Raw genomic sequence first — 144,179 nt, forward strand, 5'->3', positions numbered from 1 at the left:
GTATGAATAAATATTGTTATTTGGATGAGTGATAGTAGCTTAACCTAGATTTTGATTTGGACTGTAGTATATCCTACATTTGAAAAGGGACAGTTTTGGGCATAAGCCTGTTGTGCCTCCTCATATAACTGTAAAAATAATTGTACGACTGAGAAAATGAATAAATATATATAAACTATGAATTCAATCTTTCGTTACAAATTTTCTATGCTTTTACACTCCAGAGCAAAGCTCGGTCCCCCGATATTGTTAAATTAAGGTTGAAATGACCTAGCTACATTTGGACTGTTGTATTTATTACAATTGGAACCGTTTTGGGCGAAAGCATGTGGTACTCTTCTGAAAGTGGTGTAACTCTGAATGATTAAATAAATAATAAATAAATAAATGCAGCTTACACCTAGATTCTACCTATTTTCTATGAATAAATAAATAAAATAATCAGTGAGATTCGGAGAACTAACGACCTATACCGTGGACATCTTCTACTATCTTTTCTTTATGATTAATTTCAATGTGGTTAGATAGTTATAAAGAACTCATGCCTGGCCATTTCTGTGGCAATGATGAGCCAGAGTGATGTGCCGATTACATTCATAGCTAGAAATCCAAGATGAGTTTCATGGGACACTGGCATATAACTCCAAGGAAAGGTGTTCTTGGTCAGGGCATGTCCCAAAAACAGAACTATGGCGTTTTTACCTGCAACAGTAAAAATAGTTTATGAATCTTGCAAATCCATTAAGCCTGATTTTCACTAGTAGAGTTAGTGCTCGAGTAACTGGCATACAAAATCTACCGAGCTAAGAAACACGAATCTGTAATCATATTTGCAAAAATCCTTACAATTCAGGAGATATGACTAAATTTCAGCCGAATGTAGAATACATCTTTTCTCAGTGTGGTTCACGATGGTAAGTCCATGCTACCAATCAATTTTTTGTGAAGAATGAAAATCTCTCAGACTTGGTGATCTTATGGTCTTTGAAGAGAGAAACATAAATCTGTAATCATATTCGCAAAAATCCTTACCATTCAGGAGATATGACCAAATTTCAGCCAAATGTAGAATACTCCTTGTCTCAGTGTGGTTCACGATGGTTAGTACATGCTACCAATCAATTTTTTGTGAAGAATGAAAATCGCTCAAACTTGGTGATCTTATGGTCTTTGATGCAAGGAACACGGATCTGTAGTCATATTTGCAAAATCCCTCACCGTTCAGGAGAAATGACCAAATTTCAGCCAAATGTAGAATACTTCTTGTCTCAGTGGGGTTCACAATGTGGTTAGTCTATGCTACCTATTAATTTCTTGTGAAAAATGAAAATCGCTTAAACTTTGTGATCTTTTGGTCTTTAATGCAAGAAACACAAATCTGTAATCATATTTGCAAAAATCCTTACCGTTCAGGAGATATGACCAAATTTCAGCCAAATGTGAGATACTTCTTGTCTCAGTGTGGTTCACAATGGTTAGTCCATGCTACCAATCAATTTTTTGTGAATTGAAAATTGCTCAAACTTCATGATCTTATGGTCTTTGATTCGAGAAACATGAATCTGGAATCATATTTGCAAAATTCCTCAACGTTCAGGAGATATGACCAAATACCAGCCAAATGTGAGATACACCTTGTCTCAGTGTGGTTCACGATGGTTAGTCCATGCTACCAATCAATTTTTTGTGAAAAACGAAAATTGTTCAAACTTTGGTCTTTGATGCGAGAAACACGAATCTGGAATAATATTTGCAAAATTCCTTACCATTCAGGAAGTATGAACAAATTCCAGCCAAATCTGAGATAATCCTTGTCTCAGTGTGGTTCACGATGGTTAGTCCATTCTTCCAATTAATTTTTTGTGAGAAATGGAAATTGCTCAAACGTTGTGATCCTATGGTTTTTGATGAGAGAAACACTAATCTTAGGAAAAATTTGCAAAATTCCTTACCGTTCGTGAGATATGACCAAATTCTAGTCAAATCTGAGATACTTCTTGTCTCAGTGTGGTTTACGATGGTTAGTCCATCCTACCAATCGAATTTTTGTGAAGAATGGAAATTGCTCAAACTTCATGATCTAATTGTCTTCGATGCGAGAAACACGAATCTGGAATCATATTTGCATAATCCTTACCGTTTAGGAGATATGACCAAATATCAGCCAAATCTGAGATACTTCTTGTCTCAGTGTTGTTTACGATTGTTAGTCCATGCTACCAATCAATTTTTTTTGAACAATGTAATTGCTCAAAATTTGTGATCTTATGGTATTTGATTTGAGAAACACGGATGTGTTTCACAATGGTTTCCAACATTTTTTTGTGAAAAAAAAATCGCTCAAACTTGATGATCTTATGGTTATTGATGCGAGGAACATGAATCAGGAATCATATTTGCGAAATTCCTCACTGTTCAGGAGATATGGCCAGATTTAAGCCAAATCTGAGATACTTCTTGTCTTAGTGTGGTTAACGATGGTTAGTCCATGTTACCAATCAATATTTTGTGAATAATGAAAATCGCTCTACCTTCATGATTTTATGATCTTTGATGCAAAAAACACAACTCTATAATCATATTTACAAAATTCCTCACTGTTTAGGAGATATGACCAGATTCCAGCCAAATGTAGAATACTCCTTGTCTCAGTGTGGTTCACGTGGTCCATGCTACCAATCAATTTTTTGTGGAGAATAGAAATCTCTCAAACTTTGTGATCTTATGGTCTTTGATGTGAGAAACACGGATCTGTAATAATATTTGCAAAATCCCTCACCGTTCAGGAGAAATGACCAAATTTCAGCCAAATCTGAGATACTTTATGATTGTCTCAGTGTGGTTCATGATGGTGGTCTATTTTTTGTGAAGAATGAAAATCGCTCAAACTTTGTGATCTTATGGTATTTGATTTGAGAAACACGGATGTGTTTCACAATAGTTTCCAACATTTTTTTGTGAAAAATGAAAATCGCTCAAACTTGATGATCTTATGGTTATTGATGCGAGAAACATGAATCTGGAATCATATTTGCAAAAATCCTCACTGTTCAGGAGATATGACCAAATTTCAGCCAAATCTGAGATACTTCTTGTCTCAGTGTGGTTCACGATGGTTAGTCCATGCTACCAATCAATTTTTTTTGAATAATGAAAATCGCTCTAACTTCATGATCTTATGGTCTTTGATGCGAGAAACACGAATCTGTAATCATATTTGCAAAAATCCTCACCGTTCAGGAGATATGACCAAATTTCAGCCAAATGTAGAATACTTCTTGTCTCAGTGGGGTTCACGATGTGGTTAGTCCATGCTACCAATCAATTTTTTGTGAAGAATGAAAATCTCTCAAACTTTGTGATCTTATGGTCTTTGATGCGAGAAACACGAATCTGTAATCATATTTGCAAAAATCCTCACCGTTCAGGAGAAATGACCAAATTTCAGCCAAATGTAGAATACTTCTTGTCTCAGTGGGGTTCACGATGTGGTTAGTCCATGCTACCTATCAATTTCTTGTGAAATGAAAATCGCTTAAACTTTTTGATCTTATGGTCTTTAATGCAAGAAACACGAATCTGTAATCATATTTGCAAAAATCCTTACCATTCAGGAGATATGACCAAATTTCAGCCAAATCTAGAATACTTCTTGTCTCAGTGGGGTTCACGATGTGGTTAGTCCATGCTACCAATCAATTTTTTGTGAAGAATGAAAATCGCTCAAACTTTGTGATCTTATGGTCTTTGATGAGAGAAACATGAATCTGGAATCATATTTGCAAAAATCCTTACCATTCAGGAGATATGACCAAATTTCAGCCAAATGTAGAATACTCCTTGTCTCAGTGTGGTTCACGATGGTTAGTCCATGCTACCAATCAATTTTTTGTGAAGAATGAAAATCTCTCAAACTTTGTGATCTTATGGTCTTTGATGCGAGAAACACGAATCTGTAATCATATTTGCAAAAATCCTCACCGTTCAGGAGAAATGACCAAATTTCAGCCAAATGTAGAATGTGAGAAACATGAAACTGGAATCATATTTGCAAAATTCCTTACCGTTCAGGAGATATGACCAAATTCTAGCCAAATCTGAGATACTTCTTGTCTCAGTGTGGTTCATGATGGTAAGTACTACCAATCAATTTTTTGTGAAGAATGAAAATCGCTCAAACTTTGTGATCTTATGGTCTTTTTCGCGAGAAACACGAATCTGGAATCATATTTGCAAAATTGCTTACCGTTCAGGAGATGTGACGAAATTCTAGCCAAATCTGAGATACTTCTTGTCTCAGTGTGGTTCACGATGGTTAGTCCATGGAATCATATTTGCGAAATTCCTTACCGTTCAAGAGATATGACCAAATTTCAGCTAAATTTGAGTTACTTTTTGTTTCAGTGTGTTTCACGATAGTTTCCAACATTTTTTTGTGAAAAATAAAAATTGCTCAAACTTGATGATCTTATGGTTATTGATGCGAGAAACATGAATCTGGAATCATATTTGCGAAATTCCTCACCGTTCAGGAGATATGGCCTATTAAAAAATTGCAAATTGTTTGTTTACAGCTGCATAACTCACTCTGTATAGTAGCTGGAGGTGCCTAATTGGCTTCGACATTTCTCTGCCAAATCTGAGAAACTTTCTCCACTGTTCCAAATGCTGGATGGTTAATCCATGCTACCAATCAATTTTTTGTGAAAAATAAAAATTGCTGAAATCTCGTGACCTTACGCTATTTGATGCGAGAAACACGAATCTGTAATCATATTTGCAAAAATCCTCACCGTTCAGGAGATATGGTAATTGAAAAATTGTAAATTTTTTGTTTGCAGCTGCATAACTCACTCTGTATAGTAGCTGGAGGTGCCAAATTCGGCTTCGACATTTTTAGGTAAAGCTTCATCTATGGTGCAAATCTCAGCCAAATGTGAGAAACTCTCTCCACTGTTCCAAAATGCACGTTGTTTTTTCTCATTTTTTTGTGAAAAACAAAAATCGAATCTGGAATCCGATTTGCAAAATTCCTTATCGTTCATTAGATATGGCCGTTTGATAATTTGCAAATTTTATGATTGAAGCTACATAACTAATCCTGTATAGTAGCTAGGGGTGCGAAATTTGGCTCCAACTACAACATTTCTCAGGTGAAACTTCATCTATAGTGCAAATTTCAGCCGAATCTGAGATACTTTTTTACTGTTTCAGAATGCACAATGGTTAGTCCATGATTTTTCTCATTTTTTTGTGAAAAATAGAAATCGCTCAAACTTCGTGACATTAAGCTCTTCGATGCAAGGAACACGAATCTGTAATCATATTTGCAAAATCCCTTACCGTTCAGGAGATATGGCCAAATTCCAGCCAAATGTAGAATACTCCTTGTCTCAGTGTGGTTCATGATGGTTAGTCCATGGAATCATATTTGCAAAATTCCTTACTGTTCACGAGATATGACCAAATTTCAGCCTAATCTGAGAAACTTCTTGTCTCAGTGTGGTTCATGATGGTGGTCTATTTTTTGTGAAAAATGAAAATCGCTCAAACTTTGTGATCTTATGGTCTCTGATTCAAGAAACACGGATCTGGAATCATATTTTCGAAATTCCTTACCGTTCAAGAGATATGACCAAATTTCAGCTAAATTTGAGTTACTTTTTGTTTCAGTGTGTTTCACGATAGTTTCCAACATTTTTTTGTGAAAAATAAAAATCGCTCAAACTTGATGATCTTATGGTTATTGATGCGAGAAACATGAATCTGGAATCATATTTGCGAAATTCCTCACCGTTCAGGAGATATGGCCAGATTTCAGCCAAATCTGAGATACTTTTCGTTTCAGTGTGGTCCACGATAGTTGTTAGTCCATGATTACCATCAATTTTTTGTGAAAAATAAAAATCGCTCAAACTTCACGTTAACTCACACTATATAGTAGCTGGAGGTGACAACATTGGCTTTGACATTCCTGAGGTAAAGCTTCATCTATAGTGCAAATCTCAGCCAAATCTGAGATACTTTTTGTTTCAGTGTGTTTCACGATAGTTTCCAACATTTTTTTGTGAAAAATGAAAATCGCTCAAACTTTGTGATCTTATGGTCTTTGATGAGAGAAACACGAATCTGTAATCCGATTTGCAAAATTCCTTATCGTTCATTAGATATGGCCGTTTGATAATTTGCAAATTTTATGTTTGAAACTGCATAACTCATCCTGTATAGTAGTTGGTGGTGTAAAAGTTTGGCTCAGACATTTTTCAGGTCAAGCTCGATCTATGGTGCAAATCTCAGCCAAATCTGAGATACTTTTTTACTGTTTCAAAATGCACAATGGTTAGTCCATGATTTTTCTCATTTTTTTGTGAAAAATAAAAATTGCTGAAATCTCGTGACCTTACGCTATTTGATGCGAGAAACACGAATCTGTAATCATATTTGCAAAAATCCTCACCGTTCAGGAGATATGGTAATTGAAAAATTGTAAATTTTTTGTTTGCAGCTGCATAACTCACTCTGTATAGTAGCTGGAGGTGCCAAATTCGGCTTCGACATTTTAGTTAAAGCTTCATCTATAGTGCAAATTTCAGCCGAATCTGAGATACTTTTTTACTGTTTCAAAACGCACAATGGTTAGTCCATGATTTTTCTCATTTTTTTGTGAAAAACAAAAATCGAATCTGGAATCCGATTTGCAAAATTCCTTATCGTTCATTAGATATGGCCGTTTGATAATTTGCAAATTTTATGATTGAAGCTACAATCCTGTATAGTAGCTAGGGGTGCGAAATTTGGCTCCAACTACAACATTTCTCAGGTGAAACTTCATCTATAGTGCAAATTTCAGCCGAATCTGAGATACTTTTTTACTGTTTCAAAATGCACAATGGTTAGTCCATGATTTTTCTCATTTTTTTGTGAAAAATAGAAATCGCTCAAACTTCGTGACATTAAGCTCTTCGATGCAAGGAACACGAATCTGTAATCCGATTTGCAAAATTCCTTACCGTTCATTATATATTATTAATATTGCAAATTTTATGTTTGAAACTGCATAACTCATCCTGTATAGTAGTTGGTGGTGTAAAAGTTTGGCTCAGACATTTTTCAGGTCAAGCTCGATCTATGGTGCAAATTACAGCCAAGTCTGAGAAAATTTTTCAGTTTTAAAAACCCACGATGGTTTTTCTCATTTCTTTGTGAAAAATAAAAATCGCTCAAACTTCTTGACCTCATGCTCTTTGATACGAGGAACACAAATCTGGAATCCGATTTACTATATCATTCCTGTGAGGTTCAGCGATTTTAATTTATTACCATTTTTCAAAAATCCATAATGTTTTTATTATTCATGCATTTCATCTCCCAGATTTGTTGATATTCGGGCTATGAATTTAGGTTGACCTATCAAGTGTCGTGCTATAATATGAGACGATTCGCTACAATATAGGGTGAGTTATTCACTGAAACATAAAATCTTAGCTCTACTCTCAGATTAGTGGTTGGACAACATCTAGTCTTTTCATTTAAATGAGAAATCTATTGTGACTTTTAGTGAATATAATTATGTACTGTGAAAGATTTCCAAATGAATATAAAAAGTATCATTTGATTTTGAAAGGTGCAAGAAAAAAACTATAATTGATAAAATACTTCTTTATTGTAAGAAAATCTGTTTACATAAATATATTTATATATACCAAAAATTGAAACAGCATTCGTAATCAAACCAACGGCAGCGATCAGACAAAACAACATATAGGAGGGTTTTGTGATGAGAACGCAGGAAATGGAAGAAAATAGAATAAAAAATGAAGAGGAACTGGGCTGGAGGTTGAAGGTGGTAAAGATGATAAAGATTCTATCCAAAGAACACCCATATAAAAATATATAATAAATCAACAAGTTATACAAATTTGGGTTATCTATTAGATGTGGAGAATTGTGTTTGAAACATATAAAGGTTTGGAAAGTTATCAACAAATAGTATAACAAAATAGTAATAATTTACAACGATCTTCAAGTTTTATTATCTTAATAAATATCAAAGTGAGAAAGAGCTTAACATGAGTAATAAGGCAATACAAGTTACTTTGTACCAATAGTTTACTGCACTCTGAATATTTCCCACTATTTAATTTAAACTTGCAAGTTTCAGCATCATATGATCTGATTTTTGTGAAGATAAACACTAGTTTATAGGAAGATCATTGTTTTGAAATCATTTGGTGCTAACGTACCCCACAATTGTTAGAGGAATAAATATTGTCATAAATTTCAGTACAAGACAAATTGAGACTATTTCTAGTAGGTGTGGTTCTTAATGAAGAGACCGGCGTCTCCTGCCGCTCCAGAAACTGATCCTGCCGTGTATTTGCCCAGAGCTGCTTCAGAGTTGGCCTGCAACAAAATGGAAAATTCATGAAAAATTCATCCGACAAAAAATAATACTGTATCAGGTTTTTACTTAAATATGTGTAACGCTAGTTCGCCTCCATGTTGGGTAACGCTAAATGGACTAGCATATAATGGCGGTCAGATAAACTTAATTGTTCTCCTGACCAAAAACTTCACAACATCTTGAAGAAATTGAAAAAATATAGTGTATATGTAGACATTTGAGACTCATGAGCTTTATATGTGTTGTGTATCTGCCATACGCTAAATAAATACATAAATACTGTACCATGAATTTAGTATATTAGGGGAGATGTGAGAGGCTTGAGACAGTGCTGATCTCTGGATTTTCAATTCAAATGATAGGGTTCCCGGCTCATTGATGCCGACATAGACACTTATCAAGTTTATTTATTTGTTTGATTGTGATGGAATTGCTGTCTGGTTTCTTCAATTCAATTCTTGTCGATGAATGTTTAAGAAGCAATCGATGAAATATCTACAAGTTTTATATGGTCCTGAACTTTTATATGACCTAAAACCTACAATTATATGGTCCTGAACTTTACAGACTGATAATTTTTACTTTCCTTGCCCTACTACCATAGGTAAGGAAAGTATTGCTTTCCCAAAAAATTAAGGTACCCTAATTTCAAGTTTTCTATACGTTTCAAGGTCCCCTGAGTCCAAAAACATGATTTTTGGGTGTTGGTCTGTGTGTGTGTATGTGTGTGTGTGTGTGGTGTGTGTGTGTGTGTGTATGTCTGTGAACACGATAACTCCATTCCTAACTAACCGATTGACTCGAAATTTTAAACTTAAGGTCCCTATACCATGGGGATCCGACAATAAGAAATTCAATAAAATTCAGTTCAAGATGGCGGAAAAAATGGCGTATAATCACTAAAAAACCATGTTTTTTCACGGTATTCTCGAAAGCGGCTCTAACGATTTTCTTCAAATTTATACCATGGATAGCTATTTATAAGCCCTATCAACTGACATGAGTCTCATTTCTGGGAAAATTGCAGGAGCTCCGTAATATTCTTGAGAAAAATGGCGGATAATCACTAAAAAACCATGTTATTCATGGTTTTCTCGAAAACGGCTCTAACGAATTTCTTCAAATTTATACCATGAATAGCTATTTATAAGCCCTATCAACTGACATGAGTCTCATTTCTGGGAAAATTGCAGGAGCTCCGCAATATTCTTGAAAAAAATGGCGGATAATCACTAGAAAACCATGTTTTTCACGGTTTTCTCGAAAACGGCTCTAACGATTTTCTTTAAATTTATACCATGAATAGCTATTATACCCCTATCAACAGTTGATAGGGCTTATAAATAGCTATCCATGGTATAAATTTGAAGAAATCGTTAGAGCCGCTTTCGAGAATACCGTGAAAAAACATGGTTTTTTAGTGATTATCCGCCATTTTTTTCAAGAATATTGCGGAGCTCCTGCAATTTTCCCAGAAATGAGACTCATGTCAGTTGATAGGGCTTATAAATAGCTATCCATGGTATAAATTTGAAGAAATTCGTTAGAGCCGTTTTCGAGAAAACCATGAATAACATGGTTTTTTAGTGATTATCCGCCATTTTTCTCAAGAATATTACGGAGCTCCTGCAATTTTCCCAGAAATGAGACTCATGTCAGTTGATATGGCTTATAAATAGCTATCCATGGTATAAATTTGAAGAAATCGTTAGAGCCGCTTTCGAGAATACCGTGAAAAAACATGGTTTTTTAGTGATTATACGCCATTTTTTCCGCCATCTTGAACTGAATTTTATTGAATTTCTTATTGTCGGATCCCCATGGTATAGGGACCTTAAGTTTAAAATTTCAAGTCTATCAGTTTAGTAGTTTAGTCGTGATTATGCGTCAATAGTTATTTGTGCAACTAGTGCGCAAAGTGACAGTTTGCTGCACCGAAAGAAACGTTTACGCACGAGCCATAGGCGAGTGCGGAATAATGGTTTCTTGAGTGCAGCATACGAACTTTGTGCACGTATTTCACATTAAATTTTTCCTATACTTACCATTGAATATGAAAAGTGGGTAATTATTAGTAAAATTCCCTGAAATCCATCAAATGTTTTTCTGTGTATTTTTATCATTAATAAAAACCTTAATTTATTTAAAATTGAATAATAATAATTAAATTATAATGATTAGTAATTCGATTGAAAATTTATTTGACTGCTTGAAGGGGGTGTATCTTAATGTATGCATTGAAATGACTATAATCAAGGAAAATAAATAGCTAACGCTGTTCTCCACTGCCATATTATAACGTGGACCTCACTATACCACAGTCAGTGTTACCAACTTAATTTTGATTTTGCTGCACTGGTGCTCCATATAACCTAACTATTTTGCGTTGTCATGTTGCAAATGTGGAGTGCAGAAAAATTTTTTTCGCCCCACTTGGATGTAATGAGCTGGTTTTCGTGCGTCATATGGAGGCCGAAAATGATTGTTTTCTGACCAGGCGGTAAAAGTTTACGGCCCTAGGGCTGTAAAATAACCTTGAAGTCAGCTGATTCTGATTTGATGTGAGCGTGTTTACAAAATGGTTTATGAAACGGAATCAGTTTATGCTTCTAGAATTGAATAAGTATTCTGCAATAAGATACTATAATTTTATTTGGATGAATAAAATACAGATATTAATATATATTATAAACTATTCAAAAGATTTTCAGAATAGGATAGAACTTCTAACCTAAACTTCCGAAGTCAACGACAACAAGCATTGTTGACGTTGACATTCAGATTGCTAAATTTCAAGTGTGCTAAAACAGCTGATCAAAAAACTTTTCATTATTTGTGTTATAATTCAAGAATCGAAACATTTATAATAATATCATCTTATTGTCATTTGGAAGAATAAAAAGTATAAACTCAACCTCTTACATAATTGAACATAATCTTTTAGGTTATTTAGACAAATCAGAATAAAAAATAAAAATACTTGGACAATTCCTGATATTCGGATTACCTCAGATTTGCTAGAGCTATGACCTTCCTGTTTTGCTTTCAGAAGTGCCTAATAAACAATTATTCTCATATATGATATATATTGTTTATTTTTGTTGTGGCGAAAAATAATGTTCTCACCATGGGCAAAAATGTTTTTCCGGCTCTAATCTTTTCTAGTCCTCGGCCTACGGCCTCGGACTGAAAACGATTCGAGCCGGAAAAGTCTCATTTTCGGCCCTAGGTGCGAAATATACTATTCCCGCACTAGAGCGGAAAAGTGATTCTTTGCGTTCTGTAATCAGTGCAGCAATGGCCACTTTTCAAGGTAACTGTAGGAAAACATAATTTCCCTATCCCGTACGTGTATAAGCCAGTTCTTCCCACTGGCTTATACACGTACGGGATAGGAAAATTATGTTTGACGCATAATCACGTCTAAACTACTGGACTGATAGACTTGAAATCTTGCTTATAGATTCTTAACTAACCGAGGATGGTTCTAGGCCTATTTCAAACTCTTCAAGATTCCATTCGGTCAAGTTTTCAGTTTGTGAACTTTTAAAACATACCCTTGTGGAGCAGGTGAGCTCCTGCTAGTGAGCAATAAATGAATAGAAATAAACTGACCTTAGCCCTCTTGATGAGCTCATCCTGGCCCTTGGCAACGTTGGCCTCGTTTCCAGCCCAAGCGCGGAGTACAGAGGCCTGCAGAGCTCTGCCGTAGCTGAAGGTGAGTGGCCAAGGTTTGCGACCTGGACACTTGTTGATGGCGTCCAGATGAACTGACGCCTCCTCTTCGGACTGACCACCTGGCAAAGTTTAAATCAAAGTGTAATTATAGTAGAAAAAAATATTACACTTGAAAATGACTCTTGAAGAGTTGAAACTTAATCCCCAGTTGCACGTACGTACGTACTTTAATCGATATTAGCGCTAACCGATGCATTTTGGTTGCACAAAACAGAAATTTCAAACGATTACGCCGATTTAACTAACCGGCATAATTTTTTTTTTAATTCTGATTAGTTGGCACCATTTTAACGGCGATTAGTTAAAATGAAGAAAATTTGGTTGCACAAAGGTAAAAATCGAAAAATAACACCCGTTAAACTAATCGACTTGAAATATTTTTAATAGGCCATTTACGGGGAATTAAATCCAACTAACCCCGATACTACCAACTACTGATAGCTGTTTTCCAATTAGTTTTTGGTAAAAAAAAACTACAAAATTCAGAGTATAAGCTAAATATATGGATGAATTTTATCCGTTAATAAAATAAAGAAGTGTATTTAGCTGATATTAGCATTCAAAATAAAATTCTGATTTTTGAGGTTAGTTTTCGATCTGGTTCGTCTGCAGATAGCACTTGACACTGGCGACAGACAGAACATTTTTATGGCGCATGCCTAGTATTAACGGATTGTGAAACCGTTAAAATCTTGGTTAGTTAACCGGTAAACTTAATCGAGATTAAAAACAACCGATCTTTGTGGAACAGAAATGAATCCGTAAAACTAACGCTGATTTGTTATACGGCGTTAATGTCCATATTTAACAGACGTACGTGCAACTGGCCCATAGATAGTACGTGCAATGGTCTGATAGATATTACGTTTAACATGAAGAGGGGAACCCGGAACCTGTTTCTCCTTCCACATGGACCGAGTAGTGGAGAGGGGAGAGGAAAAGGGTACAACCACACAGGAGCGTGGCGTGGCGTGGCGTTGAGGAGCGTCGTCAACAATATCATGTTAAGTAATGAGCTAAACCACACTGCAAGCGTCTACTCGCAGAGCTCATCCTGGCCCTTGGCAACGTTGGCCTCGTTTCCAGCCCAAGCGCGGAGTACAGAGGCCTGCAGAGCTCTGCCGTAGCTGAAGGTGAGTGGCCAAGGTTTGCGACCTGGACACTTGTTGATGGCGTCCAGATGAACTGACGCCTCCTCTTCGGACTGACCACCTGGCAAAGTTTAAATCAAAGTGTAATTATAGTAGAAAAAAATATTACACTTGAAAATGACTCTTGAAGAGTTGAAACTTAATCCCCAGTTGCACGTACGTACGTACTTTAATCGATATTAGCGCTAACCGATGCATTTTGGTTGCACAAAACAGAAATTTCAAACGATTACGCCGATTTAACTAACCGGCATAATTTTTTTTTAATTCTGATTAGTTGGCACCATTTTAACGGCGATTAGTTAAAATGAAGAAAATTTGGTTGCACAAAGGTAAAAATCGAAAAATAACACCCGTTAAACTAATCGACTTGAAATATTTTTAATAGGCCATTTACGGGGAATTAAATCCAACTAACCCCGATACTACCAACTACTGATAGCTGTTTTCCAATTAGTTTTTGGTAAAAAAAAACTACAAAATTCAGAGTATAAGCTAAATATATGGATGAATTTTATCCGTTAATAAAATAAAGAAGTGTATTTAGCTGATATTAGCATTCAAAATAAAATTCTGATTTTTGAGGTTAGTTTTCGATCTGGTTCGTCTGCAGATAGCACTTGACACTGGCGACAGACAGAACATTTTTATGGCGCATGCCTAGTATTAACGGATTGTGAAACCGTTAAAATCTTGGTTAGTTAACCGGTAAACTTAATCGAGATTAAAAACTAACCGATCTTTGTGGAACAGAAATGAATCCGTAAAACTAACGCTGATTTGTTATACGGCGTTAATGTCCATATTTAACAGACGTACGTGCAACTGGCCCATAGATAGTACGTGCAATGGTCTGATAGATATTACGTTTAACATGAAGAGGGGAACCCGGAACCTGTTTCTCCTTCCACATGGACCGAGTAGTGGAGAGGGGAGAGGAAAAGGGTACAACCACACAGGAGCGTGGCGTGGCGTGGCGTTGAGGAGCGTCGTCAACAATATCATGTTAAGTAATGAGCTAAACCACACTGCAAGCGTCTACTCGCAGAGCGGAGCGTGGCGTCAAACTTTGGAACAAGCTGGTTTGTTTTTTGGAGCGTCTACAAGCGGAGCGTCAAAGTGCGAGTGCCCTACTAATGTACGTACTATAGTGGTCTACTCTTGTACATAATAATGCATTTGTTCTACTATATTTTCCCACCATCTAGTACACTAGTATATTAATTTAATGTTTGCCCAAATTCCCCTGTTTGTGTATTATTTAATTATTCAAAACAGAACATTCATCTATTGCACTTTGAAATCAAAAGTAAGGCTATTCTAATCCATTTCATTTATATTTCTATGAAATATGGTTACCTTGGTGTTATTTATTTATTTACTGAAAATTACACTTGTGTAATAACATTGGTAGATGAAATAATAAGGTAGTAATTGTGCTATTTTTCTTCCAAATTTATAAGTGACAAAGTCCTAGATAAGGTTAGAATTTCATGTGTACAATTTTTATAAAATTTTAGTCCAAAATAAACATGAAAACTATAAATTTTGAATTTAGATGGCTTGAATTAATAAATTAATTAGGAATATTCCACTCAATTACCATTTGTAACAAATAATATTGAGTTATTTAAAAAAAAAAATTGGAACCAATGAAGAAACACAAACTTTTAAACTTTGTAATTAATTTTTAATTACAAGTCTTTCTTTAGCAGATATTGGATTCCTCCAATTAGTGACTTGTTTTCCAAATCAGGCTTCACTCTCGTCAAAATATAATCAAAGTTCAAAGTTGACATTCGCATGTAATCAAAAAATCGGGACTCATGCTTTCTTAACACATTAAACAGATGGTGATATTCAACAAATAGTCGACGATTTAAGTTAATTTCATTAACCCACTCTGTCCTAGCAGGCTTAGCTAATATCCAATACTTTAAGTAATTATTGTCACAAAGTAATGTCCGTGCAAACATAGACAACGCCATTTTCTAGGCCCTTGACGCTTGACGCTTCCTGTGTGTATCATGAACGCTCTGACCACGCCACGCCACGCTCCGCTCTAGAACGCCACACCACGCCACGCTCCGCTCCACTTTCAGTGTGGTTGTACCCTAAGCATGCTGGATGCTAACACAAAAGTAGGGAGTAGTGATTAGTGAGGGAAAGAGCATCGGACCTCTCTGTATTCGAGAAAGAGCCGTGTACAAAGTAATATCCCTCGGACTATGATAGTGTTGTAATAAAATGAAAGGTACTTGATAATGGTTTGTTTTAATAGTCAGTAACCCTAAGAAAATATGTAAATATTGTAATTATAGTAGTTTGTACAACAGTACAGTAGCTTGTGAAACTATGCACAAACATTTATGACAACTGGACAAAGCCACAAAAAATTAAGACAATTTTTAAATGCATAAAACATATAAAGAATTGAAAATAACATTTTATTTCTTGAATAGGTTACCAAAAAACCGCTGGAGACACAAAAAAATTACAAGATAATTTATTTAGTAAAATAATTACAAATCGATTGACACCTCATTTTTCAAGATTGAACGAATATCAAGTGAGATATGACAGTTTTAGGGACAAGCCACATTAAGCGATTTAATGTGGACTGGCGGCGGACAGGAAGTTTTCCAATCGGCTGATTATCAGCTGATTTTTGGCGTTCGGGAGAGCTTGCTGCCCTGCCGATTCATCCGCCGCCAGTGCAAAAACGCTTAATGTGACTTGGCCCTTTTTATTAAGCATATCAATCAGCTATCAAGTGACAGCTGACCGCTGGAGTTTTATTGCACTTCTTTCAACTGTCTCAGAAATTCACACAAAACATCAAAACGTTTTATATCAGCTGGGGTGAAAGACAATGATAGATTACCTCAACATAATAATGTTTGATAGAGCTCCAACTTACATTTATTTTTAATATATTCTTTATAGTTCAGCCAAGGAAAGGTTATAAGGAAGGAAAAGTTGGGAAGACAATTTTTGACCCCGCAGTTCTGTTTAGGGTAGTAAGGAGGTGAACATATCAAAAGTCCCCACCCCTACCCCCTGTGCTAAGGGGGTGGGGGTGGTTCAAAGGTGCCATTTTATACAATAAGTGAATTATCAAAATGATAGGGAGAGGAAAAATAAGGTAACCTTGAGCTATTCCTCTCCCAAATTTATATAACACATAGTCTGAAATAGTTTAAGTCTTGTAGTTTTCAATTCACAAATTTTTCAGTCCTCAAGTATTTTCACAAAGTAGAGTTTCAAATTTAGATGCTTCAAAACTAAACATCGAATAAATATTTCATATTATTATAACTAAAATAGGAAATATTCATTTATTAAAAATATAATTTTGAAGAATTACCGAAAAACAAACTTAATTCTAAAAGCACAGCTGATCTTATGGTTTTATTTAAATGATTTTATTGGGTTTGATAATTACCTGAGAGGAAGGTGATACCGGCAACAGCGGCGGGCACGGTGCGAGAGAGAGCGGTCACTGTGGCCAGAGCGATCTCTTGAGGTGTGTTGCGTTGAGGACACGACATACCTGGGGTCACCATGTTGGGCTTAAGCAGGGTGCCCTCCAGGTAAACGTGGTGGTCACTCAGTGCCTTGTACACCGCGGCCACCACCGCTTCGGTCACCTTCTGGGCACGGTCCAGGTTGTGGTCACCGTCAGGTAGAACCTACAACAATTTTTTTATTCATTTATTGTACAAAGCACTATAATCAAATCAAATAGTTTTATTATTTGTTCTTGAGCAAGAACTCATACAAATAGGAGTTGCTATCCTAATCAGATACATAATACATTCTTGATTAACAGAACGAATGATCAAAACACGAGCATTACAAAAAATCCTGCTACAATAATATAATAAAAATATTCAAAATTAACTTTAGAAATTACAAAAAATATACAAATAGTTTGAAAAAAGAATTCGATAGAAATTTCGAAATATAGCAATAACAAAATCAACCAACAATGTGATGTTAGATTAGGAATTTTGGAGCTATAGTATGAGAATTCCAAGGTATAAATTATTACCAACATAGATATACGAAATTTAATATGTGAGATATAATCATAATAAAACACTATAATCATAATATAAAATTATGACCATAGAGGAAAACCTAGGCTGAGCCTGTACCATTCCTCTCCAAAATTTTGATAAGATGTTGTCCAAAGTAGTTTTAGGTTATGAAATCACACATCACAGATTATCCACTCAATTTTCGGTTATTTGAAAATTTCTAACGTAAGAAATAGAATAAATTAATGTACCAAAGTGAACAATAAATTGAAATAACATCACAATAGTGAATAACATGGTACATGGAGGTGTAAGTACGTCAAACAATAGTAAGAAACGTAGCTGTTCTATCTCTCCCAATATTGCTAGGTTGGTGTGAAATGTACAGATTGATTAACATAGGGAGATAAATCGGTTACGTCTACCGAAGAAGTATTTCCAGCTACGCTACGCTGGATGTGAGGAACTTAACTGTCTAGATTCTAAAATGCTTCATACTGGTACATTATTCACTGCTAAATATTCAGCTGTTTCCAAACTTTCCACCAGCTTTGTATGTTTATAGTTGAAAGATATTTTTATCTCTTGTTTTTAGTGGAATCCACTGAGAAATTAGATTTTGAAGTGGAATGAAATAATCAAATACGAAACTCTTAACTCGGCTTTTACACTATAGTGAGGTCCACATTATAATGGCAGTGGAGAGAGATAGGAGATCAACGTTGCCGATCCTCGGCTTGTCAATGCCTTCTATAGACGATAGCTGATACAGGCTTATTGATGTAATATTAACGTTTTTCTCCTATAGTGAGGTCCACGTTATAATGGCAGTGGAGAAACATAGGAAAACAACGTTGCCGATCCTCACTGTCTTATCAATGCCTTCTTGATGGTAGCTGATAAGGTTTATTGATGTAATATTAACTGTTCATTCTCATTTAAAATAATCAATTATATTTTATTAAGCAAGAAATTATACTTTTCAATAATTGCATAATGAATTTTCATAATCAAGATTGAATATTTTGTTAATTATTAATTCTACATTGTTAAAAGACGATCTGGCAACAGAGCAAAGCGTGAAAGAGATAGCGCTATCCGCTTTGTTGAATGATAGACAAGGATAGCAATACCATTGCCAATCAATAACTGCCATTATAACGTGGACCTCACTAAAGAGATGTCAGTTCTACGAATGCGTAGTACGGTGTGTTTCTGAAATCAAAATAATTAGTAGTTTCCATACATCAAAATGAAGAAAATAGTTCCAGTAAACATTAGTCCTAGAATGCTTTGTTACCGAGATGATGATGGCGGAAGATTTAACATTTTTACTTTCCTTGCCCTATTACCATAGGTAAGGAAAGTATACTTCCAAAAAAAATTAAGGTACCCTAATTCAAGTTTTCTATACGTTTTCAAGGTCCCCTGAGTCCAAAAACATGATTTTTGGGTGTTGGTCTGTGTGTGTGTGTGTATGTGTATGTGTGTGTGTATGTGTGTATGTGTGTATGTCTGTGAACACGATAACTCCATTCCTAATTAACCGATTGACTTGAAATTTTAAACTTAAGGTCCTTATACCATGAGATCTGACAATACGAAATTAAATAAAATTGAATTCAAGATGGCGGAAAAAATGGCGGATAATTACTAAAAAACCATGTTTTTCACGGTTTTCTCGAAAACGGCTCTAACGATTTTCTTCAAATTTATACCATGGATAGCTGATAAGTTGATAGTTGATAAGCCCTATCAACTGAAATGAGTCTCATTTCTGGGAAAATTTCAGGAGCTCCGTAATATTCTTGAGAAAAATGGCGGATAATGACTAAAAAGCCATGTTATTCTTGGTTTTCTCGAAAACGGCTCTAACGATTTTCTTCAAATTTATACCATGGATAGCTATTTATAAGCCCTATCAACTGACACGAGTCTCATTTCTGGGAAAATTGCAGGAGCTCCGTAATATTCTTGAGAAAAATGGCGGATAATTACTAAAAAACCATGTTTTCCACGATTTTCTCAAAAATAACTTGACCGATTTTTTTCAAAATCATACCCTATATAGTTATTTATCAGCTCTATCAACTGGCATAAGTCTTCTTTCTGGGAAACTAATGGGGGGTCCACCCCATCCTTGAGAAATAAACTTAGTAACCTCCTTCTCGTGCATGGGGTAGGTAGGTAGCGCAGTTCATAAAAATCTGGTGTGGTACACTCACACAACTTTCCTTGCTCATTGAACTGTAAGCCTCATTCTCAAACGAGAATAATTTAGGGGTCACAATAATTTAGGGGGGGGGGAATAAAATAGGGTCACATCATGACAATTATTGGCGGCAACATATTATTTGCAACTACGATCAGACTACTGTATATGTGTATATATAATTATTGTTTTCAGAGTACTTTTTCCTTCGTGTAAATTGTGAAATTAGATGATTTTTTTTTAAAGTCGTCAAAACAGCTGTTCTACAGATGAATTATCTTGACTATGACTGTGTACTTTTTATAAACTGCTCTACCTACCTACCTACCTCATGCACGAGATGGAGGTTACAAAGTCCATTTCTCAAGGATAGGGTGGACCCCCCATTAGTTTCCCAGGAAAAAGACTCATGCCAGTTGATAGATCTGATAAATAACTATACAGGGTATGAATTTGAAAAAAATCGTTAGAGCCGTTTTTGAGAAAATCGTGAAAAACATGGTTTTTAGTCATTATCCGCCATTTTTCTCAATAATATTACGGAGCTCCTGAAATAATCCCAGAAATGAGACTCATGCCAGTTGATAGGGCTTATAAATAGCTATCCATGGTATAAATTTGAAGAAAATCGTTAGAGCCGTTTTCGAGACAACCGTGAAAAACATGGTTTTTTCGTCATTATCCGCCATTTTTCTCAAGAATATTACAGAGCTCCTGAAATTTTCCCAGTAATGAGACTCATGCCAGTTGATAGGGCTTATAAATAGCTATCTAGGGTATGAATTTGAAGAAAATCGTTAGAGCCGTTTTCGAGAAAAACGTGAAAAAACATGGTTTTTAGTAATTATCCGCCATTTTTTCCGCCATCTTGAATTGAATTTTATTGATTTCTTATTGTCGGATCCTCATGGTATAAGGACCTTAAGTTTAAAATTTCAAGTCAATCGGTTGATTAGGAATGGAGATATCGTGTTCACAGACATACACACATACACACACACACACATACACACACACACATACACACACACACACATACACACATACAGACCAACACCCAAAAATCATGTTTTTGGACTCAGGGGGACTTGAAACGTATAGAAAACTTGAAATCAGGGTACCTTAATTTTTTTTGGAAAGCAATACTTTCCTTACCTATGGTAATAGGGCAAGGAAAGTAAAAAGAACACAAAGTCGAGTTATTTCATCTGTAGAACAGCTGTTTCGACGACTTTAAAAAAATGACGACTAAAAAAATCATCGAATTTCACAGTTTACACAAAGGAAAAAGTACTCTGAAAACAATTATTTATATAAACATATTATACAGAACTCTGATCGTAGTTTCAAATATGAGCAAGGAAAGTTGTGTGAGTATACCACACCAGATTTTTCTTCAAATGTTCAATTTTATATTTTTAGCGGTCTTAATCCTAATGTAAAATTAGCTGGGAAATCCAATGAAACCAGTTAAAAATTTATTGACTTTATGGGAAATATATATTGAGAAGCTCAATTAGAAATAGGACACCTTATTGTCGACCGGTATTTCGAATAATTTAATATTGTAGAGAATTCATTTTCAGTTTCTAGAGAGAAAAACTCAATAGGTTTTTTCGTTTCGATTGAATGGATTACCTCTGGTTCAACAATGGGAACAATGTCATGAGTCTGACAGATGGCAGCATGTAAATATAGTAGTGAATTTGAATCTATAGTGAGGTCCACGTTATAATGGCAGTGTACGATTGACAATATTATTGCTGTCCTTTTCTATCATACAACAAAACAGAAAGCGCTATCTCTCTCTAGCTTTGCAATGTTGTCAATTTGCCAGAATATTTAATTTTTACTTTTGACAGTGACTGTACAAAAGTAACTCAGCCACCATTTTTTTTCTTCAATCTATCAGAATACTTTGGTACACAAGTCGTATAATTGATTTAAAATGTATTTTTGAAACAATTAAATAATTTTTAGACATTACCGTATGAGAAACACAAATTATAATATACCTGAAATGACATTTTAAAAGTTGATAACTAACCATCCTAGACTTGATCCATGCTTCAGTTAGCCTACACGTTTAGGTTAGATCTACTCGTCCGGTATAAATGATATTGAAAGGTTTTTTCAGAATTATTTCCATTGAAATTACTAATTTTGAATAGGATTTCTATTTTCTATCAATTTTGAAAGAAATTTGAATAGAATACCTACCAAATAACTTAATTTCTGTTGTTTTGACATTCAGATTGGTGTATCACAGCTTTTTAAATTAGCCGCCATTTCAGGTAGGTATAAAAATAAAAATCTAATCTTAGTTATGGAAGCAAATTTTTGAGTCGAATTATGAAAAAATATATTTAATTGATTAATTTGACACTAAATTGATTATTTTATAAAGGAAATGATAATTATTATTAGGTCAAATTTATGTGGGATAAATTATATTATATGGGATGAATTGAGTAACAGCTGTGTACAATCAGTGGCAAAATGGAGAGACTTGGCAACGTTTTTCTCCTATCTTTCTTCACTGCCATTATAACGTGGACCTCACTATAGAGATAAAATCTCAATAATTTTTCGTCTTGCACTCAAAAGATTGAATGGCTTACCTCTGGTTCAACAATGGGAACAATGCCATGAGTCTGACAGATGGCGGCATGTAAATATAGTAGTGAATTTGAATCTAGAGATAAAATCTCAATAATTTTTTGTCTTGCACTCAAAAGATTGAATGGCTTACCTCTGGTTCAACAATGGGAACAATGCCATGAGTCTGACAGATGGCGGCATGTAAATATAGTAGTGAATTTGAATCAAGAGATAGAATCTCAATAATTTTTCGTCTTGCACTCAAAAGATTGAATGGCTTACCTCTGGTTCAACAATGGGAACAATGCCATGAGTCTGACAGATGGCGGCATGTAAATATAGCAGTGTACTTTGCAATGATCCACTCCCACATTTCATATGGAGTTGAAATATATGGAGGAACAAGCATCTCAAACTTAAATAAAATACTCCTATTACAAAAAGAAGCAATAAGAATAATTCTAAATCTTGATAGAGAGCAATCATGCAAGCCATTCTTCAGTAAGTTAAAGTTCATGACGGTGTACAGCCTGTACATTTATAGGACAATATTATATATAAAAACTAACGAATCTAGATTCCCACGGCAAGTAGATATACATAATTACAACACAAGAAATAAAAATAATTTTACAATAAAGAAACACAATAAGGAAAAATATAAACAAAGTCCAACGTACATGGGAATAAAATTTATTGGTTGTCTCCCAGGTTGCATAAGACATGAACCTGATAGATCAAAATTTAAGGAATTGCTGAGAGCATATTTGATGAATTTAGCATGCCACAGTATAAACGAGATTACTGTAAAAAAATGAATTTTATACAGTCACTAATTTCTCTTTAGCTTTAAGTTAGTTTTTAGTTTTTGACTTTTTCATGTATGTTTTGGAAAGAAATAAATGATTGATTGATTGATTGATATAGTAGTGAATTTGAATCTAGAGATAAAACCTCAATAATTTTTTGTCTTGCACTCAAAAGATTGAATGGCTTACCTCTGGTTCAACAATGGGAACAATGCCATGAGTCTGACAGATGGCGGCATGTAAATATAGTAGTGAATTTGAATCAAGAGATAGAATCTCAATAATTTTTCGTCTTGCACTCAAAAGATTGAATGGCTTACCTCTGGTTCAACAATGGGAACAATGCCATGAGACTGGCAGATGGCAGCATAGCGTGCCAGAACGTTGGCATTCTCCAAGATGGCCTGGTAGGATGGAGTGTGAGTTCCGATCTTGATGACACAACGCCACTTGGCGAAGTCACAGCCGTCCTTCTTGTACTGGGCGCAGCGAGCATCCAGATTATCCAAACCCTGAGTGGTCACCTCGTTCAAAGAACCGAACAGAGGAACTGTGCCCATATCCACCTACAATCCAAAACATTGCGCCTTACGCAAACCACTAACATATCCATCAGATTATCTCTTTGAAGAATTTAAGGTATTAAATGTACAAAAATTATACATAAGAGCCCTAACCTTGTATATATTCAAACACAAAGTAGCTATATTTTCCAATATATAACATTCACAATATTAGAACACAAGAACAGCTGTAAATATCGGTATCGTCAACCCCAGACTTACTAGAACTTTCTCCTCCACTTCGTCACATTATAAAATGCATTTCCTTTTTCAAAAACTGCCCGTCTATTTGAAAAATCCTGTCAATTTGAGAATAAGTCACTATAAAAAATTAGTCAACGATTGGGTGACTTCCCTAAACCCAGAGGAGCAGGAAGGTATTTTAGTATCACCTTACTCTTTCCAATGATTGTACCTTTTTTTGGCTAATAATTGTATATTGCCTAAACATTGAGGATGAGTGACTGATGGGTGAATGAGTACGCTTGTTGGATGTGAGTGTTCTCGATCCTTGGTCAAAAAAGCAGGTTTTCAACAATTATTGTATCTTTTTTACGATTTTATTTTGTTCGTCGATCTCACCGTGCTTCCCACTTCGTTTTTAGTTTTGGTTTATTTTATTTTTATTCATAATAATACCTCTCTCCAGATTGAGTTTTGTTTTATTTGTTACACTAGTTCTATTTTTCTTAAATATTTTTTTTTCTATTTTTATTGTATTTATAGTCATATTTTTCATAGCTATGAATAGTTAAATTCAAGATTATGTATATTGGATGCTACTAGACAACTCGCTCCTCTCTCACAGGCATGTGCCCATTAGAGGAGCCTCCAATCAAATGTATTTTTATTTTTTACATACAAATGTATTGTTAATCTTTTTTGGAGAATAAGAATTTCAATTTCAATTCATTGGGTTAATTTTTTTTTCTCCACCTACTGTCTAAAGTACTTACTTTACTCCCTGAAACTTAATACCAAAGTGTCACTTTTTCGCTCTCGGTAGTAAAAAACAGAAAAACTCCCTAGGGAGTAAAAGTGTCTCCATTTAAATAACATGGGGAGCATCTCTATTTTGAAACTTACATTGTAATAGGTTAGAAGGTCTAAGCTCAGATGAGAAAGCATAATAGAGGTGTCTGTCATTGAGTCAACTGAACCATTGAGTCAATACCACAACCATAAATTTGATCAACTCATGAAATATATGTTTGTATGATAATTATTATATTCTTAATATTAGTAGGCGATAAAAATTTATACAATTTTTAAATTATTTTATTCTATTCAAAATACCAGCCAACAAATATTTTTGATCTGCAATTCAAATCTGAACCGCGTGAGCTGGCGTCAGCCATTTTTGGTAGCTGCTCAGCTGATATAATTGTTACAACTTTTGCCGATAGATAGCGCAATCGGCAGTGCCAATCAGACGACCGGTTTTTAGGTTTTAGATTTAGGTTATGTTGTTAGGTATCATTGTCACTAATACGTAAGTTATTAGAGTGATTTTATTTGCAATTTCTATAAAAAAATGTAGATGGAGGTTATTTTTGTGTACTTTTTTTGTACATCAAAAAAATTTTAGGTCATTTTTGTGTACTATTTTTGTGTTATTTTTGTCTAGTTATGTTGTGTACATCACAAGCGAAAAATACTTTTTCTCCCTCAGGAAAATTGCTGCCCTCGGCTTCGTCTCGGGCTTCAAACTTTTTCCCACAGGGAGAAAAAGTCGTACTTTTCACTCTATATATACAAATAACTAATTAACCTGACAACGGTCTCATGACCAGATTTTTCTCTGACCATCTATGTGTTTGTGTGCGCCTATATATTTGTGCCATACGCTAAAAATAATAATAATAATTCAAAATCACCAAGGTATACTCCAAAAATTTATAATAGAATAGAACTTTATTGCAGCCATATCTGAGTCAAATATATACAACATAATACATTATACAAAATACAAATATATTACATCAGTAAGTTACACTATCCCTATTGTAATATCTCGGGTAGATTAGATATTAATTAACTGTTTTTACCAAAGGGTAGACGTGGTTGAAGAAAACTAATTTTAACTCTATGAAAATTTGTTGTATTTAAACATTTTCTCTACCATTGTTTACAACAATTTTGACTCTACTCTGGCTGCCTAGCCTAATACAAAAAAACCTCTACCATTGTTTACAACAATTTTGACTCTGGCTGCCTAGCCTAATACAAAAAAAAACATTGAAAGAGATTTGGAATGGTACAAATAAACAATAAAAAACCTATCGTTATGCAAATAAAGTTCGATCGCCCCTTGTCATTTGAGTAGGATTAATATTCGGGACTCACCCATAATGATGACGCTGAAGAAATCCATTAAACGATGATTTGGGGGATCCACACTCCCGAAAAGAATTGGTGTCTGAGCGCGCTGTGTTCGCTTCAACGGGTTAAAACAAGAGTGCCCGGAAAGAATGCAATTTTTGTCTCAGGTCCGACTCTTCCCAGGCCTACACGTGGAAAACTAGACTACGGCAGGGGGGAAGAAGAGCCGGAAACTGTTGATGGGACGAGTGGATGGAAACTATCTTTCCCAGGCTGGGATGCAAGCTAGGCAGTTCCCAACCCTGAGAAAGATCCTCACCTCGTCCATCGGTTGAAAAAATGCAAGCTTTCCGTAGCCTATGCTAGGCAGCCAGCAAATAAAATATTGCATTCTAATTTTCACTAATTTCAATAACACTACTTTCAATTGCTTCCATTACACTATGATAATATGTCACCTGATTTTCAACTTATAACCCAATATTCCTCGCTAATGTAAAAATAATCGTCAAAGTTGTTTAAAGGGTTAGCTGCTAAGAAACGTTTCATATGATTTTTAAAAGTTCCATTCTACATATTTCTTGAATGTTCAAGAAGTGAATTAAACAATTTTATGGATAAAAATAGGAATGTTTTTGTGTACTAGAATAGGTATACCGATAACTAGTCAAATTACTCCTATTTTTAGTGTTATGGCTATGAACTACCCCCTGTTCCAAAAACTTCTCCAAATTCTCCTTGACATTGATAAAATCTCCTTGACATAAATAAGGCTCTGTCAAGAAATATTGAAGGTAGAGTCAATATTCCCAGAAGTTTAAAATGGTCATCACACTGTGCTCGCTTAGAAAGTCCACAAATCAGTCTGATAGCCTTTCTCTGTATTCTATTACTGTAAACTCTGGAACCCCAAAGTATAGTGCCATATGACAAATGGGACTGGATGTGAGCATAATAAATCACCATTAAAACATCCAAACTGACATATGACCTCAGTTTTCTAATTAAGAAGACTCCTCCCTTATTCAGCTTGCTAGCAACAATGTCAATATGCTGGGACCAACTAAGGCAATAGTATGCTTAGTGAGGACAATTTTGTTAACTTGTATCTAACTTATCTGATTAGTTCTTCAAAAGCTCTAAGAATACAGCCATAGTAGTATTGTGAATAATAACTAGTGATCAAATAATGGAGATGTAATTGGAGCAGTTTTTAAATCTTCTATTACAGAACTTCTGCCACATTCTCACATTAAATGTGGACATGGCAGTAGTTATTTATATATCTAGAGTGAAAAGTACTGTTTTTTCTCCCTGACGGAAAAGTTTGAAGCCCGAGGCGAAGCCGAGGGCAACAATTCTCCTGAAGGAGAAAAAACATTTTTCACTCGTGATGTACACAACATTTTTCCTCCACCTACATTTTTATAAGAACTGCAAATAGAATAGTTTTTAAAAACTTACGTGACCAGTAAAATGTGTTACAACACAACATAACTTGAAAATTAAACAGCTGTCTTGTAATCACACAGTTTCACCGCCAACAGCGCTATCTGTCGGCAAAAGTTGTAACAACAATGGCCGCAGACTCGACTACAACACTATGATGAAGTTCCCGTTTCAAATTTGATTAGATAATGAGGAATATTCATTGGTTGGTATTTTGAATAACATGGAATATAAAAGAAAATATTTATACATTTTTATAGTACACTGATATGAAGTTTGTAATAATTTTAGCATGAAACATATATTTCATATATTGATCAAATGTCTGGTCGAGATATTGAATTTAGTTGGTTTAATGACTACTCTATATGCTTCCTCATCTGAGCTTAAACCTTCTAACCTATCTCAAATGTAAGTTTTTAAAATAGAGATGCTTCCCACGTTATTTAAATGGAGTTACTTTTACGCTCTATGGAGTTTTTCTTTTTTTTCCTACCAAGAGCGAAAAAATGACACTTTAGTATTATGTTTCAGGTAGTAAAGCAGGAGTAGTAGTATTATGTTTCAGGGAGTAAAGTAGGCTATTTAGACAGTAGGTGGAGGAAAGATTGATTACATTCTCACCCAACAAAAGTGTACAACCTCAAAATTAATTGAAATTGAAAAGTTACAATTTATAAAATTGACATGCTACTTTATTTATTTATTTATTTATACATTCATAGATGCAATTTCGGAGGAGACGGCTGGAGCTTCGGGGCCGTCGGTATCGACTACCTAAAAAGTAGTCGTCATCTCTCATCATTATCTCTCTCACTCATTACCCAAGCACAAGTCTAAGAGCTTATATGGGCATCACCCTCAGTATTATTATTATATCATTATGAATGATTGGGAAAGTAACAACAGACTTAAAGCTAAAAAATGTTCCTTGCCCGAATTTAGATAGAAATAGTGATGTGTTATCGTCTCACGTTCGCTACACTAAAAAACGATAGCTGGAAAAACCAGAGCTGGAGCTTCATTGTGAAGTGATTGCTGAGATACTTCCACCTTTCATTATCTCATGATTTTTGGATAAGAGAAGGATAGTTATTGGCTCAGAACAATTTAAATAGGGAACAAGAGTTTCATCATTTAGCATCGAAGCGAGCTGAGTTGTGTCATCATAGCCAACAAATATCATCAGGAATAAAAATTGTTGTTGAAGATACCAAGAATGGGTGACCTATAATGAATAAAAATTGCGTTACTTAGATTTAAAAAATACCAATAAAATAGATAAAACGGATATCAAGTCCTCCAATTGTTTATTTTACGTTCTACATCACTTAGTGCCGGTTGCACAACAGCCGGTTAAAAGTAAATAAAGTAAATTCGTATGGCTTTTGTTGGTAGGGAGTCCCTTGCGGGAAGGTCCCACCGCCTGAATATATAATTTAAGCCGTCAATGGGCCTTACGACTGTGATACTTCAGCCGGGACCGACAGTTTAACGTGCCCATCCGATAACACGGGAGTGATCTGGTTAAAAAAGTTTCGGTATTGAGAGGAGTTGAACCCGGGATCTCTATATGCTGCTACGCAGGCACTCTATCCACTAGACCACGGATCACTCCAGCCGGTTAAAATTTAACCATGATTAATTCCACGAGAACCAATCAGAGAAGCCGCCTTTTCAAAAACGCCTTCTCTGATTGGTTCTCATGAAATTAATCACGGTTAAAAATTAGCCGGCTGTTGTGCAACCGGGCCTTAATGATCAAAATACCGATTACTGACAGCTAATTATTTTGCATTTTCCACAACATTTTTTGTTTAAAATCTGATTATTTTCAAGTGTATGTTCTGAATCTAACTTTAGAGTCAAGATTGGCACTGAAAGTGTGACTGCATGGGTCAAGTGATAACACTTTTGAAGATGGGTCGCACACTTCCCGATCATTCGGGGTGATTGTAAATTAATTAAATTTGTTCATGAGATTGAAATAGTATATTACGCTACAAGCACAGAAAGTTAGTGTTTACGGTATGAGGATAGTTTCCCGGGCGAGGCTTGCCGAGCCCGGGAATATGTTATCCGAATACCTTAAACACCTTTCTGAGAGAGTCGCGTACGATATTTTTCGCCACACTACAGGTGTATAGCTGACGCCAAAAAGTTAGGCGGCTTCGTGGGTCTCTTGTGCGTTCCAACAGCTGATGTTGTCAAGTAGAGTTGATGATTTTTAAATCAAAAGATACAATAAATAGATGCATTGCATCAGCTGTGAGTAGGTTACACCATGTGACCCATGAAGCCGCCTAACTTTTTGGCATCAGCTATATAAGAATAATAAATTGAATGAGAATGTTTTATGAGGGGGGGAACCTTTGATGTCTCATATCTCAAGAACCAGACGTCGTAGGGTACTCAAAGTGGGGTGGAAATTTCCGATCTCACCCTCCTGAACACAATGCACCATATAGCACAGTTGTCCAAACACATTTTCAAAAATTTTCAAAAAAAAACAATTTTCTTAGCCGGAAAGAAACCTGTTCTGACGTCAGACGAGAGTCGTCTGTAAACATTGTCTTTCAGATCTACGTAGGGACTGGAAAACAGCTGCTTTCTGTGCAGTGTGGCGAAAAATGACAATTTCCCAATAGGGAATATTTCATACCTTGATTCCGATCAGGATTCCCTTCTCTTTGAGCAGATCTGCGAAAGACTTGCCACTTGATGCCTTCTGGTAAAGGGTCTCGTGGAATAGGATCACTCCGGATATGTATTGGCTGATCGACTTGTCAGTGGAGAACAAGAGCTAGAAAAATAATTGCATAATTACTACCAGATGATTAGAATAAATATGATTTCGAATCATAGTCATAATTTATTTTGTTGATAACAAGCTATTCTGTTAACAGCATAAGTTTCAGATAAGTTCAAGATATATAACAACATGAGTTTCAATATATAATGGTTGATAAACTGAACAGAAATTACAGTGTTGAATAACCATACTTTTTCACTATTAATTTCAAACTTAAATTGTAAAACATTTATGAAGTGAACTACTAATATTATTAAGTGCATTTTTCACTTCATAAGTGTTTTAAAATTTGAGTTTGAACAGAAGTATTAAATCACTTATTTACGACATGACAATTGGCGACAAGGATAGCAATTTCAAAAGGACGAAAAAAATGAAGAAACTAAAGAAATAAAGATCGATGATTAAAGGAAAATTTACACAAACAGAAAATTGTTGAAGATCTCTCAGTAACAGCCATTTGGTTGAAATTACAGGGCTTTCATTTGTTTTTGAAAAATTACAACACGGTTCTCCTTCTCTACAGGGTTATGTCTATTAATTATCAGGTTAATAACCAATAGACCTAACCCTGAAGTGAAGAAGAAAAACCTGTTCCAGTACCCATCTTTTCCTCGGCCTTCCTACATCTCTTTCCCCAGTTGGTGCATAATATTGGGTATCAAAAGGAATTCTTCCTGAAGGCATCCAATTCAAATGACTGCACCAGTTTCTTCCATTTCGAGTAGTTCTCAAAACGGTTCAAGATGAAATAGACACGCACACAAAAGATGAACTGGAAACTGAAATGGAGTACAGATGGCAAATAGATTGTGAATATAAGGAAAAAAGCACCTCTATATTCAAATAAAGTAATATGAAAATGGGCAATAGACTATGTCAAATGGAGCTTATGAGTGAGCACAATATTGCAATTAATTCGGTGTCCGAATTATACCAACTGATACAGTGCGTCGCATTCTTGCAGATAATAATAATTATTGAACAAAAATCTAAAGTGAATGCCGTAAACCACCCTGAAGCAATTTCTGCTACTGCAGAAATTAACAACTGGGTGAACAGCTAGAAGGAAATAAGATGAGAGCTACAATCCAAAAATTGTTCCATCTGCAAATTTTTCAAGAGAGCAATTTTAAAGTTTGTTCAGTTGAAAAGTCGAGCATTTAATTATTACTAAATAATTTCATAATAGATTGTGAAACCTTGTTTTGAAAACCAACCATACATTTATGGACCAAATAAGCAAATAAAAGAAAACCTCAGTTTTAAATTATTATTGAATGAAAAAGACTAAGAAATTGTCAAAAAACCACTGATTTATTGATAATTAGAAAGACCGGTTTCGGTTATTACACCATTGTCAATCTCTGATAAACTCAGATTTAATGGTGTAATAACCGAAACCGGTCTTTCTAATTATCAATAAATCAGTGGTTTTTTGACAATTTCTTAGTTTTTCATTCAATATGAATAATTACCACAATATCAACTTCTCAACTACACAAAAAGTTAAATTATTATCATTGATGTCAAATGAATCATAGTTTTTTATTTGCTATGTGAATAAGAAAAGATAAGTCGTGACAACATAGCTACATAATTTTTTGATCAACAAAACAGATTTTACCATCTGTGTATACCAAACTATACAAATAAAATGTTGAGTTTTGTGATAAGTAAACATAACAGATTTTGACATCCAGCATACGTTCAACATTTAAAGAAAACTGCTAAATAATTAAACCATCTTGGGATTGTTGAAAAAAACAACCCACTGTGTTGAAGTGGATAATAAAATAAATTGTTATTATTATTTAGAGTCTAAAAAAAACCATCTCATATCTGTAGAAAGAAAGCTATCAACAAAGGTCTTTATATTTTCCAATCACTAGCTAAACTTTATTTATTAGCCTAATCAATGAACTAGCATAAAATACAATTAGAAACACAGATAGCACCAACAGCAAAAAATTACATTTTCAAGTCTTATCACCTGTTTAGAAAACCATCTATGGACTTTATGCCCTTCAGGAATGGATTAAATTTAGCTAATATTTCTAATCTTTGTTGAGAAGTTAATTTCCAGTTTATTAAGAGTATAAGGCATATTTATCAAGAGCAAATAATAAAACTATTTGATTTGATTTATCAAACTTTTGAGATAAACCCACAAGAATAAAATAATGTGGAAGCGTTGAATGCTGGTAAAATAGGCATACTGTTCAAGAAGGAACACTCGTTGCTCTTGGCAAAACCACATGCTTACATTATCGTAGACATAACAATACTGCAGAACTGTTGTAACCAGTACACATTTAGGGCCGGTTTCCGAGCTCGGGATTTAGCTAAGCTCTAGACTTTAAACAGCTTGAGTCAGAAAATTAGCTTTCCAAAACGGGGCGTAGTCGCAGTTTTTATAACAGTAGTCACAGTTTTTATTTTATCATTTCTATAATTGGAAACGTTTTTCCTTGACGAAATTAAACATTTCTAAATAATTCAAAATAGCTGAAACTTTACACTATTTTCTCTTTATTTTATTTTGTGTTTAATTTTCTAGTTTATTGAGATTTAATTCAAACGTGACTTTGACAATGACTACGACTACGCCCCGTTTCGGAAAGCCAATTTTCTTTCTCCAGCTGTTTAAAGTCTAGAACTTAGCCAAATTCCGAGCTCGGAAACCGGCCCTAAATGACTTTACATATGTTTTCTATACATAATAGTGATGCTATCTTGCATCTAGGGGAAAATCCCACTTTCAACAGACAAGTTTATTTTGATTTCCGCGACATAATGAACGCAATAACACTATAAAAAAATTGCAACATTGAACGAAAACAGTTACTGTTGTTGGTGAGATGTAGTGATATTTATTCATAAATTCGAGATATTTCTAGACGACATTCAAGTGTTTCATTATTGAAGGAAAATGTGTAATGAACCCACCTCCCTGTACCTCCTGCGGTGTTCTTCAAGGTTTTCCAAGCCAACATCGGCAAGACGCTTGCCCATGGTGGGGACTGACTCATCAGCGGCCAGAATACCCTTTCCAGGGGCCACAATCTGGTTGGCAATTCTGCGCAACTCCTGTTGCAGCTTCTCATCGGGGTAGTTGAAGTAGGTCGTCATTTTGATGCTGTTCTGAAACAATAATACGAAAAGCTGCCTTAACAGAAAAAGCACACTTTCTACAATCTTTACTGGAAGCTATTTTATTCCAAGAAGGGACTCAGTTCTTCCTTTCTGAGTCTCAAGGAAAATAACACCAAAACACTTCCACAAATTCCAAATATTTATTAATTTACATTAACCAATGCACAAATCAAATACATGATTAAAAAGGACCAACAGGCCTAGCCCACAACTTTTCCCTTTCCGAATTTTGATAGTAGTAAGCCAATGTCTAAAAGGTAGGTTAATATAATATTATTACAACTAAATTGATGGAATTTCACCAAATAGTTAGATAGACTATGGCCGCTATTGTGATGGAAGTTCGATCTGAGATCCATTTTAAATTGATCTGAAAATTCATTTAAATTTTTTTTACTGAAAATCGTGTGTGAATCAAGTCATTATAAATACATAACCTCTAGACTGTACTCAATCTTATTTTTAGGGAAAGTATTGAAACACAATAGAATACATCAAGTAGTATTTTATTTCATCACAACACTACTAGTTAACATAAAATAGCATTAATTCAATTTTGTTTATTATGACAATGCTTATTGGAGAGTTGAAGCTAGTTGTGTTGTAATAAAATGAAAGGGTACTTGATATATTCTATTGCTTTTCAATCCTCTAGACTGTGTATTAAGCAGTTTTGGACGAATGACTGTTGTTTTTACCTGAACAAATAAATAGATATTTTAGCTTCAAATAAATATTTAAAATACAAGAGAAGAATTTCCCAATACATTGTTACCAAACTTCATTGAATTTGACAAGAAAAACTGGATTACAAAAGTGGAAAAGTATAAAATTATTCGAACAGATTTTATAGATTAGATAAGGGTTGACCAAGTTAATTAATTGGTAATTGGTTGAGTTGAAAACCAATATTACAAAGCTTGTATAAAAACAGACGAATTCATGCTATTAAGGAATGAAACTATCTATCTACATAATTTTGGATATAATCAACATAATATCCAATTTTGCAGTGTTTGAAGGATGAAATAAATTTCTTAATAGAAAAGTGCAATAAAACATGACTACTCTTCCTAAAATATAGTGTCAGTATTCAAAGAAAGCTGAACAAATTTTATTAATCAAAATATTAAATTATAAAGAATAATAAATAATGTTATCGAGCATGAACGTCACTAGAAAGTTCTATACATACAATTTGACAGCGTAATCTTTTATTATGATGGTGAAGTTCAAGGATAAATGAATGAATATCGTGTCAGAAGTCACAATTTATTATCTATCAAATTTCCTCAACACGAATATTTAATGAAATGTTATGTAATTATGATTTGTTTTGAATTGATAATGAATGAGTGGATAAATAAAAATAGTACTAGGTATTAATGCAACAAAATTCTCCAGGTCAATTGAACACGAAAAAATATTAGGATAAGACACGTGAAAATTTCCAAATTATTGATTTAAAACGAATGAAAGTCCAAAAAAAGTATAAACAATGTGTGCATGACTAGGCCAAGGAAAACCAATGTACTTTCAGAAGAATTATGTTTCGTTTTCATCATTATTGACAATGAAATACTGTAAAATGAATTTACATATTTTTATGCATTATAAATAAATGTGACAACCTTCTATTGCTTCATAATTATTCATCTCAACATGACACTGTGCTAGAAGACAAATTAATGATCGGTTCACCTTGTGTTATGAAAATCCATATTTATTCGACAATAATTTAAGAATTATTTATCTTATCATTTTAAGCGTTCCAAATGAATTGAATTTATTGGTTTCATGATCACAAAAGTCGGTTTGACAACCAATTACGATATTGAACATTTTAGAATTTAGTAGTGCTTGTGAATGAAGTTTATTGATTTCATGGTCATAAAAAGTTCCTCGCTCTATGGAGAGTAGACTAGATTCAAAGTCATTGAAGGTTAAATTTACACAATGCTGTCAGATATTGAAAAATGAGGGAATTGAAAACTTGATAAATCATTCATACAAATGACCATGACCTGCGCCAATCTAGAAAATTGCAGTCAATCAATTACTGTTTCACAACATATTTCCATAACTGGAGTGGAGAAAGCTGAATGTCAACTTCACAGTAGAATAAAGGCTTGAAATAGAAATTGGTTTCTACAGCGAAAATAGGTATTATTGTTGTTATTTATGTTTAGCGAAATCTTGTTTACAAATAATTTAGTCATGAAAACCTGTACCGGTACAGCTTGACTTTCACCAATGTCATTACTCTGATAACTTGATAAACAATATCAACCCACATAGTATTGTTTGAATAATTTATATTAGACTGTATTTCCCAACTACAGAATTAATTTGAAAATAGATTTCGAATTTTATTAATTATTGAGTACAAACATGGCAACATGAATTCCAGGTTAATATGTATACTCAATTTTTTCTTTTGGATGAATGAGAGATGCACAATATTTTTTTCTTATTTGTTGTGCTATAATCAGTAGACCTAATGCATGTTTACAGTAAAAAAAATTATAATGACAAACTGTAGTTGAAAAGCAGAACATCTACCACCTGGTAACTGGATGTTTAAGTAGAGTATTCAATGGAACAAACACTAAATAACATAATCTATAATAATATAATCTACACTGAGATTAGTCAATAAATCATGATCAGTATAAAAAGTTACATTAAATGATTTCAAAGTTCCAGCATTATTATCGCATGAGTGAAACTCCCAACATTTCATAGAAACTATTATAGTGAGGTCCACGTTATAATGACAGTGGATAAAGATAGAAGAATAGCGATGCCGATTCTCTGCATTAATTAATTATATTTCTACACTGTCAAAAACATAATTGGCATCGTTGTGGACTTAGAAAAGGATAGTTCGGCTTTGTCGAATGATTGACAAGGATAGCAAAACCAAAGTTGATCAAATACTGTCATTATAACGTGGACCTCACTATACAATATACCACCACCAATTTCGTTCTTGATTTTTTTCAAATCCTACATTTTATTACTAATGAGACTAAAACATTTGGTTTGATTTATAGTTCATTGATTTTTCAGATATTAAATTGGACATGACAGGCAACTATTTAATTTTTTTAGGTGAATGAAAGACATTATATTTTTGAACGTCTGCTTGAGGTTTTAGTGAAAGATGAGTCTCACTAATATTGTAACAATTACAGATCGCATGTTGTTTAAAATCGGTAACTTCAGAATCGATGTAATGATGTACTAATGTAACTTATCTATAATTAATTATAATTTATAGATGCCCGATTAAAAAATTTGCCATAGCCACAAAAACAATAATAAAGTTTCCATTCCATTCAAAACTTGATGATTTTTAATTAATCTGTCGATAGGCCTAGTTAGGCACCGCACCTTATATTTTTAATTTTACCTGTAATGAGGTATCTGATGAAGCTAATAAAATTTGGGGGTGATGAAGCTATAATTTTAGGTGCGTTATATACAGTCACCGTATTCCAAAACACGTTAATAAAATTTGGTGGCACCTATGACTACAAATTGTGGTCCCTGGAAAACACTGAACGAAGTTCACTAATTTAGTGGCTGTACGTAAACCTTGTATTTTTCAATAAAAAGTAGCTATTATAGATTTCTTTTGCTTCAAAATCTTTCTCATACCGTACTCATGTGGGTTTCACTGGTCAGTCAGTGAGGACTTTTCAAGTCCACAAAGGGATGAATTGAAATAATTCTTTATTAGGCGGAGTTAGAACTTTTAAGTCCTCTATACCACTCAACCTCGACTAAAGGGATAAGGAATATAGGTAAACTTTGTACAAAAGAGGATTTTTTAATCAATAGGAAAGTATGATTTGAGGCAATTATTCAATTAAAAAAAAAATACAACTACCTACCTAACATGACATAACAAGATAGTGATGGTGATAATTTCTGGATACAGGGTATTTACTTAGTTTATAACTATTAGAGCAAAAATGATTGAATAGACTTCAGTGGATTCAAATTAGTGTTTGTCTTATCTTTGACTTTGATGGTCTCAAGATTTGAAGTCAATTATAATTAAACAATGTTGGTAAGTGTAGTTGTAATCACACTATGTTACAATCAAAATTATTTATGATTTTTTTAGGTTATTCTGAACATCATAGCCGGCTTGACCAGCAGCATTGCTTTTGGAGTCTAGCTTGATTTATAATAATTCAAACCAATGGAACATAACTCGAAAACAGCGAGACGTAAGCCTAGTAAAGTAACTCAGCTACCTAGGTTACCGTACAGATAAGATTGATGAAGACAGACTAAAGATTCAAAAATAACTTGAAATGATAATAAAGAAAACTTGATTAATGTATCCTATACATTCTCACAAGCAATTAAGGTAACCTCACAGGTCAAAAATACCCATTAAAAACTCAAATTCAAAGTCAAACTACATGTTCAAACAACAAGATTGATATAATGTAGAGAAGATAACATGAAAAAATTATTTGGGAAATAAGCTGTCGCAAGTCAAGAATGGTACTGTGTCTAAAATTCAATATGATAATAATAGGTAAATCATAATACATGAATGATTAGGTTTAATACAATTTACTGGAGAGGATGGAATTACTTACATGAGTTTGTAGGCGGACTGCCGGAGTAGAACTAGAACTGGTAGAGATCTTCACAAGGGGAAAGTAAACGACATAAGGTCACCTTCAAAAGGACCTTGTCACGAGACTTTGCCCCCTCGTTGATAAACAACACGCTGAATGTTTATTCTTGTTGTTGAATGATATTGATGGTTGAGATATGGGATATGGTTAGTTTTGACGTGTATTCTGTAGTGGGGTTATGGGTTAGGATGACAGCTGCGATGGAGAGGGGTTTAATTTTGACTTTGGAGGTTCAAAAACACTATATTGTACGCATCAGCTGATCGAAGATTGAAGACACGGAGTGCAAGCGAGATGACGTCACTGTAATACATTTTGAAACTAAATTAAAACAAAAACTTAAAAATTGAATAACTCATGCAACAGAAATTCTCTACAAGCAAAATTTGACAGGTAGAAATTTGTGCATATGATTTATTACTCATTAGCTATCGATTATCGAATAATATTTAAAGTTGAAGTTCGTTCTTCAATTATTTTATTGCATTTTGCAAATTATGTTCTACTGGGACCACAATTGAAATTGAGTGCTCGCTCATACCTATCAATAAGTATAATATTGAGAGGACCGTTTTAATCTTCCCTGCAGTTAACATAATTCAAATTACCACCTGTCAATGTGAGCACGTTCTCGAGTACATCTTGATCTGTCAATTTCTCAACGTAAAATTACTTTGTCACTTTGAGGGATCGTCTGGAAAGAAGTTATCTAGAAACTGGTCAAATATCTGAGACGAATAACTACAGTTGGTTGTGGTATAATGTCATTCGTATGCCAACTTTTCAGAAGGCATTGATAGTCGTAAAAAAACTACATACTATTATTATGTCAATTTACAATAGTGTAAACAAATCAGGAGGATTTTGGTTATATTGAGCTGATTTTTGCTCTAAAGATTCGAAACCGTGTTCCCAGTTGTTTATAAAGCCACTTGATTCTTTACAGCGAATTTGGGCAATCCTACTACGTCTGGTAAGTAATGGGATTCACTATCATCGTTCATTTTAAATTTGATAATAGTGTCTTGGCTGTTATTTTAAATTAGCTACTCTAGTAGTTCTATGTTATACCGGTCAAATTATAATCCTTACAATAAAATTGAAGTCCCTTATTTAGGTCATCGGTATGAAAGTCATCTGGGCTTATTTATCAATTTTTCAAACCGCACCTATTTTCTGAGATCCAATAAAAACTGGCCTGAATCAATAATAATATCGAGTGACATAGCTGGTTCAGGTCTGATGTCAGAGTTTTAAGGTCGCAAATGATCAATTTCAGGGCCTTTGACATGACCTAACGACCGTTATTAGGCAGCCGGAACCGACGCTTTAAAGTGTCCATCCGAAACACGGGAGTGACGCGTGTGTTATGTCTAGTCCACACTCTCACCAAGTCGCTGGGTTAAGCTGGAAAGCATGTCCATGATGGTCTTGACATCCACACTGCAGTGTAAACATTTGTGGATGCTCGGCTGGCCACTCGCCTTCACTAGAAAAAATCGGAGCGAAAACCAGTGAAGACGAGCGCTGGCGAAGCAGCCATCCACACTCTCGCGCTCGTCGTCATTTGTACGCACTTGGCGAAAGTGTGGATGCGGCATGGAACACCAGTGAAACTCCAGGAATGGTGGCTGGGCTGGCGATGCAAGACACCAGCTGTGACACCAGTAGACCATCATACCCTATAGTGGGGTCCACGTTTTAAAGGCAGGGGAGAAATATAGGAGAACAGCGTTACCGTTTCTCACCACAATTTACGGCTCTGTATAATAAGCCTTTAATGGGAAACTATTAAGTCTTCACTTCTTCCAGTGAATCATGTTATGATAAATACAGCTGACTTTTACTATGCAGCAGCTACCATAGTTTATTATGTCTTGTTGTATCTTGTTTCTTCACTAGTGTACAATTTTGTTAATTAAATAAAGCCTTTATTTCAAGCCAAATAATTTAACCTATTAACGATTGCTAGGTTTTGTTTCAGTTACTTCCACTCCAAAGAGAAAGGAGATTTAAGCATGTCGAAAAAATACAAAAAATCGAAAGATTCACATTGTGAACGGCACAAGGACCACTCAAAGAAAAAGAGGAAAAAGGAGAAGAAGGAGAAGAAAAAACATAAAAAGGACAAGTCGCACGATAAAGAAGAGAAAATCAAAGAGATGATCGGACCTGCAGTTTCTGAGGCTTCTTCTCAGGGCGCAGCGACATCGGCTTATCGTCCAAATGACTAAAGATCAGTGGGAAAAAAGTCAGAGCGTAGTTAGGAGAGTCGTCGATCCAGAAACAGGAAGACAAAGGTAATTTATTAAATAATTGGACACATTTCTCTTTTATCAAGTTTCAACACTAAAATGTTGACTTGCAGACTGTATAATTTGTGAACAATATAAAAATACTTACTGACTGGGGAATGCTTACGAATCACATAGGATTCATTGTCAATAGTGGCCTAAGCTGTGGCGTCCGATGTACTCTTCAGTTTCTGTTCGGTAAGAAGGAGTTTAATCTATAATGTGGTCAAACAATTTATTTGAATTTAAGTGTAGTTGATCATTGAGGGTGTTGTGTTTATTATTTGATGAGGTGTTGTACTTTTAGTTTTATAATTATTATTGAACGAAAATCCTAAATAAATGCTGCAAATCACCCCGAAGACCTCTGCTACTGCAGACATTGGCAACAGGGCTAACAGCTAGATGGAAATTCGATGAGAACTACTATCCAAAAAATTGTTTGTTGGATAGGCCCAACATTGGCCTTTTTTTGAATCATTGACCCAAAAACTGTTTTTTTGGATAGTAGTTCTCATCGAATTTCCATCTAGCTGTTAGCCCTGTTGCCAATGTCTGCAGTAGCAGAGGTCTTCGGGGTGATTTGCAGCATTTATTTAGGATTTTCGTTCAATAATAATTATATATTAATTAGAATTTGAATAAATGCATTCTCTATTTAATTCCATCTTTTAGTTTTATGTGTAGGATATGGAAGTTGGTAGCTATGTTTGTGATTGTGTGTCCTGTTTGAATGAGGTGTGCGGCGTAAGTTGATTCGGAATTGTTTTTTACTTTCCTTGCCCTACTACCATAGGTAAGGAAAGTATTGCTTTCCAAAAAAATTAAGGTACCCTAATTTCAAGTTTTCTATACGTTTCAAGGTCCCCTGAGTCCAAAAACATGATTTTTGGGTGTTGGTCTGTGTGTGTGTATGTATGTGTGTATGTCTGTGAACACAATAACTCCATTCCTAATTAACCGATTGACTTGAAATTTTAAACTTGAGGTCCTTATACCATGAGGATCCGACAATAAGAAATTCAATAAAATTCAATTCAAGATGGCGGAAAAAATGGCGGATAATGACTAAAAAACCATGTTTTCACGTTTTTCTCAAAAAGGGCTCTAACGATTTTCTTCAGATTTATAACATGGATAGCTATTCATAAGCCCTATCAACTGGCATGAGTCTCATTTCTGGGAAAATTTCAGGAGCTTCGTAATATTCATGAGAAAAATGGCGGTAATGACTAAAAAACCATGTTTTTCACAGTTTTCTCGAAAACGGCTCTAACGATTTTCTTCAAATTTATACCATTCATAAGCCCTATCAACTGACATGAGTCTCATTTCTGGGAAAATTGCAGGAGCTCCGTAATATTCTTGAGAAAAATGACAGTTACTAAAAAACCATGTTTTTCACGATTTTCTCAAAAACGGCTCTAACGATTTTTTTCAAATTCATACCCTGTATAGGGTCCACCCCATCCTTGAGAAATGGATGTTTTTAAAAAATAAAAAGTTTAAAAAATTGAAAAGTTTATAAAAAGAACACAGTCATAGTCAAGATATTTCATCTGTAGAACAGCTGTTTTGACGACTTTTAAAAAAATCATCGAATTTCACAATTTACACAAAGGAAAAAGTACTCTGAAAACAATTATTATAATATACACATATACAGTAGTCTGATCGTAGTTGCAAATATGTTGCCGCCAATTGTCATTATGTTATTCCCCTAAATTATTCTCGTTTGAGAATGAGGCTTGCAGTCCAATGAGCAAGGAAAGTTGTGTGAGTGTACCACACCAGATTTTTCTTGCTTGTGAGTGCTCCTTGAATCTGTGCTTAAATGTTCACCCGGTCTGGCCTAGCTAAGCCACAAACAGCTAACAACCTCCAATCCTACACACAAAACCAAAAGGACATCAACTTAACACACTAGAGCAATTTGAAATTTATTAACAGACATCAAATAATAAACACAACAACCTCAATGATCAACTACACTCAAATAAACTATTCAGCCCCTAACCAAACAGAAACTGCAGACACCGAAGGAATGTCTAGGCCACTGTTGACAGTAAATCCCTTGCGATTCGTAAGCATGCTCCCATTCTTGTTCTCTTCATCAATATCCTATAGTGAGGTCCACGTTATAATGACAGTGGATAGAGATAGAGATGCATTAATTAATTATATTTCTACACTGTAAAAAACATCATTGGCATCGTTGTAGACCTAGAAAAGGATAGTACCACCAGCTTTGTCGAATAATAGACAAGGATAGCAAAACCAAAGTTGATCAAATACTGTCATTATAACGTGGACCTCACTATAGATAATTATATTTTTCTCTTGCTCTCTCAACAATATTGTCTTCTTTCTCTCTTTTTCATATTTTATATTTTTCACAATAATTAATATAGTCTGCAAGTCGTCATTTTAGTGTCAAAACCTCATGAAACATATAGCAGTTCATAATGGGTAATAAAATTGAAGATTTCTCTTTAATCAAAATGATTGGAAAGATTATTGACTTAACCATATCATTCACTAACTTATTGACTTGGACTTTATTTTGTGTGTAGGTGTTTCTAACACCTACACACATTAATTTCTTGACGTAATCTTCTTATACATCTATTTATGCTCATGGATCAAGAAAGATATCTAACCTATTCATCTATTAAAGCTGTATTCGCACACAACAGTAAACAGTGAAAACATAATTCCCAGTAGTTCTAATTGGACTGTTCCCACTAAATACACATTATAACTTTTAGAAATTATATTTTCACTGTCACTGTTGTATGCGAATCCAGCTTTAGGCTGCATATATCATCAGATGCATGATAATGAAGAGATGACAAGCATATATAATGACAATCTATAAATCAGCACTTGCTAACACAAACATAGGTTATATTTTTTCCCTAAGTGCCGGTTTCCGAGCTCGGGTTTTAGCTAAGTTCTAGACTTTAAGCAGCTGGAGTCAGAAAATTAGCTTTCCAAAACGGGGCGTAGTCGCAGTTTTTATTTTCTCATTTCTATAATTGGACACGTTTTTTCTTGAGGAAGTTAAACATTTCTAAATAATTCAAAATAGCTGAAACTTTACACTATTTTCTCTTTATTTTATTTTGTCTTTTCTAGTTTTTGAAATTTAATTCAAACGTGACTTTGACAATGACTTCGACTACGCCCCGTTTCGAAAAGCCAATTTTCTTACTCCAGCTGTTTAAAGTCTAGAACTTAGCCAAATCCCGAGCTCGGAAACCTCCCTAAGTGTTTATTATTGAATATCGTCGTTTCAACTCTTGATAATTAATATTTGTTGGCTTTTTTAAACTCGCAGTATTGTTACCACCAGTGCTCATGTGCTTGCAATAATTCAGCTGCAACTAGTAGACCTACTTTAACGACGATGGATTGGTCGTAAAGATAACACCATTAATTACTTCAACGTCACTGGATTGGTCGTAAAGGCATCACCATTAACTGTCATGGAAGTGTTCATACCTTGGCAGGTGTGATCAATCTCATGACAATCAAAGCTTTCTCATAAAATATAACTTTTATAACTGTAAGTTCAATGAAATGAAAATCATAAAGAGCTGAAACTCCGATATTCATTACACTTTGCACTTTTTGCATTCTAATAACTTGAACAGTTTTTCTCTTTGTTCAAATTCAATTCAAATTTATTTTCATTTTATAGTACTATTGATAATAATTTATATTTTATAGTACCTATTGTAATTTTCCTATAGTGAGGTTCACGTTATAATGGCAGTGTTTGATTGGCAATGGTATTGCTATCCTTGTCCATCATTCAACAAAGCGTATAGCGCTATCTCTTTCTCACTTTGCTCTGTTGCCAGTTCGTCTTTCAACAATGTAGAATTAATAATGAATTAACAAAATATTTCATCAGAATTATGAAAATTCATTATGAAATTATTGAAAATAGTTATTTGTGCAACTAGTGCGCAAAGTGACAGTTTGCTGCACCGAAAGAAACGTTTACGCCCGAGCCGTAGGCGAGGGCGGAATGGTTTCTTGAGTGCAGCAGAGGAACTTTGCGCACGTATTTCACATTAAAATTTTTCCTACAGTTGCCATTGAATATGAAAAGTGGGTAATTATGGGTAAAATTGCTTGAAATGCATCAAATGTTTTTCTGTGTAATTTTATTATTAATAGATAAAATTGAATAATGTAGCAGTGTTTGAATGAAGGGGCGGCTGTGTGCTGTGTGGGTGGTGGCTGTCGCTGTCCATAGTTATTATTATAACGTGCACCACAACGCTATACTACAGTCACTGTTACCAACTTCATTTTGATTTTGCTGCACTGGTGCTCCATATAACCTACTAACTATTTTGCGTTGCCATGTTGCAAATCTGGAGTGCAGAAAAAATTTTTCCTGCACTAGAGCGGAAAAGTGATTCTTTGCGTTCTGTAATAAGTGCAGGAATGGCCAATTTTCAAGGTCACTGTAGGAAAATATAATTTCTTGATTAATAGAATATAATTGATTATTTTAAACGAGAATGAACAGTTAATATTACATCAATAAACCTGTATCAGCTGACTATAGAAGGCATTGACAAGACGAGAATCGGCAACGTTGATCTCCTATCTTACTCCACTGCCATTATACTATAGCATAGTAGCAGCTACTGGCATTATACAGTAGACCTCACTATAGCAAGTTTATACTCATGTTACTGGGCATTTTTTGTTACAAATTTAGTGTAGAATCCATGGTCTTCGGCTGTTACATCTTTTTCGCCCCACTTGGATGTAATGAGCTGGTTTTCGTGCGTCATATGGAGGCCGAAAATGATTGTTTTCTGACCAGGCCGGTAAAAGTTTTACGGCCCTAGGGCTGTAAAATAACCTTGAAGTCAGCTGATTCTAATTTGATGTGAACGTGTTTACAAAATGGTTTATGAAACGAAATCAGTTCATGCTTCTAGAATTGAATAAGTATTCTGCAATAAGATACTATCATTTTATTTGGATGAATAAAATACAGTTAGATAAATATTATAAACTATTCAAATTCGATTTTCAAAGTAGGATAGAACTTCTAACCTAAACTTCCGAAGTCAACGACAACAAGCATTGTTGACGTTGACATTCAGATTGGCCAAATTTCAAGTGTGCTAAGACACAGCTGATAAAAAACTTTTTATTATTTGTGTTTATTATTCAAGAATCAAAACATTTATAATGAAATCATCTTATTGTCATTTGGAACAACAAAAAGTATAAACTCAACCTCTTACATAATTGAACATAATCATTTAGGTTATTCAGACAAATCAGAATAAAAAATAAAAATACTTGGACAATTTCCTGATACTCGGATTTGCTAGAGCTATGACCTTCCTGTTTTGCTTTCGGAAGTGCCTAATTAACAATTATTCTCATATATATATATATATATATATATATATATATATATATATATATATATATATATAGTTTATTTTTCTGTGTGGCGAAAATAACGTTCTCACCATGGGCAAAAATGTTTTTTTGTTACAAATTTAGTGTAGAATCCATGGTCTTCGGCTGTTACATCTTTTGTGTGACTTTCTGTATATATTATTCAAAGCTTCCTTACTGTATTAGCTCTTTTTTTAATTTCAGACTGGTAAAGGGAGATGGAGAAATTCTTGAGGAACCAGTGAGCAAGAGCCGACACCGTGAAATCAACAAGCAAGCTACTGCTTCAGATGGCGCTTTCTTCCAATCCCAATTGCAAAAGAAAGTATAGATGTGTAATAATACCCCAGTGTTCTTCTCAACTCCCATTAGGTGTTGCATTTTAAGATTACTATTTACTTACCGTTTACGATTGTACAACTTCCTCTATTGCGGAAGAAAATAATTTTACTTTAAATTGTCTGCTTCCAACTTTGTAACTGTATGTGATTCATTTGAAGATAACGATTTACTTACCGTACGTTCCAATTATACATCTTCTTCCTCTGTTGAGGAAGAAAATAATTTCACTTATTGTCTGCTTCAAACTTGTTTCCAACTATAAACGTTCCCAATAATTGTGACTGTATGTGGTTTGATGAATTTTAAGATAACGATTTACTTACTGTTTACGCCATAAGTCAAATGATACAACTACCTCTATTGAGGAAGAAAATAATTTCATTTTAAATTGTCTGCTTCAACTATAAGTGAAACTGTCTGCTATAAACTTTTTTCTTACTATAAGAGTTCTTGATATTTGTGACTGTATGTGGTTGGTACTGTATCATTGTAGTTTTCGTTTACTGAGCATTGAGCTGCGTTTACATTAATTTGAAACAGCGTCCAATAGTCAGCACCCAAGTCCACTGACTTTCCTTATAATCGTAATTGAATAAAATGAGGTTTCATTTGATGGTATATTTTTCAATATATTGGTGATATGTTATTATGTCAATTATTGCTCAAAGGCCTGCAACGATGTAATTTAAATATAAATAAAATATGAATATTTTAACACATGAAGTGGTTACTTTGCAAGTACACATGAACAGAAATGCTCGATCAGCGAATTCTCCCCGTTTTATTGGTTACCAGATAGTTTTGATGTATTTGATCTGTCAATTTTGAAAGAATGTAAACGCAGTAAGTTAGTTACTAAATTTGATCTCATAACAAAACAAAAGGTCTTGATGTATCAGGGTATGAAAATTATCTTTACTTCATAACTCACTATTCTATTTATATATTTTATTGGCTATACTCAATTTTAATTTTTTAATTATTTGCTATACTCAATTTTAGTAATGACTTCTTGGAGAATTCTTTTATTTATATAGTGAGGTCCACGTTATAATGTTTGATTAACATTGGTGTTGCTATCCTTGTCCATCATTCGACAAAGCAGATAGCGCTATCCTTTCCTAGCAACGTTGTCAGATCGGGTTTTAACAATAAATAAATATAAATCATTAACAAAATATTCCAACTCAATCATAAAAATGTATTATTTAATCATTGAACAATATATTTTCTGGGCGAATAAAATATTGATTATTTTAAACAAGAATGAACAGTTAATATTACATCAGATATAACGGTATCAGCTGTCCTCTATAGAAGGCAGAGAATCGTCAACTCTGTTTTTTATCTTTCTCCACTGCCATTATAACGTGTGCCTCACTCAAGCTTTTAAATGTTATTTCACATCTTTAAGTTGAAATATTGATCATCTGTGTTCATGAAAAGTTTTCTTATTCTCATTTTGAGTATGATTTTGAAATATGTATGTTTTTTATTGATCCAGTCTTCTTTACTATGCATGCTTATGAAACCGGACAAGCATTTAATCTCTGTAAAGAACAAAACATGGTCACTATGAGAGCGAGAACTTTATCAGAATATTGAAAATTGATTGCATAGAAATTGCTTTCATTTAAAAGCTGATATTTTCGACAATTTGTCAGAACTTGTCAAATCAAATTTGCATGCATAGTGGTCAAAGGCTGAAGGCAGGTCCAGATCTTCAAATATCGTATATTGTCTAGTTTTTAACCTATAACGGATAACCGAAACCTTTTCATATTTCATTAATATTTTTCTCATCCATATATTTTATAAAAAAATTTAATTCTTGTGTTATTTTCACGAGTAATTATCTTATCTCATCATCAATTAGGATTAATTTATCTTCATAATAATAATTATCTTCAAATCTATGCTGAGTGAGATAGCAAATTTTCAATCTGTACTTATTCTTCAGAGTATAATCACTGTTCGATTATATAATTAATAATGTTTACTTGATGTTATTAAATTGATGTGAATGTACATTTTGATGTGTTCTTTAATTTCATCCTCCATTAAAACGTGTTTAGTTGACTTAGTTTCTAAAATTTATTATTATAATGAAACTCATCTGATAGCAGTATTATAATATCCATTTCCATAAAAGTTATTCATAAACCATTATAATTATTGAAACTCTCTCAGTGTGAATGTTTAAATTGACTGAAATGGAACTTGAAATTGTCACAACTACTAATTTATGAAGAACATTTATGGAGGTTCCAAATTTCACTGATAGTCCACATAGTTATTTTTCATGAAGCTATGTGACGCTGGTAGTCTCTCATACTGTGCCATTCTTACATATAGCGATTGGAGATGAAGCTGTGACATTTGATCGCTTGTGGAGAATTTGTTGAGCATCGTGGGGTCCCACCATCTTGGAAATTCGTCAGCCATCTTGAGACTTCGTGAGACATCTTTAATTTGTCGACCCATCCCAAACTTCTGTTAATTTTTATGCTTCTATCCAGACTCTTTGGTAAAAAACTCTGGACAAAACAGTAAGTATCGACAGTAAACGGCTTGAAATTTGAAACATAAACGACCTTGCCCATGGGGTATCTACTTATGCTATATGTTATCTATGTTAATGCATCTGTTATTTGAAAGTGAGCCCTTGGTCACTTTCATTGTTTATTTTGAAAGTGAACCCTTAAATCTGCATGTACGATTAACCAAAGAGTCTGGATAGAAGCATAAAAATTAACAGAAGTTTGGGATGGGTCGACAAATTAAAGATGTCTCACGAAGTCCCAAGATGACTGATGAAGTTCCAAGATGGTGGGACCTCACGATGCTCAACAGATTCTCCACAAGCGGTCAAATGTCACAGCTTCATCTCAGGTTTACAAAATTCTTCCATGTCCAGTTTCCTCTTCCTGCTTGTCCTCTTTCTGAATTTCCTGGACCATTTCTATCAGGATGGAATTTCTCCTCTAATCTTAAACTCTCTACTTAAAGTCAGACTTTTTCAACCTCTTGTCTCTTGGACTAAACCACACTGAGAAGGAGAAGACCATTTTGAATTTGAGACTAAAGCTGAACTAAAATTAAACAGGAATAGGTTAATTCGACAAGAAAAATAAAATAAAATAGTATCACAAATTGTGTTGACAATATTTTAATAGTACATAATATTGATTCAGCCATAACATGTAAACAGAATCTGAAAATCTTATCACAGAATTCACTGTTAAATCAATCTCTCGAAAATAATTTTAAGCTAGAGCATGCAATGCAACATCAAATGCATAATATTTCCATTTGTCTAATAATTTAGAATTTTAGTTTAGAATCAAACACTGTTCGAATTGCAATAACAACTTCAGTTGATATTTTTAAGCGTTGAATAGTGGTTGTAAACTAGAATAGATACAATATGATTTGACATCAACATTTGAATATTGTAACATTTACATCTTACATATATTAAAGATAACAACCTTAAAACAATTTTTCACGTTAAAATTATCCTTAAATGTTTTTCTGAGTAAACTTCAATTGACAAGGAAGCTGAAATATTCAGCAGCTATTTTTTATAACATGAAATCTTTCACTTAAGGTACTGTACATTCAATTTCCAAGCAAACAATAAATTATACTATTTAGTGGACCTCTAACATTTTCGGGAAGATGAATATGCTACACTCAAGTCTATAGTGCAGTTTTATAATGTGGGTCGTTATTTTGATACTTGGTAAAAATACCTTGTGCGTAAGGCAATGATGTGAGATATTGAGTAACCAGAAGTAAACCAGAACTAAATACAAAAGAAGATTGATGTAAGTGACCTCTTTGTTTCATGAAGTGGCAAAGTTTGGACTTAGCTATGTCCACTTACCCACGTAAATATACACTAATCTAAACAAACAATGGGAATAAGTACTGATTGAATATACCGCAGTCACAGTTGCCATTTGGTTCATCACTGAACCAAAATGCAATAGGACATGATTAGGATACTACCTCCCAAGAATATAGGTGTGTACTGCGGACCGGTCCCCTCTGCCCCAAAAACATTATAAGCAGTTTCCTGAGAGTATAGATTATTTCAACTTATTTATTCATGCATATGTAAAAGAAGAACACAGAACACGCTGGTGGGTTACTGGAATATGAGGCCGATCGGTGCAAGAGCTCTTCTGTTCGCCGACGACATTGTCTTGATTTGTGATTCAAAAGAAAAATTGCAACAGTCAACAACTGAATGGGCAGAGGAATTGAAATCAAGGCATATGGTCTTAAATGTCAAGAAAAGCAAGGTGATGGCAGTGTCAAAAGGAATGAGAGATAATATGCATATTATGGTGAATGGAGAGGAGATGGAACAGGTGGAGAAATATGAATACCTGGGTACAGTGATTTCGGAGGATGGAAGGATTGATAGGGAGGTGCTGAACAGAGTGAGAAAGGGAGCTGTTGCCTACTATGCAATAAAAGACTGTATATTTGGAAAAAGAGAGCTTGATGAAAAGATAAAGAACCAGGTATACAGAACAATAATAGAGCCCATCATGCTATATGGAAGCGAAAGTTGGCCAATAAAATCAAGCCACGAAAATAAGATAAGGACCGTGGAGATGAAATGCCACAGAAAGACAGTTGGTAAGACTAGAAGGGATAGAGTAAGAAATACTAGAATAAGGGAAGAAGTGGGAATGAGAGATGTTGGGGAAAGAATAGAAACGAGGCAGCTGGGTTGGTATGGACATGTACAACGGATGAGGGACGAAAGCAAGGCAAAACAGTTTGTAAATGTTAGAGTACAGGGAAGAAGAACGGTGGGGCGCCCGAGGTATTCATATGAGGATCGCATTGAGGAGATAGGGAGAAGAAGAGGGAAGACGGTTCGGGAGATGAGGAGGATGGCGATGGATAGGGATAAATGGAGGAAGTGGACCGAGGCTACCCCAACGCTGTAAGGCATACTGGGGAGAGACAAAGAAGAAGAAGATTTATTCATGATAAAGATTCATTTCATGATAGATAAAAATCAGAACATCCCAATGAATTTTTCAAAACATATATTTTTCTTTGATCCATACCGTATTCCACCGTACAGCCTACCTTTTCATTCAGAATTTATTATGCAACACAAATAGATTGTATTCTATTTTGTTCACAAAATTTTCAAAAACACTTGAAATCTCTCCAATTACGGAGAGAACCAATATCCCAGGGAATTAATAATTTTTTCAACTTTAGAGCCAGTAACTGAAGATTAAAAGTCGATTGGTATTTTGAAATTATGAGAATGTTCAAATCATCAACGTGCTACAGATTTTTCTATTTACTAATAATATGTATTTTGTACAAGGAAAGTCGATGGTGGACCTCTCCTGTCAATAACGAAAACACCTTTTTGCAAATATTTTATAAGGACCTGCAGTTCAGCTCTACAATTGATAGTTACTAATAGTTTTCAAGATTTGTTGTAATCATTATATTGTTTTTATGCTTGTCTGACAAGGTCCATGTGTTCTGGAAATATTTATGACCAATAAAAATTTATTTATGCAATCCTCACATCATTACCTTCAAATAATTATGCCAGTTACACACACATTGATTTTTGGACGTACTATTTATTCATATATGTATTTATGTATTCATTTATTCATTCATCTATGTATTTATTTATTTTTATTTTTTGCCGTCCTTATAAATTCTATTAGTTTAAACAGATGATGTTTGTGAAGTTTCGTTTAATCTGATAGAATTTCATAAGGACGGCAAAAAATCGAACGTCAAAAATTGATGTGTGTGTAACTGGCTTCACACAATCATAAAATTCCACACCCAAGTCTCAAAACATTGTTATGCTATTGGAAGGTAGAAGCCTATTTAAATATTAATATGGATCAATATTTTGTTGTACTAATTCGCTGTAAAATCTTTCATCGTTTAACATAAATCACAAAAACATACAACTAGTTATAAATTCACATGATCACCAGAAAACACAAATAGTAGTCAATTGTTGTACACATTTGTAAGTCACTAACTACATATACTATATTAATTAACATGAATGCTCAGTGGATGAAGGTGCTTTTTTTTAATGAGACTGCAATAATTCATTTTTAGAGTGAGTAATTAACATTCACAGCTACAATACAAGGGATAGGATTAGAATAGACGTACCCTATACAAGATTGAGTAAAATTTTGACTAGTCCTGGCCACTTATCTTTGAAACTTTTGATTGTCCTCCCTCCTATCACAGTTAGAGTACTACCAATAGCTTCATTCAAAAAAATATTGGAGAATCTACTTTCAAAGAATCCCATTTATTGTATTTCTGAGTTCTTTCATATGATTATTTTTAGACTTAAGAATTGTTTGTTATGTAATTTTTCTTGTATTGGGTATTGTGACAGCACATTTCATAAGCATTTCAGAGCTTGAATTGAGAGATAAAAAACGGCTGACTATCGATAAGATAAGGTCCACTTGCCAGCCAGTTATCAATGAATCATTTTCCTTCAATTCTATTCTATTATTAATGTGAATGTTTTTGTAAAATTATATTGTTAATGTAAAATTATAGTGCTAATTAATTGTAATCATCTCTCGGAAAGGTACTTCTCTAAATTTGGCTAATTGAACTCAAGTGATGAATAAAAATATTAGCTACCCTAGAAAATTCGGACATTGAATTATCTGATGATGAGATCGAAGACGATCTTGAACCAGATCGTTTTGATAATCCAATTATTGAAGGTAAGATTTCGTTCATTTTTCATATGTTAATGCACTATAAGTAACCTAATTCTTATAAGTTCTCTAATCGGTTCCCATTCAGTCACGAATAAACTCTATAAATGATAGATTCTCAAGAACTCCTATTCGATCTTATCACTTCCAGATGAGAATGAAGAGGAAGAAGAACTGGAACCTGGGGGGGAGCCCCAAGAAGCTGAGGAACCAGTAGTTGAGGAACAAGAAGCTGAGCCGCTGCTCCACCCTCTTCAGACTGATCACGAAATGAAAAGAAGATTTAGGGCCGTTTGCACAGTATAGATTGCTAAACTCGATTAAGTTAATCGAGTTTAAGTTGATCTGAAAGTTTAAACTTGAATCGGTTTTCTCAGTGCATTTACTAATCCAGTTTAATTTGAACTAGTTTAGCGTTAAGTTGGTAATAGAATGTCATCGTTTATAATATATCAGGAAGGCTGATTTTTACAGGAAATTTGTTATTTGTTTACAAACCATCAGTGAATTGAGGTTATGTAGCTACTATTTTAGTATTTTCTTGTTTTTGTTCTTAATCCACAGAACTGTTAGTAAGCTGTACGGTTATAAAAGTGAAAAGCGATCAAGAAATTCTTTAAAAACTTATGTTTTGTTGGCACCAGAAAATATATTTTAGAATGTAAGATAAAAAAGTTATTTTGTTACGCTTGAATCTAACTACGGTCTTCCTCGTTTATTAGAAATCTCTCGAAAGCAATATATCTCAGTTATGTGTTATTAAAAACATGTTTTCTAATCAAAGACAACTGTTAAAAATTGTCTCAATTTCTATCAAATGGTTTATTCAATCAAAATACTAAATTGACAGTTGCTGTACTCAAGCAAAACCGTAAGAAAATTCTCTATCCCAGAAATTTAAATTATTTGTTTTTTGCCCAATTTTTCTCAGTTTCAAAATTTCTTCGCAGTAATCTTTATCAATCGCATTTAAAACTTCTATCAATTCCTCCATTACAATTATTTTTACATTCAAATAATGATTCACTATAACCTAAATTAATAATATTATCGTCTACAGAAGCATTAAAAACAACCGTCGAAAAATAATTCACTATCAGCTGTTTCCCCATCAAATCTTTACAGATGTCAAGTTAATCCAAATTATTTGGTTTAAACCTCCTGCTTTGGAGGTTTAAACTTTTCGAGAGTTTAAACTCAATACAGAGTTTAAACTGATACTGTGCAAACGGAATTTTAGCTTAAACAAAAAAAAATCCAGATTTGGTTTAAGCTTTAGCTTAAACTTACACTGTGCAAACGGCCCTTAGGGAGGAAAATTTTCTTACAGAGAAAAAATACATCATTTGGCGGTCCGACATAACTGCATATCAAATGATGGATATTGATTGGTTTGGCCAGAAATATTTGATTTGCCCACCCCTCTCACTTTCTTCAATAAATATTTCCCATCTAGTTTCATGGAACTTACAGCCGAAAAAACAAACATGTATGCCCTTCAAAATAATGCAGTTTTCAGTCCCTGTAACACATGAAATAGCCACTTTTTTGGAATTCATGTCTTGATGGGAATTCTAAATTACCCAAGGGTTTGATATTATTGGAATCAAAATAAGCTAGGCGATGATGAACTGGAGTTGCTGATGAAATGGAATAGGATATGAATGATATGTTCACAAAAAATGAACAGATGGGGGTAAAATCAACTTTTGACAAAGACATGGTTGGGTACACCATGCAAATTCATAGATCAGAATCGACTAAATTCAGGGAGGCTGTTGCCTGCACGACCAAAATCGCCAATGTGAGTCGCTCAGGTAGAAATAAAATATAAACTTGAGTTTTCAGAGGGCAGCAGAGGAATAACAAGCTCTCAAAGCTAGTAGATGATCAAAATAAGTCGATGTAAGGGAAGGAAGGCAGGTTTAGGACTGCAGTACTTCAAATCCCAAGACAAGAGGATGCCAGCACACACAAGCAAATGATTCCTTTTACAAGGCATGTTGCATTAAGACAGTTTGTCTCAAGGAAGCCAAACCCTACAGAGTCCAAACTTACTTGGATGGGCAAAGAGGTCTGTGTCCGCCAGGAAAAAATTCATAGTTTGATCGCTTCTTCACTTGATTGGCTCTAGTAGAAGTATTGGAAGAGAAAGGTATTAATGGGACTGGGACTACAATGAAAGAGAGACTACCAAATTATGATTTCAAGAGGGATGCAGATGGGGGTAAAATCAACTTTTGACAAAGACATGGTGGGATACACAATGCATATTCATAGATCAGACTCGACTGAATTCAGGGAGGCTGTTGCCTGCACGACCAAAATCGCCAATAGGAGTCGCTCAGGTAGAAATAAAATATAAACTCGAGTTTTCAGAGGGCAGCAGAGGAGTAACAAGCTCTCAAAACTAGTAGATGATGAAAATAAGTCGATGTAAGGGAAGGAAGGCAGGTTTAGGACTGCAGTACTTCAAATCCCAAGACAAGAGGATGCCAGCCAGCACAGACAAGCAAATGATTCGTTTTACAAAGTATGTAAAAGTCAGATCTTTGAGAAAAGCAGAAGCTGAAAACCTAGAAACTGGTGACCAAGTTGTCAACGACAATGGATGTGAGCCTGAAGCTGGAACACCAAACAAGGATGGAGAATATATTAAAGATGAAGTTGAAGAGGCAACGGGAGAGTGTAAATCAATGACTGCGATTTCTGAGCAGCTTACACTGTCTGACCATCTAATGGAGAAAGAGAGACAGTTCTTCAAGTATGCTAGGAAGCTGAACAATTTGGCACTAAATAGTGTGAAGCTTTCCTTCAAAAATAACGAAATGAACCCTTGCAAAGGAATAGCAAATGATTCCTTTTACAAGGCATGTTGCATTCAGACAAACCCTACAGGCTCCATACTTACTTGGATGGGCAAAGAGGTCTATGTCCGCCAGGAACAAATCTATAGTTTGATCGCTTCTTCACTAGATTGGCTCTACTAGAAGCATTGAAAGAGAAAGGTATTTCTGGGTCTGGGACTGCAATGAAACAGAGACTACCAAATACTGATTTCAAGGGGGCAGAATTGAATTTAGAAGGGAGGGGTGCATTTGATATGAAGGTGAATGATGATGAAAGTGTTTGATGATGATTTGCATCATCACCATGGCTTCCACCCAACAAGAGCATGGGCCCAGATCTGTTCCCCGTTCAATTAAAGGGTCAAATAAATATGTGGTCTTCTTCTTATTTTGGAAGTTTTCTGCCCATCAATTTTTAAGTGTTCGCAGTTTGTGAGCAAAGAGATGTAGGAACAAAATGTGGGAGAGAACTGTAGGAGTAGATTTTCCCAGCTGTGTAACGGATTGCAGTCCAGAAGTGGGTGAGGGGTTGACTGCCATGTGACACATGTGTGTGTCACGCTCGTTCTTACACACAGGCCGTGTGCCACACTTGTGTGTCACAGTACATTCCATCCTCTCAGGCCGTGTGACACAGAAATGGTTCAATCTACAATGCTTTTCTTCATATGGATTGATAGCTCACAGTACAGCTCAGTGCTCTTAGCATTTTTCTAGCGACCTTTATGGATATAAAAATTCAAAATAACTAGAGAGATCAATTCTACTTGAATTTTCTCTCATAAATTACTTATTACGTATTGGAATTGTTATTGAATGGATTCTCTAAGTAGACATTATCAATAAGGCCAAGTTTTGATTTGTTTGACGCAAGCTGCTGTTGGCTAAGCAATTTTCAGGTTATGATTTCAAGCTCTGAAGACTCATTCTGTTCGACTACACATGACGTATTTTTATGAATGTTTTAAAGTTTTCACGACGTTTTCTATTTGAATAAACATTATTTTTATTAAATGTCATGGAAACAATTACAGAAGATGAACTGTATGCTATACTAAATGGTGATAGTGATGACGAAGTTTTAGAAGATTTTGACAGTGAAGATCCTGCATATGAACCTGATAACAATGAAGCTGTACAACTTGAAGAAGATGATGATCAAGATATTCCAAATCCTGCACCATTGGAAGAGGAGGAAGATCGATAAATCCCAAATCCAGCCCAAAAGTATTGGAGACCAGTTGGTGAGTTGAATGCCCTTACTAAATTAGATTTCAACCCCAGAGGAGAATTTGTTGGAGTAAATCCTGACATATTACAAACAATGACTGATGCTAAACCAATAGACTTTCTTGACCTTTTCATCACTGCAGAAGTGCTAGATATTTTAGTAATTGAAACCAACAGATATGCTAATTCACGTATTGCTAATACTCAAATTTCAATACTCAAAGAATGAAAAAATGGGTAAACACCACAGCTAGAGAAATGAAGGTTTTCATCTCAATTATTATGTATATGGGAGTACTTGTATTACCATCAATTGCTCATTATTGGAGGAAGACAGGAAATTTTTTAGTGCACTTCCAAAATATATGTCCCGTAATAGATTAGAACTTTTATTATCGAACTTTCACTGTGCAAATAATGACAAAGCACCAGCAAACAATCGCTTACATAAAATTCAATACCTTGTTGACATGATTGTGGAAAATTTCAAATTAGTAGTGGAGAAAATATGTGTATCAATGAGAGTGTAATCCCGTATTGAGGCCGTCTAGTTTTTAGGCAGTATTTGAAAAACAAAACGCATCCATAATTATGGAATCAAAGTTTTCAAATTGTGTGTGAAAGACTGCTATACAATTGGGTACAAAATATACGCTGGAAAAGAAGCAACACCAAATACAGATGTATCTACCAAAGTAGTAATGGAATTGGCTGCAGAATATCTAGATAGGGGGAGAAGTCTATTCGTGGACAATTGGTATACCAGTGTAGTGCACGCCGAAAAATTACTAGAGAAAAAAACTCATACTGTTGGTACTCTATGCAAGAATCATAAATATAATCCATCCAATGTTGTAAATAAGACCCTGCGAAGAGGCAAAATAGTTGCACAAAAAATAATAAGAATATTGTAATTCTGAAATGAAAGGACAGACGTGATGTTCTGATGCTAACTACGAAACATGTGGACAATATGGTGACTATTCAGAAGAGAGGAAGAGAGGTGAAAAAGCCTGCAGCTGTATTGGAATACAATAAAGGAAAATCGTTTATTGACCTGAGTGACCAGATGGGAGCATATTCTGGGTGCCCAAGGCGAGGGGTTAAGTGGTACCGGAAGTGGTGCCTTCGATTTATTGATGAACACTTCAGTGATAAATGCTTGGTCAATCCATAAAACCATGAATATGATGTCATCTCAATTACCGAATTCAGAGAGGACATAATCAGCAGTTGGTTAGATGAAGCAAATAATGTGGATGAAGCAATTAATGTGGATGAAAACTTGCAGCCTCCAGCATCCAAGCACGAACTGGTGAAGACTAAAAGGGGTCGTTGTAAGACATGTTACCTGAAGTTGACCGTGTTCAGGCCATCTCAAAAACCACACAGAAATGCCAAGTCTGTGAGGAACGAATGTGGAAGAACTGTTTCTTTGAGAAGCACAATATAAAATTGAAAAAAATAATAACTAGATGATTTATTCTGTAAAATTACCTGATTTTTTATTTTTTTCACTTGCTTGCTATCTAATAATAATAATTTTTATCATCCTTATTACTTGATTTTTCATTCCAAATACATTTCTACAAAAAAACTGATGATGATTCTCATATTTTAGCTGAATTTATTGTGGATCTTTGAAGGAAAAATGTGAGACACTTTTCTGGGTCACATGGCCTCAAGGAGGGATTGACTCACAGCCAGGCCATGTGAACCAAGAAAGTGTCACACTTTTTTTTTCTCAGTAACTACCATTTTAATACCAGTAAACAATTTTATCACAGATTGACGTGTTTATTACAGCTGGTAAGTTCATATGCTAAATCATATCATCACAACATGATCTTTAATCATGATGATCAGTATTTTATATCTCAATGTGGACAATATGTCATTGATTTGAATAATGTTCCATTATGTTAACTTGATAATTTTGAATATAATTATTTGAGAGTTATTTTTGATTTTCCTGATGGCTCTGATGATGAAGGATGAGCAGATTGACACAGTTTTTGAATCAGTGCCACCAGTTTTACAAGTTATACAAGAGGAAGAACTCAATGAAATTGAAGAAAACAATGAAGTATCAACCACAGTAAATCCAATTTCATCTTCATCCATAAACAGTGCAGATCCATCTGTATCTAAAAATTCTGTTCCATCAACAGTATCTAAAAAAAACGGCCCACAAAATGATTGGAAAAAGATAATGGGGCTCAAGGTGAAAGAACACCGTTTCAAAGACATCATGAATGCAATATTAGTGGGGAACTGTCGATTGATTATTTTTTGAGAATGATCACACCAACATATTAGAAAGTATCGTTTTCCAAACAAATCTTTATGCCTTACAAGAAGGAAAAATTCAATTTTAACAGTACAAGAACTAAAAGTATATTTAGGAATAAACTTTGTCATGACTTATATCAAGTACAGTAGGCTAAACCAGTATTGGTCGCCCTCTCATGGGACCAGATTAGGGTTAGTTGCAGATCATTCATTGATCATCAAAAATAAAAATGCGTATGACCCTGAATACCATCAACTCATAAACTCATTAGAGTCATCTGGACCCAGTTACTAGGGGTAACGGAGCACAGACTATCTGTCTGATTGTAACTACAAAATGCAGATAATAATACAAAGATAGGTTGTTTTATAAAATGTCTCATGTTTGGAGAAAATTCTGTTTTATTCGAAGCAAGGAGGATGAGAAGGATGGAGACGCTCTTTCTATTAGCACTTACGAGGCAAACTGTTCGGTAGCTATCTTAGGTCTCTCATGTATTTGATATCCATATCAGACTGTCTGGTCTGATTTAGAGGAAACAATCTCATGATGCACCACACCTACTCTAATTGGTCTAATGTGATGTGAAGAAAAACATATGCTTACTAACATGATTGTTTTCCCCAGACCAAAAACTCTGTTCTTTTGTAGAACACGAACGACATTTCAAATCACCTTTTTGTTGATTAAAAAATCGCATAGCTTGTTCTCAACCAATAACAAAAGATGTGATGATTTTGTACAAGATGGCTGATCAAGTTGCTCGAAGAAAGATGCGTGTTGGCAGCAATAGCAATTTCATCATTTTTCGTCCTCCTTGCTTTGAAATGGAGAGATGAAACTGATTAGCATCCGGTTGAACAAACGTTGTGCAAAATAATAATCTAATTTAGTTTTCTTCAAAATGAGTTTGTGATTCGAAGTTTTGTTCTCAACTAAATTTAGTTTTGTTCAATATAAGTTTGTAGCTTGAAATTAAATTTTAAAAACCAATTTTTAAAAATTAATTTTAATGATTGGAGGAGGAGGAACAGGTATACATCAAAACTGTTCCTCCCCTGAATTTTGATACGGTACTTTAAGTTGCCCAGAAAGTGGTTTATGTTTGTTACTTTCACTTTTATAATTTTGAGTACTATTTCCATTACAACACTCACAATCAATAGTCATTATTAAATCATTATTGATATGAAGTTGACATTGAATCAATTCATGTGTTCAACAAACATGATTAGAAAATAGACTATTTTATAAATTTTGACAGATAAATATTGATAAGCCCAATCTCTTTTGTATATATTTTCTGTTTGCATACATTCGATCAATTTGTGAGTTGATCACTGTTTCAAATCTGAAAACTCAATTCAACGTTTGTGTCTTCCATACATTATGTGATAGAGGCATTTTAACATGTGTACAATATGCATGTCATAAGAGAAAAACTACTAAGAAATCAAAAAAGGCAGTGAAGCTTCTAAAGCCTATGAAAATCAAACAGGAGTAGAAACAGTTGAGCAGATCTGTAGCCTTAACCAAGGATACACCTCATACGAGAGCTCACCAACCACAATCGAAACCTGTAAGCAGGTCAGTTGCCTTGAACAAGGATACAACTCATATGAAAGCCTCATATGGAAACAAAAAAACAGTGAAGCTTCTAAAGCCTCTGAAGATCAAACAGTTGAGCAGATCTGTGGCCTCAACCAAGGATACACCTCATACGAGAGCTCACCAACCACAATCAAAACCCATAAGCAGGTCGGTGGTGTTGAACAAGGATACACCTCGTATGAAAGCCTCATATGAGAACAAAAAAAAGCTAGGCAATGATGAACTGGAGTTGCTGATGAAATGGAATAGGATATGAATGATATGTTCACAAAAAATGAACAGATGGGGGTAAAATCAACTTTTGACAAAGACATGGTTGGGTACACCATGCAAATTCATAGATCAGAATCGACTAAATTCAGGGAGGCTGTTGCCTGCACGACCAAAATTGCCAATGGGAGTCGCTCAGGTAGAAATAAAATATAAACTCGAGTTTTCAGAGGGCAGCAGAGGAGTAACAAGCTCTCAAAACTAGTAGATGATCAAAATAAGTCAAAATAAGGGAAGGAAGGCAGGTTTAGGACTGCAGTACTTCAAATCCCAAGACAAGAGGATGACAGCACAGACAAGCAAATGATTCCTTTTACAAGGCATGTTGCATTAAGACAGTTTGTCTCAAGGAAGCCAAACCCTACAGAGTCCAAACTTACTTGGATGGGCAAAAAGGTCTATATCCACCAGGAAAAAATTCATAGTTTGATCGCTTCTTCACTTGATTGGCTCTAGTAGAAGTATTGGAAGAGAAAGGTATTAATGGGACTGGGACTACAATGAAAGAGAGACTACCAAATTATGATTTCAAGAGGGATGCAGATGGGGTAAAATCAACTTTTGACAAAGACATGGTGGGATACACAATGCATATTCATAGATCAGACTCGACTGAATTCAGAGAGGCTGTTGCCTGCATGACCAAAATCGCCAATAGGAGTCGCTCAGGTAGAAATAAAATATAAACTCGAGTTTTCAGTCTGACCATCTAATGGAGAAAGAGAGACAGTTCTTCAAGTATGCTAGGAAGCTGAACAATTTGGCACTAAATAGTGTGAAGCTTTCCTTCAAAAATAACGAAATGAAGGGTCCAGAGGAAAAACGAACAAAGTCACAAAAAATTGAAAATTGAGTTATTGGTATCACTGGATGGCTTATTTCCTGCTCTACAAGACAGCATATTCAAACCTGGGGAATAACGAACACAGTCCAGGAGAAATGCTCTAGAAAAATCAACATACATGGAAAGAACGATGGAAGGACTTTGATCGTTATGATGCATGAAAGAATGATCAAGGTCACATTGCTTCGAGCAACAGCAACAGCTGATCGCGAGAATTTTAAGGTTATCAGAAGTGCTCTTCTGTTATTTTGATCTCTTAAAGTATTTCAAGTTTTTAATATGTCTACAAACAGTGATAGTGAGGATAATAATGATTTTTCTCCAAGCAATGCCAAGAGAAGAAAGAAGACGGGAAGAATATCAGATGCAACAAAGAAGATTCACAATCAGAGTCATGCACTGGGACCAGACTGCAAGTGTCATAGATATAAGTGCTTTGAAGTGATTTCACCGGAGGAACGGGAAGATTTAATTAAACAGTTTAATTTATTGGAATCTTTCAATGTGCAAAATGCCCACCTATGTGGCCTTATTACTATTGGACCTGTCGCTCGCCGCAGACCTAGGGCAGATGTAGTTATCGCTAAACCCAATGACTGTTTGTATGCTTATAAAGTTCGAATTAAACGAAATGATATTATTGAAGAGGTATCAGTTTGCCACAAAGCCTTCATCTCCCTCCATGGAATTACAAACAGGCGAACAGTTTCACTTAAAAAGGCTCTAGTGACAACAGGTGTATCTCCAACCGACATGAGAGGCAAGCACAATAGTCATCACCACAAACTAAAGGAAGAAACTTTAACCAAGATATGTGATCACATAGGATCCTTCAAAAGTTGCAAGGCTCATTACAGCACAAAAGACAACAACTCTAGAACCTACTTAGATGAAGATCTGAACATTAAAAAAATGTACAATCTATTTTTGGAAGCTTTTCCTGGAAATAAAATATCATATGAAACCTACAGAAATATTTTCAATTCAAAGTTCAACATTAGTTTTGGCTACCCACGGTCGGATACGTGCAGTAAGTGTGACGAGTTCAAAGCAAATATGGAAAATATGAAACTATCAATAAATAAGGCTGAAAATAATTTGGACATTCTACAGTCTTTGAACAAAGAAAAAAAAAGCGTTAGAAACAGAAAACATGCTACATAAAAGACAAGCAGAGAAATTCTATGAAATTAAAAGACTTGCTAGGAAAAACTGCAGAAAATCCCCAAAAGACAGCTGTATTGCTATGGACTTCCAAAAAAATTTACCGCTTCCAAACTTATCAACCAATGATGTATACTATAAGCATCAACTTTCTTTCTATTCATTTAATGTACATGAACTCAGTACAGGAAGATTGGTATTCTATACTTACGATGAAACAGTTGATCCAGTAAGGGATCAGAAGATGTGGCATCAATGTTATATCATTACAAATCAAAAATAATGTCCTGTGATGTGCATAACTTGCAGATTTTTTGTGATTCGTGTTGTGGACAAAATAAGAACTACTATGTTTTCAAATTTTTGTACATTGTGGTGCATAAATTGAATCTATTGGATACTGTATCAGTTGTATTTCCAATAAGAGGCCACAGTTATCTTGAGTGTGACAAAAACATGGCCTTAATCAATCAAAAAGCGCCTAGTGAGATACCACAAGATTGGAGGGACGAATTCAGAAAAGCACGTTCAAAACCGCAGCCGTTCCTAGTCCAAGATTGCCAACAAAACATGTTTCAATCATGGAAACACACAATGGACAAGTATTTCCTGAAAAAATGTCCTTTCGCTACTCGACCTCTAAGGGAAATAGAAATAGATATAGCCGAAGAAGGGGCTGTTCTCCATAGAGAATTCTACACGTCTCCATTTGAGAAGAAATTTGTATTGAAGAATGATCGTTCCGGCAGACTTTTGAAATTTTCCAATATTGATCCTCCTCCTGTAATGTGTTATTCAACAAAATTGAAAGTGAAGAAAGATAAATTGAAAGATCTAATGTTACTGTGGACCTTAGGCACAAGAATTTTATGAGAGTTTGCAACCACACGAGGAAGATGAACCTGAAAGTGACAGAAGTGATATGGAAAACATTGACAATTAAAATACGTGAGTAATGTATCCAGATTAAGTTTTTTTTCAAGTTGGATTAAGATTTTTTCAAGTGATGTGGAAAACATTGACAATTAAAATACGTGAGTACCTAATGTATTCAGATTAAGATTTTTTCAAGTTGGGACTTTGTTCGATATTTCCCTTTCTCATTTGTTTTCAACTCATATTTTTTCAAATTTGATTGATGCAATTGGAAAATTCAATATTTTTTATAATTGCAAGTTAAATAAACATGTATATTCAAGTATTTGAACATTGAAATACAAATACCAAGTTAAATTTTGTATTTAAATGAATTTAAAGTTAGTTTCTTAGTTTCCCACAGTAACGTTCCGAGTGACTTTGTCCGTTTTTTCCCTGGACCCTTCAAATGAACCCTTGCAAAGGAATAGCAAATGATTCCTTTTACAAGGCATGTTGCATTCAGACAAACCCTACAGGCTCCATACTTACTTGGATGGGCAAAGAGGTCTATGTCCACCAGGAACAAATCTATAGTTTGATCGCTTCTTCACTAGATTGGCTCTACTAGAAGCATTGAAAGAGAAAGGTATTTCTGGGTCTGCGACTGCAATGAAACAGAGACTACCAAATACTGATTTCAAGGGGGCAGAATTGAATTTAGAAGGGAGGGGTGCATTTGATATGAAGGTGAATGATGATGAGAGTGTTTGATGATGATTTGCATCATCACCATGGCTTCCACCCAACATGGTGAATGATCTTAACGAAAGAGAAAACGCAAAAAGACCAAACTTAACCAGCTCGTTCAACATAACGGTTTAAAACTTCTACTGATCATGTTTTAGGTTATGTTCAGCGGGATTGTAAGGATAAAGGAGATAAGGTTATGTTTTATCAACAATCTGAACAGTCAGGTTAAGATGCAACAAAATACAGTAGACACAAAATTATTCATAACTTGGTAGGTTTATTCTTATAAATAAGTCCAGCTGTGTAACGGATTGCAATCCAGAAGTGAGTGGGGGAGTGGGGGAAGTCTTGGAGGGATTCAGTGGAAGAGCATGGGCCCGGATCTGTTCCCCGTTCAATTAAAGGGTCAAATAAATATGTGGTCTTCTTCTAAAATTGGTAGTTTTCTGCCCATCAAATTTTAAGAGTTCGCAGTTTGTGAGCAAGGAGATGTAGGAACAAAATGTGGGAGAGAACTGTAGGAGTAGATTTTCCCAGCTGTGTAACGGATTGCAGTCCAGAAGTGGGTGAGGGGTTGACTGCCATGTGACACATTTGTGTGTCACGCTCGTTCTTACACACAGGCCTTACACACAGTCAAATAAATATGTGGTCTTCTTCTTATTTTGGAAGTTTTCTGCCCATCAATTTTTAAGTGTTCGCAGTTTGTGAGCAAGGAGATGTAGCAACAAAATGTGGGAGAGAACTGTAGGAGTAGATTTTCCCAGCTGTGTAACGGATTGCAGTCCAGAAGTGGGTGAGGGGTTGACTGCCATGTGACACATGTGTGTGTCACGCTCGTCCTTACACACAGGCCGTGTGCCACACTTGTGTGTCACAGTACATTCAGACAAACCCTACAGGCTCCATACTTACTTGGATGAGCAAAGAGGTCTATGTCCGCCAGGAACAAATCTATAGTTTGATCGCTTCTTCACTAGATTGGCTCTACTAGAAGCATTGAAAGAGAAAGGTATTTCTGGGTCTGGGACTGCAATGAAACAGAGACTACCAAATACTGATTTCAAGGGGGCAGAATTGAATTTAGAAGGGAGGGGTGCATTTGATATGAAGGTGAATGATGATGAGAGTGTTTGATGATGATTTGCATCATCACCATGGCTTCCACCCAACATGGTGAATGATCTTAACGAAAGAGAAAACGCAAAAAGACCAAACATAACCAGCTCGTTCAACATAACGGTTTAAAACTTCTACTGATCATGTTTTAGGTTATGTTCAGCGGGATTGTAAGGATAAAGGAGATAAGGTTATGTTTTATCAACAATCTGAACAGTCAGGTTAAGATGCAACAAAATACAGTAGACACAAAATTATTCATAACTTGGTAGGTTTATTCTTATAAATAAGTCCAGCTGTGTAACGGATTGCAATCCAGAAGTGAGTGGGGGAGTGGGGGAAGTCTTGGAGGGATTCAGTGGAAGAGCATGGGCCCGGATCTGTTCCCCGTTCAATTAAAGGGTCAAATAAATATGTGGTCTTCTTCTAAAATTGGTAGTTTTCTGCCCATCAAATTTTAAGAGTTCGCAGTTTGTGAGCAAGGAGATGTAGGAACAAAATGTGGGAGAGAACTGTAGGAGTAGATTTTCCCAGCTGTGTAACGGATTGCAGTCCAGAAGTGGGTGAGGGGTTGACTGCCATGTGACACATTTGTGTGTCACGCTCGTTCTTACACACAGGCCTTACACACAGTCAAATAAATATGTGGTCTTCTTCTTATTTTGGAAGTTTTCTGCCCATCAATTTTTAAGTGTTCGCAGTTTGTGAGCAAGGAGATGTAGCAACAAAATGTGGGAGAGAACTGTAGGAGTAGATTTTCCCAGCTGTGTAACGGATTGCAGTCCAGAAGTGGGTGAGGGGTTGACTGCCATGTGACACATGTGTGTGTCACGCTCGTCCTTACACACAGGCCGTGTGCCACACTTGTGTGTCACAGTACATTCAGACAAACCCTACAGGCTCCATACTTACTTGGATGAGCAAAGAGGTCTATGTCCGCCAGGAACAAATCTATAGTTTGATCGCTTCTTCACTAGATTGGCTCTACTAGAAGCATTGAAAGAGAAAGGTATTTCTGGGTCTGGGACTGCAATGAAACAGAGACTACCAAATACTGATTTCAAGGGGGCAGAATTGAATTTAGAAGGGAGGGGTGCATTTGATATGAAGGTGATGATGATGAGAGTGTTCTTTCTCTCAAATTGGTTGATAACAAAATCATCGCCATGGCTTCCACCCAACATGGTTAATGATCCTAACAAAAGAGAAAACGCAAATAGACCAAACATAACTAGCTTGATCAACATAACGGTTTAAAACTTCTACTGATCATTTTTTAGGTTATATTCAGCGGTATTGTAAGGAGAAAGGAGATTAGGTTATGATTTATCAATAAACTGAACAGTCAGGTTAAGATGTAACAAAGTACAGTAGACACAAAATTATTCATAACTTGGTAGGTTTATTCTTATAAATAAGTCCTTCTTTAGCAGAAGACTAATCAAACACAAATACATAATATTGGTGAATTCGTTTAAAACAGAAAGTTGAAACGGTTAATAAACGGTTGATTAGGCTATTCATCACTGTACCAGGTAAGATTAAAATAATATTGCCTAGGCCCTATTTGAAATAATTTTCAGATTTTAACATCTGAAATTTACCTTCAAAACAAGTATTGCTAATTATACAGAACAGTCACTTTTAATTTAATAAAACCAAACAATTCCCCGATCTATGGACCATGGGAAATAACTTACACTGGTTAAGTAATAATGTAAATGCTTGTCACTTATAATTTTTGCCCATCCATACTCAGGTATGGATTTTAGGCCTAATAAGATTTATATAAATTTTCAAAGTTGTAAAGTCCTTTTTGAATCACCTGGTAGATTTAATGTTTGTTTATTTTTTTGTTTGAATTTTTATCATTGAGACTCTTGGTGAGTATAAGAAATCGTCAAGAGTAAAACAATAGTCAAGAAAATATATACATATATAAGAATATAAAAATTAACAGGATCAACATCCTGGAACATACTGATCCATATTCTTTAATATACGAATCTTTAATCTCAGATGATAATTTATCCGTAAATTTCAGACTCATGAGCATGTCGGAAATGAGTATGCAGGGAGTATCTGAGCTGTCCTATGGTACTGTAAGGAATATTTATTTCATGTGTTATACTCAAATGTGTCGCAATTTCTTTTGAACTCTACTTTTTGTGAACATGGTTACTTCATGAATAAAAAGAGCAAGCAAGCAAGCAAGGTAGGCTACAACAAATCGGGACCTGATTAGGAAACTTAGATACTGTAATCTTGAATATTGAATAGGCTACCTACCCACTGAAAAATGTAATTAATGAAACATGTAAATAATAAAAATAGGATTATTAGAACCTGCTGTATTTTTCAGCCTACAGAAAGAATGGTGGAGTTGGGAATACAGTAGTTATTAGTCAATCTAAAGATAAACAAAATTAAAACAAACATATTTAAAAGCCATTGAACAAAGTCAAAATGTAATCTATATGCATCTTCTATTTTCTCAATAGAGTTTATTGAAGTAGGGCTATTTTTCTTTTCCTATCATTTTGATGATGTACTGAGTGTATCAATCAATGAAGAATCAATCAAAACCCATAAACAGGTCATTGGCCTAAAACAAGGATACACCTCTTTTGAAAGCCTTGTATGAAAACAAAGAAGAGCAGTGAAGCTTCCAAAGCCTCTGTCATAAGAGAAAAACTACTATGAAATCAAAAAAGGCAGTGAAGATTCTAAAGCCTCTGAAAATCAAACCTCTTTTGAAAGCCTTGTACTGGGTTAGCCAGTGAAATGGGAAGATTTGAGATGGACTTGACAGCTGGAATATGAGTGGTGGGGGTAGTAATGGCCGGCTCCGGTCTATCTGCGTTTCCAGCCATTTAGTTGAGATGGATCATTGGGCGGGTGAAAATCGCGGCTATGTGGTTAAAGCGTATTATACAAATGGTGAGAGTTTGGTGAAAACGCGATGTGATTTCCGACGCCATTTCAACATACCGCGCAACAGGCCTGATCCTTAGGATAACACAATTCGTTCGTGGATAAACAACCTTGAACAAAATGGATCAACGTCTAAAAAACGAGGTGGAAGTACAAAAACCATTCAAACCCCTCAAAACATCGCTGCTGTTCAGCATGCAGTGCTCAAAAGTCCACGCCGATCTGCCAAACAACATGCTCTATGCCTTGGAATAAGTAACACATCAGTGAGAAGGATTCTTCATAATGATTTACATTTTCACCCATTCAAAATACAGATTGTGCAATCTCTCAAACCAACTGACAATGAGAAACGATTACAATTTTGTGAGGAAATGGTCAGAAGACTTGAAGAAAATGTCAACCAAGTAAACAACTTGTGGATGAGCGATGAGGTGCATTTCCACCTCTCTGGTTTTGTTAATAAACAAAACTTCAGATACTGGTCGGAGGAAAACCCTGGCGCACTTCATCAAACACCACTTCATGCTGAAAAGGTGACGGTTTGATGCGCAATGTCGGCAAGAGGAATAATAGGCCCATTTTTCTTTGAGGATATCAATGGAAGCGCTGTGACTGTTAACTCTGTGCGTTACGTTGCAATGATTTAGAACTTTCTTATGCCACAACTCGCCCGTTTTCCAGTGAATGAACACACAATGTTCCAACAAGATGGGGCAACAAGCCACACTGCAAGAGTTGCCTTGAATGCTGTGAATGCTTTGTTTCCAGGCCGCGTCATTTCCCAAAACAGGGATATCCCTTGGCCCCCTCGCTCTCCAGATTTGACAGCCTGCAACTTTTTTCTATGGGGTTACCTTAAAACAAGAGTTTTTCAGAACGATCCACCTAGAACTATCCCAGCCCTAAGACAACGAATTTGGGACGAAATCGAAAAAAAACAGTCAATATGCTGCAAAATGTCATGAGGAACTTCAAGGTCTGGCTGCAGCAGTGCATAGATTCCAATGGGGGACATTTGACAAATGTTATTTTCAAAAAATATTTTTTTTTTACTTATTGTACAGTAAATGGCTACCTTTTTCCTTATAATTTATAACAAGTGAATAATAAAATAAATTTTTTTAAAGAATTAGTTACTTATTAAAATCTTCCCGTTCCACTGGCTAACCCTGTATGAAAACAAAGAAGAGCAGTGAAGCTTCCAAAGCCTCTATCATAAGAGAAAAACTACTAAGAAATCAAAAAAGGCAGTGAAGCTTCTAAAGCCTCTGAAAATCAAACCTCTTTTGAAAGCCTTGTATGAAAACAAAGAAGAGCAGTGAAGCTTTCAAAGCTTCTGTCATAAGAGAAAAACTACTAAGAAATCATAGAAGGCAGTGAAGCTTCTAAAGCCTCTGAAAATCAAACCTCTTTTGAAAGCCTTGTATGTACCTATAGGTACAGGCACAAATCATTGAAGTGGTATCACACTATTTCCTCATAGAAGTTGCTCTTGTGAATGGCTACATTTCCTATAACATGCAACCAGGTGTGAAATGCCTTTCCCACAAAAGATATAGGGAAAAGGTTATTGAGGGGCTTCTAGTTGATTGGGAGGGACCAAACATTCCCGTACGGCGTGGGAGGCGCTTGAGTAACCCTATAGAAGAGGCAAGACTGTTTGGGAAAATGCACTTCATAGATCAATTTGTAGACAAAACCCACAAACCAAATTGTGCGGTTTGTAGCATTTTGCCATTGGCTGCTTGTTCAAAGAAGGGGAAAGGTCTTTGTAAAAGAAGGCAGACAACATACTTCTGCAAAACTTGTCCAGATCAGCCTCCACTATGTGTTACGTATCACTCAACAAGTGCATATAAGAGAGTTTGCCACTGTTAGATGTAGGTAGATAGCCACAATCAGAAATATTATAATAGATTGAGATTAGTATATAGATAGATTATTAAAACTGTACAGTGAATGAAGAATAAGTATTAGCCTACTTAGTGTAAAAAAGTTCATCATTGATACCACATGAGTGTTCCACCAAAATCCGTGATCAAATAAGCATACATAGCTTCAATCTACCACCAGACTCACCATATTAGAATCAACATAATATAAATTGGTGAGTGAAAACATCAAATGTTATGCATGGAATTTATTATTGTAAGTATAGAATACTCTGTGATGTATTTTCATGATTTCAAAAGTTAAAAGAAAAATCCAAGGTAAAAATTAAAAAAAAAATTTAGTAAGTTTCATCACAAATATTGAAAAATTGGACCATCAAAGAGCTAAAATTATGAAAAAACATACAATATCGATGTAAAACAACTAATATGAGAGAAAATGAGCCAAAAGAAGTAGGAAAAAATTATTAAAAAAACACCTCAAAAAATGCAAAATTTGGAGACTGCATGTAAAATAAATGTGCAGGAAAAGGTTATTGAGACAGATCGACTAAAGTCGACTTACGCAGTGAAAAGGTAAGGAAGACTCATTTGCATCAAAATGCAGATATCCAAATTGCAAGTCCCGTTCAAGCTTTTTTATTTTGATAGAAGTTTGACTGCATGGCTACAGAATTGAGAATAATTCCGAATTCTAAAGGAATTATTGCAGGCTCTTTATAATTAAAAATAAAGCATGATCAGGCCTTGAATGTTCAAGCCTATTGTTCAGCCTTCTGCCAAAATAATGATCAGTGAGTAATATAACAATGTATATTGATATAGCAAACCACCAGAGGTACCATTGCCCCCTGCCCTGGGAGGACTAGATACGCACTAGGTGCATGTGAAAGAGTGGCTACATGTGGCTACAGAATTGACAATGTAATGGAAGCAATTGGAAGTAGTGTTATTGAAATTAGTAAAAATTAAACGTAATATTTTATTTGCTGGCTGCCTAGCATAGGCTACGGAAAGCTTGCATTTTTTTAACCGATGGACGAGGTGAGGATCTTTCTCAGGGTTGGGAACTGCCTAGCTAGCATCCCAGCCTGGGAAAGATAGTTTTCATCCACTCGTCCCATCAACAGTTTCCGGCTCTTCTTCCCCCCTGCCGTAGTCTAGTTTTTCCACGTGTAGGCCTAGGAAGAGTCGGACCTGAGACAGAAATTGCATTCTTTCCGTGCACTCTTCTTTTAACCGCTGAATCGAACGGAGCACGTTCAGACACCAATTTTTTTGGAAGTGTGGATCACCCAAATCATCATTTAATGGATTTCTTCAAAGTCTTTATTATGGGTGAGTCCCAATATTAATCCTACTCGAACGACAAGTGGCGATCGAACTTTATTTGCATAGCGATAGGTTTTTTTTTATTGTACGGTACCATTCCAAATCTCTTTCAATGTTTTTTGTATTAGGCTAGGCAGCCAGAGTAGAGTCGAAATTGTTGTAAATAATGGTAGAGAAAATGTTTAATAATAACAAACTTTCATAGAGAAAAAAATAGCTTTCTTTAACCACGTCTACCCTTTGGTAAAAGCAATTATTAATATCTAATCTACCCAAGATATTACAATGGTGGCAGTTCGGTGGAATTTGGCTGCAAGAATGTCAAATGCAAATTATTGGAGAAAATTGTTACTTTTATGTTAATCGGAATTATCAAATTAATTGTTAGTTGGCTGCCTACACAAATTGAATACTGTGAATTGTCTTTCGGAAGGGTTTAGAGTGAAAAAGCCGTATCTCAAAAAAATGGCTGTTTTGAGTTAAGGCATGCTTGAAAATCACGGAATGAATATTATTCTAGTGTAAAAACGTCGTATCTCTAACATTAACCGTTAGGGAGATGAGGCTCTGTTGTTGTATCTACAATTTATTTTGTTTAGTATGAAAAAACCGTATGTAAACTTAAGTTACTTTCATTCTTGAGTTGAAGATACCACCTGAGAATGAAAAAGCTGTAACTCTACATAAGGCATTTTCATACTGAACCATATGTTGCCGCCATGTTGTTTGACAATGACTTACGTTCACGTTATTAAGGTTATGTTCTGTCTGTGAGCTCTAAGCTGTGTGATGTTTTCCTACTGAGATTTATATCCATTTAATAATTATGAATCGTGGCCTTATTTTAGTGGAATTAGCTGTAAATAATAACTCAGATAATGACCCCAGTACTTCTGCGGATTTTTGCTATGAACATATTTTTGTTGAGTATGAAAATCAACTTTCGGGCAACAACAACCACAACATGGAAACTACCAAGCATGAACTTGGTTCACAATTACATGTGAGTATTTTTTTCATTGAATCAGTTTTTGCTTTCAATTATATCAATTAATAATTATTATTGTAATCTATATCATTTTTGCTGCAATTCCTTATACCGGTAACATTGTTACAGCACAATAATTTATGTCTCACATGCAGCTGTTGGTTTGTTCGGTACTTGTGTAGGCTATTAATAATGTTTGAAAGTGACTATTATCAATAATTATTCTGTTTATAGTTTCAATACATTGATAATTCAACATCAATTAATCTTAATGGATAACCGATGATAATTAGCTGCGGTGGCGTTAATACACAAGTTCGTTGTTCAATAATAATTAATAATAATAGGCCTATAAATGAGCCATCTAGACATACAACTCCACTATTATGAATAGGAATATAATTATTTTATTGATCTAATTATTTTCGCAATGCCTCTCTTAGTTTATATCATATTGTTTTGGAAACATCAATTTATTATAGGCCTATTAGCCTAATTATTTTTGTCTGCAAGATTGATAAAATCCCAATAAATTGTAATCCTTCATCCAATATCAACTTGGACCAGTAACTTTTGTTGGACTCATTTATCACCACTTTCTGGTGATATTTTGTTTAAAATATGAAAAATAAGTCTAGCTTGCATACCAGATGTTAAAGATATCAGGTTTCTAGAAATTTAAACTGTTAATAAATCAATACTATAGGCTACTTGGAAGCTAATTAAATAATAATGTTTTATTTTCAGACATTGACAAGTGATGCAACAGTTCATAATTCTGCTGTGTCTGATGAAAGGGATTGCGTTGGATTCGATGATGAGCAAAGAAATCCTGATTCTGCTGGGTCTGATGAAGAGGATGTCGTTGGATTCGATGATGAGGATAAAGATCCTGATTACATACAAATCGAAAATGATGAACTTTCCCTATCAGATTCATCAATGACCGTCATAGAGGAGGTGAGGAGTAATTTTTCATTGACAACTTGTGAATGTAGGTACAGGATTTATGATGGATGGATTAAACCATGTATGTTTGAGACTCATGTTGGATAAATATTGTATCATTGATATGGGAAAGGACAAAAACTCATGAATGAAAGATTTGGACATTTCACTTTACATGAAGCAATTACGAGCTACTAGAAAATGCCACATTATATTGAAAGCTCATGACCTTTTGTTGCAATGTTTTCCCAATATCACAAGAAGGTTGGTTAGACATTCAATTATTGTGAAGCATCAAATCAAGCTTCATAGCATAGTTTCTAATGATATATATTTTGAAACATGAGCATTACATTAATGTGAATCTCAGATTACAGCATTCTATGATATTAATCCACAGTTAGTTGTTAGATTGATTTCATGTTTTGAAGAGTGGATTTCCCTTTTCCAGTATTTGTTACAGTACATGATTCGCCTTCACTGGCTATAGGCTGTGAGTGTTTCATTTCCTACTATTTTACTGTACAGTTTCAAGTTGAACAAATACTCTTAGATCAATATTATGCCCGGTTGTTCAGACTAGTTAATAAGTTAACTAGTTAAGACTAGACTTAAGTTAATGACACGCACTCAACTCAATGGACCTACTTAACATATAGCTACAATATAGGTTAAATAGGTCCATTAAGTTAAGTAGCCCTACATAATCTTTAATCTTGTCCTAGACCGGGCAGCAGTGTGTCAGATGTATTGAGCTTGGAATTTATTGAGAATGTTTTATTAATTGATGACATTTTTTTCCAGCAACTGACCGAGAATGAACCTGGCTTGGAAAACAACAACCCCCTGATGATGGCTGATGTCCAACAACCCCCAGTTTGTGGAAGAAAACAGAGCAAGTTTCCCAAACCAGAAAATTGGAAGCAGAATGTTCTGAAGAAGAAAGTGCAGTCTGGTGAGCAACATACCACAAGAAGTGGAAAAATTGTGAGAAAAAAAACTGTAAAACCATGTGATTGCAGTAAGTGTCATCATAAGTGCAATGAACAATTTGATAATGATTCAAGACTAAGAATTCATTCAGAATATTGGGCATTAAGTGACTATAATATTCAACGCCAGTATCTCAATGGGCTTATTTGTGAGAGGGATAAAACTGTCAAAAGAACATTGTCTAATGTTTCAAGAAGAAACAAAACTAGAGCATTCTATCTTCACAAAAAGGGGCACAAAATTCAAGTCTGTCAGAAATTTTTCTTGACTACTTTTGGAATTTCAGATTCTGTAATAAAAACAATTTTGAAGAAGAGGAGTGATTGTAATATTGTACAACCAGACATGAGAGGGAAGCAGAGTCCAGCAATCAAGAAATCAGACGATATTAGAAAATCTGTAATAGAACACATTAATAGTTTCCCTCGAGTACCATCACATTATTGTAGGAAGGATTCGAAGAAAGAATATCTTACAAGTGATCTAAATATATCTAAAATGTATCAGATGTATTTAGAGAATTGTAAATCAAACAATATAATTCCAGAGAAAGAGTATTTCTACAGGAATATTCTAACTAAAGAATTCAACATAGGCTTCCATGTTCCAAGAAAGGATCAATGTGATAAATGCTACGTTTTTGAAAGATTAAGTGCAGAGGATCAAGAGGAAAATAGAGAGGAGCACAGCAATCATCTTGAGAGGAAAAATCAAGCTCGCTCTCTAAGAGACAGCTTCAAAGAAAAGGCTCAAAGAGGAGAATGCTACTTCATTCAGTTCGATTTGGAAGCAGTTAGGTATTGTCCAGCAAATCTTAATACAAAAAAATTTTATTATAAAAGAAGGTTGGCTGTTTACAACCTAACAATGTACAATGTAGCCACCACCAAAGCCGAGAATTTTATGTGGCATGAAGGGATTGGAGGACGTGGTTCGAATGAAATTGCTTCATGTATTTTTAAATATTTGAAGCAGTTTAACTCGCAGGGCAATGTGGAATGGACTTTCATGTCCGACACATGTGGAGGGCAGAATCGAAACGTAAATGTGGTTGCCATGTTTATGTATTCGATCAATATTTTCAATGATATTCCCATTATCAATCACATTTTTTTCGAGCCTGGCCATAGTCAGATGGAATGTGACAGTGTGCATGCTCACATTCAGTGCAGTACTACAAAGATTGAAATTTACGACCCTTCTGCTTGGTATACTGCCATAAGGTGTGCAGTAAGAGGTGACAAATACACAGTAACTGAGATTGACCAAGAGGAGATATTTGATTTCAAAAAAATGGCCAAGCAATTGATAACCAACCTGAAGATTGATACTGATGGAAATGTGGTGAGGTGGTTGGACATTTATTGGCTACAGTTCCGCAAAACGTCAACAGATGAAGTATTCTTCAAGTATGATCAGAAAGAAGACTTCAAGTCTTTCAAATTGACAAGAAGAGGACGAAGAAGCTTTCCCGGAGCTTCAAACTTGACATTGGAATCTGCATACTCCGAGCCACTATCTATCCAGCAGGATAAACTAAATGACCTCATTGGAATGTGCACTGATGGAACTATTAAACAACAATATCACTCCTTCTATCACAATCTGAAAGGGAGTTCAACGAGAGAAGAGAGTGAAGAAGATGAAGATTAGAAATAAGATTGAACGATGCATTAGGCTGGTAATCTTTCCAATATATTTTTCAGTTAGAATGTTTAAATTTAGTTTTTATCTACAATATTGTTGTTATTCTATTATGTAAATGTTTTTTCAAGTATAATTAGTGATTTTGAATTATATCAATGCTTGTTTTTTTGTCTTATTGGTATGACCTGACACTATTTGGAGATTATTGATTGAAACGTATGTACTCAGTCTGTTAGTAACAAAAAGCCGTAAGTCATGCAGTGATATGGAAAAACTGTATTTTTTCAAGTAATATTTATATTACATTGGAATACACCATGTAGACATCTCTGAAAAGAGTGTGGCTGAGTGAAAAAATTACATTTAACATTTGAATTGCAATCAACTAAGAATTATGAAGACATTTCTTGAAGTAGCAGGATACTTTTTGCTCTCTTGAAAAATATGGGTTTTGGAGATACGGCTTTTTAATAACAAGTTATTAGTCTACGATTGAATTGAAGGGAAAAATGCAGTTATTAATATATAATCTACCCGAGATATTACAACAATAATACCGAATTCTAAAGGAATTATAGCAGGCTCTTTAAAATTAAAAATGAAGTATGATCAGGATACATGTGTAAGAGTGGCTACAGAATTGACAATAATTCCGAATTCTAAAAGAATTATAGCAGGCTCTTTAAAATTGAAAATGAAGCATGATCAGGATACATGTGTAACAAAAAATACATCTGTAAGAATGGCTACATGTGGCTACAGAATTGACAATAATTCCGAATTCTAAAGGAATTATAGCAGGCTCTTTGAAATTGAAAATGAAGCTTAATAAGGATACATGTGTAAGAAAAAATACATCTGTAAGAATATGGCTACAGAATTGACAATAATTCCGAATTCTAAAGGAATCATAGCAGGCTCTTTAAAATTGAAAATGAAGCATAATAAGGATACATGTGTAAGAAAAAATACATCTGTAAGAATGGCTACATGTGGCTACAGAATTGACAATAATTCCGAATTCTAAAGGAATCATAGCAGGCTCTTTAAAATTGAAAATGAAGCATGATCAGGATACATGTGTAAGAGTGAATCTGTTAAGCGAGGGATTCGAGATCACATAAACTCCATACCCAGAATAGAAAGTCATTATTTAAGGAACCAAACGACTAGAGAATATATAGAAGGTGGCAAGACAATTGCATCTCTCTACCGTGACAAGTGTACAGAAGCTGGGGAGAAGTTTGGAAACTTAACAATGTTCTCACGAATTTTCAATCAAGAAATCAATTTATCATTTTTCACACCGAAGAAGGACCAATGTGAATTGTTTGAAAATTCTCATGGTTCTGTTCACATGGAGAGGAGCAGGCTGCTGAATACAGAAAACACCAAGAAGATAAACAACGTTCCAGAATTGAAAAAGATAAAGATAAGAGAGAAACTGGGAATGAAACAATTGTTTGTGTGTATGATTTACAAGCAGCTCTCCCATGTCCCATCAGTGACGTTTCAGTTTATTATTATAACATGAAATTGGCGACTTATGACTTGAATATTTATGATATCAAGAACAAGGAAGGATACTGCAATGTATGACATGAGGGTACCACTGGCACAGCGAGGTGCCAATGAAATTGGATCATGTGTTTTCAAGTTCATTGAGGAAAAAGCAATTCAATCTACACAGGACTTGGAAATTATTTTTTATTCAGACAACTGTCCTGGACAAAATAAAAATAAATATATACTAGCTACGTACATGTATGCTATCTATAAGTTGAAGAATGTGAAATCAATAACTCACAAGTTGCTGATCAAAGGTCACACTCAGAATGAAGGAGACAATATGCATTCTGTCATTGAACAAGAGATCAAGAGAGCTAGAAAGTCTGGACCAATTTATGTTCCAGCTCAGTACACTCAGTACATTCGATCATCGAAGAAAACTGTCTCATATTACCAGGTGAAAGAAATGGACCACATCGATTTTTTGGATTTCAAGAGCCTTGTACAAAAATCGGGGAAAAAACTGGAATGTAAATACGGAAAATGAAGGGTTCAATTTCAATGATCTGAAGGTTATAAAAGTGAATCAAGAAACCCCTCCATTTGTTTATCAATATGACTTCCTATGATGATGAATTCAAGCTTGTTGATTTATACCAAAAGAAAAGAACTAATACTAGAAAATCAAGTCGAACCGGTGATGGAGGCATATTGATGGAGAAGGAAGGTGTAATGGACTCGTGGGGAGGAAATAAGGCATACGCAGAACCGACTGTGATTACTCTTAGGAAAAAACAGCATTTAATGAGTTTGTTAGAATCTCGTCTAGTAGTAGGTACTACTTCGCTTACCGCGAATTGTATGATTCGCTTAGAGTTTCCAAGTGAATTATTTCAAAATATTCAATTCAATTTGAATAATTTCAAACATTCAATTTCGAATGTTTTTGATTTTTGTATTAACATTATTTATATTCACTTATGAAGTTTTCATTTTTATAATTTTACGTTTTGTACTTTCCAATATCAATATCATTTTTTGAATAATTATGTTTGTTATAGGTTTAGGACATTTATTCCAAAGAAATTTGACTGATAGTTCTTGATTTACTTGACTCATATTTATAAAGTAGCTTAAGTTGAAAGCTCATAACGTTTGTTCCTGATTGATAGTTACTGAAGACTGATTTAAACTATTATGTAGAATTGAACATTTGGCATGTAAAAAATCCCATGTATTTGGCATGTAAAACATGGTTAGCCATGTATTAAGGAAAGGTTTGGCAAGGGTATGAACAGAGAATGCAGGTAAGAGTATCCTTATCAGTTTCTGGAGAAGCTGGCTAATGATGATCTCAGCAAGCATGTAGACAATCAGAAAAGCCTATTTCTAATTCACTTAAAGAGAAAATGACTGATAGTTATAATTCAACTGGACATTATAGAGATTTTTTGTATTAAGATATCACTTATAAGGTTTTATTTTTATAATTTTACGTTTTGTACTTTCCAATATCAATATCATTTTTTAAATCACAAGAACCCAGAAAGCTTTCAAAACAGAAACCACTGTCATAACACAAGAAATAGAAGCCTACTTTTCACGAACGTGGCTAGGAAGGCAACATACCAACGACACTTCAACCACCTAGCACCACAATTTACTTCCTGTACACATCAAGATAATAGAAAACTCAAGAAAATTTAAATGCGCCGTTAAAAACTGGATCACAACAACTGGAAGACATAATATAGAAAACATAGTTTCGAACAATATGTGAGCTCACTTACCCAATGTATTTGCACCCCCACTCTAAATTTCATTTATTACTACTACTACACCTGCTCTAGAACATGGGTTTCCCAAAGTTGAGTAGGTCAATTTCCGCAAAAATGCAATTTATTTATATTTGTAGTAAATTTCATATATTGTATTTTTGAATATTACGTACATTTTATTGATGAGATTGTTTATTTGTATATTAATGGAAATAAAATTTATTTGTATTTGATTATGTTTGTTATAGGTTTAGGACATTTATTCCAAAGAAATTTGACTGATAGTTCTTGTTTCACTTGAATTTATTATCTATGAAGTAGATCAAGTCGAATGCTCATAACATTTGTGCCTTATTGAGACTAAGACAAAAGACTGAGACTTAAGACTATCCCTATAAGAGTATCCTTGTTATGAGTCTCTGATGGAGCTGTTAGCCAATGATGATCTCAGGAAGCACACAATCAGAAAAGCCTGTTTCTAATTAATTTATGGAAATTGATTGTGATCCATACTTCAGTAATCTACATTATTTTTTGTATTGTTTGATTCTTGATGTATTAATGTGATGCTCAGGGATTCAATATTATTGTTTTTGCAAATTAATTATTAAAAAATACATTTGATTGATAACTTGAGTTCTTAATACCCCTCATAAACCATGATCTTCTCGATGCGCTATTGATTATCAATTTATGAGATGCATTTCACATTCTATTTGAAGTGAAAAATCACTAATTGGAAACCCTAATATTCTATAACAGGATGTATAAAAATTAATGCAACCATTCTAATAGAGATGTTTCTATGCTAACAGGTTGGTTTACAGGTAGAGCAGGGCTGAAGAATAGGAAAATTTCTGTTAGAATAGCTGCATTAATTTATACAGTTTGTTATAAAAACATCAGGGTATGCCAAATAGCAATACTATTGAGTTACAGATTGGTTTATTCAGTTATGATTGATTATTATAATTTATATAAAACTATAAATTATTATTATTTTAAGGAACTTTTAAGAAGTAATATAGCAAAATTTTGTACCTATGCTGTATATAGCAGGGCAAGACATCAGCAATTAATGAGTTTTTCAATATATTGTTATATTGTTCGTCTATTGCTAGATTGTTACACAGCTGTATCCAAAGTTACAATACATGATACTTGCTATTTATTGTTTGCAGCAGTTTTTATGAAGTTTTCTTTCAATTTTGGTTGAGCTTTAACATGGTGATACACTTTCAAATGAGTTGTGGATTGAGAAAATGGATGTGACAACTGAGACTGGTCACAAGTATTCAGGCAGGAAAAACGTGACATCAATAACCTTTTACATAAAATCTCAATAATTACCATCAATATAAGTATTTTTCATAAAGAAAAGCAATCATGTAAAGTATTGTAGAAAAGAAGTTTGAACTAATTTTTTTCTGATAACTTGATAATTGGCCAGTTGGATCGAGTAGACTGTTCTTGTTATTTGACTCAGAATAATTAGTCAACAAGCAGATGCCCCGAGTAAGACCCCAGCCATCATGGTAGCTACGCGCTACTCACTACAACTGGCAATGGCAACATCTCCAATTACAAGCAGGCAACATATCTTCGATGTAGCGCCTCATTACTTAGCATGCTTAACGCGATCGACTGGCCACGGTAGGTACGCGTTGAGGCGAGAGACCAGTTTCGTCCACAAGTCTGTCGCTCATGCCGCTTATGTTGCAGCTCTGGAGCTATCTTTTTTCTGAGTCGCGAGCGTCAGCCGATGACTCATCGCAATTTCAGAATTGCTAACTCTCGTAAAAATAAAGATAGAAAGTTTCGGATTTGGATTCAGCTCCCCCAAATTCTTTAAAGCGTAAGTCCCATTTTTGAAAATACTCAAAAACCAGGGAGTTACGACTGGTTTGAATATAGCTTAGTATTATTGTATAATTATCTATGCTTAATTATAATTATTCATGTATTATAATTAATTATAATAACTATAATTATCCATATTGTATAACTATCAATAATTACCATTATTGTATAATAGTAAAAACGAACAGGTGAATTTATGTACTGCAGTAAATATAATATAGCTCATCAGTGTGGGGAATAAGGTGGAATCTCTATTTCGATTTTAATGTAATATTTTCAAATAAACTAGTGATGACTTGTGAAAGCCATGTTCAATTATTGATCTATTGATGAATAGTGCAATTCTCTGTCTTGTCTATCAGTGAATAAAATCAATGTGAATGAACCTACAGAGACCTTACAGTTGCTATATCTTTATCTTTATAATCACAATAATCGTATCACCATCAAGTACCGAAAACACACTTCTAATACAACCCCTCATTGTAATTATGTTCTCAACGATATGCAAGTCACTCTGAATGATAAACTAAGCGTTGCCAAAATAATTGTCTACGTTTCATCTACTCTCTCCAACGCCATGATCATATCACCCCAGCCCACATTGCTAGTTCAACATTAAAGCTTCCCAATAAAAGGCTTTTTTGAATAGTCAAGCTTGTTAGAGATATCTTGAAATATGGTAATCCGAACTATTTTAAATTTGTCTCTGAAGGTAGGATGATAGATGCTTCACATACTAGAACCGGAGAAAGTACTTTAAGGATACCCAATCTTCGAACTACTATTTTCACAAAATCCTTTCTAGTTAGTGCCTGTCGAGCATGGAATGCACTTCCCGTTACTATCAGGTCCATCAAAAGCCGAGCGAGCTTCATCCTGACTTTAAGAAAATATCTTTTGGAACAAATGACTGAAACTGTCCAGCCCTAGAACGATCACATGACAACCATCCCACAAATACAAACCTATAAACCTGTTATAGAATAAATTATATATATATATATATCGATGGCTTACTTCTAAAACCTCGTAAGTCCGAATTTTTCCGAAAATGACTTTTTGGTATCAAAATGATCATATTTTCAAAAGCATTGAGTTTATAGGTTATGAAAAACATTGTGGCTTATTTTCGTCTTCCGAGCTCTATGTTGGTGGATATTTTATAAATAAGTAACATGGACCAACGAAGAATTATACCGGTGAGTAATAATATCATTTTTATTTGAAAACTATCCTAGATAATCGAATTTGTCATCTGTAAACTTGTGTGTAGACTTACCAGATTTTGTTTTTCAGCTTGAAAGACATACAAGGCTTTTTACATTGGAATATTGAATGTTCTATAATATTTTATTTTATCAGGTTGATTGGGCTAGAATTCTTTGTAGATTTAAAAATTTGTTACAGTATGTAAGAGTTCGTTAGATAGAAGTCAGTTTTCTTGTGAAGACTTTTTCTAATTCGACCACTAAATCTGTATAAATCAATGTGGACTTACAATGTTCTATTGTTCAGCCCGGAAGACATACACGGTTTTACACATTGGAGTTAACGTATTTAGTTTTCAGCATTCACTGCATTATAGCTAGATAATTATAGACTTTTTGAATCGAGAATTAATAAAGACTAATAAATTTAGTCTGCAACATGAGAATAATAATGTAACTTACTACTAGATTGTGTGTGAATTTTAATTTGGAACATTACTTTGGACATTTTCATCAAAATTGGAATCGAAGATGTTCTGGGCAAAACCCTGTTTTTCATTCCTTTGTATTTTTAATGAATAAATAAATTATGAATTATAAATTACTATCTTCTTTTATTGCAGGCGAACAGAGGAGAGAAAATAATTCTAGCTCTCGCTAATGGAAGAATTCTTCTTGAGGAAAATGACAGTGTTTTGAATGAAACATCAGGCCTAGGTTGTGACGTGCTTCCCAGTGAACAAGATGTAAGGATGAATTACTATAAAATTTCATTTCTATGCAGATTGATTATTGCCCTCAGCTGCAGCCTGCTGTACAATATACAGGGTGTCCCAGATAAGGTGTAAACCCCGGCTACCATAGATTCTACATGCAATTTGCAACAAAAAATTTTCAGTAAAATTTTCTCCTATCGACCTTCGTTTTCGAGATATATCGATTTTTCGATATTTTTCAAGTAGGCGTACTTCCAGTCATTAAATCGTCAATATCTCAAGAACCATTGGTCTTCAGTGAATTTTGAGGACATCGTTAAAAAGAGGACAAAATTTCACATTGATTTGATGTATAAAACATGCCAAAGACGATTATTGAGAAATATTTTTCAGCGGTCAAAGTTGAAAAAGAGTGATTTATGAAGTTTTTTTGAAAACTTCAGACACATTTTTCTCGATTTTTTTTCCAGGGTACGAAATAATTTTTATAGCGCAAAAACTTCCTTTTTTGATTATCTTTCGAATGAGACCAAATACAGTTGTCTAGCTCAAATCCTCGAATCAGAATTTCAGTTTAAATACGATTTTTCAATTAAAACGAGACTTATCTTGTTTGAGTGTGAATAATTGTCTACAATTTGATAGCTTTGTGTCGAGTGATTGAGGGCGTAAAAATACTTTTTCTATAGGAAATTTGGTTGAGAAATTCAATGAAACTGGTTAGAAGTTCGTATCTGCAATTGTTATTGAGATACAAGTTGAAAAAAGTTCAAAGTCGAGTTAAAATCTAAACTTTAATGGACAATGATTATTCATATGGACTATATTCACAATACTTCCAATTGATGTTAATGATTCATGATAATATTAGAATAAAAATTTTAAAAAATTAACTATTTTATTTTTAACCTTCTAATATTCAATGTAGGCCTATGTTTAGGCTGGGACAGATAATAAGAGTTATTGAGAGCACAAAACAGGTAGGCCTATCATTAGGCCACAGAGAATACTACATGACATGATAATTATTATACTCAGGTATTTTTTATGGAAAATAAATGGATTTGATTTGATGCATTATAGTGGATAGAAAATATTCATTAGAGGATGAACTTTGTCACAAACTTAACACATGTTTCACCTAGGAATCACCAAGAAAGCTGCTTCTGAGGTGCTCTTCTTGAAAATTTTCATTTTTTAACACTCTAGTTTTGAAATTTTCCTGGAAAATTTATACTCATTCGATAGTTTATAAAATGGCAAAGCTTTTTCATTATTGGAAAAATAATATTGTTACTGTGAAAAAAAAATCAAGAAAAAACTGTTTGAAAAGTTTAGATTTTAACTCGACTTTGAACTTTTTTCAACTTGTATCTCAATAACAATTGCAGATACGAACTTCTAACCAGTTTCATTGAATTTCTCAGCCAAATTTCCTATAGAAAAAGTATTTTTACGCCCTCAATCACTCGACACAAAGCTATCAAATTGTAGACAATTATTCACACTCAAACAAGATAAATCTCGTTTTTAATTAAAAAAATTAATTTAAACTGAAATTCTGATTCGAGGATTTGAGCTAGACACCTGTATTTGGGCTCATTCAAAAGATAATCGAAAAAGGAAGTTTTTGCGCTATAAAAATTATTTCGTACCCTGGAAAAAAAATCGATAAAAATGTGTCTGAAGTTTTCAAAAAAACTTCAAAAATCACTCTTTTTCAACTTTGACCCCTGAAAAATACTTCTCAATAATCGACTTTGGCATGTTTTATACCCCAAATCAATGTGAAATTTTGTCCTCTTTTCAATAATGTCCTTGAATTCATTTAAGACCAATGGTTCTCGAGATATTGACGATTAAATGACTGGAAGTACGCCTACTTGAAAAATATCGAAAAATCGATATATCTCGAAAACGAAGGTCGATAGGAGAAAATTTTACTGAAAATTTTTTGTTGCAAATTGCATGTAGAATCTATGGTAGCCGGGGTTTACACCTTATCTGGGACACCCTGTATTTAACTGTAATGTTATTTAATTTCAAAAATGTTTTGCTAGATCATTGTTTTGGGAGAAACCTTAATTTGATTCTATATTATTGATAAATCATATAAAATAAAAATGAAAAAAGTTCATAGGCCTATTGATTTTTTAAGGGGAAAATTAATGGATTATGTATGGTTTTTGCACTATTTATTTGATAAGGTCTGGTTGCACAAATATGACCCTCTATCTAGATGGGAAAATGACTCGGTAAATATAGGTTCTTTGTTCAAGAATTATAGATTTGTTCTCAAATCAAAAATCATAATGTTCTATACAATTTGGGACCAAATTCATAATGTTTGAACCTACATATCGACCAAGTCGGAGTAACTTTACCATCTTGCTAGAGGGTATCTAGCATCTGAGGATGGTCATCTTTGTTCGACCAGACCAAGGTCATATTGTACTCCCTACTAAAATGTGACTGTCAGAGAATGTAATAAATCTATCAGAAATTTGACAATCATAATGAAATGACAAACTTTAATTATATATTATAATATCAATGTATAATCATATATTTATCTTACAGGAAAACTTGAGAGAGCAGAATTCATCTCTTTATGATCATGAAGAAAATCAATCATTGAGTCACCATCAAGATGAAAACCATGAAAGAGAAAAATCACTTGAAATTCCATCCACTGACACTACTGACAGCCTATTTAATGTATCTGCTCTTGCCTGTGAAGAACACGTACCAGTAAGGATTCATATTATAATTCAGCTGGAAAATAATTTGTGTTGTTTAGATTGTTTCTTGGTTCTAACTGCAGTAATTTGTATTAGTAGCTATTACAAAACTAAAATGTAACATTATGTAATATAATTCTTAATTTTTATATGATCAAAAATATTGGAAGGAATATGATTTGAATATTTTATTGGAAGGCAATTCCAAATTAATCAAATAAGGTTTCAAAAAAATGTTAAAAATTTGTGTAGGATCCACACTACTTGATAAAACAGATGTTTTGATGTCCTCTACTCTGAGAAAAAAATGTTTGTGGCAAAGAATTTTTTTACAGTTGCATAACTGTGAAGTATTTTTGTGTTCAATTTCAATCATTGCATTGATTTGATTCTGTTGTAGTATGACTGTGATGGCGGTAGTCTCCAGTTCAACTAAGAGCATGGAATTAATACAATTGAAATTATTATGATTCAATAATACTCTATAATATTGTAATACTATAGATTGTGTCATATATTATTATCATTTTATATTATTTAATTTAGTAATGTTGGCAGCCTGATTTTGCGCGCCTTTTGTCTGCACTGTAACCTAACCATGAAGACTTACTTATGTTTTGTTCTGCTTTGCGGTGATTGCGTACTGTATGTCCATTACTGATGTTCTTATAAATTACTACTGATTCTAATAAATGAAGTTTAATAATGATTTGTGTGTGCTGACTAACTACCAGAACCGAATTAACAGATTGCAATTAGATTGCACAGATTATTTATACTCTGTATTTTTGATGGCAATATAAGTGAACTTCTTAATTTTAATCCTCTTTTTTCTTAACTTCTGTTTCAGATGGATGTGGTCAGTGATGTTCTGTTGACACGTGCAGACACGCTTTTGAGACAACTGAATATTCCTGAACAAACACCTGAAGATGAAGTAGGACCAAGGGAAATCCTAGAGGAAACGGACTTTTCTGAAGATCCTGGAGTATGTCGTGATCAAATGTATAGGGATGATGGAGCACCTACTGAAGAAGGAGGAGAAGCTGTTGCAGTAACACTTGATAGCAGCTCTACTAGCAGTGAAGAAATCAACAGGACACGCAACAAGAAACCATTACTGAGTAAGTGGATGAAAGAACAAAATAAGAGAAAGAGGGAAATGGGTGAGTAGTACTTGGGGGTTCAGAAATTACCTGAAGGAGGATGGATTTACAATAAAATAAGACCTGCTAAAAAACTCAAACCACATTGCAATTGTAAAGTGAGTCAAAAAAGTGATAAGATCAATTGTGCAAAATTCACTGATGATATCAGGGAGATTATATTCCACAAGTTCTGGAAGGATATGACATGGGAGCAGAGAAGAATCTATGTTGTGAGTTTAATGGAGAGTAATAAGCCAAAAGAAAGAAAAAATTGTAAAAGTGATCATTCTAGAAGGGCCAATTCATTGGTTTATCATTTGAAGCTTGAGGGATGTCGTGAAAGAGTCTGCAAAACACTTTTCCTCAACACATTGGGCTTGACAGACTGGGTGGTCCTTGATTGGATGAAAAAACAGGGTTCATTAATTCTAAATAACATTGAAATGATTGCACCTCAGACTCAACCGATGATGGCAAAGAAAATAGTTGTATTGTGCCAAAACTAAACAAGAAACGAAAAATTGTTGAATGTAGTGAAAAACGTTCAACACTGAAAGAATTTTTGAGATCATTGCCAAAACTTGAGTCACACTATTGCAGGAAAACAACGAAAAAGCTTTATCTGGAAGCAGGATTCACATCGAAAGCTGAAGTATACAAACTCTACAAAGAGGAGTGTGAGAAAACCAAGAAACCTTGTGAATCTATAAAAACGTTCCATGAGGAATTTGACACCCAAGATCTAGGAATCTTCACACCTCGTAAAGATCAATGTGACATCTGCTCTAGTTATAAAGTGGGAAATGTAGAAGAGATGGTATACCTTGATCATGTAAAGAGGAAAACTCGTGCAAGAGAGGAGAAAGAAGATGATAACAAGGATGATAAGTTTGTATTCACAGTTGACATGCAAGCTGTTCTGCTTGCACCCAGCCTTAAAGCTTCATCTATGTACTACAAGACAAAACTAATGGTACATAATTTCACTGTATTTGATAATAAAACAAAAAATGGATATTGCTTTGTGTGGCATGAGGGAGAAGGAGGAGTGAGCTCCAACGAATTCTCCTCGATTATTTCTCACTTCCTCCTCAAACTGGATGTAGTTGAGAATGACACTGTTATATTGTGGAGCGATGGTTGTGGGTACCAGAACCGGAATGTCACACTCTCGAATACATTGCTCAATATAGCAGAAGAAAGAAGAATAGTGATTATACAAAAATATTTAGAAAAAGGGCACACGCAGATGGAATGCGACGCAATGCATGCAACAATTGAAAGAAGCCTGAAAAATAAAGAGATCTACTCCCCTGCTAACTACGTTGAAATATTAAAAAGCGTAAGAAAGAATCCAGCACCCTACAACGCCGAGTATTTGGACCATTCTTTTTTCAAAGATTTTTCAGGCTCCCTGCTGTACACTTCTGTCAGGCCAGGATCAACAGTGGGTGATCCTAAAGTGAATGATGTACGTGCATACAAGTACACCCCTGAAAAAGAGATTTTCTTCAAGACTTCTTTCGATGATGAATGGGAACCTCTACCAAAAAGAAGATCAAGGAAGCAGTTTACAAACCAAACTCCAACATTGCTCTATAATGATAGCTTAAAAATCAATCCAAAAAAAATATGGCCACCTTCAAGAATTGAAGGAAGTTTTGCCAAAAGACTACCATTATTTCTATGATAATCTAAATCATTAGAAATGTATATTTCATAGTAATATCTCATAGTATATCTCATAGTAATATCTCATTTCATAGTATCTCACAATAAATTAGGATATTCAATCAAGATAGACACACCGCATTATTATTATTATTATTTTCAAATACATGCTTCTCCTCTGAATCTATCACCAACGGAGATTTGGTGAGAATTACCTGTAGAGAATCAAGCATGATGAATTAGTTGTTGATATATTATTATAGTCTGTAATGTAATATAGTATTGTTAGTATAGCCTATAGAAGTGCCTTAGGGCAGTGCTATTTTATGTTAATTTTCCACATTGATATCTGTACCAGCTATGAGTTAATGTTTAATTCGTTTTATTTTTTCAATGAAGAGGAAATTTTGTTTTATTGTGAAATTTTAATATTGTTTCCTACTAGAGTTGTAATATTCAAGTACAATATCAAATCAACTTATTCGTTCCATATCTAATAGCATACATACAATATTAATTTATATCAATTGATTTTTATATTTATATGATTATTGAAATAATGTCTCTTAATATCCTTCTTATGGGGATGTACATTATTTGTTATTTTGTTGAACGTATTGAAGTGTTTTGCAAAAATTATGTGAAACTTGCACTCTACCAATAGAAAATGTTAGCTGCACTGCTCGTACATTCCTCGAAATTTTATGTGCAATTCTACTGCAATTCTGTAATTTTTGTACAATTCTTATTGTTATCAAGTACAAATTATACGAATGGAATGTTTGATTATTGTAAGTTAAGTAAGAATAATTATTTCTTGTCAGTTGCTAAATGCGGCTGTGAAATGCATTTCTAGTCAACTAATAGCTAGAAAATTGTAACTTGTAGTTAGTTAATTTGCATCATTTAAAGCAATTATTTCGATTCTGAATTGTACAGATACTTCAGTGTTAAGTTATTGAAAATGAGTTTCAAAATTCTTGGTTCGATAATATTCATACTCTGTTTTGAAATATAAATATTTTGCTACGTTCTAAAAGCAAAATCTTGATGAATATTTGATACGGTACTACATAGTGTGATTTAGAAAAAATGTAATTATTGGAGACATGAATAATTTGTTAAGGACTGGACTGATTTAAATATAAATTTTCGAGGCCCTGATTATCATGAGATTTGAAACCTATCGATTCGATTCAATTTAACTCAATGTCCACATCTAAAAAGGTTTAGGCCTATTGATAATAGGCTATTGTGATTTCAATAAAAAGTTATTTCTAAAACTCAAACTGTTTTTTTTATTCAAATGTACTGGTTGTTTCCTGCATTATATCTGATAACTTGTATTCAATGATATCTCATTTATTAATGAATCTCATTTTTATTCAATTCATAATATTTATGAATAATTGCTCAAGAATCTAGTTTGTAAAAACTTGTAACTCAAGTCAGATAATGATAGTAAAAACTTGTATCTCCGGCTAAAGCCTTGTAAGTATATTTCCGAATTGAATAAAACCTTGTAAGTCTTTTTTCGCAGATAAATAATTGTGAAGCTGATTAAAATAATAAAATGCCTATTAAATATCAATAATAAGGCTCTAAGATCATGTTAAGAACGGGTTTGCTGTAAAATTCACTCCAAATTAAGAATAGTTTTGTTTTTTGTGCCTCCTGAAAAATTTTGTTTCTTGGACTTACAAGGTTTTAGAAGTAAGCCATCGATATGTAGAAATCTAAATACGGAGAGAGTGAGGAACAGATAATAAAGTGAGTAGGCTAATAAAATTGTGAAACATGATTGGAAGTGTAGGAGAGTTCGACATTGGTGTCGAAACATGGTCATCATATATTGAACGTTTTGAGTTGTTTTGTGAGTGTAACGACATTAAGAAAGATAAAAAGGTATGTACATTATTATCTGTAGTCAGAGTGAAAACATATTCATTGTTAAGAAATTTATGTACTCCTGGGGTCACGCACATGGAGTAATGAGGCCTTTTGCTGGAGAGCAGGTTAAGAACAGCAACGGAGATAGACTGCTGGAGTTTGGAGTGGACAATGGGCTGCTGATAGGAAATACATGGTTCAAGCATAAATCGGTACACCAGATCACATTTGAGGCAGAAGGGAGAGAAGCACGGAGTATAATAGATTATTTCATGTACAGCACAGAAATGAGAAGAAGAGTGACTGATGTCAAAGTAATAAGAGGTGCCGAACTGGATACAGATCATAGGCTGGTGGTGATGGACATGAGATTGAATATACCAGTGAAGCAGCGATCAAAAAGGTGCAATAGATTGAATGTCCAGAAATTGAAAGATCAACAGACTCAGGAAATATACAGTCAAAAGATTGCTGAGGAATTCAGGACATTACCAGAGGACACCAGAGATCCAGATGTATTTTGGTAATAAATAGAGAAAGAAGTACTGAAGGCTGCAGAGCTAGCATTTGGAAAGAAAGTAGTCAACTCAAAACTGAAAAGAACAAGGTGGTGGAATGAACAGGTTGTGAAAAGAAAGAAAGAGGCATGGAGAGCATATCTGGCTAGTAAAAGCCAAGAGGATAGAGAAAGCTATGTCCATTGTCGGAGACATTGGTTATTAAATTCTCTCGACGGCCCTGACAACATAGATTATACAAAATCACAGAAGGTGATTAAATTCTCTCGGCGGCCCTGACAACACAGATTATACAAAATCACAGAAGGTGATTAAATTCTCTCGATGGCCCTGACAACATAGATTATACAAAATCACAGAAGGTGATTGAATTCTCTCGGCGGCCCTGACAACACAGATTATACAAAATCACAGAAGGTGATTAAATTCTCTCGGCGGCCCTGACAACACAGATTATACAAAATCACAGAAGGTGATTAAATTCTCTCGATGGCCCTGACAACATAGATTATACAAAATCACAGAAGGTGATTGAATTCTCTCGAAGGCCCTGACAACATAGATTATACAAAATCATAGAAGGTGATTAAATTCTCTAGACGGCCCTGACAACATAGATTATACAACAACACAGAAGGTGATTAAATTCTCTCGACAGCCCTGACAACATAGATTATACAAAATCACAGAAGGTGATTAAATTCTCTCGATGGCCCTGACAACATAGATTATACAACATCACAGAAGGTGATTAAATTCTCTCGACGGCCCTGACAACATAGATTATACAACATCACAGAAGGTGATTAAATTCTCTCGACGGCCCTGACAACATAGATTATACAAAATCACAGAAGGTTATTAAATTCTCTCGGCGGCCCTGACAAAATAGATTATACAAAATCACAGAAGGTGATTGAATTCTCTCGAAGGCCCTGACAACATAGATTATACAAAATCATAGAAGGTGATTAAATTCTCTAGACGGCCCTGACAACATAGATTATACAAAATCACAGAAGGTGATTAAATTCTCTCGACGGCCCTGACAACATAGATTATACAACAACACAGAAGGTGATTAAATTCTCTCGACAGCCCTGACAACATAGATTATACAAAATCACAGAAGGTGATTAAATTCTCTAGACGGCCCTGACAACATAGATTATACAAAATCACAGAAGGTTATTAAATTCTCTCGGCGGCCCTGACAAAATAGATTATACAAAATCACAGAAGGTGATTGAATTCTCTCGAAGGCCCTGACAACATAGATTATACAAAATCACAGAAGGTGATTAAATTCTCTAGACGGCCCTGACAACATAGATTATACAAAATCACAGAAGGTGATTAAATTCTCTCGGCGGCCCTGACAACATAGATTATACAACAACACAGAAGGTGATTAAATTCTCTCGACAGCCCTGACAACATAGATTATACAAAATCACAGAAGGTGATTAAATTCTCTAGACGGCCCTGACAACATAGATTATACAAAATCACAGAAGGTGATTAAATTCTCTCGGCGGCCCTGACAACATAGATTATACAACATCACAGAAGGTGATAAATTCTCTCGACGGCCCTGACAACATAGATTATACAAAATCAAGAAGGTGATTAAATTCTCTCGATGGCCCTGACAACATAGATTATACAACATCACAGAAGGTGATTAAATTCTCTCGACGGCCCTGACAACATAGATTATACAAAATCACAGAAGGTGATTAAGTAGCCTACTAAAGTGTATGAAAACATCAAAAATCTTATGTTGCCTGCTGCAAATGGACGCATCGTTGGAAGATTCTTATTTCTTTTTACTTATTGGACGAATCCGTTCAAGAACATTCTAATGAAAAATGCAACCAGAAGATCTTGCAGTTCAGCGAAAAAAATCACACCATCCCTGGCCTGTAAAATATAAAATATACAGATGAGAAATTAACTTTTTCGCCACACTTGGATGTAATGAGCTGGTATACGTGCATCATATGGATGCTGAAAGTGATTGTTTTCCGACCAGGCCGGTAAAATTTTATGGCCCTAGGGGTGTAAAATGACCTTGAATAACAGCTGATCGTGTCCAATCTCACAAAAATCATAGAGATAATCTCATAGACTGTAATAATCTATATAATTATGTATCGTGAATCGCAGTATTATGTCTATAATATATTTTATAAATTACTGTTTCATAATTTAATATTTATTATTGTGTTTTTGATATCAAACAATAGAATATGATGATATCTCCATAGCCTCAACAATATAATGTTGGCTGCATTCTCCATTGTCAGAAAGGTACATATCGCGAGTATTTAAAAGTGAAGAATCGAATTTGAAATCAAAGTACAATAATTGTATCAATATTTTAAAGTGAGGTAGAGTAATAATTGTTTCTTTCTTATTATCGAATTCCACTTCTTAATGCAATACAATCAACAATAATAATAAGAAAATACAGCACAGATCTGAAGTTTAAGGTAAGCCTACTGGTGAAACTCAGCCTTGACTGAAAAATTCCTAGTAATTTTACTGTATTTCTTTTTACTTATTGGACGAATCCGTTCAACAACATTCTAATGAAAAATGCAACCAGAAGATCTTGCAGTTTGGCGAAAAAAATCACAAAATCCCTGGCCTGTAAAATATAAAATATACAGATGAGAAATTAACTTTTTCGCCACACTTGGATGTAATGAGCTGGTATACGTGCATCATATGGATGCTGAAAGTGATTGTTTTCCGACCAGGCCGGTAAAATTTTATGGCCCTAGGGGTGTAAAATGACCTTGAATAACAGCTGATCGTGTCCAATCTCACAAAAATCATAGAGAGATAATCTCATAGACTGTAATAATCTATATAATTATGTATTGTGAATCGCAGTATTATGTCTATAATATATTTTATAAATTACTGTTTCATAATTTAATATTTATTATTGTGTTTTTGATATCAAACAATAGAATATGATGATATCTCCATAGCCTCAACAATATAATGTTGGCTGCATTCTCCATTGTCAGAAAGGTACATATCGCGAGTATTTAAAAGTGAAGAATCGAATTTGAAATCAAAGTACAATAATTGTATCAATATTTTAAAGTGAGGTAGAGTAATAATTGTTTCTTTCTTATTATCGAATTCCACTTCTTAATGCAATACAATCAACAATAATAATAAGAAAATACAGCACAGATCTGAAGTTTAAGGTAAGCCTACTGGTGAAACTCAGCCTTGACTGAAAAATTCCTAGTAATTTTCCCGTAATTCATTATTAAAACTTTTAGATAATTTTTCTTCAATATTAAACCATATAGAGAAAACATTAGGCTCACTCAAGATTGAATCTTTGAATGTTTTCTCTATGGTTCAACTATTTTCAGAGCAATATTTTGTTGTGAAAATGCTGGCAAACCGGCTTCAAATTTGCCGCTATACACTATATTATAGTAGCCTACATAAATGTTATCAGTCAGGCCCCTACGTTCAACAATACGCAATGGCCGAGAGCGTAAAGGCATAATATATCAGAACTCAAAGCTCAGTGAATAAACAAACATGATCTAGGTTCGAATCTCGGTCAATGACATTTTTTTTGTCGATGAATTTCGACTTTTATTAGCTATTTTTTATAATAGTTACCATAATTTAAATTTCAATCAATTTTTTAGATATATTTTGAAACTGTGAAATATGCAATTATATTAATTTTTTCATCACATTATTTCGAAATAGTAATGAAAATTCTATTTATCCATCTATCCACCGAGATATTGCACCGGGGTAAAGCGCGAGCTATAAAGATTCAAACAATCATTCGAAATATTAATAGTATAAAAATATGGTCACTATTGTAGATTATTGATTAGTAATATTGAAATTAATTGACAGTAAAAGTTGTCATAACCAAGATTCAAACTATCAAAATAGGCTGTTTGAATTTTATTTATTTTTCAATTTCTTATATATTGGTAAGTTTTTTTTTGGTGTGGCGAAAAATAGCGTTCGCAACATGGGCAAAAATGTTTTTTCGCCACACTTGGATGTAATGAGCTGGTTTACGAGCGTCATATGGAGGCTGAAAGTGATTGTTTTCCGACCAGGCCGGTAAAACTTTACGGCCCTAGGGCTGTAAAATGACCTTGGATAACAGCTTGGATTCAAGCTCTCAGAAAACTGTTTGGTCTCATTTGGGAGAGTGGTAGAATACCGACAAGAATGGGAAAGAAATATTATTATTCCCATACACAAGAAAAGGAAGCCAATATGAATGTTGGAACTACCGACCTATCTATTTGAGTGGTACAGTGTATAAACTATACACTCGAGTTTTAGAAAGAATGCTGAGAATGGTGCTGGAACATCGGATAGAGGAGGAGCAGGCTGCCTTTAGGCCAAACAGACAGACTCATGATCATGTCTTTTGCTTGAGAACGATAATAGAAAAGTGTCTGGATAGAGGAAAAGACTTGTTCCTGGCTTTCCTGGATCTGAAGGCCGCGTTTGAATCTGTACCCAGAAAAGAAATATGGAAGGCACTACAAGCAAAGCAAGTCCCAAATAAATTGATGAGAGGCATCAAATCTGTGTACAGCAGTCCAAAAGGGTTTGTTAGGCTCAATGGGGAATTGTCCAACCACTTCAGCATGACAAAAGGTATTAAGCAAGGAGATAGTCTGTGTCCACTGCTATTCATCAATTACATGGACGAGGTTCACAAAATTTGTAAGAGAAGAACCCAAAGAGCGGTAGTGAGTTATTAGAGATTACAGCCAATCATGGCTCAAGCCCTGTTTTATGCAGATGATATTGTATTGATAGAGGATACAGAAGAAAAACTCCAGAATGCAATAGTGGAATGGAAAGAGGAGCTGGAGAGAAAAGGTAGGCATCTAAATGTGGAGAAGAGCAAGGTCATGCATGTGGGAAAGACAGAAGAACAGAGGTTGTAAATCCAGTGTAATGAGAGGAGAATGGACCAGGTCAGTGAGTATGAATACCTTGGAGTAATTATAGATAGAAACGGAAGGATAGACCAAGAAGTGTTGAATAGAGTCAAGAAGGCGAACCAAGTGTAACTCAATATGCAATACAATTGTGGGTAAGGTTGCTATGTTTCTATATCTCATGCAGCCAAATATGCATATAGAAACCATTGATAATAAGTTTATGGTCAGTGGACACGGCCACTTGGAGTGCGACGTGGACCACGGTCTCATTGAGAAACAAAAGAAGAAATTACAAATACCGATCTCACACCCTCATGATTAGTATCAGTTGGTTAGGAGCGTGGGTAAGAAGAGGAAGTTCAAAGTGATTGAGCTAACCCATGTAGACTTTTTGGACTTCGCTGACCTGTTCAAGACTACATTAACGAAAAGAATTAGGGACACTGACAATAATCCATTCAAAAACTGGAAATGCCAAATAGTAGATATCCTAGGAAGTGCTACGATATTATGGTATCAGAATTAGCGCAGGGATGAATTGATAATTCAAAGCTCAGATTCAATTGGGTACATTCACTAAAAAGCCAGTTTTTCAATGCCTCAGCAGAAAATTTGTGGACGAATTATAGTATTGATGTGAATGCTTTGAAACAACGCTATGAGGAGCTTATAGAAGCATATTGTGGTAATCTGTACAACTTAGATGTAGGTAGAGCCATCGATTCTCAATCCTCTCCCAGATACACGCAGTTGAATCCAAATTTCATTCTAGGTGAGCAGTTCAGATTTAGATTGGCATTTTCGAAGATTCGTTGTTTATCCCAACTAAGATTGGCTAACGACCTGAGTATTTACCTGTATGTTGAAGGGAAGGGTATTTGGATAAATTGCAAAGAGCACTGTCCAATCTGCAACTTCAGAACTGATGAGACGGTAGAACATTTTTTATTAGTATGTCCTATGTATTGCCACAGGAGGCAATTCACTGCCAAATTCACTCAGAATATTGTAAATGACGCAGATAAAGTAATGGTACTGCTATCCAACTTGAGTGTAGAAAAAATAAATTCCGTGTACAATTTTACAGTAGAGGCGCTCAAAATAAGATCAGAGATACTAAGCATAACAGGTTGAGCCGGCAGTGAGCCTTTTTAACAATCGCAGCAATTTAATCATGACGTTTCACTCAATTGAATGAATTGTGTTATCCTGTTTGTAATTACAATCAATGTTTCCATATTGTTTGTGTATTTTGTCTGTTTGTATCATGATGATTGTGACTTTGTATGAGGCGTGGCCCCGATTGCAAATAAAGATATTTATTTATTTATTTAATAATCCATTCAAATGGACAGAAATAAGATGGCTCCATTACACTAAAGAAAAGCAAGTCGTTCATTTGAAATACTCTTTAGAACTGGAAGCACCATTCAGAAAAATGAATTTCAAGAGGAGGCGCTATGTTGGGGATATCAATCCAGGAAGATGCTACACCTCAACACTGGCAATCTCACGTGAGAAAAAAAAACGACATCCTTGATTTACTTCCACTCATTCCACCGGCTTTTCACGATTTTAATAGAAGCAAGACCTATTTTATAGAGACCTATTTTTAGAAGCAAGACCGATTTTTATAGAAGCAAAACATCTTCAGAAGCAAGAAATATTTTGAGACACCATAACAATATGATGCATTTTGGTTCATAGCATTGTAGATTTAAACTAAGAAATCTCACACAAAATTAAATAATTGTGAACAGCTGTCAACATTTTTAGATTCCAATTACCTATCCTACTTTCTTACTATTACTGGATTCTAGGAGTAGAAGTCATTGTTCAATGGAGACTAACAGTATATATAACTGGTACTCATAGTATAAGTCGATGGTGGAACAGTATAAGTCATTAAATTAATTACAGAATTTTGTTTATTGCTTGATTCTGTTCTAAATGTGAAGAAAAAGACACATTATCAACACATCATCAAAAGTTTTGAACTCAATACTCCATAGAGATCTATTTCGAAATAGAACTTTGAAATGACTCCCCTGAAAAATTGTGTTTCTGACTTGTTCTCTTAATCCCTAGCACTCTAGGTATAGTAGTAGTAGTTATTTTATTATCACATTCAATTGCATCAGTTGCTTACATTAGCTTATACAATAGGTATCGTATTTCCTTTTCATATATGCTATTCCAGTGGTCGCCAAACGGTCGATCGCGAGCTACCGGTAGCTCGTGGGGTAGTTTTTGGTAGCTCACAGAAATGCTTGGGTTGTCAACCATGCATTGAGAAACATGACTACAAAATTTTGTATTTCTCAAAGATATGAAGTTGAATGATTTGAATTTGCAGCTTCAAGGGAAAGATAAGGACATCGGTGGAATGATTTGAACTGTAAAATCGTTTTCCAAGCAGCTTGAGATGTGGGAAAAGAATGTCGTCCAGTTTGAATATAAACACTTTTCCAGTCTGAAGAAAATCAATGACGAGAAAAATCCTTCACAGCACCTCAGCAATAACTAATAATACGTTACAGTTCAGACTTGAGACAACAGTTTGATCAACAATTTCAAGATTTTAAAAGCATATCGAATGTGGTACAATTCGTCAACTCTCCTTTTGTAGAGATCGATGCTGAAGTATTGCAGCGTGTGTTGTAAAAACTTTTGGTGGAGATCAGGCTTCAGTTGAAATGGAATTTGTGGATTTTTAAAATGATCTCTTGTCTCAGATCACTTTCTACAACTGGAAATATTTAGCCTCAAATCCCCAAAGAAAAATATCCAATTATTATTCAAGTTGCATTGAGGTTGAAAGGTATGCTCACAGCTCTACCTACTTGTGTGAATCATCTTTTTCAAGTATAAAATTCATAAAAAATCCATATAGGAACATTTTTTGGACAACTGCATCAGAATGGCGGCTACAACGTACACTCCAAACATCAAGAAAATACTTTATCGCCAAAAAGAGTTCCTCTGCTCTCATTGAAATGTACATTTCAACTTTTGTTATACTTTTTGCTATGATATAAGTAGATTTCAACACTATAAATGTATCTTTATAGGAAATAAAAGATACTTTCTTCAGTGTAATATTCGTTGGTAGCTCACTAGAAGATTTATAAATGCTATTCTAGCTCACAGGCTAATAAGTTTGGCGACCACTGTGCTATTCAATTGGCAAGACTGAATACAGGAGACGGGAAAGCCAGTGTTATTGAACTTCATATTTCTCGGAATGATCACGGTTGGTGATCCAGTTGAGTGTTCACTGTTCAATAGTGCTCAACAGAGAACGTCATGTCGGAGCCAAAAATTCGAAAAATCAGTGATAATTGTGTAAGTGAGCCACTTATAAGTGAAGTTCAAATCAGACTGGCATTGTGGAACAGCCAAGATGACGGGTATAAGAACGCGAACAATACGAAGAAATTGTGGACTGAAGTAGGAGCTATTATCGATTTATCTGCTAAGGTAAAATAAAACTATTCTCAATATTCAATATGTTACTGAAGTAAAATATTTATCTGAGTACCCTTATAAATCATTTTTCACTACATGTTTCGGCTACTATAATGCCATTTTCAAATGAAAATGATAAGTGAGTAATAAGGATACTCAGATGAATATTTTCATAAATAAATTCATATTAAAAGTAGCCCTAAATAAAAAAGATATGACTTGTTAATAAAAATAAACGGTCCATTCAACAATCAATTACAAAAATTTTGTGAATTCAAGTATTTCTACTTGAAAGTTTTCAACATGTGTTAAATTTACCAGTTTAAAGTTGAATATATTCAACGAAATATCCACCAATACTTTATATTTTATAGTAGAAATGTCAAATATTATAGTATATTTAGATTATCAGAGAGAATCAACATTCTATCAACAGCATCTGTGTCCATTGTCTTGCAGAGTGACGGCTGACATACAGGGGCGGTCTTACGATAGTTGTAAGGGGGGGCGGTAGTCCAACAGCAGGGGGGTCCAGGGGGTTACTTCCACCTGGAAAGGGGGGGTACGGGAGGGCAATATTTTTTATTAAAACTCATGTTTCAAGCATTTGAGCACTAAAATTCACTGTTATTTAAGGCCTTTCCACACCGGCCAAAATTGGAATAGAATACCTACCGAATAGTTTTTTAATTATAAATAATAATTTATATTTTTTTTGAAGTACAGATCAGTGGCGAATATAGCATTTTTTTGTGGGGGGGGACAAGGAAGGTTAATGTAAGGTTAAGTGATTTTAAGGCTGTGCAAAGCCATTTTGGGAACATTTTACTGGTGGCACTTCTAAATTTTTTCATTTGTTTGGTAACATTGCGGACGTTTGTGAAAAATTGCTCAGCGAGTGATTCTCAGAAAAACGTCGCCGACGTCCGGGACGTCCTGGATGCGCGGTATGGATTAACTCATTTGATAGCATGGTCAGCAATTTATTTTTTCAAAAACGTCCCGAATTTTTGGCCATGGCGCAGTGTTACTATTGTAATAGTGAATTACCAGCATCAGGTGACTTTGTAACGTGTTTCGGCTGTGATAATAAATTTCATTTTGGATGCAGCCTGAAAGAAACTACATACCGCAGGATGACTGAAGATGATAAAAAGAAGTGGCGGTGCACACATTTCTGCAAGAATTCTAAAAAAACAGCGAGTATCACATCACCACCACCAGGTAACGATGATTCTAAGTGTTTTGATGGACAAAGAATTGCGCTACTTCTTGAATCTCTCAATGAGAAAGTTACGAAAATTGAGACCGTTGTTAATACTGTTCAGGCAAGCCAGGAATTTTTATCTGCAAAGTACGATGAACTGCTCAGTGAAATCAAAGGTTTGCGCAATGAAAACAAAAAACTAACGAGTGACATTTCTCATTTAAATAAACAGCTTGCCTCCAAAGATAGCGTCATTGACAGTCTAAATATGCAAATAAATGAGCTTGAACAGTATGGTAGGAGAAATAATTTGGAGATTCATTGCCTTGAAGCGTCTAGCAGGTCTCCAATCGAAGATTTGCAAGTAATTGCTGAAAAGATTGATGTTAATTTCCAAATAAGTGATGTTAGTGGAGTCCACAGGCTACCAGTGCGCAAACCTGCTGATACTCACGGCGAAAAATCTCCAGTTTTAATTGTTCAATTCGTTTCGAAACTAGTTCGCTCTGATTGGCTTACCAAAGGTCGTGCTGCAAAATTAACAAACAAATTGGTGGGGAATACAACTGAAAAAAGGATTTATTTCAACGAAAATCTAACAGCCTTCAACAAAAAACTGTTTATGCAAGTCAAGCTCAGAGCTATGCCTCTTAAATATAAATATGTATGGACCTCGCAGGGCAGAATCCTCGTTAGGAGGGAGGATCACACACAGATTATTAGAATCAAGTCTTTCGCGGATCTTGATAAAATTATTTAGTGATCTACCCGATTGTTAAGATCTAGTACAGTATTCTCAGTAACATTTCTCATAGTACCAATATAATAACTTTAATAATAACAGAAACTAGTACTATCTAATCTCTGTTATGATCGAAGAGGATTTTCAATTTGACGATATGATTCTGCCTTGCAGGCCTTATCCAACTATTGATAACTGGCTTCTTGATACTGATTATTATAGTAATTTTCATTCAACTCTTTCGCCGTTTCAAATAAAAATAATCTATCTCAATATAAGATCATTAAGAAAACATTTCGATGAACTCACACTAGCTATCCGTCATTCAAATATTGATATTATATTCTTGTCTGAAATCAATATTTGATAATAATTTGAGTGGTATCTTTGAGATGGCCGGCTATAGATCTGTTTTCAAATACGCTTCTAATAGGTTTCAACACGGACTTGCTGCTTATATGAAAGACAATATTTCCTTTGTTCAAATAGATTTCGATTTCAATATTGTTAATTTTGAATTCATTTTTCTGGAACTTAAGTTTCAAAATATTCGTATCTATGTAATCAGTTTGTACAGACCTCACAGTACTCTAAAGTCAGATTTCATCAATGATCTTGAAAACGTAATCTCTAAACTAGAAAATAAATCTAATCTAATCATTGTAGGAGATACAAACATTGATCTTCTGAAACGGGACGATCAATTTGTTCAATTATATGAATCTACTATATCAATTATACGGTTGTAAGAAGGGTGTCTCTATTGTTACTAGGGAAGAATTCAGGCAGGATCTGCTTACCCAGTCCTGTATTGATCACTTATTTATTCGACTTACTGATAATAGCCTTACTTGTCATACAGGTGTGATCAACTTGAAAATATCGGATCACTATATCATCAGTTGTAAAATCCTTCACAATTATTTATCAAAAGAAAATAAAAAGTCAGATACTTATAAAGAAATCATAGATAAAAATAAACTTATTGATATGTTGAAACAAAGTGAGTGGAATAGCTGCTTTTCACTCCTTTCACCTAATTTAATTTATGATAAGATTAAGCTGAACTTTGACATAGCAAGTAAACAATGTAAGAAAATAATTCACGTTAAAAACATAAAACTCAATTTCAAAAATAATTGGATAACTGAATCGCTTCATAATAAACTCAAAATTAGAGACAGACTGTTTAGGCGCAGTAAGAGTAATCCGTCCAACATCCAGTATAGAAACGAATATCAAAGTTATCGTAACAAACTTAATAAAGAAATCTCTTTAACAAAACGTGAACACATAATAAAAAAATTTGCCAACTCAAAAAATGACATAAAATCGAAATGGAAATGTATTAATGGAATTTTGGGTAGGGCTTCAGACGATTCTGGTAGCCGAATTCTAAGAGATTTATCCAATAAATTCAACAGTGCATCTGAACTCTGCTCAGCGTTTGCGAAATCTTTCAAATAATATTAGAAACACGTCACACCTTTGTCCACTCATTCTTAATGACACTGTCCACATTCCACCTAACTCCAGCTTCTATTTAAGGAAGGCTCGGGTTCATGATATAGAAAAAATAGTTGACAATATGGACAAAAATAAATCGCCAGGTATTGATGGTATTGGAGTACTGGAGCTACAACTCTTGAAAGATCATTTGTGTGCTCCACTGTGTCGTATGATCAATTTGTCTATTTCTAAGGGTATATTTCCTGACTCCTTGAAAATCTCAATTATCAATCCAATTTTTAAATCCGGGAAAAGAGACAATCTAGATAATTATAGACCAATTTCGAAACTGTCTACACCAGAAAAAATATTTGAAAGATATCTACTCACAAATTTAAATAAATATCTGTCTGAAAACGATATTCTGTCCAATGCCCAGTATGGTTTTCAAAAAGGAAAATGTACAGAAATACTTTTATCAAATTTTTCACATAAAATCAATACTTTCCTGAATAACAGATATCATGTGTTAGCCATATTTATAGATTACTCAAAAGCATTTGATACCCTTAACCATAAAATATTGTTAGAAGACCTCAATAGTATAGGAATAACTGGCAACAGACTTAGATTATTTGAGAGTTATTTGAAGGTTAAAATTGACGACAACCACAGTGATTTGATCAGAAATGATGATCTTGGAGTCCCTCAAGGAAGTATACTGGGTCCAGTTCTCTATAATATCTATGTTAATTCCATATCAAGTGTAATAAGACATGGAGAAATTTTTATGTATGCTGATGACACGGCTCTACTAGTCGCGCATAGAGATCCAAGGGCGGCGGAGCAATTACTCCAATCAGATTTCAATCGAATTCTCAGATGGTCTCATGATAGAAACTTGGTAATTAACAAGAAAAAAACAGTGTTAATGCATTTCAAATCACCCCATATTAGATGTGAAGGAACTCCAAAAATCTTTGTTCACAACTGTAAGTGCCTCTTCACTAACTCTTTTGAAAACTGTAGTTGTCCAGCTCTGTCTTTGGTCAGTGATACACGTTACCTTGGAATAATGATAGATTGTAGCATGAGATGGCATTCTCAAATTGACAATATATCCAAGAAACTCCAGGCATTAAGCGCTAAAATATTTTATTTACATAAAAACATCACTGTTGATTGCCTGTATTTAATTTATAAGTCGTTAGTAGAATCCATTATACGATATGGAGTTCAATCATGGGGCTGTGCTGAAATTACTTATTATTGAGAGTAGAGAAAATACAGTTGAGGATCCTAAAAGTTATTTCGTCTAGAATACCCCATCTAAACTTAAATTTGAACAACCTTCAAACCCTACAAATTTTTTATCAAACTCTGACACCAAGAAATTTTTACACCTTCAAAATAATAGTATTTTTCAAAAATAATTTCCACTATAGACTTCTAGCTCCTCCTGCCCATTACAATTTCAGGTCACCAATAATATACCAAATTCCCCGGTTTAATAATATTTATGGAAAAAGATCTCTGCTCTACATAATACCTTTCCTTTTCAACAAACTACCCGCAAACATAAGAGACTACTCAAAAACGGATGTAATGATCTATGTAATAAACAATCCCAACTTGATTTCAACCCAGTGAAATCGAAATGAGAATAAAACACAGTGATAATAGTACTCTAAATTCTGAAATAAACAATAAATATTTATTATCATTATTTGAATAATAATTTCTAATAGGCCTGCGTACGATGAATTTTCTTTTTCATCTTTCAAATAGCCTATTCCGCTGGTTTTAAATTATTATATATATGTTGTAGAGTCACTGCCGCCAGCCTGAACGACTAATAATTTAGTAATATTAATATTGTATAAAATACTTCCTACTTTATTCCTTCTTTTATTCCTTTTAGTTCTTAATTAACTCCTTATTTATCATGCTTATAATAATGTTATTTATTAACTCTATTACTCTTACTTCTGATTATTATGTTCTTTTTTATTTTCTCATTATTATTGTAATTCCTTTTTTTCATTTCTTGTATTCACGACAAATAGCCTAATTTTATTTTATTTGTACTTTATTTTAATTTAAAGTTGTGAAAATTTTGTTTTGATATGTCACCTGCTGAAAAACCCATGGGTTTAGCAGGACCCAACATTGTAAAAAATTATTTTCCAATAAAATTGATTGATTGATTGATGTCGACGACGTCTGCGAACTCGGTGTGAAAAGGCCTTTAGGTTGAGTAGTTTTGCCGTTTTGTAAGGTGTCTAATATTCTATTAAACAGTTCGGCAATTAATACAATTTCTATTATTTGCAGTATTCCTATTGTTTAACAATACGAGTTTTTTAAAAGATTTAGGTATAAATTACACTAGCAAATGTGATTAAACGGCCCCATAAAAAAATCCCTGCTCAAGGGGGGGGGCCGCCACCCCCCTCCCTAAAACCGCCACAGCTGACATAAGCTACAGCTCAAGTGACGCTCGCATCATGAGTGTAGATAGCGCGCGCATAAACCAGTTTTTTCTCGGGAGTAGATGATCGCCTGTAGCGCTCCCTATCGTGCGCGAGGCTTTATACCCCTTTCACAGGAGGTCACAGGATGGAATAAACTGAACTAAACATAAATTGAGAAAGGCTCCAAATGTTCTAGTTATATCTCCACTTTAAAAACTCCAAAGATCCAAGCCACAGCCTATCATGGTTAAGTGGTAGAGAGGACATTACTGTCCAAGCTTCAAATAAAGAAGTCATTCTATTTTTTACCATTTATCGGGCCATCATGCCAAAAAAATTCTAGCTAAAATAAGAAACAGTCACAGGAACACAAGAAATTATACTATTGAAAATCTGCAAGAGCTTCATTTCAGTTTCACTTCACTTCACTTCAGACTCATTAAAATGAGTCTGGGCTAAACTGACTAGGAATCAGTAACAGGGTTTGTCAACATTTAAGACTGACAATGTAAATTTTCCGCAACAATGAGCCAACATTTATAACCATGAGTACAAAGAGAGTTTTACATCGAGTTTGGGAATGATGAGACTATATTCCTATAAAACAGGGTGCACTGCCTAGGGTAAAACTTCATTACGACTGCACCGATGGACTACAAGCCCAATATATGTAGCTAAACAATTTCAGACTTCAATACATAACCATGAGTATCCACTCACTCAGCATTCACATTAATTAATAATGTTGAACCATATAATTCTATGAGAAGACATAGTTTATAAAATGTAGATACAAGGAATTGCTTTTAAAGTGGGCAGTCTTACTACATTATTTATCCAAACGGTAAGGCTCTTGATAGAAATTATACAAAACTAAGTACAGTATATTAAGACAACAAATTTCAAGGAGTATTTATGTTCTACTTTCAGATTTGGAACAGCTCTTATTGAATTATTTAGGGTATAAAAATAGAACGGTAAGTCAAGAGTGAACTTTAAAAGTAATATTACTTCAACAATTATTCTAAGAAGCTCCATTACACATTGCACGTGTAATTTTCAACAGTAATAGAAAACTATTTTCAATGAAACATGAAATAATAATAACTGCTGTAATTTTGCATTAGTTGTATGATACTGAATTTAATAATACTGGAGGTAGATGGATCACATTATTATCCAGCTGAGTGCTGGACCTAAACCTTCCATAACATTTCGACTATAAAATAGTTATAGTTAACTGGGTGAAAAGTGTTTTTCCATTGTGTACATAGGCTAGATAAAGGTAATTGCAATTAAAATGACAATCACAATCAAGATAAACATTAGTTTATACATTTTAGAACCGAATAATCTGAAAGTTTTAAAGTAGTTTCAAGGTTTTTTAATGTAGCTAATTATTTGCCATGAATTTTTACAATCCATAATTCAAAAAATATAAGAGTCGACGACGGGGAAAAATCCTGACAAGTAAAATTGGACTGGAAAATTGTATGCCTGTAGGAAGTCGAGGTTGGGACCTGGAATTAACGGGCCCGGTTCCTCTCTGTATTTATACATTTATACATTGATACATTGGCTACAATGTCATTCTCAACTATGAATGATTGAGAATATTTTTTCCAAAACTATAAAAGTATTGAGACAACATTTTCAAGAATTCAGTGAGTTGATATATTATTTTATCAAAGGTAAATCTAGTATAATTTCATTATTTTTACTGTTATTTTCAATTATAATCTGAATTAATATTTTCTTATTTAACTTCAATTAAAACAAAAAAATATTATCTTCAATTTTTGATTAATGAATGAATATTTCTGTCTAGTTCATTTTATAAGTTAGTTCCTTTTCTCATGAGTTCCAACAGTTACTTACATCTTTTTAACCTCTCACAGGTTAAATATATAGATATATATATTTTTTTAATTTATATTATTAAATTACAATAAATAGTAATCTATTCTCCCACCACCAATCCATAACCTGATATCCCATTACAATGCAAGATCATTGGGTAAAACATAAATGAGTAAACATTTTCAAACAACATTATATTTCTTTAATATGAGGAAAACAGAAATGAACAATTACCCAAAAACGAGGTGTGCACGAGTGTAATACAAATAAAAGAACACTTTAGAGTAAAGTACAGCCTATAGTACACTGCGTTGTGTAATGGAGCCAGCCTTTCAAAGTAATAAATTTAGTGAAATTTCAAGAGCCCTACCATTAGGCATTTTTAAGGTAAAGACGTCACAAACACACAAATATAGCTCAGCATCTACAAGATAACGTAAGATGTTGGCAAGATATGTATCTATTTGAAAAGGCAATGCTCAAGCGCAAGATGATTAAACAAGTTTTGTACTACTTATCTTGTAGTAGAAATTTAAATACTCATTTGAATACTCATTTTTAAGAAGGGTTTTCTATAGTGAGATTCACTTCAAACTGACAGCATTTACAGATCGTTGTTTAGTATTATTTGTATAATCATTTATTTTTGACAGTGAATGTATAATTTTCGGATCTGAATTTTCAAGTTGATTCCAATATTTTAATGAAACTTTGGAATTGTTTTGTGTTCACTGCCTTTATTATGAAACCTTAAAAATTCAAAATTGACTATCAGTTTCATCCGATTATTCTTGGATTGGGAACTCCTTTGGCATAAACAGAAATTTGGACATAACCTAAAAATGTGGACTATTTTTTCCAAAATTGCGAGGAGCAAGAGCTATGCCTGTTTTTCTTCCATTACGTAGTCCAAACTCACATAGGTTACTTACGTAGGTCAATGAGTAAATTAAATTTTGAAAGGGATTCGTTGAGTAATTAAAGTACAGTGACATACACTTAGATTTGAGTGTTTTCTAAATTAATAATTGTCTATTAATGGATTAATCTGAAACTATGAATAATCTATTACAAGGGGAGTAGTAGGCAGATAGAGCTCAACTTATCAGCGCGATCACAACTCTAAACGCATTTAGCTCATGTTGACAGTTTGGCATGAATCTCGCTATACCTGTTTGTTCGATTCAATAGAATATACAAAAAACGTTGTAAAATCATACTGTTCCTGATAAATCTACTTAGAATATAGCTCTTATGACCCAACAAAATTCATTCAAACTGCCTCAACTATAAGAAAATTCGAACTTCGCCTGAACAGAAACACTAGAATGTTCTCACTATATTCACCTCAGAACCATAGAGTAAAATTGACAAACGTTTACCGAATCACCGTATTTCAAAACATATAAACCATTTTCCATTATAGAATTTGATACAGAGGTAAGTGCATCAATTCGATATTGTTTTTTCCTTATAAATCTACAATTAAATACTAATAAGGCGCTCTATCATGTACCATAGCCAGCATGGTATTTATCAGAACAAATCTCTTCCTATCAATCAATAATGTACAGTTTATATATTATACATTTACCAAAGCCAGCATGGTAAATATTACAACACAAGTTTACCTATACAAATATTAATAGGTATTTTAAATAGTCATTAATCGTCAGGTATATTACTTTTCAGCATAGGCAGCAAAGTATTTGGTACAATAAATTCATCCTAACATAACTACTAAGAATAACTTTAGAATTAAGCTACAGCATGCAGTTTTATTGCTTTTTTACCAGGTATTTGATAGGATAGTTTACATCAGAAAAGGTCTAATCACAGATTATAAAATCAGGCCATAAAATTGGTCACTGAGAATTAAACAATATATCTATTATACTAGATAATTATAAATTTAAAATGTAAACTTTCTGGTGCTGAGGTATTGATATGTTTTCAATAATAATTTTCAACTTGCATACATCTTTAAATCAGACTTACAATACATAATCAACAAATTTAGAATCCAATTAGAGGATTATTTAGAATTATTCGAATAGGTACTTTTAACTATGGGAAAATGTATTCCCTTTCGAATGCTCTAATAGTATAGTAAGTAACTTCAAACTAAACCTACGATTTCACAATCGTAAAACCTTCCTTAGCTCAAGTAATATTGTGGAGACAGTAAAAAAAACAATAATACTATGCTATGGACAATACCAATACCATTGTACATTAAAGAATTTTCTGCATTCTAATTTCACAGCATAGATTTCAGAGGCAAAAGTAACAAGTGTATAAGCTACTTAAGTGTAAAGAATAGCTGTGCTATGATAGGTCGTATAATATAGTAATCGGAGTTGTAGATAATGGTTGACCGATTAATAACCCGGATATATTTCGTAGATTGTATTGATTGAAAATCAAATATAAATAATTGCAGTCATTCACATTTTGTCTAGGCTATTACTTGAAATGTACCTATCCAAATAATTGGAGATTCATTTTCAGTATCATTCTATGAAACGTTGCTCTAATGATCTCATGAAAATTAAATCTTTATCTTCAATTCATTATAACTTTTTTGTTCATTATAACTGACAGTTTTGCTAAGGACGTAGCAAACGAGGAATATTGTTTGTAAACTATGAAGAAGTATACAAAATAACTATGTATGGCCTCATACTGAAGATAGAAAATAGCTCTGGGACCCTGCCCTTGCAAAATAAAAATTCAATTACGAGTTTTTTATGAAGAAGTATGCGAAATAGCCTTGTATGGCCTCATACTGGAGAAAAATAGTATATTTCGCACCTAGAGCAGAAAATTAGATTTTTCCGGTTCGAAATCGGTTTTCAAGTCCTCGGCCTACGGCCTCGCACTAGAAAAGATTAAGAGCTGGGAAAACATTTTTGCCCGTGGTGCGAACGATATTTTTCGCCACACTGCACAGAAAGCAGCTGTTTTCCAGTCCCTACGTAGGTCTGAAAGACCTTGTTTGCAGACGACGTCAGAAAGGGTTTCTTTTCCGGTCTAGGCCAGAAAGTTGTCTCTTTCCAGCCGCTCATGGAAGTAGTTAATAAGTCATCCGCTAGATCGGGCGAGTGTCCACTTTCATCATCAGCTGAAGTCGCCATGATTTCAGTTCCAGTTTCGAATCAAACTAATTCGCTTCGCAACCAGTTTTATTCAATTATTTATTGTTGATTAGTGCATTCCGAATTTTCAAAAATGCTTGAAGATGACTGTGGTATTCCAAGTGAAATTTTAAAAGAATCTGAAATCCTGACTGCAAATCTTCTACCACTAGAATCAAGAGATAGGTACGATAGCTTAACGAGTATTCTTTATTTATTTTGTCAGCAATACCTGTAGTGTGGCGAAAAATATCGTTCGCACCACGGGCAAAAATGTTTTTCCAGCTCTCAATCTTTTCTAGTCCTCGGCCTACGGCCTCGGACTTGAAAACCGATTTCGAGCTGGAAAAATCTCATTTTCTGCTCTAGGTGCGAAATATACTATTGTAAACTATGAAGAAGTATACAAAATAACTAAGTATGGTCTCATACTGAAGATAGAAAATAGCTCTGGGACCCTGCCCTTGCAAAATAAAAATTCAATTACGAGTTTTTTATGAAGAGGTATGCGAAATAGCCTTGTATGGCCTCATACTGGAGAAAAAAAATAGTTTCTGGGACCCTGCCGTAGTAAAATAGAAATGCAATTTCGGATTCTTCTGTGATGGTTTACTATAAAAATATCCTATAAAACTGAGACTATTTGAAATATATTTCAGGGATGAAGAATTACCTGTATAAAAATGTTCCAATCAATGAAATTAGAAGAAATGTTTTAGAATAAAATGACTAATATTAATATAACAGTATATGAGATACGCGTCAACGGATTTCAGCTCTAGCAATGTACGGCTTTTTATGTACTATAACTTACTTTTACTTATAATAATCCATATCTTAGAGCTAATAGATACTTATTTAGTATAACTAGAATTATGTTTCGCAATCAATGATAGCTGGAGATATGGAGGGTTGATAAGTACATAAGATCATCCAGTCATACCTCGAGGAAGTCTTTGAGTAGTGTTGTTCTCCGCTTTTCAGCTATATCTATTTGGTTTTCCAGTTCTCCCCTGTCTGTGCTTTCCGCTCGTTCGATTTTCCACGACAAATTTTCTATTTCTGCTTCAAGTTGCGCTTGCTGGTATTCAAACTGCACATAAAACAAATATTATTATTATTGAGTCATCATTGATAATTTGACATCTTTTTGGACCATTTATGATCTAGATAGTTTATAATTTGCCAACTTGAAATAATATGAGAAAAAATCAATCAGAAATGCTTCAAGTTAAAGCTTAAAAAATTGCTTTTTTCTACTGATATTAACCCAGAATTGGCATTGCTTTTGAATGCAGTTTAGTATTGATCCTGATTAGGTATTATATGTTATATGTTATGAGAAGTGATTATTATTCATGTTAATAATTTTATATTGTAGAAATTATTGTTTTTAAATGTGTAAATGAGTGCATTGAGTACATCGGTAATGTTTCCAGAGCTATGACTAAAAAGGAAGCAATCAGTTTTTGTTTATTGAATCTATTTATATTATTATTGGCTAAGAATTTGAGATTGTATTCTTTTCAATTGTTTTATGTGTTACTAGTATTATTGTATGTAAATATGTTTGAATAGCTTATGCTTGTAATCTACAGCAGTAGAAAGTCAACTTTTTCTTTCTTGTATTGTGTCTATTGTTGTATTGACTCCTCCTCTAAACACGCACTTGTTCCATATTAGAGGCAGTCATTTTCAGGGAATATATTGTAAAATGTACTTTCTGGAAATAAATTGAATTTGAATTGCAACCTGCCTTTTGTGGCAATATCTTCAGGCTAGGACTCACCACGTGTCCAAAAAGGTAATAAATATTAACAGAGATTTTGGAGTTCTTTACTATGTTTGAGAATCAATAAGCAAGCTAAAAACAATCATTTAAGGTAGGAGCACACAGATCGTCATCGGACGGACGGCACGCATCGGACGATTAGATTTGATGCATTGTTTTCAATTGGATACCTATCCGCATACATATGCGCAATTGAAAACAATCTAATCGTTCGATCCGTCCGATGCGTGCCGTCCGTCCGATGACGATCTGTGTGCGCCTACCTTTAGAAGGAAATGGGTAATGTTTGTATTTGATCATTATTTCTTGAATGTGAATCATTTGTTGAATGTGAATTTCTTTTAATTTTGAACGCCCAAAACTAAAGTAAAACTTTATACTTGTATACAATAATATGAATCATGGAGGATAAAATAAATGTCACAATATATCATAAAACCCCAAGTAAGCCTATCAGCATTATACCGTTGCATTTTATGATATAAAACACTATCGAAATATGAAGATAATTAGTGAATTGTGTAATAGGACAATTATAACACAAAAGCACAACATTATTGAAAATAAAATAAATGTCACAATATAATTATCATAAAACCCCAAGTAAACCTATTTATCAGTACAATTATGAAAACACAAAAAAATATATTGAGATCATTGGAAGGCACTGCTAGTGGTGATTTATGATGTCACAAAACTGCTCTTAATTAGAAAAAACATTTTTCTTATATATTTGCTGGTCAGGTTGGCAGAGACGATTAAAGGCTCAACTCACACTTACGCGACTCAGGTCGAGAAGAAACACGACTCTAGTCGAGAGCATGTGTTTCCAAATGGTGACACTCAGAACAGTCAGTTCTATAATGAGGTCCACGTTATAATAGCAGTGAAGAAAGATAGGAGAAAAACGTTGCCAAGTCTCTCCATTTTGCCACTGACTGTACACAGCTGTTACTCAATTCATCCTATTAAATTTAATCTAATAATAATTATCATTTCCTTGGTAAAATATTCAATTTAATGTCAAATTGATCAAGAAAATTTATTTTTTCATAATTTGATTCCAAAATTTGCTTTCATGACTGAGATAAGATTTTTAATTTTTTACAAACCTGAAATGGCGGCTAGTTAAAAAAAGCTGTGATACAACAATCTGAATTTCAAAACAACAGAAATTGAGTTATTTGGTAGGTATTCTATTCCAATTTCCTTTAAAAAGATTTTTAATTTTTTACAAACCTGAAATGGCGGCTAATTAAAAAAGCTGTGATACAACAATCTGAATTTCAAAACAACAGATATTGAGTTATTTGGTAGGTATTCTATTCCAATTTCCTTTAAAAATGATAGAAAAATATAAATCCTATTTAAAAATAAGTAATTTCAATGGATTAATTCTGAAATAACTTTTCAATATTATTTATACCGGTATAAGTAGGTCTAACCTATACGGGAAGGCTAACTTAAGCATGGAAGAAGTCTAGGATGGTTAGTTATCAACTTTTAAAATGTCATTTCAGGTATTTTAATTCGTGTTTCTCATAAGGTAATGTTTAAAAATTATTTCATTGTTTCAAAAATACATTTTAAATCAATTATACGACTTGTGTACTCAAGTATTTTGATAGAATGAAGAAAAAAAAATGGCGGCTGAGAATATGGTTCATTCAGTTTTGTACAGTCACTGTCAAAAGTAAATATAAAATATTCTGGCAAATAGACAACATTGCAAAGCGAGAGAGAGATAATGCTATCTGTTTTGTTGTATGATAGAAAAGGACAGCAACAGTATTGTCAATCGTACACTGCCATTATAATGTGGACCTCACTATAGTCTCCGCGACATCACCATTTGAAAACACATGCTCTCGACTAGAGTCGAGTCTCTTCTCGACCTGAGTCGCGTAAGTGTGAGTTGAGCCTAAAGCTGGATTCCCACACAACAGTGACAGTGAAAATATAATTCCCACGCGTTCTAATTGGACTATTCACACTCAGCTCGACCGAATGAGTATGAATAATACCATTAGAACTTAGGGAATCTAAAAGAGAATTACTTTTTTAAAATCGAAAACTAAATTATTATAATTATGACTTGTTTTTAACACGCTCAGTTTAAACTTGGTTTTTTTTGATTACCTAAAGGAAAAAAAAATTTTTTATTATTATTATTATAATTTCTATATTACCTATTTCTATTATTGGGCTTGTTGATTTTTTATTCAAGAATTGATTTTGTGTGTTTATTTATACATATTTTTGGTTTTTGGTTTACTATCTTTTGGTTTGTATTTTAGAATATTATCACGGCAAATGTACCAATAATTTAAAGAATATCTTCGAACTCGTGGCTGGAGCTCAAGGCTTCTTTTTCCAGCCACACCAATGTATATTGGTTGATAAGTGTTATTTTGTAAATTTCTAGTGAATTGGTAAATAAAAAAAATAAAATATTTTCACTCTCACTGTTGTTTGCGAATCCAGTTCAAGGTCCAAACTTTACGGGTGTCTCAGCTTAGGGGAGCTGAATATTTTTTTGTTTTTTAGTTAGTCTCCTATGGGGTAGATTATACCCATATAGTGAAATAGACGGGGAGCGTCAGAGGCATTCTGAAGACGCATGCGAAATACATTCAGCGCGTAAGGCGCCCTAACTTCGCTTTCTAGGAAAAATACTAGCAGTCATTCTATTCTATAGTTGGGACCTAAACCTAGCGCCGCAGTGCAGGATGGTTTCTTACAGCTTGGCGTTGTTGTCATTCGAGATGGGTGTCTGGCTTGGAAGTGTTTCGGCCGCATTGCAGGATGACTGTTAACGGTTGCCGGAAGATCAACAGCTGGATTTTTTTCGTTATTTTTCGTGATAGAGAAATTCTGATTGCAGATTCGTTCTCAGCGACCCAAAGTTTAGCCTAAAGGCTCAGAATGTCAACAATGTTTTTAAATAATTAAAAATCATCATGAAAAGTCATTAATATGGTAGTACACCACGTTTCTGGAAACTTTTTACTGGTGACTGGAGTTTATAGGCAACACAAAAATAAAAATAATCGTGAGCAAGAAAACTGCTGATGAACGCGAATAAGACCGTCACTCCATTGTTCTATTGTCTCGGCTGCTTGGCTGAGCCTGGCTGGAGGGATCAAATAATCGACTGGATTGATCTTTCGTCTGTCCGCTAGGCTGAACTACGCCGACCATTGCTGGGTGGAAGATGTTACTGCGGCCGCTCGCATTCCCACCAACGCTGCTATTACTTGCTGTCTCGGCGCCTAGTCCGAGTCAGACAAGCATCCAGCCTGCACTGCGGAGCTAGGTTAAGAGGTGCACCCTTCAGTCTGCTAGGGCTACCTGGTTGTCGGTTCGAATCCCTGCGGTAGGAATGAACGATTCATCATCTCATCAAATGACCCACGCAAAAGCTAAAAGCTCATGTGGGCATCTTCAACAATAAAAAATAAGAGGGTCATTTTTTCAACCTTGGACATAAATAAAAGACGAATGTATTTTTGGAGAGAAATTGAACTTTAACTATCCACAGTAAGAACATAACCTATTTTTATGACATGTTATTATATCAAAATTTGGGAACAGAATAGTTTTGCCTGTTGTTCTATCCTGATCATATTCATATTATTTGTAATTGTATTAACAAATAAATAAATGTATGTAGAAGAATAATTCTTTCACTGAACGTTACATACACTTATGATTATTCGTCAACATAATATTGCTTAGAAGGTTGAGGCATTTGCCATACTAGTGGATCAGCCTACCAAAACCCTCTTCATGAAATGCTGCCGCCAAATTAGTTCAAATAATTTTCAAATAAGTTCAAGAGGGCTATGACATTGTTTGGAAGCTCTGCCCTCAAAGTCAAGTCTTGAGTTTGGGAAAAGAGGTATAAGTTACTAGTGGCCAAGTCAGGTTTGTATGGTGGGTGATAGATATTATTACATTTGATTTAATGGAGAAGCCGTTTGGTTGCACCAGCACTGAGAGGCCGAGTTGTCATGTATCGCAATGATTCCGGAAGTCATTTCAACTGACATCTTCGATTTTCCGGCACTATTCACACAATATTATCACTCATAACGTTTCCTGCGTAAGCCTGAATAATTGTTCGTTGGATTTAGGGTAACCGTCCACTGGAACCGTATTCAATTGATCCGTTCAGCCGTTGGAGCGGACGAATCTGCCGGCCGTTAATTTGGCCGAATATGGTCGTCCATTGGAACCGTTTACGTCAGTCTAGTTCAGAAGTTGGCTGGTTGCTAATTCTTGAATTAACTACTATGATAGCCACCAAAATATTTCATATACAATGATTATATTGAGATTTTGAAAATTGAATAAACAAATATCCACTAAATTAGTTATTCATTACAATAATTTTACTTTCAGATCCTATTTGTTCAGTAATCTTTGTCCACAGATTCCTATGAACATCACGACGATGATATCTTTTGTCTCGCATATCCCACAATGGAACATGCTCTTGAACCAAACTCATCAACTATTCATTGTCCATAGTTACAACTTTATAAAACAGAACAAGTTCAAAAAAACAAAAACAGACAAGACTGTGAAACAATTTTGGGGTTGGAATGATGTTGTCTCAGCTCGACTTCGGCCGGATAGAGCCGGAAAATCCCATTCAATTCGGATCGAAAACTTGATCGGACGAAGGCGGCCTTGCACGGACGTATGAACTTGTTGCAATGGACGAGCATCTATAGCTTTCTTTGTTGTGGGATTGTTCGGACGAGTTCGGTAGTTTTCGGCCGATGCTAGTTCGGACGCGATCGGTTCCAGTGGACGGCCCACCTAAGGCTATGCAACTAGAACTTGGCGGGAGGCTCAACTGAGGCGGCCATGTTTCGGGGTCTATAACTGGGAACAACAATTGACGATTGGGGGAGATGACAAGCTGTTGAGCTCTGCGAGAATACTCCCCCCCCCTCTACCGCATATCTGATTCTTATGATAAGTGATAGGAGGTTGAAGAGATCAACCCTCTATGTTCAAACATTATTATACACAACAAATTGTTACAAATTTTATCAAATCAAACAACTGAACAATGTAAACATAACAAAGCTGATATACTACTCATATGCACAATCGGTATTACAGTATTCGGGCTTGGGGAGGTGCTTTGAATGCTCATTTTAACAAACTTTTTATTATTCAAAAGCACCTAATTATTTAGGTTTATCCTAGGTAAACCTCGTCTGTATCCAACTAAATATTTGTTCAATGAGTTTAAGGTATTAACAGTCCGTCAACTTTATATCAAAAACCTAATAATTTTCATTAAAAATAATAGACATCATCTTTTTCCTTTCCGTGGTACAAATCTCGATTTGCGTCCTTCCAGAAAGAGATTTGAAAACATAAGAATGGATCTCAATGTTTGCAGAAGACAATACTTTTACATAGCAAATAAATTGATTAACAACATTCCAGATTACCTCATTGAACATATCAATGGTAGATCCGATAAATTGTTCAAAAGATCTATTGAATGGATAATAACCACTAGAATAGAGGATAAAATTTTTGATTAAATCATATTATCTTTCTCTATCAAGGTATGTTTTGCTGGCACTCTTACATCTCTTTCTTTTTCTTTCTCTTTCCCTTTCTCCTTCTTCTCACTTCTTCATCTCTTTCATTTAATATTATGATATTGAATTTCTTATTATTTTTTGTTAATGTAATGTTGGTAACTCTCACCTGCGCACAGGATTTTCCTTGCAGGTGATTGGTTTCTTGTATTTTTGCTGTTCAAGTGAAATTTTTGAATGTATTGGTTTTGGAAGAAACAATAAAGTTTTGAAGTTTTGAAAACATCTATGAAATGCTCAAATAGTAAATTACCAGTTCTTTCCTGGGTCCTGGCTCCATAAAATAAGCGTAAGGATAGGTGTACTGAAGGGTATATCTGCACTTGGCTAACAGGGCAGCCGCATCCATCAAATACTGCCAGTCAATCCACGTTCCAGATGAGTTCATCACTTTTATGTTTATTCTACTTTTTATTTTTGTTACAGTCTGTTCCTCAAGTCGCAAACTCTTACAATGGTTTTCCCACTGAAAATTCAAACATACGATTAAACATTAAATTCACTTTTTAAAATTCAAAAATAAGATTTAACATTAAATTAAACTAAATATCTTTAAACTAAATATTGATAGTTCGAAAATAATTTCCTTTGCTGACGATACGGCTGTAATAGTTAAGGACCGCTCATGGTTAGAGACGTACTCGAGAGCAGAAAGAGTAATATCCATGGTTAAACAATGGCTTGATATTAATACATTGAGTATAAATACATCAAAAACTAAATATATTACATTTTCTCCTACAATAGTTGGTCAACCAAATGATGCTATGAATTTAAAAATAGCCAAATGATGCTATGAATTTTAAAAATACATACAAATTGTGATTTTGAGAAATGGAAGGATTGTGCATGCCCTCAACTAAAAAATGAAAAATCTATAAAGTATCTAGGCATCATGGTTGATTGTAACCTTAAGTGGGAGCCTCATATAGAATATATTTGTAAACGCTTAAAATTTATTTCCTTTATGTTTTATAAAAGTCCGTAAAATATTAGACATTAAATTACTTAGGGTGCTTTACTTTGCCTATGTTCAATCGGTGCTGCAATATGGGTTAGTGGTATGGGGAGGAGCGTATGATGTTTTCATGAATAACATTTTTACATTTCAAAAAATGATAATAAAAGCAATTCTTAATAAGCCAAGGGCTTTTTCTAGTAGTGAAACATTTGCCGAATTTAAAGTGATGACAGTACGTCAAATTTATATAAAGAAACTTCTCTACTATGCATGGATGAGGAAGGATGAATTTACAGTGAATAATAACGTTTCTATGTATAACCTGAGAGTTACATCTCATAACATTTATAATATTAACTATTCAGATTTGACAATAGTGCGAAGACAATTGGGGTATCTTAGCTCAAAAATAATAAATATCATGCCAAATGCATTGTCAGAATCTCTTTCTAATAGGGGTAGACAGAGGATGGAACAGATAAATAAGTGGGTGATACAAAATTTTTTCTTCGACATCAGTCAAATATTATAATTACTAGTAATTTATTGTTGACTTCGATTTTTTGTAGCTTTGATTATTAGTAAATAAATGTTTATATTGTCTAAAAAGCTGATACTCTCACTCAGCGGTCAGGGTTTTGCCCTTGCTGGGTGGTGCCATGTAATTTTAATTTATTTGTAAAATAGCATAATATTATAATCTAGAATATTTCTTTTGTAAGTTTTTATTTTGTATTTTGTTTTTATGGGCAATAAAGATGTTTGAAAAAAAATTCACTTTTTAAAATTCAAAAATAAGATTTAACATTAAATTTACTTTTTAATTACTGTATAATTGTTTATGATTTGTGAATAAAACACTTTTTGTTTCAATTGGATTTGTAATTACTGTATAATTGTGTATGATTTGTGAATTAAACACTATTTGTTAACATTTTGCTGTGAATATTATAAAAACTGCAAGAGCATGTTTATTATTATTATGTTTTACAATATTAGTAACTTCTAGATTGCAGCAAACAAAATCAATGTGAGTTCGAATATGATAGAGATTAATTCAATAATATGTAATCGAATACATTGATTTTTGTAAACTTAATAATTCTAGCCAGTACTAAACTATATTTGTAGTATCTTGCCGGTCAGATAGCCGAGATGACTAGGTGTTGCACTCTTCAGTCTGCTAGTGTGTTACCTGGTCGCGGGTTCGAATCCCGACGAATCCCATGGATTAGGCATGGACGTTTGATCATCTAATAGCTCACCCTCGCACTTCCCATTACCCACACACAAGCAAAAATCTAATGTGGGCATCATCGTAATAAAAAATATATATATATATAATATAAATTTATCATTTTTACTGCACTATGAATCACTTTAATTTCCTTTATATTTTTATTCTGAACAACAATGCTATATGTTAAATCAGATTAATAACAGATCCATTCTTATGGAACCCAACTATGATTTCCTACTAGGCCCGGTTGCACGAAACCGTGATTAATTTCACAAGAACCAATCAGAAAAGGCTTTTTTTGAAAAGGCTTCTCTGATTGGTTCTCAAGGAATTAATCACGATTAAAATTTAACCGAATTTTGTGCAACCGGCACTTAGACTACACATTGAATTACTTCGGTCCATGAACTACTTCGAGTTTGACTAATTTAATACAACTTCTACACTCGAATAATTTGCAAACTAATATAACTTTAACAATATTCACGATGTGACATATTAATAAACACCGATCTCTTCAGGGCTATTAACATTATTGGAACAAAATAAAAGTTATCAAGTAGGTTGGGTACTCTTTTTTATTTTATGAAATCGCACCATTCCTTTTTTGTTTTAATAAACACAGTGATAGTTGAATGATATACTTATACATAACTAGACAATGGAATACTCAATTTTCTTTTCAGAACTTCTGAAATTATTGAAACAATAAAAATGATCAAGTACCCTTTTATTTTATCATAACACACAGCTAGTTTCAACTCTTCTAGAGCCATATTCAAGTTTGTGAATGATTTATAGGGTACTTGATAACTCTTACTGTGTTTCAGTGGATAATATAGGTATCAAGTATATGACTTACCCTTTCGTAATAATGAAGGTACTTTTTTAATGCCTCTCTGGCTTGGGCATGAGCCGATTCATTGGCGATATTTGGATTTTCCTTATACCTAGAGCACTCGTAATATTCGGAACCATGACACTTCCAGTCTCCCAGACACATCCAACAGAAGTCGTGCTTGCAATTGTAGCATTGCATGTGATTGCAGCCTCCATTTTTCTCTATACATATGTGACAACGTGGGCACTGCAATAAGGAGGTCCAGTTGAGGAAAATCTTTACAATTACAATTCTAATTTACTAGTAAAATTCCAATTTTTTACAGACAATCATCAATAATACTCTTTCATGTGTTTTACATGACACGCAGTCAATTATTTCAAGTAAATAAGCAAATTTGTTTGTTTACAGACTGGAGTACTTTCGAACGACAAGTGTTCATTTTCAACAGTGAAAATTGACTAAGAATTTTACACGACATGCAGTCAATAATTTTAAATAAATAAGCAAATTTGTTCACTTACTGACTGGAGTACTTTCGAACGGCAAGCGTCCATTTTCAACAGACTGTTGAACAAAAATAATTATTTTAAATAATTGACTGCATGTCGTGTAAAATACTTAAAAAAGAGTGTTAATACAGAATGAGTCATAATGAACTTTCCGGTTTTGGAAGGGCGTTGCACGAAGAAGGGAAGGAGCAGAAGGGTGGGGATGGTGTCATTAGACGCGCCATGACATGCAGTTTTAGTGTGAGCAATTGCTTGGTCGGAAAAACATTGTGCGTTTGTAGTCGAATTCAATTTTATTATTAATTCAATTTTATTAAGCCAAACCACTTTACAACTGGTCATGTCAACAGGTATTGAAAAATACATGAAATGAATAAATAGAATAGCAGAAGCTTACAAAACTATTGCACGTCACATAAATTATAACATTCTTCTACACTTTACATAGCCTACAAAAAATAACTGTAATCTTACAGTTGAACAAATTATAACACCCTATCATTTAAAAACTCTTCAACACTATAATATTCCTTGTCAACCAGGAATACATACAAATCTCTCTTAAAATAAGGCCTACTTGACTTTGACAAATTTTTAGGCAGCTTGCTGAAAAGTTGCAAGCCATAAAAAATCTGACTCTTATCTGAAAATTTTAACCTATGATGTTCAATGAATGGATTTCTACTACCACGTGTAAAATATTTATGAGCATCTGAATTCTTTTTTAATGTATCAATTCTATCTGTAGTGAAAAGTAGGACGCGATAGATATATATGGATGGTAGAGTGAGCAGCCTAAGATCTCTAAAAGTGCTTCTGCATGGATGATTATTTTCTAAATTTGTTAAAAATCTTACTGCACGCTTTTGCAGAACAAATAATCTTTGAATGTTTTTTATACTTGTTGCACCCCAAACCTCAACACAATACACCAGATGAGTATTAATAAGCGAGAAGTAAACACTTCTAGCTATACTACTGTTTACAAGTCTTGCAATATATCTTAATACAAAAATGCCTTTGCTCATTTTATTAGCCACCTTATCAACATGCTCGTTCCAAGATAATTTGTCATCCACTGTCAAACCAAACAAATTGACCACACTTGCGCTCTCAATCCATTTTCACGTTCTCGAACCAGGTATTGTAAATGTTCCCTCATCATCTTTTTTTTTATTGTTTTGTTTTATGTATTCCCTGTGTGAAAGATTCACTTCATGATGGCCTCAAGACGTCACAGTGGTTAATTGGATTCTACTTTGTCATATAGTATTATGTACTATTCTCAAGTTTAACATTTTTTTCTGAGCCTTTGAGACTTTTTTATATTGGTGTAATACTTTCTTTAGCTCTTTTTAATTTAATTTTTATATCTCTTCTTACTTGACTAGAATTGAAGCAGAATAAGTTAACCGCAACTCACTTCCAACACACAAGGACTCTTATGTTGGCAGTTCCGAATATTACATTGATAATTATTGTTGTGCAAGTTACAATAAATGTCTATTTGTAGGTAATTGTATATTGCATACTTTAGTGATTGTATTGTACAAATATTTGTATGTGATTTTTGGCAATAAATTCAATTCAATTCAATCATGCTATCGCTATCATTACTGTGATTGCTGGTTCAAAAGGATATTTCTTTTTTAAGTTGAATTGAATAGCCTGGCTCCTATCAGAATTAACAGATAGTGAGCAGTTATTGAAATACTGTACAACCTCATTAGTAGATATGTTAGCAACTAACTCCAGCTGTTGAATACTGTTGTTATATACAATAATATATGTTATGTTATATAGAATAACAAGGTTCTGTCGTCTGCATACAATGTTATATCAAAATTTTTTGCAACTGAAAGCTGCAAATCGTTAATATATAAAACGAAGAGAAGTAGACCCAGAATGGAACCCTGAGGTACACCCCTAGTCACGTTCAATCTCCTTGAATTCCCAAGTCGGCCATCAGTGCAAACACTCACAAACTGCACTCTATTTGTCATGTAGGAATCAATTAATTTCCCCATGAGACCTCTGATTGATTCCAAGCAGATGCAGTTTTTCCAAGAGAATCTTTTTATCTACACTATCAGTTGAATAGTTTATTAAAAATGGCGGCTCCGTGATCACAACAAAACCGTGCGTTCCGTTTACATTTTGCTATTGGTCGACGTGATCCCATTCCCACTGGACCAACAATCAGAAATTGGGTATCAAATTTTAGAGCAACATCATCAGCATTAAAAACAAGACCACAAAGCCGAATTAGGATGTCAACATCAGCGGAAAACGTGGATAATATCTATATTATAGTGGGGCTTCAATTCAACAATCCCCTCGGCGTTCTGTTAGGAAACATGCCGCTTTACTTGGATTATCTTTCAGTAGTGTCCGCAGAATACTGCATAAAGACCTTAAATTTCACCCATACAAGATTCAGGTAGTGCAAGAATTAACAGTTAGAGACTCAGACACACCAACAAATTCGTGCCGCGACATTCACCAGGTCCCCCGCACTGCTGTTTTGATCTTCAGTGATGAGGCACATTTTTACCTCGCCGGAACTGTTAACAAACAGAATTTTCGATTCTGGGCTGAAAATAACCCACGAAACCTACACGAACGACCACTCCACAGCCCTCGTGTGACAGTGTGGTGTCTGGGGTCCCTATTTTTTTGAAGAAGATGGTAAAGTCGCACGCTGTGTTGTGATCACGGAGCCGCCATTTTTAATAAACTCTTCAACTACGAACGAACGATGTTGTCCCGACCAAGCCATTGCTCACTAAAACTGCATGTCATGGCGCGTCTAATGACACCATCCCCACCCTTCTGCTCCTTCCTTTCTTCGTGCAAGGCCCTTCCAAAACCGGAAAGTTCAATATGACTCACCCTGTACATCTCAGCTTGGAATGGATCAAGAGACCTTTATATTTAATATACAGAGTGAGCATAAATCATTGAACACATTTCACAGGTGAATAAAAAAATAACAAGTGTACTTACATGAATATTGATTTAATGAAAAGCCAATTTCAAAAAGTGTTATCTATAACACATGACAAATTCGACAAATTTCTACCTGAGCACCTTTTGTTGCACATAAAATACCTAGACGATATTCAATTTCATGTCATACATTGTCGATCTGGAGTGATGTCCTGAATCACGGCTTCAATTCTTCGTTTCAGTTCATCAATATTACATAACTTCCTTGCATACAACTTATTTTTCACGACCATACTCTAAACGGAAACGTCTTTGAATGGTAATAAACGATTATCTGCTTTCGTGAAACCACAAAATGCACTAAGTTTCTCCTGACGCTCTGTCACCCCACACCATTGAGTCGACTGTGTTTCTATGAAGGTCATCACAAATTATAGAAGCTACACCAAATTTTGCCACGAAAATACGCGCGCTACTAATATTTGTTATTTTTTATTCACCTATGAAATGTGTTCAATAATTTATGCCAAATACTCGAAATATAAACATCATTACATTCCCAATACACAGAAAATGTAGCATTGGAGAAAACTCCATTTTACTCTGGAATGAGCCTTCTTAATAAGCTGCCATCAAAAATATAGAATCAGTGATTCCATTCAAACATGCAGTCTAAAATGTTGATAGAGAAAAGACTGTACACAAGCTTGTAACAGAGTTTGGCAGGGTGTAAGAACAGAACAGTATGAGAGACTACCAGCGTCACAAAGCTCCGGAAAAAAGAGCTACTAGAACTATCGGGTTGAGTTAACAGTGAAATTTGGAGCATTAACAACCTATACCATTTCCGTATGCTATCTTTTCTCTGTGATGATATGCACAATGGCCCATATGAATAAAACCAGAGCAAGTGCTCATGAGCAAGAGCATGGAGCATAAGATTTTGCTCATGAGCAAAAGGTAAAGGTAGAAGCAAAAGCATTTGCTCATTTTTATATGAATAAGCTTTACCTTATACTCTTACCTTATGCTCCTGAACTTTGGAGCAAATGCTCACGTATTTTAGAGATTTTTCATCAGCTGATTCGCTTTTGTAGCCTTAGTTTAGCTCACGGAAGCGCTAAATATGCAAATAGGGTGCACCGCTTGTGTTTGCGACGTCTGCTCTGTTTTCTATTTATGAATAGAGTTTTAGGTTAGTTGAGTTTAGAATTTTGAAATAATAGCGTGAAAAAATGTCATCTCTATAATAATCTTCAGCATATTCTTATAATATCAATAGCCTTCTTATAATCGTCCACACTCTCATCTTCTTAAATGCCTATCTCCTATTTTGTGATGACTATCTTTTGTATTTATTCTTTTGTAGGATAATGGTGATATATATCATGGTTGAATCTAGTAAGAGTTTTATAGTTCTCAACTATTGGTTGTGATCGTATCTGGTATAGTTTCCTCTTCCTCATACGGATTAGTTGAGCCATTTTATTATGAGCAAAAGGTGATAAGCTGCTCTAAACTAGACTCACCTTTTTTGAAGCATTTGCTTCAAAAGTTGAGCAAATGCTCTAGTTTATTCATACAATTTTTAGCAAAAGCTTTTACTTTTGAGCAAATGCTCAAACTATTTTTTTGATGAGCATGAGCGGTTTTGCTCACGTTTATTCATAGAAAATGAAGCAAATGCTCCATATTTTAGAAGTATAAGCAAATGCTCAACTTCATTCATATGGCCCACTATTTGATGATAATTTATAAACGTAATACTAAAATACGAGTAGGATTGTTCAGAAAATCCATAAAGAAAATAAATAATGAGAGATTATCTTAATGAAATTTGTTGAAAATTGATATTTACATCTTTAGTGTGTGCACTAATGTAGTTAGCCGTTTCGCTGTCGTCTGCACATTTGGTCAGCCATTTTCTAATGGTATTGCAGTCGGTCGGCGCATGGTAATCTCCCCCACATCGGAAACTGTAATTCACAAACAAAACAATCATCAACCTCTGTAGTTAGACTGGCGTTTAGTGGACTGTATTCCATAGTTCAAAAATGTTTATCATCATTAAATCTGCATTTTTCTCTTCCAACGTTAAGTAGGGTCTACATTGGTCAAGTTTCCTTGAATTCAAGAAGACTTGAAACTACAAAAACAGAAACTTGAATCCACTATACCAGTTAATTCAAATTTTCTTGAATTCAAGTATTTTTTCCATTCAAAAGTTGAATCTTCAAGTTTTCTTGACTCAAGAGGATGTTGAATATGTTTGACTTTTGGATTCAACTTGAATCTTGAAGGTACAATCTAACCTACAAATGGGAAAATAAGATAAAAACAGTTGTCAGTCAATGTAAAAGAACAATTAGATAATAAAGTATAATGCAGATGAAGAAAACGTTGAAATTATGAAGAGATATAGATGATATAGTGAGGTCCACGTTATAATGGCAGTGTTCGATTAGCGATGATATTGCTATCCTTGTCTACCATTCAACAAAGCGGATAGCGGTATCTCTTTTCGCTTTGCTCTGTTGCTAGATCGTGTTTAACAATATAGAATTAATAATTGATTGAAAATATATTTCATCTTAATTGTGAAATAATTGAAGAATATAATTCCTTGCTCAATAAAATATAATTGATTATTTGAAACGAGAATGAACAGTTAATATTACATCAATAAACCTGTTATTAGCTAGCACCAGCGTGGCACATCCTCAGCTTGATGGCACCCCTTTAATACAAGTTGACTACTTTAAATAAGTAGGATCTACTCTTGCATCTACAGCCTCCATTGACAGAGACATCAAGGACCGGATAACAGCTGCGAGGCTGAAATGGAGATCATTGACGGGAGTCATCTGCGATGTAAAATGCCCATCGAGGTTAAGGGAAACATATATAAGAGAGCAATTAGGCCAGTTTTAATGTACGGATCTGGATGTTGGGCTATGCGAAAGTCAGACGAACAACAAATTCATGTTACAGAGATGAAGATGAAGGGTCTACATTGATCTCCCCCACTTTGAAGATTCCGGTGGTCGGAAGGTGTAACCCTGAAAGACAAAGTCAGGCATGAATATGTAAGAGGAACATTTAAAGTGGCAAATATAACTGATAAGCTGAAGGAGAATCGCTTGCGCTGGTACGGGCACGTTATGAGATGCGGTGAGGATCACATGACCAGACTCGATATGGAAATTGAACAGCCTAGGAGACGCCCTGGTAGACCACCGACAACCTGGATGGGTACCATTTTCAAGGATATGAGGACTACTTATTTAGAGCCTGAACTGACTCAGCAGCGCTGGGAATGGCGGAAAAGGATTAGGAGGGCCGACCCGAAGAGAAATGAGCCCGTTCTGGGTACATAGAATGTGGTAAATTGTTCAATTCACAATTTACCAGGTAAAAGTTCCGCGTCCCATGGTAAGAATTTTGACAGATTCTGTACCAAAAAACAGTTTCATTTCCAAGTTCCGCCCCAGTCGAAGCTTGGTAAATTGTTACAGTTCCAACTATCCGAGCTCTTATTGGTCGATTGAATTGTAGTCTGCTTGCTTCTCTGCGCATGCGCTGATAGCTTGTTTGTTTACCATAGCATAGCCATAGAATACATAACCAACAAAATTATGTTTGATAACCATTCGTTAAATGGATTTTTCTCTAAAGAAAATTTGAGAGCAATGGAATGAAAAAAATGCACACTTTTCTAGACGGTAAGTTTGTGAAACAGCCTTTCTTCATTCACGCAGGTAGTAAACGACACATTTTGGTGTAAATCAACTTTATAAGTGCGATCAGTGCTAAGTGATAAGTACTATCAAAAGATTGCACCACTCTGCACCCACTCTGGAGTGTGTATATAGTGTGCACAACAGTCTAGGACCATCAGTGTTCAGTCAAGAGCCATACAAGGATTTTGAAATGGCGTTCCATGGGAACATTTTGCACTAGTCACGTGATGTAACAATTTACGATTGGAACTGGAACAATTTATTGTACACACAACAATGGGTCATAGGCTCGGGAGAAGAAGAATAAACCTGTATCAGCTACCGTCTATAGAAGGCATTGACAAGACAGAGATCGGTAACGTTGTTCACCTATCTTTCTCCACTGCCATTATAACGTGGACCTCACTATACATAGATCATTTCATTGTTTTACTGATAAATCATAATCAAATACTGCCATTATAACGTGGACCTACTACGCTTAGCTTGGATTGAGACTACTCACCAGCACGTAGTTTTACAATAGGAGCATATCGCCCGTTTGGCTTTCGGCTCTTTGGATCTGAGTACAATTTGGCAGTTCGGACCAGGACAGAATCGTAGATGGGGATGTGATTTCACATAATCCCTGAACGCGAATTGTTGATATTTGTCTCGAAGCTGTGGTTTTGTGAGAAGTGTCAATACAAAATCCTCAGGAGCTAGAACCTCACAACCTTTCGCCATACAAGAGATACCTGTTTAACAAATATTTCATCATATTATTTACTTATTGGATCAAACAAACAAATACAATAGAAAACATTCATGTTAGGAATAATATAATATAATAATAGTAATTGAATAAAAACACACATATGTTGTCAAATTCTCCACAGTTTTATTCGGTACAGGACCATGGTTTCGTGACCACACCGGTCACATTTTCAAGTTGACCAAAGCTAAAAGGTTAAGGTAAACATTGAATATGAATTGGTGCATGTTGCCAACATAACTTTATACATTTGGTAAAGAGAAATAGTAATTGGAAACTTCTAATTTACTGTTGTCTGAATATATTACAAAGAATGTATAAATATATGAATTAATTGAATATAATAAGATCTATGAAACTAATCTATAAACTTAATCTAAGTTGGGGACCAGCTGACAAGGGTGACCAGTGGTTTGTCATTCAAAAGAAGATGCTAAACATAACCTATATTAGGCGAGTTTGAATAAATCATGAAAATGTTACATTGATTAATAATTTAGATTAATAATTTACATTGATAAATCTAGGCTCTAAGTTGAAATGAAAAACTCAAATAAAATGAAGTAGAGAGAATTGGTAGCCTCTTTGTAGCTTTAGTCAACATGAAATGTGACCGGTGTGGTCACGAAACCATGGTCGTGTACCGAATAAAACTGTGTAGAATTTGACAACATATGTGTGTTTTTATTCAATTATGGAACGGTTCTACAATATTGACAATGAATTTTTATAATAATAGTAATTATATTTCCAATCGACACATCTTACATGGTTCTATCAAACATAGATAGATAATTTCATTGCAACGACTTCTGAGCTCTTCAGAGGCAATATAGTCGTTAAAATATTACAATTAATACATTAGAATATAGTATCATATGGATATTAATCAATATCAAAGTTTTTGTGACCTACAGTCTATATATCATGTCTGTCCTATATTTTGAAGTCACTAATATAATATTATGTCCACTTTAAACTATTACTTCTACAATACTTCAATGGATTCTTAAACACTTCAAAATAATAGATGAGTTTTATGGGTCTTAGGACCATAATATTATCTGTAATGAATATAAATTCAATGTGTTTTAATTTATTATTTATCAAAAATAGTTTACACATCTCAGTTTGGACTTAAATTTAAAAATTCAGATTTCTGTAATTTATATGCGGTTAAAGCGGTTGGATTAGTGAATATTTCAAGTTAACAGTTTAATTCATTGCAAGCTTTTTATTGTTTAGTTTTTATAAAGCATTTACAATTGGCACTTTGAAAAAATTATTTATTATTTAAAATCCGAACGTGCACTATAATTACATTGGCAATAACAATTTCAAGGGAGTAGCCAAGTAGCTGAGTGAATAATCAATATATTAGACACATTTAAATTTTAGCTGGGTTAGTATTCAATATTATTCATATTTAAATTAATTCAAAAATTAATTTGCATGTTAATTGTATCTTAATGGAATAAGATACATATTATTAAGTGTATTTTTTATGATATCAATGCCTTTAGAAAATTTATTAATCTGACACCATTTTTAAAATATCATAGTGCGATTATAAATCCATATTAGGCCTATGATTTGTAATAAATCTGATTTTTAGCGCTGTAGTAACGTTTTATAATTACTTATCAATATCAATCAATCAATATATATATTATTCCTAATAAAATTACAAACAACACTCAAATTAAATTCCTAACCTAATTTCTACTATACTTTTTTACTCTATTACATTACTCATAATCTGGAGTCAAAACTACAGATTACAGTGTAGGATTCGGTCACTGAACCATGCAAATTAATTTACTTGGTGAACCTAATTTAGCAAAAATCTAACTAGCCGACTAACAAATCTGACTAGAAGGTTGATTATGTGTTAGGTTTTGGGTAATATGGTTCAATAAATTGAGAATGATTATGGGTTAGTTATTACATAAATTATTGGCATATTAGAATTTCATTCAAATTTAAGCATGGGAATAAAGTGGAGTTCTAATTTGGGTAGTGCTAATTTTTGGAAGCTTGGAGAAAACTTAATGAATACAAAATGCATTAATTTAGTTAAGGTTGATTAGGATAAGAGGAAGACATGCTATGAGAAATTTATTTGGAAATAATACTGTAATCAAATTAGACATTAGATGAAGTGTTATGCTAAGGGTGACCACCAACCACAGGACAAATAACACTAGACCAATCCGGCCGGCCAAAAGTGTGTTGATATTTGTACACACATCACGTCATCAGCGAACGGCTTCGAACAAAATTTTTTGAGGTTTTGTTTTAATTTTGTATCTTCGACCTTTTGATTTTTTATTCGTTGCTTTATTTTGGGTTAAATCATTTTAGGGCCGGTTTCCGAGCTCGGGATTTAGCTAAGTTCTAGACTTTAACTGGCTTTAAACTCTGGAGTCAGAAAATTGGCTTTCCGAGTCAGAGCGTTAACGTAGTTGAGGACTTGAATAGACTCTGGAGTTTAGAGATCACGTTAGACCCTGGAGTTTATAATTTCGCTTTCTGAGTGAAGGGCTTATAAGTCCAGGACTTGAATTAGATTCTCGTCTCTTTCCCAGTCGAGGATTTATCAAAAATCGTTAAGTCCAGAACTTAAAACAGCGTAATTTTAAACCCTCGACTGTGGTAGGGTTTAAATTAAAGTTCTAGACTTAACTGAGCAAACACAATTCAGTTATTGTTTTGGAGTAGATGAAAAGCCAAATAGATGTCATGGAATACCTAAATTATTTGGATTAGTCCATCTAAATTCATAATTTATAGTTTGCAAGTTTATTTTGCAATAAAATTGTATCAGAATAATGCGTAAAAAACTAACCTTATTTTACGAATGTGACATAACCTGAAAATGTTCAAGAAAAATAATACAAGGATTGCCTTGGAATTTATATTCCAACCTGAATGTTATTAATCAATGTCATATCCAACATATTAATCATAATAATATAATAATAATAAATTATTATTCCAGTTTTTTTCAAAACAAATACGTTTTCAAACTCAATAGCCTAATGAAATTTTTATTCCAAAATCACTGGTTAGGATCAATGATCAATAATAGCATAACGTAAAATGAAATGTTTATTCATTCACCTTTCAAAGGTTTTGCTTTGAATAGGCCTACAAAGAAATCGAAACGTATTTTTACAAAATAGTTTGGAGAGCATGCTCATTTGAATTATCCCGCTGCAATCAGCTGTTTCCATTTTGCTATAATGCCAACAATACAACAGCCAAATAATGTGAATTTCCCTCATGTTTACTGCGTTAAGGTCCTGGACTCAAAAAAGTCGAGAACTTAACAGACGTCGGAGTTTAGAAGATAAAATCGTGACTCAGAAAGTTAATTTAGACCCGAGAGCTTATTTTAGTCCTGGACTTCCCCGAGCTCGGAAACCGGCCCTAAGTATAATAATTATACTAATTATAATAATTATAATTATTATAATTTGTAGTTTTATAGTGGTTTATCTATTGTTATAGGTTCTTTTTTATTGATTGAAGCTATGTAGTAAAAAGCTGCAGCCAAAAACCAAGACTCAAAAGATTCCAATTTAAAAGATTCAAAAAATACAACAGCATCATATTTATAGGTTGTAAAAATATTTCCACTTGTCCATTTCTCATTGATGATTTTTCGTTTTGTACAATTAAGTTTGAAATTTACAAACGTATGAGATTAAAACAGAAGGAAAGACTCCGCAAATAATTCAACTGAAATGTTAACCCAAAAATATGTTTAATAAACTCCAATCAATTGAAACGTGAACCTAAGTGATGAATAAATATTTGTTATATATTCCAATCAATTGAAACGTGAATCTAAGTAATGAATAATAATAGTTTCATGCAAAATTTACAATACCCGGTGAGAATAAATTATTAAACCCATTTCATAGGTTAGTAGTAATGATAAATTATATCAAAATTAATTAAATTATGATGAATGACAATTTCATTTACAGTTTCATTACATTTCTGTTTACAAATACATGTAAAGTTTAATAATAATGTTAAGGACTCCGATTGGATATTTTTTCTTTTAGGTGATTAGGTAGAAATTCACTGAACTTGACACATATTCATTGAAACTGTCTCTTATAAAAAAACTTGAGATATTGTTTATTAACCGATAGAATGAATGCTTCAATATTTCATGCTCACTCTGTATAAATATACATAGTCTGTACAATAAGTAACCGGACTGACCTCAGGAAATTTTTTATGGGCAAAATATGTACAATTTTTCATTGGATATCTTCAAAGTAGTCCCAATTAGAGTCGATAACACGCTGATACCGGATTTTCAAATCCCTGAACGCTCCCTGGAAGTCGGCAACCTCTATGATGTCTAGAGCCCTCGTCGTAGCATGTTGAATGTTTTCCAGAGTCCCGAACCGCGTCCCCTTAAGTTGTCTCTTGATCTTGGGGAACAAAAAAAAACCCGGTGGTGCCATATCCGGGCTGTAAGGAGGATGTGGCAACGTTACCCTCGACTGTTTGGCCAACTGCTCGGTGACGAGCAGGCAGGTGTGCGACGGAGCATTGTCGTGATCGAGGATCCACGAATCGGCAATCCCCGGACGGACACGATGAACCTGGGCGGTTAGTCGACGGAGCACCTCTCTGTAGTACTGGCCGTCTACAGATTGGCCGGGTGGCACAAACTCTTTGTAAACGGCCAGTACTACAGAGAGGTGCTCCGTTGACTAACCGCCCGGGTTCATTGAGTCCGTCCGGGTATCGCCGATTCGTGGATTCTCCATCACGACAATGCTCCGTCGCACACCTGCCTGCTCGTCACCGAGCAGTTGGCCAAACAGTCGAGGGTAACGTTGCCACATCCTCCTTACAGCCTGGATATGGCACCACCGGAATTCTTTTTGTTCTCCAAGATCAAGAGACAACTTGAGGGGACGCGGTTCGGGACTCTGGAAAACGTTCAATGTGCTGCGACGAGGGCTCTAGACAGCATAGAGGTTGCCGACTTCCAGGATTTGAAAATCCGGTATCAGCGTGTTATCGACTCCAATAGGGACTACTTTGAAAATATCTAATGAAAAATTGTCCATATTTTGCCCATAAAAATTTCCTGAGGTCAGTCCGGTTACTTATTATACAGACCCTGTATATTGCTATATTAATGATAAACTCCCTAGGAAACGCAAACCACACCACTGAACCAGTAGTATCTGTAGATGAAGATTTATTTTGAGTCGATAGTGTCCATTTCTATCCACTGCACAACAGGTGATTGGTGAAAACTGTCAATAATTTTCATGATAGTTTCTGGTTATATTCATGCACACAAATTAATTAATGTCATGCAAGTAATTAATTGAAGTGGATCTGCGAAGCGCCAGTCCCTGGAAAAATATGGGGAGTATGAATATGAGGTAGATTGAATATGAGGTAGATTAGATCAAGCATTTGCCTAGAGTTGTGCTAAAAGAGGGTGGAAGAAAGTGTGAGTAGGAAAATGCCAGCTGTTAGGGAAGATTGCAGCAGTGCACAATATTAAGTGAAGAAGACTATACAAACAACGCAATTCTAGATTAAGGCTGTGCAAAGGCTAAAAATAAACTTTCTACTGGTGATATTTTTCAAAGTTTTTCGATTTGTATATCATCAAGCTATCAAAATGAAAAAGTTTTCTCAGGAAAACATTTTTTCCAATAATTACTTTTTGAGATATGAGCGCCTAAAGTTTAATTTTTTGGGACAGAACATTTCAAATTCGGTAAGAGATTAATCCATGAGATTTAGAGGATTTATTCTTCATGGTATTGTTGATCTAGTAAAACAAAAATTTTCTGAAAATACCAATTTTTGAGAAAGTTATTCAATTTATTAAAAATGACCAAAAAAAACTTTTAGTTGTTATTTTTGGTCATTTCGGTAAATTGAATAACTTTTTCAAAAATCTAAATTTTTGGAAAATTTTTGTTTTACTAGATCAACAATACCATGAAGAATCTATCCTCTAAATCTCATAAATGTATCTCATATCTCAAAAAGTAATGATCGAAAAAAAATGTTTTCCTGAGAAAACTTATTAGCTTGGTGATATACAAATCGGAAAACTTTGAAAATATCACGAGTAGAAGGTTTATTTTTAGCCTTTGGCCTTTGCCCAGCCTCAAGTGAAGAAGACTATACAAGCAACGCAATTCTAGATTAAAACCAACAAGCCAAAAACCCTACACCACAAGTAAAACCAGACCAAAACGAACTAAGCGGACCAAAAACCCCGCTAGTTAAATATTGAATTACCCGTTGAAATGCCAGCCGTAATCTGCACCTCGAAGTGCATAGCCCAGCACATGTTACAGAACGAATGACCACAACATAAACTACTAAATTTGTCCCAGAAAATCGACGACACACAAACAGGGCAGGAAATTCTCATTCCAACACTGGATGAGCTTTTCGATGTGTCTGGGGGAACAGGAGGCTTGACACACGACGTGACAAGCAATCTTGCCGCATCACGCCTGTATTCGGCCATCACTGTCAGGCAGCCCCACTCGTGATTGTGCAGCAACATTTTTGCCAGAGAGGGAGTAATCTGCAAATAAAAATTTGTCAATTACAAGCTTCAATCGCTCTCCACTTGAACCTTCACAAACGAAACATTGTCCAACAATAAACTCTTTCTAAGCCCAAACAGGTGGAGTGGAACAATGGAAGCTGGAAGGAAATCAATTGAATAGTTATCAACGTTTGCGATTCTTTTACTTCAAAACTATTTCAATTATCATAGCCATGAATCGGCTAGTAAATATGCCAACATATTATTATTAGCGTATGGCTTTGAATGGTGGGGAGACCCAGGGGTAGTTCCACCTCGCCGTATATAATAGTCCAAAGTTCCCCAATGGGAAACCGGACACTAAGGTTATAGTGAGCACAATACTTTAAATTTACACTTTTCACTTCGGAATAAAGTCCATTTTGATGTTAAAAAGTCCAAACATATACAAAACCGAAACAAAACAATATGTTATGCCATCATAATATGATGAAGACAGAAAGCACCGTGAGTCTAGTTACACACACAAACATTTTTGGGCGTACGATTATTTGCCGTCCTTATAAATTATAAATTTATTAGATTGAACGTAACTTGGCAAACAGATGATGTGTTCATGTGTTTGCCAAGATTCGTTTAATCTGGAAGATTTCTTGAGGGCGGAAACAATCGAACGTCCAAAAATCTATGTGTATGTAACTGGCTTTACGGTCCAATACCGTACAACATTAACATTAGTCATTAGTCAACATTAGTTGTACATTTGTGCAACGTTAACATTAGTCAAGTTTCCTTGAATCCAAGTTTTTCTAATGTTTGGATGAATGAACGAATTTGTAGACTCAAACTAATAGTAGCCTAATTACTAAACTATAAGAAGCAGCTCTTACACTTCTACACCAGTAGGCCTACTTTGTTAAAGTGTTAAGGTGCGTACAGATATACGCGCCGTGAACATGAGCAATTCACTTTCAATCAGCTGACTATATCTGTATTTTTACAGAAACGGTAAGATACAGATATAAAAAGCTTGGCATCAGTTGATTAAAAGTGAATTGCTCATGTTCGCGGCGCGTAAATCTGTACGCATCTTAAGAAGTGCTTCTTAAAGTTTAGAACAAGTAGTGTTCCCGCCAACAGTTTCATATTTCCCTACAAATCACTCATTATCTAGAGGTGCGTACAGCACCACGAACAGGCGCATTTCACTATTTATCAGCCGATACTAACCTTTTTATATCTGTATTTTGTACAGAAGCAGTAAGATACAGATATAATAACCACCAGCACCAGCTGGTGAGAAGTGAAATGCGCGTGTTCTTGGAACTCAAGTCTGTACATAGCTTAACGCCAAAACAGTAACTTTTCAATAACTTTGTGGTTATTGAAATGAGTTATTTACCTGTAAATTATTGCTGAGCATCTCGACGCTTTCATTTAGCAATCTCTCAACTTGCTCCACATTTAGACAATCAAAAGCGAAGTACTCCGGGTCGGTTTTGTATAGATCTATTTGCTCCACATCACAGTCCTCCCCAGTGTTATAATAATCCTCGTAGCCGCAATCGTCGTCAGAGAAATCCATTTCTGAACTGTCCTCGTCAACAGACATCTGAAAAATTAGAATTCACAAGGATTCAGACACCGTAGACAGTTTATTAATAAAACTAATTCCTAAAATGGCATACAGTGAGTTAAATATTCTTGTAACGTCATATTTCTCACATATTCCTAGACAAATTAGCCTACATGTATTTCTCTTTTTGGTCTCAATTTTACAGATTATTCAAAGTTTAGACTCTTTTAATTGATTCAATATTCATTTTAGAACTATTTATAAATTAAGAAATTTGTTTTTCATATTGTAAATTGGAGTGTGTAATTCGAAAATATGAAAGTGACACATAAACTTGGTAGCTACATTTAGTGCCGGCTGCACAAAAGCCGGTTAAATTTTAACCGTGATTAATTCCACGAGAACCAATAAGAGAAGCCGTCTTTTCAAAAATGCCTTCTCTGATTGGTTCTCGTAAAGTTAATCACGGTTAAAATTTAACCAGCTTCTGTGCAACTGACTGTTGAATAGATTAAAATTGGAACCGTTTCAGTCTTAAGCCTATGGTACTTTTCTGCAAGTTGTGTAATACTGAATTTAAATAAATAACCCAATTTGAGGATTCTATAGACTCATCAAAATGAGCAATAAGTTTAGTTAGGTTTAGAAAAAAGATAGAGAAAGAATAGTCTACGATGTTGAGAATAAGTTGTTCCAAGAAAAAGAATCTTCTCAAATGATGAAAAAGTTTTATACGATTGCATTTAAACTAATTAGTTATACCGTGGAATAACCATACAGCGACTTTCATATGCTTTCTCTATGGTTATAAAAGTTATTCTACCATGTGTCCTGAATTTAATTTTCCACAATCTACATAATAGAATATGGGTTGAATAAATTTTCTATTAAAAGTAGGATCTGTGTTTCGTCATGTAAAAACATCAATAACCTGAATCATATATTTAGTATATTTTCCTCCATACTGTATTTCCTTATGTAGGCTACAGTATAGATTCAATACATAATTTTTCTTTGTAATTTAATGTTTTCCCATAGGCCGATGTTATTCTTCACTTGGTGATGGCTCATCCCTGTACTCAGATTTTATCTTGCCGAGAGTAAACTTTCTGTATTAGCTATTAGGCCTAATAGACCTATAGCTTGATAATTGTAGCCTATCATCTGTAAGCTTTATTATGTAGCTTATTCCTATTTGGATTGGAATTCTAAATACAAGAGAAATAAATTATTGCACTTGGCATTTTAAGAGGATATATAATTAAACTTAAAGTTGAAATTTACATGAAAAATTCTATCCTTTAAAGGATTGAGGTGTATCCTAATCTTTCCTCAAGTCCAAAGACCATGGCATAAACCTTCAATAAATGACGTGTAGACTATCCTGAGCTATTGAAATGTATATGAGAATTTATTATTAAAAGAAACTTTTCACATCAATAAGTTATCATGTTGGAATTAAATTTGAACTGAATTTCTGTTATGAATTAGAAAAAAAAATTATTTTTGGGAGTAAATAGGCTAAATAGAAGATATGAACTAACCTTTCAGTCACCTCACATAAAATGAATGTTCAATGGAATTATGAGTACAATTGTCATAATACGTAGTAGTAATCGATGAATTTAGAAATCACAATTCATTTTCAAGTTATTATTTCATTTTTTTAATATGTTAAGCCACTATTGACAAATGTAAACAGTACTGATGATGAAGGAGAACGGAGAATGTTATTAGGCTATGAAAGAATGTGAAATTTGGTGGAGTGATTTCACTTCAATGTAAAAATTGATGAAAAGTTGACTTGCAATAAATAACTTTTTACATTTTAAGATAGTTTAGTAAGCTGTCCTAAATAATTAATACAGTCCTGCATTCAACACTCAAAGTAAAATATTACAATTTACAATCTCAATTCTGCTCAACCTGAATTATTTTTTCCCTTGCTTGGATGGTGATGGAGATTGGATGGATGAACTGGACTATAGAGTAGAGAATACATAGAGAGCTTGACTTCAGAACTGCTCTCGGGCTCTGTCCTAGCACAAATTGAAAATAATTATTATCCTTCTTATATAATTGAGGCTTAATATTATCAATTGAAATTATTATGAAAACCTACCAATTTCAGATAAAAATACATCTCCCTTTATTGTGAACCTAAGAAATAAAATAAGTGATTTCTTGTTTCCGAGAGTGAACTACCTTTAATGTATTCGACACGCACATACAGACAGAGCTGCATGGTGTAAGTGCCGGTTGCACAAAAGCCTTTTAGGCCTTCTCTGATTAGTGCTCGTGAAATTAATTACGGTTAACATTTAACCGGCTTTTGTGCAACCGGGCCTAAGAATTTTCCAACTGATAAGTCAACACTGTTAAGATCAATTTCTATCATCTATTGGCAAAATAATTCTGTGATTAGAAACTTCTAGCCGATTTCTCGGGTCTATGTCAAACGAGGCAAACGACAGAAGAGTCCTGCGACAGTCGAGACCAGCGACGGTAGAGACCGGCGACATTCGAGGCCAGCGACGGTAGAGGACTCCTGCAAAAGTGGACTCAAATGTCGCCTGCGTTAGGCGACAGTTGAGGCCACTCTAATTTTTGTACAGCCCTGAAATTCGAGGCCAGCGACGGTAGAGGACTCCTGAAAAAGTGGCCTCAAATGTCGCCTGGTTAGGCTCTCCAGAATGGTAGACAGCACCAAAAGAATATTATCATTTAATTTGTATGGATTTACCAGCAATTGAATAATATCCCATTATTCCTTCCATATTATGAATAAGTATTGCAACTTTACAACTGTAAATAAACTTTAGCTGCTTCATCATAAAAAACGAAATTTTCAAACTTGTAAATACCTTTTTGATACTTGGATGTCAAATTCTCAGTTCATGATAGATGTAGGATATTATTCTACAAATCAATATCCTGTTACAAATCAATAACTTTCATCAATTTCACACATTCATAGGATGTGTCCTCAACTGTCGCCTGCTGCAAGCGAGTCTCTAATTTTTGTACAGGCCCGACAGTCGAGACCAGCGACATTCGAGGCCAGCGACGGTAGAGGACTCCTGAAAAAGAGGCCTCAAATGCCGCCTGCGTTAGGCGACAGTTGAGGCCACTCTAATTTTTGTACTGCCCCGACAGTCGAGACCTACGATGGGAGAGGACTCCTGGAAAAGAGGCCTCAAATGTCGCCTGCGTTAGGCGACAGTTGAGGCCACTCTAATTTTCGTACACTCCCGACAGTCGAGGCCTACAACCGTAGAGGACTGTGAGGCCTACGACCGTAGAGGACTGTAAAACAGTCCTCTACGGTCGTAGGCCTCGAATGTCGTCGGTCTCGACTGTCGCGCCCCCGATTTCTCTAGATATAAAAATTTACACCTAACTCAACCATTTTTGAACAAGCATTAGGTATATATAGTACCAAGTAAGTATTTCCAAGTAAGTATGAAGTATGAAGAACCTACTTTTCACTCAGGCCAAAATCGTTCTCAATCTTTTTGTGTGTATGTTCTATAATAACTTAATGGTAATAACTTGCTCAGAACAATAGAACTATAGAACAATAAAGCCTTGTACACACGTACGTACAGATTCGCGCGAACAATCGTATGCACACATGCCTCGGCATTCACTGTACGTCCTTGTGGACGCGTTCCACGTATGCCTCGGCATTCAAAAAGCTATCTGATTTGCAGACGACACGAAACATGGTAGATGTAAATTTCCACATCATGACAACAATGTCTTCATTCCATCATTGAAGATAATATTATTACAAAATGCAGCTGTATCATTTATTTTAATGACTTGTATAATAAAATCGAAAATAAAACTTAACAAACAATGTTGGTAGGTTGAACGATTGTAGGTTGAAGTAAGGAAATAAATTGCTACATCACATAAGATATGAGATTGACAATTCAAACTTTATTGGGATGTCAAAACATTATTTTGTTAATATACTGAATCTAATTCAACTAGTTATCCAAACAAATGATACCATTATGAGGAAAGCAATAACTTTACAAAAACGATTGGCCCTAACTTTGAGATTCTTGGCATTAGGCGATTCATTTGTTGGTTTCCAATATCTATTCTGAATCTCAAAAAAGAAAATTTCTACAATAATTCCAGAAGTTTTGATGACCTAATCAAAGCACCTAACACTGTCCCACAAAATTGACAGTCTTCTTTAACGAAATTAGCCATAAATTGAATCAGATACTAAGTTGCTGTCCATTTTAAACTAACTCTGCTCATACACATGACAAAACAAGATTCTTCAAAAGAATCATATTGAAGATTACAATTTTAATTACTAACTCTTATTGATATATAATAAAACAAACACAAGATGATTTGATAGCCACAGTAAAATATTTGAGCTATACTTTCTTGTAGGAATCCTGTAGAGAAGCTATTTTCACTTAAATTATACAGTTCTAAATTTGTTAATCATGATACAAATTATATACTGATGCATGTTTCTATTTAAATATTTGACAATCCACATATCCTACAAAATTACAAAAATCCTACAATTTACAATTAGTTATTGGATCACAATTCGATTTGTCATTCATTAACCTAAAGCCTTGTACACACGTACGTACAGATTCGCGCGAACAATCGTATGTACATATGCCTCAACATTCACTGTACGTCCTTGTGGACGCGATCCACGTATGCCTCAGCATTCAAAAAGCTATCTGATTTGCAGACGACACGAAGACATGGTAGATGTAGATTTTCCACAACATGACAACAATGGCGTCATTCCATCATTGAAGATAGTTATCACAAATTGCAGCAGTATCATTTTATTTCAATGACTTATATAATAAAATCAAAAATAAAACTTGACAAACGATGTTGGTGGGTTGAACGATTGTAGGTTGAAGTAAGGAAATAAATTGCTACATGACATAATATTGACAATTCAATCTTTCTTAGGTTGTCAAAACATTATGTTGTTAATATACTGAATCTAATTCAACTAGTTATCTAAACAAAAAATGATATCATCATGAGGGAAGCAATAACTCCACAAGAACGATTGGCTCTAACTTTGAGATTCTTGGCATTAGGCGATTCATTTGTTGGTTTCCAATATCTATTCAGAATCTCAAAAAAAGAAAAAATTCTACAATAATTCCAGAAGTTTTGATGACCTAATCAAAGCACTTAACACTGTCTCACAAAATTGACAGTCTTCTTTAAGGGAATTAGCCATAGGCTAAATTGAATCAAATACTGAATTGCTGCCCATTTTAAACTAACTCTGCTCATACACATGACAAAACAAGATTCTCCAAAAGATTAGCTTCAAGATTTACCTTCAAGGGAATACTAGTTCAAAGTTTGAATAAATCTTTCTATAGATAGCCTAGCTATCTAAAACGTATAATATCATATTGAAGATTACAATTTTAATTAACAACTCTGATTGATAACATGAAACAAACACAAGATGATTTGATAGCCACAGTAAAATGATATTTGAGCTATACTTTCTTGTAGGAGCCCTGTAGAGAAGCTTTTTTCACTTAAATTATGCAGTTCTAAATTTGTTAATCATGATACGAATTATATACTCCATGCATGTTTCTATTTAAATATTTGACAATCCACATATCCTACAAAATTACAAAAATCCTACAATTACAATTAGTTATTGGATCACAATTTGATTTGTCATTCATTAACCTAATTCATTGGAATTAGGTTATGACGCCTTCAATGTTTACGTTTTGCCTCACCCGTATGGCAAAATCGCGTCCACACGTACATTCAATGCTCGCCCGAGGCGCCTTAGAGGACTCCTGAAAAAGAGGCCTCAAATGTCGCCTGCGTTAGGCGACAGTTGAGGCCACTCTAATTTTTGTACTGCCCCGACAGTCGAGACCTACGATGGGAGAGGACTCCTGAAAAAGAGGCCTCAAATGTCGCCTGCGTTAGGCGACTAACTCAACCATTTTTGAACAAGCATTAGGTATATATAGTACCAAGTAAGTATTTCCAAGTAAGTATGAAGTATGAAGAACCTACTTTTCACTCAGTCCAAAATCGTTCTCAATCTTTTTGTGTGTATGTTCTATAATAACTTAATGGTAATAACTTGTTCAGAACAATAGAACTATAGAACAATAACTTGTTCTATAATCTGTTTGCGTGTATGTTCTATAATAACTTTCAAACGCGTTGATCAGTGTCAAATTTTGAACACATATTCTTAAAACTTTTTTACATATTAAATTTGTTTGTTTGGCAAAAAATCAACTGACTACTTCCTTTTTCAAACAAAATAAGAATAGGTTGTAGGAGCGGGTACCTTTGAACAGGAGGGTAACATTGAACGGTTCCGCCTTCCATCTTTTTTTTTAAAATCTACCGCTTCTCGTGGCTGACTGGATAGTTTCGTAGCTGTTTCTTCCATATTCCAGTTGGGTTGCCAGCACTGTATCTCACTTCAAGGCGCCAAACTAATACAACTGGACTCGATTTTGTACAGCTACAGTTTCTTGTCTGTATTGGTATCTTTTTTGCTAAGGTATCATAGGCAATTTTATATTTCTAATACTTGTAAACGTATTTATATATCCATCAAAGTGTTATCAAGATGATATTTTAGAGCGAAATTGATAGTAGAAATAGTTTTTTTAGGTTATGTTGCATACAAAGTGCAATTGGAGGGTAACATTGAACACTGTTCAAAGTTACCCACCTGTTCAAAGTTAGGCATAATTCAACAAAATTGGCCTATGTAA

At 34.5% G+C, this 144,179-nt stretch overlaps 5 protein-coding genes across 8 annotated transcripts in view; 3 read left to right on the plus strand and 2 right to left on the minus strand.

The window, feature by feature from the left end:
• Positions 1-7,643: 7,643 nt before the first annotated feature.
• LOC111043812 (fructose-bisphosphate aldolase) lies at positions 7,644-38,197 on the minus strand. 4 transcript variants are annotated; one of them, XM_039442857.1, is made up of 8 exons: positions 37,883-38,196; positions 33,054-33,243; positions 29,955-30,095; positions 23,279-23,524; positions 16,739-16,985; positions 13,197-13,354; positions 12,020-12,043; positions 7,644-8,403 (listed from the first exon to the last, which is right to left on the minus strand). In XM_039442857.1, the coding sequence occupies exons 2-8, from the start codon at positions 33,234-33,236 to the stop codon at positions 8,308-8,310; spliced, it is 1,095 nt and encodes a 364-aa protein (XP_039298791.1). In that variant the 5' UTR covers positions 33,237-33,243; positions 37,883-38,196; the 3' UTR covers positions 7,644-8,307. The 4 variants fall into 4 exon arrangements, with proteins under 4 accessions (XP_039298791.1, XP_039298790.1, XP_022184553.2 ...); XM_039442856.1 differs by having other exon boundaries at positions 33,054-33,248; positions 37,883-38,175; XM_022328861.2 differs by lacking the exon at positions 13,197-13,354 and having other exon boundaries at positions 12,020-12,201; positions 33,054-33,248; positions 37,883-38,197.
• A 477-nt stretch (positions 38,198-38,674) lies between these two features.
• On the plus strand, positions 38,675-48,032 carry LOC111043813 (ADP-ribosylation factor-like protein 6-interacting protein 4). The gene is given in 4 exon segments (XM_022328863.2): positions 38,675-38,897; positions 39,909-40,149; positions 40,151-40,224; positions 45,865-48,032. Coding segments are annotated over 3 exon segments (408 nt in total). The 5' UTR covers positions 38,675-38,897; positions 39,909-39,942; the 3' UTR covers positions 45,992-48,032.
• A 24,537-nt stretch (positions 48,033-72,569) lies between these two features.
• Positions 72,570-75,989, plus strand: LOC120354876. The gene is made up of 5 exons (XM_039442858.1): positions 72,570-72,918; positions 73,651-73,863; positions 74,656-74,866; positions 75,554-75,778; positions 75,858-75,989. The coding sequence occupies exons 1-5, from the start codon at positions 72,742-72,744 to the stop codon at positions 75,887-75,889; spliced, it is 858 nt and encodes a 285-aa protein (XP_039298792.1). The 5' UTR covers positions 72,570-72,741; the 3' UTR covers positions 75,890-75,989.
• A 35,134-nt stretch (positions 75,990-111,123) lies between these two features.
• On the minus strand, positions 111,124-139,352 carry LOC111043814 (potential E3 ubiquitin-protein ligase ariadne-2). Its single transcript, XM_022328867.2, has 8 exons — positions 138,939-139,352; positions 137,221-137,430; positions 135,560-135,854; positions 129,008-129,239; positions 126,621-126,738; positions 121,323-121,547; positions 118,513-118,725; positions 111,124-111,930 (listed from the first exon to the last, which is right to left on the minus strand). The coding sequence occupies exons 2-8, from the start codon at positions 137,428-137,430 to the stop codon at positions 111,775-111,777; spliced, it is 1,449 nt and encodes a 482-aa protein (XP_022184559.2). The 5' UTR covers positions 138,939-139,352; the 3' UTR covers positions 111,124-111,774.
• Positions 139,353-143,892: 4,540 nt separating this feature from the next.
• Positions 143,893-144,179, plus strand: part of LOC120354877 — a 2,318-nt gene continuing 2,031 nt past the window's right edge. The window contains exon 1 of the mRNA XM_039442859.1: positions 143,893-143,962. The gene's annotated coding sequence lies outside the window, so the exon portion shown is untranslated. The remainder of the gene's footprint in view (positions 143,963-144,179) is intronic.

This window comes from Nilaparvata lugens, chromosome X, assembly GCF_014356525.2.
Source record: "Nilaparvata lugens isolate BPH chromosome X, ASM1435652v1, whole genome shotgun sequence".
NCBI lineage: Eukaryota > Metazoa > Arthropoda > Insecta > Hemiptera > Delphacidae > Nilaparvata > Nilaparvata lugens.

Coding starts and splice junctions, on each gene's coding strand:
- LOC111043814 (XM_022328867.2), bottom strand. CDS start 137,430: ATGTCTGTTGACGAGGACAGTTCAGAAATGGATTTCTCTGACGACGAT. Junction 129,240..135,559: donor TACGGCTGGCATTTCAACGG/GTAATTCAATAT, acceptor TTTGTTAAACAG/GTATCTCTTGTATGGCGAAA. Junction 121,548..126,620: donor TTAGTGCACACACTAAAGAT/GTAAATATCAAT, acceptor TCCTTATTGCAG/TGCCCACGTTGTCACATATG.
- LOC120354876 (XM_039442858.1), top strand. CDS start 72,742: ATGAATCGTGGCCTTATTTTAGTGGAATTAGCTGTAAATAATAACTCA. Junction 73,864..74,655: donor CAATGACCGTCATAGAGGAG/GTGAGGAGTAAT, acceptor ATTTTTTTCCAG/CAACTGACCGAGAATGAACC. Junction 74,867..75,553: donor AAAAACTGTAAAACCATGTG/ATTGCAGTAAGT, acceptor TTGAGAGGAAAA/ATCAAGCTCGCTCTCTAAGA.
- LOC111043812 (XM_022328861.2), bottom strand. CDS start 33,236: ATGACGACCTACTTCAACTACCCCGATGAGAAGCTGCAACAGGAGTTG. Junction 30,096..33,053: donor ACCGCAGGAGGTACAGGGAG/GTGGGTTCATTA, acceptor TTATTTTTCTAG/CTCTTGTTCTCCACTGACAA. Junction 12,202..16,738: donor CGGTATCACCTTCCTCTCAG/GTAATTATCAAA, acceptor AAACTTTGCCAG/GTGGTCAGTCCGAAGAGGAG.